This window comes from Drosophila rhopaloa, unplaced genomic scaffold (assembly GCF_018152115.1).
Source record: "Drosophila rhopaloa isolate 14029-0021.01 unplaced genomic scaffold, ASM1815211v1 contig_2, whole genome shotgun sequence".
NCBI classification, from domain to species: domain Eukaryota; kingdom Metazoa; phylum Arthropoda; class Insecta; order Diptera; family Drosophilidae; genus Drosophila; species Drosophila rhopaloa.
Window position 1 is genome coordinate 9,359,015 of NW_025335083.1, and position 142,396 is coordinate 9,501,410.

The 142,396-nt window shown below is 38.9% G+C and overlaps 14 protein-coding genes across 26 annotated transcripts; 3 read left to right on the forward strand and 11 right to left on the reverse strand.

The window, feature by feature from the left end:
- Nucleotides 1-2,000: 2,000 nt before the first annotated feature.
- On the forward strand, nt 2,001-12,114 carry LOC108040767 (glycoprotein-N-acetylgalactosamine 3-beta-galactosyltransferase 1). 2 transcript variants are annotated; one of them, XM_017118370.1, is made up of 4 exons: nt 2,001-2,247; nt 9,356-9,543; nt 9,905-10,797; nt 11,362-12,114. In XM_017118370.1, the coding sequence occupies exons 2-4, from the start codon at nt 9,501-9,503 to the stop codon at nt 11,593-11,595; spliced, it is 1,170 nt and encodes a 389-aa protein (XP_016973859.1). In that variant the 5' UTR covers nt 2,001-2,247; nt 9,356-9,500; the 3' UTR covers nt 11,596-12,114. The 2 variants fall into 2 exon arrangements, with proteins under 2 accessions (XP_016973859.1, XP_016973860.1); XM_017118371.2 differs by lacking the exon at nt 2,001-2,247 and adding an exon at nt 8,184-8,319.
- Nucleotides 6,071-8,041, reverse strand: LOC123037748. Its single transcript, XM_044459947.1, has 2 exons — nt 7,340-8,041; nt 6,071-7,281 (listed from the first exon to the last, which is right to left on the reverse strand). Exons 1-2 carry the CDS (start codon nt 7,380-7,382, stop codon nt 7,106-7,108), a joined length of 219 nt encoding a protein of 72 aa, XP_044315882.1. The 5' UTR covers nt 7,383-8,041; the 3' UTR covers nt 6,071-7,105.
- A 377-nt stretch (nt 12,115-12,491) lies between the features above and the next one.
- LOC108040780 (dTTP/UTP pyrophosphatase) lies at nt 12,492-14,088 on the forward strand. Its single transcript, XM_017118388.2, has 4 exons — nt 12,492-12,636; nt 12,695-12,939; nt 13,546-13,692; nt 13,750-14,088. The coding sequence occupies exons 1-4, from the start codon at nt 12,547-12,549 to the stop codon at nt 13,895-13,897; spliced, it is 630 nt and encodes a 209-aa protein (XP_016973877.1). The 5' UTR covers nt 12,492-12,546; the 3' UTR covers nt 13,898-14,088.
- Nucleotides 14,089-14,650: 562 nt separating this feature from the next.
- On the forward strand, nt 14,651-17,438 carry LOC108040778 (argininosuccinate lyase). Its single transcript, XM_017118387.2, has 3 exons — nt 14,651-15,442; nt 15,961-16,361; nt 17,058-17,438. Exons 1-3 carry the CDS (start codon nt 14,716-14,718, stop codon nt 17,337-17,339), a joined length of 1,410 nt encoding a protein of 469 aa, XP_016973876.1. The 5' UTR covers nt 14,651-14,715; the 3' UTR covers nt 17,340-17,438.
- Nucleotides 17,439-17,554: 116 nt separating this feature from the next.
- Nucleotides 17,555-18,526, reverse strand: LOC108040781. Its single transcript, XM_017118389.2, has 3 exons — nt 18,461-18,526; nt 17,995-18,183; nt 17,555-17,679 (listed from the first exon to the last, which is right to left on the reverse strand). The coding sequence occupies exons 1-3, from the start codon at nt 18,518-18,520 to the stop codon at nt 17,563-17,565; spliced, it is 366 nt and encodes a 121-aa protein (XP_016973878.1). The 5' UTR covers nt 18,521-18,526; the 3' UTR covers nt 17,555-17,562.
- A 2,248-nt stretch (nt 18,527-20,774) lies between these two features.
- On the reverse strand, nt 20,775-23,996 carry LOC108040790 (tetraspanin-6). Its single transcript, XM_017118400.2, has 4 exons — nt 23,750-23,996; nt 22,352-22,540; nt 21,793-21,963; nt 20,775-21,394 (listed from the first exon to the last, which is right to left on the reverse strand). Exons 1-4 carry the CDS (start codon nt 23,828-23,830, stop codon nt 20,909-20,911), a joined length of 927 nt encoding a protein of 308 aa, XP_016973889.1. The 5' UTR covers nt 23,831-23,996; the 3' UTR covers nt 20,775-20,908.
- Nucleotides 23,997-25,733: 1,737 nt separating this feature from the next.
- LOC108040787 (CD63 antigen) lies at nt 25,734-28,982 on the reverse strand. 2 transcript variants are annotated; one of them, XM_017118396.2, is made up of 5 exons: nt 28,883-28,944; nt 27,841-27,918; nt 27,679-27,769; nt 26,465-27,067; nt 25,734-26,012 (listed from the first exon to the last, which is right to left on the reverse strand). In XM_017118396.2, the coding sequence occupies exons 3-5, from the start codon at nt 27,745-27,747 to the stop codon at nt 25,938-25,940; spliced, it is 747 nt and encodes a 248-aa protein (XP_016973885.1). In that variant the 5' UTR covers nt 27,748-27,769; nt 27,841-27,918; nt 28,883-28,944; the 3' UTR covers nt 25,734-25,937. The 2 variants fall into 2 exon arrangements, with proteins under 2 accessions (XP_016973885.1, XP_016973884.1); XM_017118395.2 differs by lacking the exon at nt 27,841-27,918 and having other exon boundaries at nt 28,883-28,982.
- Nucleotides 28,983-29,445: 463 nt separating this feature from the next.
- On the reverse strand, nt 29,446-70,402 carry LOC108040765 (uncharacterized protein DDB_G0284459). Of its 11 annotated transcripts, XM_044459600.1 has the most exons (13): nt 70,274-70,398; nt 51,201-51,872; nt 41,634-42,155; nt 39,067-39,407; nt 37,599-38,979; nt 36,677-36,986; nt 36,463-36,618; nt 35,415-36,101; nt 34,095-34,777; nt 32,858-33,503; nt 32,696-32,762; nt 31,899-31,964; nt 30,111-30,140 (listed from the first exon to the last, which is right to left on the reverse strand). In XM_044459600.1, exons 2-12 carry the CDS (start codon nt 51,405-51,407, stop codon nt 31,946-31,948), a joined length of 5,019 nt encoding a protein of 1,672 aa, XP_044315535.1. In that variant the 5' UTR covers nt 51,408-51,872; nt 70,274-70,398; the 3' UTR covers nt 30,111-30,140; nt 31,899-31,945. The 11 variants fall into 11 exon arrangements, with proteins under 11 accessions (XP_044315532.1, XP_044315536.1, XP_044315534.1 ...); XM_044459597.1 differs by lacking the exon at nt 32,696-32,762 and having other exon boundaries at nt 29,446-30,140; nt 31,730-31,964; XM_044459599.1 differs by lacking the exon at nt 32,696-32,762 and having other exon boundaries at nt 30,006-30,140.
- A 35,469-nt stretch (nt 70,403-105,871) lies between these two features.
- LOC108040746 lies at nt 105,872-108,352 on the reverse strand. The gene is made up of 2 exons (XM_017118329.1): nt 108,190-108,352; nt 105,872-106,617 (listed from the first exon to the last, which is right to left on the reverse strand). The coding sequence occupies exons 1-2, from the start codon at nt 108,350-108,352 to the stop codon at nt 105,872-105,874; spliced, it is 909 nt and encodes a 302-aa protein (XP_016973818.1).
- Nucleotides 108,353-109,141: 789 nt separating this feature from the next.
- LOC108040755 lies at nt 109,142-110,050 on the reverse strand. Its single transcript, XM_017118341.1, has one exon. The coding sequence runs from the start codon at nt 109,935-109,937 to the stop codon at nt 109,209-109,211; it is 729 nt and encodes a 242-aa protein (XP_016973830.1). The 5' UTR covers nt 109,938-110,050; the 3' UTR covers nt 109,142-109,208.
- Nucleotides 110,051-110,293: 243 nt separating this feature from the next.
- Nucleotides 110,294-111,276, reverse strand: LOC108040747. Its single transcript, XM_017118331.2, has one exon. It carries the CDS (start codon nt 111,101-111,103, stop codon nt 110,309-110,311), a length of 795 nt encoding a protein of 264 aa, XP_016973820.1. The 5' UTR covers nt 111,104-111,276; the 3' UTR covers nt 110,294-110,308.
- A 376-nt stretch (nt 111,277-111,652) lies between these two features.
- Nucleotides 111,653-112,590, reverse strand: LOC108040758. The gene has a single exon (XM_017118346.2). It carries the CDS (start codon nt 112,540-112,542, stop codon nt 111,778-111,780), a length of 765 nt encoding a protein of 254 aa, XP_016973835.1. The 5' UTR covers nt 112,543-112,590; the 3' UTR covers nt 111,653-111,777.
- Nucleotides 112,591-112,870: 280 nt separating this feature from the next.
- LOC108040756 lies at nt 112,871-113,909 on the reverse strand. The gene has a single exon (XM_017118343.1). It carries the CDS (start codon nt 113,852-113,854, stop codon nt 113,066-113,068), a length of 789 nt encoding a protein of 262 aa, XP_016973832.1. The 5' UTR covers nt 113,855-113,909; the 3' UTR covers nt 112,871-113,065.
- Nucleotides 113,910-114,472: 563 nt separating this feature from the next.
- LOC108040759 lies at nt 114,473-115,453 on the reverse strand. The gene has a single exon (XM_017118347.1). The coding sequence runs from the start codon at nt 115,428-115,430 to the stop codon at nt 114,549-114,551; it is 882 nt and encodes a 293-aa protein (XP_016973836.1). The 5' UTR covers nt 115,431-115,453; the 3' UTR covers nt 114,473-114,548.
- Between the last annotated feature and the right edge of the window lie 26,943 nt (nt 115,454-142,396).

Sequence of the window (142,396 nt, forward strand, 5' to 3'; positions counted from 1 at the left end):
ACGTAAATATAGTAAACCAAATAAATAAATAAGTACACAAAGTGTTCAACGATATCCATTTTTTATTAGCATGTTGGGGGTGAAATAAAAGACAAAAAGGTTTTTTTAAACAGAAGATCGTTATGAGCGTAGAGAAACAAAAGCTAACGGCTATGAAACTAAGGTTGCTACATCGACTGATCTACATATCTTACAGATGAGTAAAAAGCGCGTAGATGTATGTAAAAACACAATGTTAAATATTAAATATTTTTCTAAAGCCCTTGCTTAATAGTTAAAATTTCTTCCTGCTTTTTAAATAAAGGGGAACACATTTCTCATAGAACTAAGGACAATTTCACTAAAGCTCTATTCCATCGAGCTTTATTTAAATTCCAATTCAATATTTTTCTAATAGTTAAAATTTTTCCTGCTCTTTAAATAAAGGGGAACACATTGCTCATAGAACTAAGGACACAATTTCACTTAAGCTCTATTCCATCGAGCTTTATTTAAATTCCAATTCAATCTAAAAATTAAATCCTATCCCATAAATTATTTAAATTTTTTAATTTTTCAGATACCTTTAGTTGGATGTATCAAAATATTTAGATGCCATTATCAAAGTTCATTAAAGTGCCGTGGAACACCCAGAAAATGTATGACTAATTAAAAATGCCAGTTCTCGATTTATCTTACTTGTCACATTTGTCTGCACACAAGAACTGATGTATGTGTTATATCTTATCTAAATTGATCGATAGCACACAGTTATTTGAAACATGAAAATTCAATACTGGTGGCTACAGTTCGTAACCAAACTATATCGATTATGCTTATTATAAACTATATTTATTTCTTCATTACACTTGACAAAAACAAGTTAATCTCAAAAATTTCTGAGCGGTTTATTTATAAGTGATGCTGATTCTGGTTTCAAATAAATTATTAAATTATTAGGAGACTAAAAAATCAGAAAAGCCGGTTGTTAATGTAGATAGCGGATCAAAGATTTCTTAACGCGTGCTAGTGCTTATAACTTGTTTAATTACAGTCCAATCAGAACAATTAATATGCTTTTTAGAAAGGTCAATACTGACTCACTTAGAAAGTACAGTAATCAATTGATACGATATATTTTTTAATAGCATTTCTTAAATGTAACTTTAAATATTAAATATAAGGTGAACGGGAAAACTTTTTTAGATATTCACAAACAATTTGTAAAAAATTAACAGCTATTCAATCCTCTGTATTTATCAATTAAAAATATTATTTATAATAAGTGTTAAATAGATATTACACACGTATTTGGGTTTAAGTCAAAAAAAGGCAATAGTGCAGTGGTTTAATTATTGAAGTTCGACTGTTTACTTTTTTTGCAGTAACCGCAAGACCATAATTACTGTCAAACATGTTTTTTGTGAATATCTCATAACGGTTATTTTGAATTTTTTTTTTAAATAATCATGTTTAGAGATTAGTCTTAAAACCGGGTTTCAAAGAGATTAATTTCTCGTAAAAACTTATGATATGAAACTCAAAATATTTATTTAACATATTTAGGAAGATGAATTTAAGAGAGCACAGCTAAAAATTAAGAGATCGTCTAACTAGAAAATTACACCCCGAAAAGCAAACCCTTAACCTAGACAATAATTCTGAACAGCTGTTTTTCTTCTCATCAAATTCCAAAATTCTGAGAGCAAAGTGATTAATAAATTAAGTTTGTCCTCTCAATTAAATTTATTCATAATCTATTCTTAAACATGAAGTATTTGGTTTGTAAATGCTCTTTTTTGGTGACGCTCTCTTTTACTTTTTCTCTTTCTCTGAAAAAAAAAACGATGCAGCCGGTTAGCAAGAGAATTAGCCGGCTATTCTTGCTATCTGCCTCCCCAACCAACAACCTCCCCACACCACCCCTCAACCAAGCAAAGAACAGATGCGCGCGAGACAGAAAGTGCTCTCTTCAGGCCTTTCAGCACGCTCTTTTCACTTCCAAAGGGGCAGTTTTAGAATCGCGACGTTCAGTTCTTTTTGTTTGTCCGAAGCGTTTGCTAGTTTTTCGCGCTTGTCGAGGAGGAAAAAGGGGGCGGAAAATAAGTTTAATTAAATATTTCGAGTGCCCCGACTAACGCGGTAATTAAGTGAATGTGCAAGACGTGAGTGTAATCGTAAATACATACTCGTCGTACGATAAAAAAAGCTTTTTGGAAGCGTCCTGTGATGGAGAAACGTGTGAGAGATTGTGCAAAAAATCAATTCGTAAGTAAATGGACGCCGCGGCAGCAGGTTAAATAAACACAAATTAAACGTTCGTGAATTTTTACCTATGTCGCAAAACTATTTGGTCAGCACAAATTGCACCTTGTGCCAAAACAGAAAACGCAACGAATATGTATAAAGCGCAAAACAACGTGACAGTGAATATCTAAAGGAAGGTGAAGAGTACGAATAAAAACACTTTCGCATTCTTTTTTTTGCACAAAACAAAAAAAAAAACAAGTTTAAAGAACTGTAGTGAAGAGTAACGAACGAAAATATATATAGCCTTCCAACTGGATGGTAACTTAAATGGAAACAGGAGGAAGTGGAAGGAAGAAACATTCGCTTGGTGCCCTTCTTCCAGTTCAACCACACACACATTGCTAGCCCCTTTTCTGCAGGTTAATATAAACTTGTGCAGAGAAGTGATGAAAATAAAATAAAAGTTTTAAAACCCTGTAATTTATTTGTGTATCTTGTGAAAAATGTTTTAATATGTTTAAAGTAAATTAATAAATTTAAAATTGTTTTTCATTTAGTTGACAATAAAATTATTTAGGTTGTAGAAATCAAATTTAAGTAATAGTACTGGCAAAACATCACTACAATTTTTAAAATCTAAAATCTCATTCCGGCCATTTCCTTGGGTTTTTAGCTTAGTACTCAGATTGATTAAACTTTTAATGTTTTTGCTAGGGCCTGACGAACGTTTACCCTAAGTTAATTTTAGCGGACTGGCAACGCTGGCTTTGAAAAATTTAATCTTTTAAAGTGTCTGTTGTCAGAGCATAGTGTTTCTTAGGTCAAAATTGAACGGAAAACCCCAACAAAAAACCCAGTAATATCGCCTGAAAAAATTTAGAGCAGCTATAAACTTTAAATTACCAAATAATTATCAGTAAATTAAAAAAAAAAAACTGTTAAATTTAAATTGTTTTGTTTTATTTTTTTTTTTGTATACCGGCAGACTAGTCTTGCCAAATTTCTTGAGAATATTTACTGTCCCTTTCCCGCAGATATGTACGTTTTTTTTAATTTTTAACTGTTTGACAAGAAGCTCAGCTGACAAACTTGTTTTTCGATCTCAGTACTAGGATTTACTGGCTTTATTTTTTCGTTGATACATATCGAAAAGTGATCAGTGTTCGGCAGACATTTGCCTCTCGCTCTCTCTCATAGTTGATGAACAGATTAAATCAATCTGACTACTAGTCTTAAAAAAACGGCAAGATCAGAAGCAAAATGTTATCTCTTTAAGTGGATGAAAATGTGTTATTCTAGCAGCTGTTGGAATACACTGATAAAGAGGCATGGAAGTGTCTTTCCTATTCGTTGTATCTTTTCTTATCCTGGTGTTTGTTGTTATTTTTAACACTATTACATTCCCTTCCACCAGACAGCTGCCCTTTGCCTCTCTTGTAACTTTCTGTGGCTCTCTCAAGTTGTCATTTCCGTTCTGTGCTCAGCGCGACACGTCCCCTGCCCCGCCCCCAGTGCAATCATGGGGTGAATTTGCCTGCGCTTACCTTAATTTATTTGTTGTTCCAATTCCACTCTCTTCACTCTCTTGAGTTTGCGAGAGTGCAGCACATGTGATTGTGTCTTACTGATTAGTCGCCTTGTTGTTGGAGTAATTTGTATGCAGATTACACCCAGTGGTTTTCATTTCCATTCAACTGATAAGGAAAGCGAAAATTCCGGCTGCGTATGTATTTCTGGTTTTTATGCAGGGCTATCATCATTAAGCCTAGTACTCAGATTAACGAAATCCGTTCGTCAACGTTGCGAGAGAGCGAAAGGCAAAACGCTGGCGATCGTCGAAAAAATTAACAGCAAATTAAACCGCGTTGCAAACCACCTGAAATGAACTCTGTGTGAACGTTCATCAGGCCCTAGCGAAATGTTTACAAAATTTAATCTTTTGAAGTGTGTGGTTTCAAAGAGTATTTCTCCGATCAAAAAATGGATGGAAAACCCCGTAAAAAGAGAAAAAATCGCCGGAAAAAGCTTATGTATGTGTGATGAGAAAGCAGCTTTGGAATTTAAATAATCAATTAAATTTAAATACAAAGAACTGCTGTTAAATAAAATCATATTGTTTTGTACAACGGCAGATTCGTCTCTCCCTTTTTCCATCATGTATGTTTTTTCTGGAAACACTTGTTCTAAACATTTTTGTTTTTGTTAAATTTCTTAAATTGATTTGTTTATACATGGATATACTCTCAAAAATTCGGTTACACTGAAAGGATTTATTATTCCTTTTGTGAACGTGTTTTTTGACCTAATACTAATGCTATTAAAAAATTCCAAACTTTAAATTCGAAAAGTTCGACTGACTTTGAACGTTTCAAATGTCAAATCGGAAAAAGTTATAGGTTAATGTATTGTTTTGAGCGATCGTTCCTTGTCAGCAGCTTAAAAAATAAACATACGACTTAGATTTAATTCGCTACCCACTCAAAAGAGTAAGCACTTGGTAAACTTTTTTAGGATTTTATTCTTAAAAATATTTTAATTTACACTCGAAAAAAGAAAATTTCTTTGAATGTTTATAGATATGAAATTAATTATTGAAATATTCAATGCTAAATTTCGCTAAAATTGTACATGTATGCACTCAACCCTTTATGAACTCTTCAATAAAACCGCGTTTATAAGGTTGTATGATTTATTTTATTTGTCTTTCAACAGTTTTTTATCTAGCAAATATTTGTGTTTTGATTGGAGTGACAGAAACTGTGTCGGAAAAAAATGGAACAATAAAGTACTTCAATAAAAATAATCGTTTTTTACAATTCTCATGAAATTAATTTTTAATTGGACTTTTATGTTCTAAGTTCTGACTTATTAAAATTTGGGTCATTTTGTTTGTGAAGACAAAAGTTTTTATTTGAATAGGATGGCCCATAAACCTCAAACCGGGGGTTATACCCCAAGGGCTAATTTATACAAAATATCATTCAATAGTCTCCACAATCTTGCCGTTTGACGTATGAATTAGATGAATAGACCTAGACCTTAGCTATCAGCAATGATTTCAAATGAACACTTTATTAAGAATTCCGCTAATCAAACAGATTCCTAATATAAGTCATTAATCAGCGTTTTCGTCACTGCACATGTTTATATATATTAATGTTCATATATAGTTTATACATTTTACATAATCTATCAACTAAGTAGAACAAATCATAATTAAAGTTGACGATCAACTTAGATAACTGATATTATTAGTGAACAGACTTTTTGCAGCACTCCTTTCTTTTTTATCTGAAACAATTCGTCATTGATTAGTCAGCGACATGGGTTCAACAAAATTTGTTCACATACATGTGGTGCATGTGGTGCTTACTGTATAGCTACTAAATTAACAAAGCCACTGACTTTTGAAACGGATGTACATACATAGCCATATTTCCCTTTGTAGCTTGATAACAATTCTCCGCAGTCCAGTTGCACGTTGATAAGCACCAATCTATTGTACGAATAGTTTCTGTATTGTTTATCTGAAAGGGAAGTTACTGAAAGTGAATTTAAATAAAACAAGACCCATAGAGCAAATTTATATAGAATAAACTACTTTGTATTCTTGCTCCGAAAATAAAAACAGAAACTGAATCAAAATATATGCGTGATCGTAGAGCGTGGCTGATTTTATTGACCGCAGATGAAGAGCGGGCTAACAAAACAATTTAACAATTGGTTCGGTTCGGTTTCTGGTTTTCGATCTTTTTTTGTAGTGCAATGAATGGACAGTCACGCTAAAGTGAGTTTAGGGCAGCAATGAAATCAACTCCATTAACTGAATGACAATAATAAATTAATTTTAACGGCATTTCAACTAACAGATGCTTTATTGTCCATTACTAAAATGAAAAATAGATATTCATATAAAACCATCAATGAAGTAGTTAAATATATTATGTATGTAATTACATTTGTTTGATAAACTATATCTATATCTATGTATTGGTATTATTGTAGGATCGGAGATGGTCTTTTTCTTTATATTATAAACATAAACATGTAATACAGACTTTTTGCAAGGGTAATAAATTATGAATCTGGATATAACATTTATCTATTATTACATGTAGATATTCTGATAAGCTATTAAAGTACATTTATTTTTATCCCGTTTGTTGACTTATAAGACAGAAAGTTATCTCTTATGCTAGATAAAACAATCGTCACGGCCTTAGACACCTTAACATAAAGACACGCTAATATTTTACGATCTGACCAAACGTTTCTTAACTTTTGTTATCTCATCAAGGTTTTTTTAGACTTCTACTCCAAATAACGCTTATGTTATACAACACTGTGCCGTAATTGTATGAATAAAACCAACTACCAGATAACAAATATAACAATAAAATAGATTGCTAGACAGGATGAATTATAGGCACGTTCATATTCGTGTTACTGAATAACATGTCATTATATCATTTTCTTTTTTGTTCACCTACTAATTTTTCAATTGACAGCTGCAGTGCATGGGATAGTTTTACGTTGGCAATGGGTCTAAAATTAGACAATTTCTAGATCAAATATTTGCTTTGAATCGTGAACTCTTGTGTATATTCTCTCCACGCAAATCGGGCATCCAGAATGCAGTTTGACTGACGATAGTCAGTCGGTTACAATGATAAGCAAATATGCTGTTAAATTGCGTTTAATTGCAATTTACGTTGAATGGGAGCGGCGTTGGAGGTCTGACATGTTGTTCATGACTAAATTTAATTAATTTGCAATTACAATTGCAATTTCGCCAAGCAAGCCGGGCAAACATTGTAGTCTGTCCCATCCACACAATAATTTGCGATCTTGTTTATCCCAATGATTGATGCTATATTCAGTGGTTTATCTCAGATTTCCCAAATCCTTGACCTGCTAATTGGGCATCCTTAGTGGGATTCAGTCTGAAGCTATCAAAGTCATCGATGCGCAGCGGAATGGACACGAGTTTAACGAGGCCGAAGAACACAATTAGACACAACACAATGGTCAAAATCCATTGGCATAGTGGCACTGAAAGACACAGAATATTATATTTAACTCCTTTACAAGTTATTTAAACTCTTCAGACCTTTACTGGTGGACCACGGCAGCGAAATCTTAGATAATGTCATTTTATCACACTTCACACTTTGGTGACTGAACTCCAAATGAGAAATGAATTCGAATTGAAATATCCAGATCTAAAACGCAAGCCAGCTGATCAAACAAATATTACGTCTACAATATTTAAGCCATTCATACAAACAGTGATCTCTGGGAATAAAGCGCAACTACAAGAAAATATGATATTATACCTTTATAAATGCTGTTTCTTTAAAAAGAAAATAGTAAAGACACGGAAATTAATTAAATTGTCAATTCTTAAGATACACTGTATACATTCTTCCACCTATTGTTTTCCTCAGACAATTAAAAACCCTTGTTATTAATAATCTTTGATCGTATTATTCTACAGATACAAAAACTTTAAAAGTTAATGACAAGTTTATCATTTTTGCCACGGGCAACTTTAAGTATGTTTCTATTGATAAGGGGATTCCTCGAAACTTAGGTAATAGATTTTCTTATCTAGCCGACGAAACTTGACCCACAAAATGTTATTAAAAACCATTGAATGTATCGGCCGTCGCTATCAAAGTTCTAAGGCAATATTTTCATTCTTGGTGCCAGGTAATATTAAGTGCTTGATAAGGTCCAATAATGATAATGGACATACCCATGTGATTCACCAAAAAACAATTAGCAAAATGCCTATTCCATTATATCCATAAATGTTTTCTGGTTTTCACTTACTGATAAGTTGAAACTACAGCGACAAACAAAAGAGAACAAAACTGAGAACTGCCGGAAAATGCAGCTGCAAATTGCTTAAAAAACCTCTGCTTTTCGGTTGTCTGACTGCATTTATTAACGAAGTGTCGACTTGTCCGGGTTTAGAGCTGCAGCCAAGTTTGAATTGTTTAAGCCCAATCCGCTGTCGCAGCTGTTTTGCATCCTCCTGCTATAAATAATACCATTATCATTGTTTAATTAATGCAAAATCATCAAGTAAGTGATAAACAAAGCATTTGCTAAACGATGACTGCAGCAAAAGAAAACAATGAGATCTACATGCTTAAATACAAGATTTAATTGATCTAACAAATATGACGTTAGGCAAAAAAGTTGAAAGATCGATACAGCCTAATAAAAGAAAATGTTAATTTATTTTAGTCATCAAGTAAAATCATTCTTTAAATTTCTTTGTACATATCACAAAAAATTGGCAAAATAATACAAGTTTTTGCCTTTACTAATCATGTTTGTGCCACTAAATATTTTCTTTTTTGTGTTAATATATAATTGAGACTATTATAAATTTTAAAATACATAAAATAAAGCGTAAGCGTTGGTTCCATTATCAGTAAACAAACCAACCATACTTAAAGTATAGTTTATTAATTAACATTAATTATGCAAGTAACACTAAATGAGTGCTTAGTTCAACGACACCACCCAACACAATCTATTATATTAGTTTAGTGGTCGTCAAGCTCGTTCAAACCGCAACGGAAAAAATTATCTTTATTACAGTGTCAAAAGTGTAATTGCTTTTCTATTTGCACTTCGCAACTAAATAAGCAAATTCTTGAGTTCCCAAATCTTCAAAGATTCTTTATGTTGTCTGCTAGTTTTATGACACAAACTCGAAAATAGCAAAACTCTTTGCAAAGTCTTTTTGCGATGTTGATGTATGCCAAAAAGTCAACGTATTGCAGTTATCTAAAATGAGGAAAATACACACAGACATGTGCAAAGTTAAAAATGGGCAAATAAGAAAAAATTAAAATGCTTTCAGAAATATTAATATTTATCAGCAACGCGGTGGCCACAGAATGCAACTCCGAACAGAGGCAATTGTCACGTTTTGCATGAGATTAACACAGTTCGACTTAACCGGGCGGAGGCGAGTCAAACCGAGCAGAACCAGCTCAATGTTCAGATAGTTGACTCCTATGCCCGAGTGCAGATGCGAACCAAAAAACCAATTGTGATTTACTCAAATACGTGGCTAAAAGCTGGGTTTTATTCCTTTGTATTGCAGAAAATGTAAGGCGAATCCTCGGTGGATTTCCCAGCTGAAGAAACGCAACCAAAGAAGCTGCCAGTCCTCAAAACGGCACTCTGCCGACACTCAGCCTCAAAGTTCCTCACAACCTCATACCAGTGAACTCAAAAACTAAAGCCAAATGACTGCCAACAGTCTGCTAGGAAGGTCCTTACTCAATGAAGGTGAGTAGAGTCATAATTGAATTGTCTGCTAGCTATTTTGGTATCCCATAAACGCTCAGTTAAAATAATAATTACAATTTATTACAAATGTTTATAAACGCTACCCATTTTCGGCGACGATAAGTTCGTATTGATAATATCTACCTAGATAAATAAACATCTAGAAACGTAATTACTTTTTATTAATGATTCGCTTTACAAAATTATCTAATCATATTAATTGAATGATAACAAAATGACCAAAATTAAAAATATATCTTGCTTTAAAACATGAAGAGTATTGAACTGAGTTTTTACTTGTCTGATTAGCTAGTTATACCTTTTGTATCGATATCTAATCTATGACTTTTGTTATCCATAGGACGCTCGAACAAGCGATCGTTTGTGTCCCTGATTGTGGGACTGGTCGTGGGATTCTGCCTGGCCGAGCTGTTCGTGTACTCCTCCACGCCGGAACGCAGCGAATTCATGCCGTACGATGGACACCGGCACGGTGATGTCAACGACGCCCATCACAGCCACGACATGATGGAGATGTCGGGGCCGGAGCAGGATGTCGGGGGCCACGAGCACGTCCACGAGAACTCGACCATTGCGGAGAAACTGTACAGCGAGGTGCGAGTGCTCTGCTGGATCATGACCAATCCGAGCAATCACCAGAAGAAGGCGCGCCACGTGAAGCGGACCTGGGGCAAGCGCTGCAACAAGCTGATCTTCATGAGCTCGGCCAAGGATGACGAGCTAGATGCGGTGGCCCTGCCCGTGGGCGAGGGTCGCAACAACCTGTGGGGCAAGACGAAGGAGGCCTACAAGTATATCTACGAGCACCATATCAACGACGCCGATTGGTTCCTGAAGGCCGACGACGACACCTACACGATAGTGGAGAACATGCGCTACATGCTGTATCCGTACAACCCGGAAACTCCCGTCTACTTTGGCTGCAAGTTCAAGCCGTACGTGAAACAGGGCTACATGTCCGGCGGTGCCGGATACGTCCTCAGCCGGGAGGCAGTGCGTCGCTTTGTGGTCGAAGCCCTGCCCAATCCGAAGCTGTGCAAGGCGGATAACACGGGTGCGGAAGACGTCGAGATTGGCAAGTGCCTACAGAATGTCAAGGTCCTGGCGGGCGACTCCCGGGACTCCAACGGACGGGGCCGCTTCTTTCCATTCGTTCCGGAGCACCATCTGATCCCGGCGCACACGGACAAGAAGTTCTGGTACTGGCAGTACATCTTCTACAAGACCGATGAGGTGAGTCGATATAGGAAAAAGTACAACAGCTTTCGACTAGCATTTTAACTATATTCTTAACTATATTATTCAGACTCCATTACAAATTTTATTTTATCTTGAAGAACTAACTTGGTTTTGTGCCACCTTTTTTCTGTAGCTAGCGATTTCCAAAACGCGAGTTTTTTTTAAGCTTAGTTTTTTAAAGTTTTGACAATTCTACTTGACTTGTATTCAAAAATGTATAATAAATATATTTAATTAGTATCACCATTCAAGTTTATGTAGATCTGTCCTCAGATATGATCAATTGAAAAATCCTAACTGATTTGTCGGATATTTCCTATTATAGCTTTTAAAATGTTTTGCGAATATTGGGCTGTTTTTGGACATTTTCCTTTTATTTTAATAACGAATACAATATATCTATTCAACTTAAGACCATAATCTATTCACTTGAGGAAACTAACACCTTGTTTATATTTTAAAAGGCCTTGAAAAAGATTATTTATTTAATCAGTATATCATTTCACATACTAATTATATCTTACAGTTCAAAATAATAATTTATTGCTTTTTTTTCAGGGCCTGGACTGCTGCTCGGACAACGCCATTTCCTTCCACTACGTCTCCCCCAATCAAATGTATGTGCTGGACTATCTAATCTACCATCTGAGGCCCTACGGCATTATAAACACGCCGGATGCATTGCCCAATAAATTGGGCGTGGGCGAACTGATGCCCGTGCCTAAGGAGCAGCAAACGGAGAGCTCGAGTGATGGGGTCTCTAAGAGATCCGTCGAGGCAAAGACGCAATAATAGAGACATTTGGATACACTCTTAATGTATATAGATAGCATTTGTATATATTTATAGATAATTGTGTATTCCCACATAATGTATCACTATAAGCCATTCTAGCATTGCCATTACTATTTTTATAAACATAAATCTAATTTAAGTCGTCGGTCCTTTGATTTATTTGCATTTCCTCAATGTCCCCGAAAGGTTTCGTTTGGGCTCTATTGCAGAGCTCGTTCCTTTTGTAAAAATACCAAACCTAGGTATAATTTAGATCTGTTACTATAGTTTGTAATTAAATCTAGGTTGTACAATTACAAAAATCATCACTAATAGGGCGCATTCACTATTCTACTCTAGTTTTCCATCGTTGAGTTAGCCACATGCATATTTATAAGTCGCCTAAGTAATTCCTATACATATGTAGCTATAAATAGATATATCTCTTTTGTGATTGAGATTATTACGTATTATAGATATTAATCTTCTACAAGTTTAAAAATGTATTAAATAAAATGCAAATGTATTACAGAAGAACTCAACCGTTTTCGTTCTTTATTTGTGTATTTAAAAGTTAATTGCCAAATTGTAAATTCAAAATGTACCAAGAAATGTACAATAGAATAACTAAAATCGGTTCCAAGATTTTGATTTTGTAACCGAATCGGGAAAGCATTGACCGCCTCGTTTCTGTAATCGATTACACAAGAACTTAACCGCTTTCGCTCTTTATTTGTGATCTTAAACCAATTTAAAAAACAATAAATAGATAACCGCCAAATTTCAAATTCAACATGTACTAAAAAAAAAACCGAAATAAGATCTAAGCTATCGATTTTATGGCTGAACCGGGAAAACATCGATTGCCAAATTTCAAAAAACATCGATACAATCGAGTAAACATCGATGTTTGTTCCATCTCTTTAACACATGTTTTTCCGGTTTTGCTTGTAAATAAAATAAGTGATAATGTTGGCGCCAATTAAACATTTATTGGGAAACTATCGCATTGTTTTGGCCAGCGGCTCTCCCAGGAGACAGGAACTGGTCAAAATGCTGGTGAGTTGTCTTAAATATAGAAATCTTTTGAATGCCCCAATCAATATCTCATTTTTAGGGTCTCAATGCGGAGCTGTGTCCCTCAACATTTGAGGAGAATTTAAACCTGGAGGATTTCAAGGAGTTCTCGGATTACATTGAGGCCACTGCTCTGGGAAAAGCGGAGGAAGTGTTCTCCAGACTGAGTTCCGCGGGCGATTCCAAGGACCTAATTGTCATAGCTGCGGATACGATGGTGACCTTGGGAAAGGAGATCTACGGAAAACCGAAGGATCCTTCCGATGCCATTCGCATGCTGACCAAGTAATTACTATTTATGTTATTGCCTATATTCTGCAGAAAAATTAAATCCTTGGATTTTACTTACTTTTAAATCTCTGGTTTGGCCTTAAATACTACAAAATAATCTTTACATGTCTAAGCATTATAACTATAGAATTAGACTTATCCTCTCAATTTTTCCCTTAAATGCAGCTATAATTAAATTTAATTTTAAGTTTTATTTTGCAATCTTCTTTATACATACTTTTGGCCAAATTAAATAACATTTATTTCCTATTTAATATATTTTACCTAGAGAGGTGTTTATAACTTGTACCGCTAGAAAGTCTCTCATAATAAATTATAATAATATTAATAACGTAAAGCTGATACAAGAAAATGTTGGCCAAATAGACAGACTGACTAATGTTTTTTAGCTGTTATACTAAAAAACAAAAACCAATTAATTTGATTGGTTTGAAACCCCAAAATGTTTTTGTTACTGTTAAAAAATATTTTAAGGTTTTGATACTGGACAAAACATTTTAGGGTTTCAAACAAATCAAACTGCTAACTGGAAATAATATGTTAAACATTGAAATATGAATGAATTATAAGATCTCATCATAGATGTTTTTTTTCCTTTAGCTTGTCCGGAACCTCGAATCGAGTATTTAGTGGCGTTATTTTAAAGCATGCCGGCGGAGTTCGCAAATTTACGGACACGGCGGACGTATACTTTGGTGATCTGCTGCCAGAACAAATTCAAAGCTATGTGGATTCCGGAGATCCCCTGTAAGCTGCTCTATTACTAAATAATTTCAGAGATTAATTAAAATTTATTCAATGCAGAGACAAAGCTGGCGCTTATGGTGTTCAAGGACCTGGTGGAGCTCTTATCCATCGGATCGATGGAGATTTTTACTGTGTGATGGGCCTGCCGTTGCATCGCCTCTGCTGCGAATTAAACAAGCTGTTTCTAGAGGATCTCTCCTCGTAAACTTAATGTCAACGTCGCGCCCATCAAAACCAAACTATCTGCAGTTTATGCGGCTACAAGCGTCAGAGGCTACACACGCTCTGGTGATTTTAATCTTGGCTGATAAGCGGCTATATCTCTCCGACGCCGTGAGCTTATTTTTTTTTTTTTTTGGCCCAAGTCAATTAAAAATAAAAATCAAATAAAAGTGAGCAGAAAAATCCAATTGCTTTCGGGAGAGCAAGGCACAGTGGTTTCGGAGGTGTGCCATAACAACATGGAATTTTGTAGTTGATGTAATGTTTGTAATTTTTTGACTTTTGTGGCAGTTAAGCTTGTTAAATTTTGTAATCAAAATTAGTAGAAAAAAAATTAAAACCAATCACCAAAAAAATCGTTATTTGAGATTTAATTTAAAACAATTATTTTTATTTCCATTGTCCACTAAGTTGTTAAGAATTGGACAAATTGGAAATAGAAACTTAATGTACTCTTACCTTAACCCTGAACATGTGAATATCTCAATTTAAATCTATTAGCATCAATCGGGTTTTGTATTTTTCAACTGTAGTAACATCCCTTTTAGATGTCACATTTTTCAGCTTTAAGCACTTTAAATACCTAAAACCACTGTTCCTGCAGAGAGAATCTCATTTTTGACTTGCACTAATCATTTACAGTTCATATAAAAAACGGAGCAACATATTATTTTTTGAAAGATAACACGATTACATAAAACAGCGAAGAGCACAATATAGAATTGTTTTCGTGAGCTTGGGCTGGGCTACAGAGCACGCAGTCCCAGTAGTGATCCAACTGTTACGCCAAGCGGATCCATCATGTCCCAGATCCCCAAGAGCAGCTACAAATTGTGGGGCGGTCGCTTCAGCGAGAAGCCACACGAAGCGCTCCAGTCGCTGAACAATAGTCTGCCCTACGATTCCCGCCTGTATGCGGATGATCTGGATGCCAGCAAGGCGTATGCCGAGGCGCTCCTCAGAGCCGGTCACCTCAACGAAGCCGAGGCGGATAAGCTGGTGAAGAATCTGGAGCTGTTGCGATTCGACTGGATCGAGGGATCCGTGAAGTTCCTGCCTGGCGACGAGGATGTGCACACGGTCAACGAGCGGCTGCTGGTGGAGATTACCGGCGAGCTGGGCCAACGGCTTCACACGGGAAGGAGCCGGAATGACCAGGTGGTGACCGACATGAAGCTTTGGCTGCGCAAGGCCATCCGGGAGACCTTGGGCCGACTGAGTCGCGTGATCGAAACAGCCACCCGGCAGGCGGAACTCCACCTGGGTGTCCTCATGCCGGGATACACGCACCTGCAGCGGGCCCAGGTCGTCCAGTTCTCCCACTGGCTGCTCTCCCACGCCTTCGCTTTGCGCGAGGATGGCCAGCGGCTAATGGAGCTCCGCGATCGGGCCAATGTCCTGCCTTTGGGTAGTGGCGACCTCGCGGGAAATCCCCTCGGCATCGATCGCGTATGGCTGGCCGAAAGGCTAGGATTCTCGGGCGTCACGGCCAACAGCATGCACGCCGTGGGAGATCGCGATTTTGTGGGTGAGCCATCGAGTCATTTCAAAGTCGTTGATACTGAAATTTAAGTTCGATTGATTTCTTATCTGCGTTCTGCTCAACAATAGATTATTCAGGGGAGACGCTGATAGGGAGGTCTAGTACCGCGTAATCTACAAAAAGAAGTATAATTTTGTATTTATTTTGGTCATATGTTTTTTACACAGTTAAGAAAACCTTTTGTAGTTTTTGATATACCATGTAAATTAATAATTTTAAAGACTTTCAATAAGAATATCGAACAAAATTTGCATAATTTCTGATTATAAATCGAAGTTGGGATTTTATTGGTTATTTAAACTTGTAATAATGTCTAATTTTTTTCTTTTGTTCTGGATATGAGGAAAATAATTTAAAAAGTCTAAAAAAGAGCGATATTAAATTGTAATGTATTATTCAAGGCTTTAAAGTGGAAAATCACGGGTCATGTTTGATTTGTATTAACATGTTCATATCTTTTTCTTTACAAAATGAATACAAAAATATCTATTTTTTGCTTTCAGTTGACTTCATCTACTGCTGCTCCTTGGTGAGTCTGCATCTGTCCCGTCTGGCAGAGGATCTGATCATCTACAGCACGAAGGAGTTCGACTTCATCCGACTGGCCGATGGCTTTTCCAGCGGCAGCAGCCTTATGCCCCAGAAACGGAACCCGGACAGCTTGGAGCTGATCCGCGGCATGGCCGGAGTGATCACCTCCAATCTGACGGGCATCATGATGACCATCAAGGGAACACCGTCCACCTACAACAAGGACCTGCAGTTCGACAAGGAGTACTGCTTCCAGTCCTTCGACAAGCTGACCCAGGTGCTGGAAGTGACCGATGGCGTCCTGCAGACAATGCAGGTGAAACAGGAGTCAATGGAGGCGGCTCTCAGCACGGACATGTTGGCCACTGACTGGGTAAGATGTTTTGACTAAATACATAATTATAATTCATAATATAAGAAAACAAAAAACCATTTTAACGAAGTAAAAAGGTCGTGACGATCGCAGTTTCAACCTACCTAATTTCTGATTTCAAATTTTGTGAAAATCTATGAAGGACAAGTTTAATGAGTTTATAGTAATATTCATAGAATTTGCATTTAATGTTTACCTTCCAATCTACATATTATCCAGAATTGTAAAGGTTTAGGGTTAAGTTAAAATGCTTATTACCAAAGTTGCCGTTTTCAAATCCAATAGAATTAAGTGAAAACAAATTGTGCAATCGAAACTTTGAAGTCCTAAACTACGAATGATTTGCCTATTAAAGCTTTTGGATTTTTATTCATTTTAAGGTCGGAATAAATATCAGTTGTAATCTGAGTTTATAATAATAAATTCGTTCGGAAATCTAAGAACGATTTGCCTTTAAACTATCATTAAATCGCTCCCCTTTTTCTCATTTTGATGGTTATTTAAAAGTAAGTTTTATATACATTTTAGAACTTACCATAAATATGACAAAACGGGCCTGAGATTGATAAAAAACTTTAGATAATAGGTTATATTTTTAAGAAGTAGAGAATAAAAGGGGATTAATTCCCAAAAATAATTGAACATGAAATAGGAAAATATAATAAGAAACTTTCTCATACACTCTCTTCTTTTTAGGCCTACTATCTGGTGAAGAAGGGGATTCCCTTCCGCCAGGCGCACCACATTATCGGACGTGTGGTTTCGGAGGCCGAAAACAGAGGCGTGGAGATCACCGATTTGCCTCTGGGTGAGCTGCAGTCCTTCAGTCCTGTCTTCGGATCGGACATCGTCGGTGTGGCGGATTACGCCAACAATGTGCAGCAGTACAATGCGATCGGTGGAACCGCCAGTAGCAGCATTGTGGAGCAGCTGCGATTGCTCAAGAACTACGCCAAGGATTTACGCAAACAGTCATAGGACCTCAACTTTTATTTTCATTGCATTTTGGTTCACAAATGAAAAAGATTAATTTGCAATTTGTGTTATCTCTTAAATATAGTTTTGATTGATGCGAAATTACTTGATGCTATTATTTCATGCATTATTAATTTATTCATTCGGCATTAATAGATGTCCAACATGTGGAAAAGGCGTCGTTGGAGATCCAAGTTGAACTCGTTAAAAGCCTGAAAGTATTTTCTCAGACCAAATAGATGTCGTTTTTCATATGATTGGTGGCATCCAGGTCAATGAGGTAGCTCCCGCTGGTTAAAGACTGCTTCCAGTCTGTATGATTATTCATTCCGCAGCACTTAAACTAAAAGTGAATACTTTTTAAATATTTATGTTTCCGAATAAAATATGTTTTTGTTATTTAAACTTGTTTATCTGTGACATAGTGTTTGAACTTATATTTCATTTTTTCATCATCAAAAATATATAATGCATAAATAAATTTAATTAAGCAATGGTTTTTGGACAATACAAAAATTTAACCATTTCGTATAAAATACGAATATACAGCATAACTAAACATAAAAGCGTGATCAAATAAACTTAAATTCTGCATGCAAACATATGACTATTATGCGTTGAACCACTCCACTGACATACTTTCTGGTCTTCTACTTACCATGTTTATTAGAACCACAATCTCCTTAATGATTCCATTGGGTCCCAAAGCGGCATTTACAACGATAAAATATCCAATGACGATGAGAAACGCAGGTGTTGAAATTTGTATATCGAAGATCAGGGGTTTATTGTTGCGGAAACTTGTACAGAGAAATATTCCAAACCATATGAAAAAGCCTCCAATCAGCTGCGGAGAATGATAGACATGATAATAACTTTATTAGGATTTTGGGTACAAATTTAATGTTCTGCCAAAAGCCAGACAAAATTGTACTACAGAAAACATGTGCACTTATTTTAATAAGAAATATAAACATTGCCTGCTGCTTCAAAATATGCTTGGTTCTCCAGATGGTTCATATGTTTATGTTCAAAATTGGAATTATATAGAAACAAAGTAAATGGCTGTTTATTAATTCTTTCAGTGCGTTTATGTATAAATATATTTGTAAGAATTGACTCACCAGATTTATGATTAAGATCGTGTATTTTATGCAATTTATTAACAATTCTTGATTCGCCATTGGTTTTTATTTCACAGCTGCAATATGCATACAAAATGGTTATTAAAATTACGATTCCGATAAACACCTTCCAAATTACTTTTTGCAAAATGATAAAAATCAATATAAATACATTTTCCCTTTTTAATTGATATGCTTCTTAGTTTGTAAATGCTTTTACTTAGCTTAAAACTAATAATAACAATAAAGGAAGCATTCTTCGGCAAGCCGAAGTCTATATACCCTTGCAGTTATAACAAAACGACTACGTCTCAATTTGTATGCCTATATTACTCAAAACAAGAAAGGAAAGCTAACTTCGGGCGGAGCCGAAGTTGATATACCCTTGCAGAATACTCTGTAAATTATATTCTCCAAAATTATTCATATGATGCATTCTTAATACTCATAAAAAATCCTAACTTCCTAACTTTAAAAACACCAAAGTTATGACATTTCCAATCGTTCAGTTATATGGCAGCTATAGGATATAGTCGGCCGATCCTTATGAAATTCGGCATGTCGGATTGATTAGCCAAATATAAAACCCATAGAAAATCCCAACATTCTAACTTTACAAACACCACAGTAATGGCATTTCCGATCAATCAGTTATATGGCAGCTATAGGATATAGTCGGCCGATCCTTATGAAATTCGGCATGTCGGATTGATTAGCCAAATATAAAACCCTTAGAAAATCCCAACATTCTAACTTTACAAACACCAAAGATATGGCATTTCCGATCAATCAGTTATATGGCAGCTATAGGATATAGTCGGCCGATCCCGGCCGTTCCGACATATAGACTGCGTGCAAAGGAAAGAAGGGTATGTGCAAAGTTTCAATTCGATAGCTTTAAAACTGAGAGACTAGTTTGCGTAGAAACAGACAGACGGACAGACAGACGGACAGACGGACATGGCTATATCAACTCAGGAGGTGATCCTGATCAAGAATATATATACTTTATAGGGTCGGAGATGTCTCCTTCACTGCGTTGCACACTTTTGACCAAAATTATAATACCCTCTGCAAGGGTATAACAATGAAACTATGTCGACTTTGCGCTGCATTATCGGCTTACATTTTGTAAAGTTATGTCCAACTTTGAGTCACTCTTTTTACAAGACATGAAAAACTGGAAATAACTAACATGAAAATTGGTCAAAAATTTGATCAACGTTAAATTGAAAATTTTGAATGCAGATTTTTAGAGAATCGAATCACAAGTCTTTAGAGGCATGCCACTTTGGAAGCGGATCAAATTTGGTAAAGTTATGGACTCTAGAAGTCCAACTTTGAGTCACTCTTTTTACAAGACTTGAAAAACTGGAAATAACTAACATGAAAATGTGTCAAAAATTTGATCACCGTTAAATTGAAAACTTTGAATGCAGTTTTTTAGAGAATCGAATCACAAGTCTTTAGAGGCATGCCACTTTGGAATCGGATTAAATTTGGTAAAGTTATGGACTCTAGAAGTCCAACTTTGAGTCACTCTTTTTACAAGACATGAAAAACTGGAAATAACTAACATGAAAATGGGTCAAAAATTTGATCAACGTTAAATTGAAAATTTTGAATGCAGATTTTTAGAGAATCGAATCACAAGTCTTTAGAGGCATGCCACTTTGGAATCGGATTAAATTTGGTAAAGTTATGGACTCTAGAAGTCCAACTGTAAGTCACTGTTTTACAAGACATCGGGAAATTAATTAAAATGGGTCAAAAATTTGATCAACGCTAAATTGAGGTATGCCACTTTGGAATCGGCTTAAGTTTGGTAAAGTTATGGACTCTCGAAGGCCAATTTCGAGTCACTCTTTTACAAGACATCGTTTCTATCGCAGCTATATGACGGACTAACGGACGGACGCACAGACGGATGGCAGTCCTTATTTAGTTTTTCGAACTCACACTTGGGAAGTGAACTTTAAGACTTGCTAGTCTCAAGTGAACTGAAATGGTAAACAAAATCGACGAGCTTTCGCGTTCCAGATCTAAGTTTTGAAGCCGATAAAAAAACATGCTTTATAAAAAATGTTATACAATTCTTAGCTGATAAGCCTTTTTATTAAAAACTCCGAATTCTTATTTTTATACCCAATTTTTATAATTTCAGTCAAAAGTTGCAACGCAGTGAAGGAGACATTTCTCACCCTATAAAAAATTGCTTAGAATTGTGTAGATATTAACAAAAGTTACTTTTAGCTCAAAATTTATGTCTTAATTAAATAAATGGAACCCCCTTTCCAATTAATTCACCCAGTACTTCAGCAGGTAGTCCTAGGACCACCGCGTTTATTTCGTCTGACTATGTGGTTAGTTAACAAATTAAAAAGTTACATTTACAAAGGGATCTCTTTGGGTATACGGTATAAATATGGCTTCCATCGATAGCTCCGCCTAGTTGACACTGGGGCTCTGGGGCGTGTAGGTGTAGGGTTCGTGGGTGCCCTGGTCGCCGTTCTCCAGTTGCTGGTAGCCGGTGACCGCCGAGTTCTGGGGCGGGGCCATCTTTCCGCCCGAGATGAGGACGCCGAGGCTCTGCTGCAGCTGCCAGCGGCGGGCCTCGCGGAGCGACTTGTTCCGGCGGAGCGTCTTGGCCAGCATGAAGGCGCAGAGGACGCCCAGCAGCTGGACGAAGGCCACCGTGGTGGCTCCGGTGGCAATCAGCATCGCGCTCTGCGACACGATGAAGTTCATCTTGCGGAAGCAGCCGTAGTCGAAGGTCACCTCGCAGGTTACCTGGTAGGTCTCGTCGAAGTCCTGGCCCAGTTTGCCGCAGCAGGAATTGGGCACCACCACGTCGTCGGAGCCGAGTGTCAAGTTCTTGTTGGGCCCGTAGTTGTCCTTCCAGTCCTCCGGCTGGTCAACTCCGCAGCACTGGAGCTGTAAGCATGCAAATCAAATAGTATTTCTTATCTCATTGAAAACCGTTTTTAATTGGAAACAACATTTGATGTTATCCCATGATGACCTTAATCTGATAATTTGACTATTTTCAAAAATTCATTTTAAGCTAAATATCTAAACTTTAAAAAAGTTTTAAATATTTTTCTGCGTGCAAGCATTATATGTACATATATGCTTAAATAAATATCATTCGAGTTAAAATTGATCTAAAATTCAAAATGTAACATTCGAAAGATTTCTAAAAAAAACTTTAACTTTAAGTTTTCGTAAATTAAATCAGATTTGGAAAAGGTATTTATGAAAAAATATATACTTTTAAAAATATTTATAAAATTGATTTTAAATAAATATTTGATTTTATGGATTAAACCTACCTCAGATTGCATAAGGTCCACTCCAGCTTGCACATATGGATCGCTGTCGTACTGCTCCAGGGCTTGGTGCATCGTACGCACCAGCATGCCCCTCACCTGCGATTGCATCACGAAGGCGGCGATGGCGGCAGAAACCTCCAGGATGAACACCAGGAACAGGCACACTCCGTACTAAAAAATAAAAGATTATTATTTCATTTTTGGACAGAAAAAGTATTAAAATATATTATGTATTCTTCAGATACTCTGGAGTCTATCCGTATCTATAAACAAAAGGCAGGAGTTAAAAGCAAAAAATACTGATACTAAAATAATTTAGTAGCTTCTTTCCATATTAAGGTGTCGATTATAGCGGATTCTTTCATTAGAAAATGTCTCTAGTTGACAAATTTTGAAAATACGCATGAAGCACATCCATAAACACATATAACAAACAATGTAAACTTGTATTGGGTTGTAATTGAATGGTAGTGAAATATAGATTAAATTTTTTTTGATAAAGTCCATTATTTCTTATCTATGATCTATCTGTCAACTTAATTTAATGTATTTATCTTACCAGATTAATGACCATCACGCTCTCCTTGACGGCGCCATATGCTCCCAGAGTGGCCACTGCGATCAGAATGAATCCAATGGCGATGAGGAGTGCCGGAGGGGACGCGAAGTGGCCATCGATGAACAGGCTCAAGTCGCCGAAGATCGTCTGGATCGTAGTTCCCACCATTATGAGCAGGATGGCGGTCAGCTGCGGGGAAAGGGGATCAGGGTTAGATATCGTTGTGAATCGCATGTCAAATCTCATTTAGAGCGAGATTTTCGGTGTGACTTTGTGACCACATGAAGCGCAGTAGTTTTGTGATGAGTTGGCGGGTTAGTTCATGCAGCTGAGCATTTGATCTATTATTAAAAACCCAATTCGGATTATCTAACAACGCCAAACAGTTGTGGTTTTCAAATTCTGTCCATAGATTAAAAAGCTTAAATATTCTTTTTATACAATAAAGCTATAAAAGCTATAGTAGCAAATAAATATTTTTATAAATTTATATAAAATTAATCTAGTTAAAGAGTACTTAAATACCCATTAACCATTACTTTGAGTTCTACTCTGAAATCTATTTTTTTCTGTTTGTTGGTTTCGAATGTTCAATATTGAAAGCCTGTTTAATTTAACTGTTCATAAGTGTATATTTTGTTGTTTTAAAACAAGTTTGTAAATATTTGAAAATGTTGATCAACAACGTTAAGTTTACGAGAATTTACTTTCTGGTTCCGGAAATACATATGCAGTGGTGTACTGTGTTACCAATACTGTGCAATTTATTTTGGTTTTGTTATCTTATCAATATGAGTAATGGTTAAACAGTTTAAAGACAACTGAGATATTGTACGAATTATGAAGTATTTGCTTACAAGTATAATTAAAGCAGTTGGCTAAGACTTTCAAAATAAAGAGTCATAAAAACTTGTTCCAGACAAAAAATTGTTTGTCAAATTCTTAGAGCCCTTTTTGAAAGAATGATCAAAAAAGGTATCAAAATCTTTATTAGATTAAGAATTGTCTTCAAAAAAAAGGTATTACTTAAAACTATTCAGTCTTTATTATTAACAATAAATGCAATAAGTATATCAACAGCTTGAGATCTTTTTGACGCTTGTTTTTAAAAGCAACCAGTCGAATAAGAGAACATTTTCGCTTGTTTCTGACCCGTTTCTCTTTCTCTCAGATTTCCCTAGTTCCTCTCATTTATTTTCCTACTTACGTAGGTTGAAAGTGATTCACAAAAAATAAAAAACTATACCAACACAAACGATTTGCTCAACGGTTGATAAGAATAGGTGTTCTATATGATAAAAAAAATAGAACGCGCAGAAAAATGGAAGTGAATCAAGATGGCGGCAATGTGATTCATGGATCGAATTAATAAAGGATTAGGCTGCAGGATCGACTCACCGCAAACATAAAGCTCACTATGATGAGCATGTATTTGGCGCACTTCATGCCCGAATTCAACTGCAAGTCCCGATTCGCCATTATGCTAATCGAATGCTCGCTCGGATGTCAGATGCAATTTGTAAAAGTGTTAATAACAGGCCGATTCCGATATATATAGTATAGTATATCGCTCGCTTTAATGTGTCGCCCACCGAGTCGGCAGTGAACGTACTTTAACTTTTGCTAGTCACACGTGAACTGAGTGGCAAAACGGTAAACGCAATCGACGAACTCAACTGTGAGTCGTTCGCTCCCTCTCCCACGCTCTGGCAGGTGCCGCCTGGCCTTGCCACCCCTCACTCCCACTCGCTCATACACTGCGCGAAAACGGTCGTGTATATTTACTTTGTACTCTCTTATTTGTTATTTAAACCTTTTCAAGAAAGTCATCTTGATTGAATCTTTTGTTTTATGTATTCTTTAATTTTACGCCTAACACTCAAAAATGATGTTGGTAACGGTTTAATATCCAGTTGGGTATGAGGTCTCATTATTTGTTTTGTAATTACATTCTCAATTACCTAAGGGTCAAATGAATAAAATATATTTTAATTTTCAATTTTTTACGACCTACATTGTTTTACACTTTAATGGTATATTTAAAATGCTCTTCGTGCTTAAAAAAAAACAAAAAAATCAAATTTAAATATATTTTTATAAAGTTCTTTAATTTGTTCAGTGTATCTGTAACTTCCAGTCTCAGCCTTCCAAGCGACGCTTATCAGGCAGTAAATGTTGATAGTCTTCCAGTTAGACACATCGTAGATAAGATAATGATTTTATTTTTTCCCTTAGACGAGTTTTCGCAATATTAGGAAAATCTGCAATCGAATATTGGAGCGAATCGATAGAACATTAAGTGTCCTTCTAATAAAGTTAAGCTAACTACAATTAACTGCAGTACCTATCTACTTATATGTCTTCACTCCCCCAACTTTTACATATACTCTGCTGGTCAAGTTCACATGTCAATGCCATACGCCTCAATCGAGTATATTATCGATTTAAGTTCAGTTTTAAGTGAGTCAACTTTTATGGTTTATCGATTTTTTAATCGCACTGCACTTTCGAATAGCTTAAATTATTCACAGGCAAACACAGGTGTTCCCGTTTATAAGTGTGTTAGCTGTTTGTCTGACTTGGGTGGAAATATTAGTTTAATTTTTTTGACTAGGTTTTTTTTCTTTTGTGGGGTAAACAGATCGTCATAATATACCGACTATTATTCTCAGTAATTTTATTAATTCATATTAATGTTCTCTTAAAATCGTGAAAGAGAATACGGATTGGTTTATTTTAACGTGTTGTTAGTACTTGAAATAAAAACACTTTCTTGAAATGGGTTTAAAACATATCAATCAAATTTGATTATTCATCTAATAAAAGGTGAATAAGTTTTGTTAAAGATCATCCTTAAATTTATTTTACCATTTATGTTACAATAAAAACCCTATTTTCACTAATGAATGAGGTACTTGAAAATATAACATTTATTTTTATTATAAGTTTAAGGCATTGTTCAATATGCCAGTTAAAATAAATAATCTGATCGAAGGCAGCAGTACGTAAGAGTGATAAACTTTAAAGCCAATAGCTTTAATAGTTTTTTTCCAACAAATTTTATAAAATGTATGTCATTCTTATCTGGACTCAATATAATAAATTACTAGACGGAAATTCTTACAAAAACTCACTCATTCTTAAATTTATTACTCAATTTTTTCTAATTATAAGAACGCAATATTTTTTTTATCAATTGACCGTATTTAGGTAATATGTGAGTGGGCGTATTTAAGTGATAATGGAACTCGGAGCAACGCATTTAAAACTTTATAGTGCCCAATATAGTACCATTTATAACAGAACGATAAGATTGCATTTCTAAAATCCGACCAATATCGACCCAGTAAGTCAAATAGATTAAGAAATAAAAGAAACAAAGCACGTATAAAATACATATTAGTTTAAACCCTTTAAAGTAGAAAACTTTGTTTATAAGTGTGTATCTTTAATCATTTAAGCAGAAGAAAAAGTCAATATTAAACTAAAAACATCCATAGAATTTAGCAATGTCTTAAAAATAAACAGCGGGATTTGGCTCCTCTAGCACCTTTTCCGAAACTCACAGAATCGAGTTTTTCTGGACTTAGATAAAGCCAGTAATGCCGTTACGGATCTTGATCTCACGTGCAATATAACAGGCAAAGATTACACCGAAGAACTGGAAAGAAAAGGAGGAAACATACAATTAGTTTGATATTAGACTAGGTTGGTTACAATTCAAGGGTTATGGCATATAATCTCTGTTGTTGATTGTGATTAGAAAATATAATATGGAATAATAAGGGTAGTCCTTGTCTAAATTTAAAAAAATAAATAAAAAAAGATTAAGAAGAATTTTAAAGTATTTTGTTAAGATATTAATTAAATGTACCTAATTGATTTTAGTTTTTAAAATTTGCGGAGAAATATATCTGTGATGTAAAATATTGGCAAAGTAAAGTCTTTCAAATATAAAAAAATAATTTTCTGTAGCAGTTGTTCTGTAACATATTGGCAAAATAAAGTCTATCAAATATAGAAAATAAATTCTATGTAGCAGTCGGTCTAGGTCTAATACCTAGACCGACAGAGAGGAACCTTGAGGCTTCTCCAAGGACCAGTTCAACTCACCTGCAGGATGGCAATGACCACGCCCGCCGCCCCCAAGCTGACCGCGTGGGCGGCAATGTATTGGGAGAAGCCGTCGAGGCATCCGTTCTCGTTGCGGTCTTCCACGCTGCTGGTGCTAGCGGTGCAGTTGAAGGTGCCCGCCGCACCCACCGGAATGCTGCAGCACGAGATGGGCAGCGAGCCGTTGGGATAGACCGTATTCCAGTCCGCGAAGCCGTTCACTCCGCAGCAGTGGAAGTCCCGCTGCACATCGTCCCAGAGGCGAGTGGTCGGGTTCCGATTAAAGGTATTATACTCCTTCAGCGAGTTGGTCAGCGATGTTTCGATCAGCTTGGAGGCATCGTTGCGCAGCACATAGCCACTGATTCCGGCAGCCAGCTCCAGGATGAAGATGATGGCCAGCATGATCGAGAAGCTGAGCACCAGGCAGTAGTTCTCCTTCAGGGCACCCCAGCAGCCGAAGAACGAGATCAGGATGATGAACGATCCGATCACGATCAGGAACGTGGGGATCGAGAAGAACTTGCCGGCCAGGAAGAGCTCATAGCCCGTGTAGACGGCTCCAACGCCAGCTCCCACGGCAATCAGAATAATGCCGGTGATCTGGTTGGATGAGTATAACAATCGATATCAATAACTGATAATTCTCATAGCCTACAAGCAACTCTTTAATTGATCTTTGGTTTGGTAATTAATTATATTTAGCTTTTATTATATTTACAAAGCTTTAGTTCGAATGCTTAACTATTTCCAGGAATCTCTTTCATTACTGATCCATTAAAATTTATAAACTTAATTCGTATTTTATGTAGACAGTTGATAGCAAAAAAGATAAGATAGTGCTTTCAGGTTTTACGGACATTGTCTTGACGTTCTTTGAATGGAATGCAGGAATTTAAAGGGGTTATAGTAAGGTCTATAAGAATTATGTTATTTGGTATCATTACAAATACCAAAAGAGTTTTACAAGTCAAGGGACATAATAAGTTTAAAATAATTTTCAAAAATCACATACCCAAATGTATTAGCTTACTTAAATTACCATGAAACTGTTTATGATAGTGTAAGGCATCTATTTAATTATATGAAATTGATCGAGGTGATTCCCCATTGCAAAATGGACATCAATCGTTGGCCAATCTAATCTTCAGTTTTTTTTTATCAGTGGGCTGCTACTAGTGACTCATCCAAGCAAAACTATGTTATTTACTTACCAAAAAGATCAAATTAAATCCAAAGAGCGTGTATTTCACCGCATTGGCGCTGCCGGTTAAAAGCGACATCTTGTTTATTTTAGTTTAAGCTCTGAAAAATCAGTGGTATTAAAGGTTATTATAAAATATAAAAGTCTAAAGAACCAGAAGAGGTTGACTAACTTCTTGGACAAGTAGAAAATTATACACAACCGTTCCGTATCGATTTCGAAAGTCAAATAAAGTGTGCTGCAGTGCAAACTAAGACACAAAGGGTGGTTTCACTTCTAATCAGTAAAAAACTATATATATATTTACTTATCAGTAAATGATATGGCAAATTGCTTTTGTTTAAGCCAAATGTGGTCAACTACCTGCTGATGTTTTGTATGTGCTGGTGTTGCCTAGACCTCCATTTCAGACAAGATAAACCATAATGCTAACCGATAAGATACGATAGAATAGGATAGAATAAGTTTGACGTTTATTGTATAGCTTAAACAAAATACAAATGAAACTGAAATTTGTATTTTTAAAATTAATATTTACATTCCAATTTGTTTCTGAATATTTCTTAACTGCATTTTAAGTATTAATCTTTAATCTTTAATCTTTAACAAAGACTTTCTAAATTTCTATTAAAATTTTCAAATTTATTCTATAAATCCCCATTCTTTTTTGTAGAATTTTGATGTGACTTCTTCGCTGTAATACTTATAAAATTATTATAAACTTGTAAAACATTTGTTTGCAATTCAGAATTGACTATCACAAATTAAATACAGACTTGATCGACTGAAAACAGAAATGTTGATAAATTTAGAGGTCTTGAACTTTGTGCCTAATATTCTTGTGACTCATTTTGTTAACAAAAGAACACTAGACAGTAATCAATACAGGTGCTAACACAACTCAACTTGATCGAAGACACAAATACATTTGCTTTCGTTATTTTTTGGTCTGATAATGCAGATAGATAGAAAAACCAAATGCTATGGGTTTCTTTGCCTATCAGATCGATGACTCATTTATGTATCACACCAGGTGTCCCAAATCGCATCACACGTTCAAAGACATAGTTATGTGGAGTATTGAAGTATATTCCCCAAAATGCTACTCTCGTTGCTTTATTTATGTAAGCATTTTTCTTATCAGTAGCCCCTTCGAAACATGTTGCACTGTAACTTTATTTTTCTGTTTATCAGTTTTCTTTCATTTTACTCACGGCACAGAATTTGTGGACACTTTTAGTTGGACGTGACGGCAGTTGGACAACAACTGAGAGCCGTTTCAATTTACCGGAACGCTCACAGAGGATTATTATTACGAGCACCCATGAGCTTTATTACCTATCACGGCGTGGGTCTGTGTGAGTTTAGTGATAAAAAGTAAAATATATAATGAAATACTTGGCTGAAAAGCTGCGAAAAAGCTTTTCTCTGAGTTAGCATGGGTCTGCGAAAAGAGAACTTTTCCATTATTTTCACTGGTTGCATGAGCGATATTTTTCATTTTATCACAATATCAAGCTACGGTATTTTGTTTACATAAATTGTTTATCTAACTTTTGTATTTATTCACTTTGAATCCCAAACGTAGAGTTATAACATCATAGTTGTTAGGGGCGTATAAGCAATGTTTACCGCTTTACCATATTTCTTTTCTGTTTGTCTTGAAAACTATAAATAACATAAGCAAATTATTTTTACTTAAATTATGGTTATTTTGAAAATTTTAAAAGAGAGCTCACGTGCCATTTAATCACCACACAAAAATAAAAGTCAATGGTTTAACAAAATTTATAATTGAAAAATGTATTATATTTATTTTCATTCACTTTTGCTTGTCGTATACTAAATGCTATCGAAGAATATATATGAGTATCATTTGTTATTTTATATGTTTAGTTTTTAGTTTCATTTTGGGGAACTGCTGGCATAATTTTAATACTTGAATTTTGAGTGCAATGCCAAAGCGAGTATAAGTGTGTGTGTGTGTGTGGGAGGGGGGAAATGTGTGGAAATGCGAACAGGAACTGGGAACTGGAACATTTTCAAAGTCACATTTTGCAATATCGAATATTAGTCAATCGGTTAGTTTTGGGACCCCATCAACCTCGAATAATTTGTTTGAAATTTTTTCACAATGCCAGAAAATTTCGCAAATTACCAAAATAAAGTCTCATCGAATTGGGTTGGTCGTTCGGGTGTTAGTACGTATTATGTAAATGTAAATATAGTTTATATATAGTTTGTTTTATTTTTAGTAGTTCGTTGCTTCCTCGCCGGAGTTCCCATAACTATTTCCTATCCTTGCCGTGGCGATCGCGTTGATGTCTGCTAGCGGCGATCGACGAAGTGGTCAGGCTGTGCAAATGATGTGGCTGCTGCTCCCGATGACCATGTCCAGATCCTGGATGCTTGCCGCTGCTTGTGTGCTGGTGCTGATGATGGTGGTGTCCATTCAGTGTGCTTTTACCGTGTCTGCGGGGACAGAAAATACCCGATTAGATATACATTTCCTATCTAATTATTACTACATTTTTAATAGTCTTTCTACTGTTTTTTTTTTGTTTTTTTGCTAAGAATAGTATTTCCAAATTGCTACTTCAACTACGTAGATCCAGTTGCTAAGGAGAAATAGAATAGAGCAAGGCTGTTTGATGTTGTGTTTCGGTTTTTGTTTAATTCCAATTTCATTGATGATTTCGGTTGAATTCTTTTTTTCTGGTTTCCAGCAACATGTTCATAGTCAGTTTTTAGAGTTGATATTCTACTGATAGAGCGGAGTGTGCATGAGGTTAGAAATTTACGTGGAGTAAGTTTATTAATAGTAGTCAAACATGCGAGGTCAATCGAATAAATAGAGAATTAGGTTGTTAAAATATTTTCGTAAGTGTATTAGTCGGTTTTATTTTTTGATTAAAATAAAAGTCTCTATTAAATGCTACAATTTGAAAGTTGGGAAATTAAATAAAAAATAGTTATATCCCATGCCAAACCACTTTTCGTACTTCCCCATCAAACCCAACATGCAATACTGGGGGTTAAGAAAGAAAACGAAATTTGGAAAAACGCTTACGCTGTGAAAAGTAAAAACAGAACCCAGACAGGCCCTTTCTTTTTGTGCGTGTGTGCTTTGGCCGAGTTTTTGATTGTGTGCGCTCCGAAATAAATAATAATCAAAATTAACAACGAAAATCTCTCACACTTGAGTATTATTTTTGTGGGGTTTTAGTATTAGTAGGGAACACAGTGGTGGTTTGGGTGTTTTTTTGGGTGTTAGGAGAATGCAGTTCGCTGTTGGCCGGCAGTGGGATCAAACGTATTCGTGCATTTGGGATTATTTGGGTGTGTACATATATTTGTGACGAGATCCTGGCAGCCAAGGGACTATATATTTTTGGTTCTTTTTATTTTTCGCTTTCTCCCGCGCTGACTATGAACATGTGCAGATGCCGAAGGGCTGGTGGGTGGACACGCTGCTGCGCACCTGCCGCATTTTCAGCCGCTTTGGCCAGCCGCCCAGGCGGCCACGCCCTTCCCTGGCCACCGCCCCCGCACCGGCTCCGCCGCCGCCAAAAAGCTGCGCATGCTCATTGCTCAGATTGTTTTGATATGGCCGCAGTTTGTCCGCCTTGACCGGATCTTCACTTGTGGCATATAGCAGATAGTTATCGTAAACATGGCTAACACTCGAGTTCCGCTTGGCGGGTAAATAGGGCAGAAAGGCAAAGCTCGAGCTGGTCGACTGGGTGGCCTTTAAAGAGTGCTTCTTGTGGGCCAGGCTGCGACACCGCAAAGTGGACTGATTCGAATAGCTGGGCGGTATCATCTGCAATTTGGTGCGGTACTCATAGCTGGCGGGCTGATTCACGGGCACTGGGATCAGGGATCTCTTGCGTTTGCTGCGCGGCGGTGGCATTGGAGTTTTGGACACCTCCACATCCACATCCACCTCCACCTCATCGATACTCGCGTAGTCCGCCTCTTTGGCAGGCTCTTCTTCAGTTGGTTCCCCTGTGGCCTCCTCGCTGGTTTGGTTATGGGCTAAATTCGTTACGTATACGTACGTCAGTTCGTTGTGCGTGGTTAGTGCTGTTGTGGTGCTGGCTGATGGTTTATGCGCGGTGCTTTTCGATGATTTCGAACTGGCTGTTGCCGTCGTGCTCGTGGCTGTCGTTGTGGACTTTTTGTGTGCCGTCGTGGAGTCGTGGCTACTGCGACTCGATCTCGTCTTACTTGGGCGACTGCTCTCCCGGGATCCCGACGTCGGGTGCTCACTGTGCCTAGAGCGACTGGAGTGACCTGTACCGGGATATGATGGAGTATTGTCAGTTTCAGATTCAATAAATATTAAATGGTAATTTGGGTCAGGCATTAACACTGCCCCAATAAAACAAAAAATGTAAGATATTTAAAATTTTTTCCTTTTTTTGTTTAGTAAGCCAATTACAATTTATGGATTAACAAACTTAAAAATACTGAACAAGACTATTTAATCTTCGTGCTGTTATTAATTGGGTATGGATTTTACAACTTTAAAGAATAGAAAGATATGTTTTTGTCTACGTCTAGAATTCAATTTTTGGAGTGCTTAAGCTATATTTAAATAATTGTGGGGGTCAATGTGTTAAAGAAAACAATATTATGTATTTTTGTATTAAGTAAAAAAAAAAAATGTATAACTATTTGTAAAAGAACAAAAATATATTTTTAAGTCATTCAATTGAATGCTAGTTTAATTATATTGAAACGATTATAAATGTTTACTGTGTTAGACTTCTCTGTGCGTGTGACAAAGTGCTTTCGATAATTGAATAAATCCTGAAAATGAAACTGTCAGGGACATTAAATGCTATCCTTTGCATTATGGTTATTACTGACAATAGCATATTCCGATTTTATGTGTACCTAAGAAGACAATTCATAGTCCTCCCACTAAGATCGTCAGATCAGAGTGATGTATTTGTTGTGTTCAATGTGTAATTAAGGTGTTAACTGATCTGATCTGATCAACTAAAACTCATCTGGCGAACCTATAACGTTTGCTCAGCCTCTGCGGCTGTGTGGCACCCATAATGAGCAAGCCCAAAACAAGTAGTTCTGCAAGAGACACGATCACATTAACCGGGCTATCCTTTCACTCGATTGGATTCATTGTGAGGAGTTGAAAGGGAGGAAGGTATTTTATAACTTACCCCTGGAACGTGTGAGTTCTTCGCGATGTTTCTCGGTGCCTCGGGAGCGTTCTCGATCCCGTTCCTTCTCCCGATCCCGATGGCTGCTCTGTCGTGGACGACTCTCATCCGCCAGTCGACTGCCGGAGGAGGTCTTGGTCTCACTGGAGTGATCCACCTCCCGACTGTGGCGACTGTGATGTGAGCTTCGCTTGGACTCCAAGGAAGATGATCCCTGTGCAGTGGCACTTGAACTGCTCCTCGGTTTGCTGCTATGCCGGTTGATTCGAACCTCGATGGGCTCATGACGGGATTTCTCTCGCTTGGGGGTCCGCATGCGCAGACGTTCGGCCCGCTGCTTGGTGGCCACCTGATCGTCCGAGGATCCGCCGCCATGGGTCATCGACTCCCGCGAACTGGAGCGGGATCGATCCCGTGGACAGCACTCGATGGAGGACTGCGAAGAGCTGCGAGCCCTCGAGGGAGAAGGAGTCGATTGTCGGGAGTTTCGACGCGCCTCCGAGGCGAACGTTCCACGGGCCACGCCCATCGATTGGGGATATATCTTCACCTTCTCGTCAATGGTCTCCAGCGGCTTGGCACTGCGACGCTGCAGGGAACAGGATCTGCGCCGCTGATCCTTGATGGCTGCCTCATCGGAGAGAGCCTGTCGAGTAAAAGGTGGTTTTACAATTACAACAAACTATTAACTATTAATTCCTCTTCGAATCTTTTTAATCTTATCTTCAATTAGTATTGAATATCAAATTGTATTGCTTAGATATTTAGAAATAAATTTAAATAATATTCTTTAAGAACCCTTAAATCACTTGATTAATAGAAAATTAAACAAAGCTCAATTTAATAAAAATATGTGATCATTGTAAATGGGTTGAAAAAAGATTAAACATAAAATTAAAAACAACTAAAATACAATTTGCATTGTGTTTCTGTTTCATATAATTTGTGAACATGGAAAAGAATTCATTAATATTATGATATTTTATCTTATTAAGTTATTTAAATAAATTTGTCACTAAATATGTATTATAAATCTCTAATATTTGTTATTAATTGTTAAAAAGGACCAATAATTGTCCATTGGTACAAATTCTCTAAGTCCAAGACGTCACTTGACCTCCAGTTAGCTAAACTGTTCACAATAAAAGCCTCAAATGATGGTTATTTTCGGTTCCTGTTTTGAAATCATACTTATTTCGATCCTGTGGAAGGCACTATGTTCTTCCACGATATTTACCTTCAAAGTCTGATCAGCGTTGCGGGTCATTTCGCTCAAGATCTGGGCGTCTCGCTGCAGGTCGCTCTTCCGCTCGTAGCCACCAGGGGATCTGGATCGCTCCGGGGAGTGGGCGGGCGATTTAACCCGGAAGGTGGTGGTCAGCTCGTTGGCGATGTTCTCGTAGCAGTGTTCCTCATCGTCCTCCCCATCCAGATCCATATCATCCAAATCGAAGTCGTTGGTCGGGGCATTCTTCTTCTCCTGAGGACTACTGTGCCTCAGCAGGTCAGGTCGGTCGTTGAGCAGTTGCCACTTGGTGGTGGTCGTGGTGTTGGCCTTGGTGACCTCGTCGCTGTGGCTCACCTTGCTGCGACTTGGCAGTGTTCTTCGGGGATTCGAGCTGGTCAACGTAGAGATCTTCGTCTGCTGCTGCTGCTTCTGCTGCACTCCAAAGTAGGAGAGTTCATGTTCACGCAATTTGCGAGCACCGCGTGCCTCCTTCACAATCTTCAAGGACTCGCTGCCGGATTCATCGGCATTGTCTGTGGCAGCCTGTGACTGCACCTGCGGTTGAATGAACAGGGTCCTCGGCTTGGCCACCGGAATGAGTTGGCCAATTCGCAGGGTGGGGGGCGTGGCCTTGGGCTTCTCGATTCGGGGAGCGTGGAGAGCTATATTCATCACATTCGATTTTGGAAGATCTGAAATAGAGATTACAAATTATAGGTCAATATAAGATGGTAATAAATTATTTTCAGTAACGAAACTTAAACGTAGTATTGGCTAGAATAAAAAACTATTACGTTGTTATGAACTGTATTAAATATTGTAAGTGATGAATACGAGTTTCATTGATTATAAATAAGAAACTTTTTTATTACATTTATCTACTAGTATTTTATGTTCGCGAGCCAAAATTTTTAATTGGTTCTCTGGAAAAATGTAAAACTAATACAATCCAACTTCTATTACTCAAACATCACTTACTTAAAGTTTCTATGAGTCAAACTAGTTTTATTGGCAATAGAAAGTATTCGTATAGGTAAACTCAATTCAATAGCTCGAAGACTTAATAACTTTCAATTATGTTGCTGGATGTTGTTTCATCTAAAAAAGCCTAACAATAGACGTATTTTATAAAAACTGCTATTTATATGCTTACGGATATAAAATTAATGATTTGGGACTTATGCTTAAAACTAAATTATATAAAATAAATTGGAATTTTGATATCAAATTTGAAAAAAAGTGTTATTCTTTTCGATCTGCCTGGTCTGATCCCTAGACTGAACTCCTCTAACTCAACCCTCTATTTCTCTGTGGTGAAGCAGGCTTTACCTGCTCGCTGCAGGATCTGATCTTGAGCCTCGATTTTCCAGATGGTTCGCTTGGCCTTCAGGCGACTCCAGCTGCTGGAGTACTCGCTGCCCTTGAACAGCTCCGCCGGCTGCTGGTCCGGCGAGGAGCTGCCCTGGGTGCCTCCTCCGCTGTCACTGTTGCTGTCCCGGAAGTAGCGCTTCACCTCCTCGTCGGCACTGTCCTCTTGATCCTGCTCGGCGGCATCGTAGAGCCTGCGCAGCTGGGTCAACTGCTGGCTCACCGGGATCTGGGTGTTCCCGAGCAGCTTGAGCCGTGGCGGTGCCAGCGGAGTTCGGGGCAGGGAATCGTAGAGGGCACTCCCAAAGAGATCGCTGCTTGTGATGGAGGTGGTGGACACGGTGGAGGGGCGGCGCGAGGAGGAGGAGTAGGAGCCCTCCTCCTGGTAACTGTGCGATCGCAGCATGGGCGTGGGCACCACGATCGTCGGCTGAACCAGGGCGGACTCAATCGAAGCTATGCTCAGGCGACGCATGGCCTCATCGAATTCACTGGCCGATCGCATGGTCCTCATTATCAGCGAGGTGGACTTCAGGCCCTCGTCCAGGATGCGCTGATGCTGGCGCAGATCCTCCAGCAACAGCTCCTGGGCACTGGGACGTCGGAACTGGCGGTATTTCGAGCTGGATGGATGATGCATGGCGGTGCCTGTGTGGGAAATGTGCGGAAAGTGTCGTTGGTTGGCAATTCATGTTTCTTTCATGGTGTTTTTGTTTTGTTTTTTTTTTAGAGCGTGGTTATCGAGCTGAGCTTAGCGAGTGGTGTTAGATGTAGCATTAGATGTGGTTTAGAGAAGCGGCAGTCAGTGTTCACAACATGCATTAAAAATACAATTCAGAGTACAGAGAGTTCGAGTCAAGTGGAGGAGTCCATGGCTAAAACCCAGATAGACCAGATCTAACAACGTATTTCAGTAGACAAAAGGTACTACAAACTACAGGCATTCCAACTAGCTAATCAAATGTACAACTAAGTATACTTAGGAATAAGTGAAAGTGCAAGTGCCAACCTGGTTCTGTCCACTCCTCCGAGCCCAGGCTCACATTGATCTTGGTCGAATATCCATTGCCAGAGGGCGATGGCTGCTTCTGCTGTTGGCGCTGCTCTACGATGCGAATCCTTTCGGCCACCGACTTGGGACTAATGGGTGAGTCACTGGTGGTTCCTTTTGGTGAAAGAATCAGTAAAGAGAAGGGTTTTTAAAAATACTCCAAAATACTTACCACTATCCCTAGCTGAGGGACTTTCCCGATCCACTTTCATGGTCGGCACACTCCACAGGACATCGGCGCTCTCTATGTTCTCGCCCAGGTGATAGGGCTTCGGCTTGACGGGCTTGTTCTTAAGGATGCCCCGAATGCTGGACAGCTCATCCGTCTCGTTGTCCGTGGTGTCCACACCACTGGTGGAGGTGTAGCTGTTCCGCGAAGTGGACTCCATCAGGCTATAACGTGGTTCATGCACCGGCTTGGCCACAGTAGTCACTGTCACTTGGGAGCTGCTGCTGATACTGCTATTGCTGTTGCTAGAAATCTGAAAGAAAAAAATTTTTAACTATGTTATTAAACTCCCATTGATTTACTTTATAAAAGCTGATATGCTACAAAATAATTAACAGTTTGGTCAGATATTATATTGTCCCGGCAATTTGATTATATAGCTTAGATTTTTATATTACTTCCATAAATATTAAGTTTTTAAAAAGTTTTAATCGACCTATGAAAAATGACATTAAGTTTTTATAAAAAAAAGAAACTCATTGATAAATATATATATCAAATAAATTAAGCCAACGAAAAATTCATAGTTTAAGTTACACTAAATACCAATGGAATATACTTATTTAAGGATTAAAGTTTCTATTAAAATTTGTTTGTCTTCTATGCTATTAAAAAGTTACTGTTATCAAAAAAACGTGCTAGCATTGAATGGATTTGATAAAATGTCTTTACAAGGTAAAACAGAAAAGGCCTTTAATAGTTTTAAGATTGATACAAAAATGGACAAAATTGTATTTAATGTCATAAAATACAGCTATATAAAAGCGATCTGGATAGTCGATGGCCCTAGCAACTAGTGCTATTAGTTGGTCCTAGTTTTGTTAATACTTCTAAACGATTAATTATAAGTATTAAGTATACTCACTGGCTGGGTAACCACCTCCGGCGGATCCATGAGCGTGGCTCGGTAGGCCACCGTGCTGGTGGCTATCGTCTTGCGGCGCTGTGGCTCGTCGCCAAAGTGGGTCACCTCGCTGCTTGGAGTGGTGGTGCTGGTGGTGCTGCTACCACCGCCGGCACTGGCTGACTTAACCAGACTCTGGAGCGGACCGCTGGCGGTGGTGCGGCGGCGTCGGCGAAAGTTTTGCGTGGGCGGCGGCTTGCCGTCGGTCTCCACGATATTGACGCGACCCGATTCGGCGGCAAAGTGCACCTCCGTCTTGCAGAACTCCACTCGCTTCTGGGCGCTGCCCTTGTGGGTCAGGTGGTGAGTGGTGGTGTTGGTGGAGCTGGACACTCCATTGACATGCACCTGCGAGGTCTTGCGGACATCGCGCCACGTTTCCTCCACGGCAATCGAGTGCCGCTTGCTGAGCTCCCCTTCCGTGGGACTGGATGCTGGAATGGGTTTCCGGGAACGGCCAAAATGTACGATGGTCCCCCCACCGCCATTGTTTTGGTGGGCCGCCGCATTCCTCTCGTTCCTCTCGCGCTCCCTTTCCGTGGGCGACCAGTTGCCCAGTTGCTCACCCGATCTGCCCAACCCACTGTCCGTGGAGGCATCCACCCGGAAGATGCTCTTATCCTCCGGCGGCGACATCTTCTCGAAGCCGTACGACTTGCGCCGCAGGTGCCACTCACTGGAACTCGTGTCCTTCTGCCGCTGGCGACTCTCCAGGCTGTGGGTATTGTGCACGGGTCGAAAGGCGGAGTTGGTTGTGGATGCCGGTGGCGTTGGGTCCACCTTCTCCTCGCTGATCTCACGCACCAGCACTGGCTTCTTCTGGTGGTAGGCCAGGAAGTCCTCCTTGTAGAGACTCTCGTCGGAGAGCTTCTTCAGCTTGCCGCGAATCTCTTGGAGGGATTCGGCCGTGAGGAAGGTGTTCCTCTTGGCCACCGTGGGCTTGGCTGCGGAAGGAGTGTTCAATATGGTGTCCAGGGCGGCCAGATCCACGTGATTGTTCCGCATGGCCGTGTGCAGACGACGTCCGTTCTCCAGTTCCGCCCGCAAACGGGCCACGCTCACCGAATTGCCCGGCAGATCCAGGGGACGCGCGGGACGCGGGGCAAGGGATGTGGGACTCTTGTAATGATCCTGCGACTGGAAGGAGCGACGCAGCTTGCTGACCCGGCGCCACTCGCCCACCGGCTGCTCGGCGGGATCCTCTCGCTCCCAGTCGTTGCTGAGATCATCCGTGGATATGGAGCGGGAGCGCTGGAGCAGAGTGGAGGCCACGATCGAGGGCAATGGCGGGGCGTAGACCGACTGGGACACCTGCTGACGACGCTGGTGACGGGCGGTGAGCCTGGGGAGGAGAATCGAATTTCGCAATGAGATGTGTCTGGATTCGGGGCCAATCGGCTAATGGCCAGAAATTTCTGTGCACACTTACCGCAGATCGTCGGCGTCGTCGGCATCGTCATCGTTATAATGCCGGAAACTTTCCAAATCACGACGCTGCGTTGGCGGTGCCACAGCTACGTCAGCACCACCAGCAACACCAGCACCACCCACGCCGCCTGGGAGTTGGCCATATAAGTCAGCCTGCTTGGCCCAAACCGCTGACGATGATGATGTTGACAGTGGCGATAATGATGATGATGATGACTCTGGTCCCACAATTGCATGTAGGCTTATTTTGCCCGCACTTCTGTGGGTGTTGCCGCTCGCCTGTGTTGCAGTTGTTAAGTTCGAATTGTTGCTGCTCTGGCTGGAAATGCTCGAACTGCTTTTCTGTAAATGGCAACAAGCAACAACGAAAGGCGCAAAATTAAAAACAAAATTAAACAAAATCAACCAAATCAACCAAATCAACAAGCACAAAGAAGAGCTCAGTCGGACTGAGCGCATTATATGGCAGTGTGTATATCTCGAGTGCGGGTGTCTTTCGTATGGTTATCGTTATTGATGCCGTTGTTATTGTAATTGTTATGCTATATTGGAGTGGGTGCACTGTTTGACAGGAACTGCTTAAGGAACTGCTGAGCACTTAAGTCGCATATAAAGCGCACACAGCGGCTTGAGTGCTAAATAAGCCACGACTTATGAATTTCCGCATCGGAGGAAAATTAAATCCTTGAATAAATTAATTACTAATAGAGAAATAAAGTGGGGCGAAAGGAGCTTAAGAAATATTCTTTGTCTGCTATAAAGTGATTTAAATCACAGAATAAATTATTAGCTAAGTGATATATTAATTGCGGATTAAGGGGCTTAAGTAAATGTTTTTGTCTGAAATGGAGCTCAAATAAAAATCATTTGATTGACTTTTTCTTTGATTTATCCCTTCTAATAAAAATACTACATTTCTGTTTTATTCTATTGGTTCATATGTTTAAAAAATAATGAATGTAAAAGTTTTCTTTGGCTTACTATTTATTGTTTTTTCCTACTTATATCAAGAATTTAATCTTCATTTTTTTGACGTATTCTACAAATCAATTAATTTGAATAAAATAATCTTCACTACAGTTTCTCTTTCTTTTTTTGGCCTTAGCAATTTGGGAAACAAAACGATATTCCCCGTCGAAATTTTCAAAGAAAGATTGATGGCCAGAACCTTTAGGTGATTGTGGGCGTTGATCTTGTCTCAAGACACTTTCGCCTCACATTTTTGGCTGTCCAATAATTAGACACTTTTTACTGCTCGGCCTAATGAGCGAGTCGCGTTTCGAGAGAGTTGGCGTAGAAATTTCCTTAGTGGTCATGACCCAGATGTCCAGCTGAAGTGCTAAGCAACGCCTAATTGATATGCACTATTATTAAATCTTTCCATTCGATTTCGACTCGATCGATGAGTCAAAGGTTCGTCAGAGCCAGACAGCTTGTGGAAAGTCTAGTGAGAATTAGTGTGATATATGACTTCTGACCAATTGCAGAATATCAGCCAGTCTTTTTTAGTTTTTTTGGTAGCTGTCTGATGTTCTTTAATGACACTTCCATTAATTTATGCCTGATTTTTATGGTTAAGACATCATTATTTAACTAGAAAATCCCCTATAGTTTTTTTATATTCAATACAGAACATTTATGGGTGGATATATATTTATACATTCACATTTTACGTCATTAACAAGAATAGCATTTTTCCTAGAAATTATATAAAATATTTACTGGTAATATTTTCTATTTTTAGCATCAGATAAACTTTTAAAGCTTTTGAAAAGTAATTTCTCGACCCCAGTTCATTACATGTTTTCCATGAATTTCCCAGCGGCTAAGAGCCAACAATTTTCTTCCAAACACGACAATCTGCGACCGTTAACAACTTGCCATTTTCGGTCATTGCCATGTCCATGGTCATGAGATTACTCCTCGAAAAAACACAAATACAAAATCGAGATGGAAGAAAGCAAACATTGGTTCATGCTAATGAGCTAACTAAACAAAGCGAACTACACTGAGTAAATAAGAGGCTTACTCTGAACAAATTTCCAGTCATTCAAAACTGATATTGCTCACTCTGAATTTTCATTATTTCTGATATTGCAATAATTTAGTACGCAATAATATTTGACTTTAGTTTTGTTGTTACATTGACACATTTTCAAAGCTCAAAATGTGGTATCAAAATCAATTATGAAATTTATTTGGGAATTTAAATATACAAAAATTGTATAAAATGTAAAAGGTAATAAAATGTAAATTAATTTTATATTTTAATAATTTTTGTTGAAAAACTATATTAAATTAATGATTTATTTTATTGGTTAAAATTACAATAGTGAAAAGTAACTATTTAAAACCCACTGATATAGCAGAATATTTGGAAAATGTCTAAAAATAAAATCATCTTTCAAAGAAATAATTACATTGCATAAAAAATATATACTTAAATATAAAAAGAAAATTAGACCCCTGAGTGTATTGTAACTCCACTTTTTTTCTGTATTGCAAAGGCAGTAGAAGCGAGTCCCTGACTGTGGACTACCGCATTTGAGCCCGGCCCAGGCGACTTACCATTAGATTGCTCAATTTCAGACTCGGAGCCGTATCGGGTAACAAATTGTGGCCAACTTTGTGCAAATGCTCGTCGGCAGCCTCGTCTTGATCGCTCGCCTCGCCATTAATCACAACAAAATCAACATGATCGTCGATGAGCTCCTGGCTCAGTGCGGATGCGAATGCGGAGGCGGATGTGGCTGCGGATGCGGATGCGGATGGGGTACGAACGATGCCAGCATCGCTGCCACTGAGACTGCAATCGTCGCTAAGTTCGCAAATGTCAACACCCTGGTCGATTGGGGGTAGGATAGTGGGCTTTGATGGTGGATCGTGGCCAATGCCATTGCTCGTGCGGTGGGTGGTGGATGTGGTGGTGGTGGAGGTGGAGGAGGCCCACGAGGACGAGCTCTTTTGTACTGTCTGGGTGCGGATCACCTGCATGGCGCCGTTGGCGGTGCGGGCCTTCAGCACCTCCAACTGTTTGCGCTGAGTGTGCTGTGTGCCATTCGGCTGTGAGATGTTTTGGGAGTCGGATATCTGGGGAGAGATCGGAGAGAGAGAGTGGGATTCAGTGGTGGCAGGATAATGAGTGGATGTTTCACAAGGGTTCCATATTAATGCAATGCCAGTTGTTGTATTAGTATTTTAGTAAGATTGATCTTCGGTTTAGTTGGACTGGGTCTTGGTGAAATTCCCTAATTATTCTCATAGTTTTTCTTATTTCCATAAAATATTGAGGTTTTATTTTATCCTCTTTTTAAAAATCTGTAACTTCTCTTTTGGAAATTTTTTTTTTTTTTAAATAAAAAATATTATAAAAATCTTAAGCCACTTTTTGTGGTACTATAGATCATCAAATATTTAAAACTGAAAAAATATTAAAACTTCAATTATTCCTTATCAATTTTGTTTTTAAAAATGTTTTTTAAACAAAATTTGTCAAAATCATTTTCACAATTGTAAAACGTTTATGTGTTTAATAAGACTTTTTATTAACTAAAAGTGCCAAAAACTATAAATACAAAAGTCAATTAAAGCCTTGGCCTTGATAGAATTTGTATAATTAGCCACCTTAGCTTTGATCCTTGTTTTGCCGAATCTAATTAATTTATCAACAAATTACTGATATATTGCCTTGTTTGATCGTTTTTTTGCTCATAAAAACATTTAAATCTGTTGAAAATAAGATAAATAAAAAATTAAATGAGCGATCACAATGTGATTGTCTAAATTTCTGTACGGGAGTGGGTGTGCCGCATGTGGGGCGTTAAAGTGCTTTGTCGCATGGCATTCGGCCGTTGGCAACAGGGCGTATGAAAGTTGCCAGACGAAACACTTGACCGTCAAGCCTCCCCCTCCCCCAGTTGCCCCCTCCGAAATGGTTAGATGCCTCTTATCTCGACAGCTGGGCGTGCTTAGTTCGCCCGCTCGGCACACGTGACCAAACGCCAGCCACAAATCAAAAGACTCTCGAGAGCAACTGCAATTGCAACGGCAACTGAAACAGCAACTGCACCCTTTTGTGGCCATACACTCAGAAAAGCCCACTGTAGCATAACTTTATATTTAATTTTGACAAAAAAAAACATTTTTTAAAATTTTTTATAAAGCCTAAGCTGTAAATGCTGTAATAATTTGACGAAACTGAAAAACCAAGTTAGGACCATGAAGGAAAATTTTATATGGGAGAAAAGGAATAGTATAATTCCAAAATGTTATATTCGAAATTAAAATACCAGTTCAATATAAAGTAAGATATAACACTAACATAAAGAATAGTAAAATATTTACTGCATCATTAAAAATTTGTAGCGCCAATATTTTATTAATTGGATAATAAGAGAATTTTTTTTTGGTGCATAGATTCGAACAATTAGCAGATCCGTTCATTGGATCGTGCCATGACACACCATCGAAGGAAGGAAACTAAAAAAGAAATAAAAAACACACTCGAACTGGCCCAAAGATCGATTGCGGCAATCGATTGCATTTATGATGATTTATAGTGCTAAAAATGCATAATATGGTCCAAATGAAAACTTTAACCCGCCGGTGTCCAGTTCGCGGCGTATTCGTGTCAATGACCAAAATGCAGCCGCACATTTGACTATGAGTCAAAGTGCAGCATTGTTTATATAGAATATAAAAATTTGAATGTTCTCCAAGCTGGGCGAAACAATGAAAAATGCATATTGTATGCAAGTTGGGGGTTGAGTCACTTTAATGTTCTTGATTTTCACTTGGGGTCTAGTCTTTTTTGTGCTGTAACTCATAACTCGGCGAATGGCGCAAATAATGCCTGTGGTTTTACCTCTGTAATTAGCTTCATTAGGTGGGAATTTTTTTTAGGTTGTTGAACAAAGAATATCATTGGCAAAGAACGATAAAATATAGTCTTATTTCAGTTTGATTTCGAAGTGGGAATACATATCAAAAGTTCCTCTGAATACATAGTGGAAATAAGATTTTATTTATATTTAATTGCATTTTTCGGAAGACATAAAATTATGATTAAAAATAAAAAAAATTTTGTAATATATTATAGTTGTTGAAAAATTTCTTATGGTTTTTAAGAAATGGAAAATCAACCTCGAATCACTTTATTGGTCCTGTAATGTTACAAAATTATAGATAAATGCTTTGAAATGGAATAAAAATACAATTTAAATGTTAACGGATAAACAGATTTTTTGAAACAAGATTAATTTAAAGGGGCTTAATAATGAAAATAAAGTGTGTCAAAAGAAGGGCTATTAAGATTTCCAAAGCCTTTAAAGCAATGCCCTGTTCTTGAGTTCAGGGTTATCCCTTCCAAAGTTCTCAATCAGGCGGTTTCACTCATTCACTTTAGTTCGATTTGGGTTCTGTCTGGTTTGGTCGGACTGTGATTTTGGTTCGGCGTCCGTCCCGTCGAGCTTCCCATTGACCCGAGGGCAAACGGACAATGCATAATAATTTCAGCGGCTCCCTAAAGTCACACTCATCCTTGGGACTGTGACTGTGACTGGGAAGGAGTGCAGAATAGCGTGGCAGACATAAATTACCAGCCGAGTTTGGCACCCGCGGGCCATGCACGTTCTGCCGCAGTTTCTCACGATGGTCAGAAGGAGACTCTGGTGGAAGTGGATGTGGGCCCGCTTTTCCGTAATGCCTGGCAATTTACAGTGCCGGCTGTAATATGTGTCTGCCTGTCCATCGATGACCTCTTTTCGCCGTTCGCTGATTTTCCGGCTGGCTGAGCCATTTTAGTTCGGCTTAGCATGTGTAGGCTGGCTGGTCTTGATCTTGGCCAGAGTCTCGTTGTCTGCTTGTGCTAATTAAGCTGTGCTTCAGCAATCCCCATGGCCCAGGGGGTGGCTCAATCATGGCAACTGGCTGCGCAACACAGCTGGCGAAAGAAAGCCAACTGTAAATGAATAATTTCGACCTGGCCAAAATCAGCCAGCGATCAGTGTCATGATCTTGTACAGCCTCCGTCGGCCAGCTGATGCCGATAAAAACATACACCCGGCAAAACCGAAAAAAAAGGAAACCACAAAATTGAAAACGTTGTGTTCGAAACCGAACCGAAGCGCAAAGTCAAGTTGAAGGTTCAATGAAATGCAGAGACTTGCCACGACTTCCACAGAGCCCAGCACTCGCATATATTATATGCCAGCCAAAGTCGTGATGATGTAGAGGAAGACTTCGCTTTCGACTCTACACTGAGAAAAATGCTGATCCTTTTTAATATAAAATGGTTTCAAATAGCGATAGATTTAAATGTTATGGAACGTGTCACACTATTGGATTTTCTATTCAATTTGCACAATTTTCGATCAGTAATTAAACCAACAAAACCTGCATATAATCCTTGAATAATGTTGTATGTATTTTTAGATGATTTATTATTTTATTATTTTTTTGATGGTGAAGATTTAAAACCTTCGTTAAAAGAACCTCCTACGATAAACACAGCATTCAGAAAAACAGATATTTTTAGTTAGTTATTGGTTCAAAAAGCCTTCCTAATTTAATAAAAGGTAAGTTAGTATTACTTTTTCATAGAATTAATGGTTAAGAAACCTTATACATTACGAATAATTTTATTTTGAATATTTAATAAATAAAATGTAAGAGTTAAGAAAGAATAAAAAGAATATATATTTTCTCACACAATTAGTAAAATATTTGTATATAATTCTGGTGGAAACATTTATTTTCAATTCAGTAAAATATAGGTAATCTGATTCTTTTGATTAGATCAGGGTGCTGCGAATTTTTTCCTGTACACGAATATGCCAAAATATTTAGTTGCCTGCGACTGGGCCGCGCTTGAAACGAATTTAATGATGCAGCACCATCATCATCACGGTCGTCGCAGTCGAAGTCGCAGTCGTCTGCCCGGTCGTGGCCGTCTGTCTGTGGCCATAAGATTGACTGTCTATCTCCCGACTCCGACTTCTGCCGCACTGTGTGACTCTGCGGCTCTGTGGCTTTGCTCTGCTCTGCCATATGCCCCATGTCGGTCCATGTCTATCCGCCATCCAGTCCGACCCTCGGTCCATCTGTCCTCCGTTCGTGGCATGCATGTCGCCTTTTCTGGCTTTTCTGGCTGGCAGCTCGCACAGATCGCCTGCATAGACATGCCAAAGCGTTGACTCTTTTTATTTTTAGCTGGCACTGACTTTGGTACTCTGCAGCCAAAGAACTGCACACTGGGATGGGTTTTCTTGGCACTAAATAATACTAGCGGAAATGACGATCTAAGTGCATTACTTGACCATTTATTTCAACAACTCCGAAGTTTTAACTCTGGGGCTTTGCAAGATGTCCAATATTATGCATTTTTGTGGAAGAATAATTAAAGTGCCTATCACACTTCTGCATTCATTTAATGAATACTTTTATGAATACACATAATGTTAAAAGTTGTTTCAGTTAAATAAATCAAGCTTTGGTGGTGTTCTCAATGTCACGTTTGGTTAAAGAGATTCTAAATTGAATGTATGAACATAAAAAACTTATTTAAAAAGCTGTGTCACAATTCACATAACTTCTCTATAAATTTCTACAAATTCTTCTTATAGGTTTATAGGTTTAATTATACGAAAATATCCTCTAGGTGCATGCATTGAAAAAAATTAATTATTGATTTATTTTTTAAGCTATCTATAAAACAAATGTGAAATTTTGTTAATAATGTTGAATGGGTAGCCAAACACATATCAAGTTAACAAGAAAATAATATCGGAAATTTAAGATCTTTATATGCAAGTAAAATATATCTCTTAAAATAAATTCCTAGTTAAGAGACAAATTAAACATGGTTGACCCACACGAGTCACTTCAGGCAACGGAAATCTGATATTTTAATGGACTATATTTCTGAACATAACAAATCCACTGCCGCACCACAGTGCCCTTTGAAGTGTTCTCCAGTTGGGTTTTGGTTATTTTGTGGACCTTTTGCCTCTGCAATCTATGCTTTTAAGCTATAATAATATACATTTTTATATGCATTATATCTGTCACGATCTTGTTGGCTTTATATCTCTATATGCTCGAGCCTCAGGCTGCAGCTGGTAAATCATGTGTTTGCGTCATTGGAGCTGATGCCCCAAGTCGTTTGCTTCGGCCTCACTTTGGGCGCAGAGTGTAGTGTGGAGTTCATTAGCGGCAGAGGAAACACTTAATTGAGGCAAGACACGTCAGTTGACATCCTCAATTAGTTGCAAGTAATTTACGTGTGTGTCGGCCAAATGGCTTGCGAGCACTGGGAAAAAAGACAAATGAAATGCTGCTGCTGACCACGGGTAAATCTCGCGACCGGCTGGCTGCATCTTCACCGCGGGCAGCGTCTCTGCCTTTTTTTTTTCTGGTTAGACTTGTGGCAACCCAGTGACCCACAAAGGCGGCGGCATTGCCAGCGGTTCCAGTACCGTTAGGCGGCAACATTGTAGCAACATGGCCACAAACAACAACTGCGATCCAACTGCAACTGCAACTGCTGGCAAATAATTCAAACGCTGCGCTTGCATGCTGCGGAAAATCTTGCAAAATGTAAATTTCTGCTTTGCCTTTCCTTCTCCGCAATCCGCAATCCACGATCCACAATCCATAATGCTAATGAAGAAGTTGTCAGGGATCTATTCGTCTGTCTAGTTGAGTAACGGTGTCTGGGTGCGTCTGCGATCTGCTCTGCTTCGACTCGATATTGGATATTGCCAAATTGATTTCCCTGCGATCCGTGCCGGCATCCGCTGCCTTTGACTTTGCCTTTGTCGGCAAAAGATCGGCGGACGAACAGCGGGATGTCGGTGATATAAATCCCGGACTTGGCCATCAAATCGAGTCGAGTCGAGCTCTTTTAACTGAAACTAATGCGGACTATGACCAGCGATGGCAAACATCTAGGCAAGTTGCCAGCAATTCTTTTACTAGTTTTAGGTACCTACATTTCTAATACATTTAAAGCAAAAAACTTTATCTTCAACATACTTTGGCATATAAGCTAAACCATTAAACTCTCGCCATAAATCCGCCGCTGATCATCGTTCCCGAATCTCTTATGTTTGCTATTTGAATGTCAATAAGTCCCAAATAAATTGTAATTAATAATTAAATACTAATTCTTAAAGATTGTTTTAACATATAAAATAGCATTACTTCACAAGTAATTGTCATTTAATCCTTCCCTAAATAACGCTTATTGTTTTATTATAAATACAACGCCAAATGTTATGGCTTTTAACTTTTACTCTGGGCTAAAAAGGGGAACTTTTCCCATCACTGGCAAGGACTTGGTGTCTTCTTTCGGCAGATCGTTTCCAATTGATTGTATTGATTTCCCAGCCAACTTACCTCCCTCCCCCCTCTATTACCCTTTCATCTTTCGGCCAGGCTCTTAGCATCGTCAGCCGCAGTGGCAACAAAGTTCAATCGCGATAAGATACAAAGTCAGCGGAATGAAACAACTTTCAATGGTATTTTTTCTTTCGGATTTCGGTGTTTCTCCGCCAAATATCCTGCAGCCATAAAAGTATGACTGAAAAAGGGCATATCAACACTGATCGGGTGAATGTAACAGTTGCCAAATTGAGTGACTGCGCGGTCATTAAATGATCTCGAATTTAGCTCCGGGAAAATACATTCTATTTGAAATGTCAACTTTGAACTGAACCGCAGTCGATTATCAGTAATCCAAACCATGATCATAAAACTTAACCCAAATATTTTTTTGGTGCTCCCAAAACAAATTAAAAATTAATTCTTATTTCGCAATGGTCCAAATGTCATAAAATTTTTCGGATGGCTGAGCAATCCTAAGGTCAACACTCTTTAAATATTTTACTATGATCTCATCGATGGGGGCAATAGGATATTCTATTGTTTCGTAAGCCGATCAGAATTCAATGGCGAAAAAATCACTTAATTATTTGGATCAATCTCTTCAGTTTGAGTGCGGCAATACCAAAGCAATGATGTCATTGCATTTGATGGACGTTCCCGGCCAGACCAAAGCGAATAGCTCGCAGTTGGCCCGAGTATCTTAAAGTCCAGATCTCGTTAAGTATGTGGTGCTATTTCAGTTGGCCAAGCCACGAGCAGAACCACGAACTAAGCCACCATCTAGATTTTATTTCGATTTGGTTCTGGGCCGAGCACTTGAGGCGCGAACTCGACTTGACCACACACACACATATACCAGATGACCAGATGATGATGATGATGATGGTGATGTTGATGGGGTTGATGTTGATGACGGCTGCCAGTGGATGAACCAGCATAAAATTAACGATAGGCCCCGAAGTGCTGCTGTGCCATCCAGCCAAAAGCATTTATAATTAACCGACAAATTCTAGAGCAATCAATGCTGAAGCGTAGCCCAAAGACAAGTGAAATCTGAATCTGAAGAAGAATAGCACGAATTAATTAAAGGTAAGGCAATAGCGAAACCGAAACCTCCAGAAGTGATTCGTCTATTGCTGAAATCTCTCCACTGAGAAATCGAATCATAAGTAGCACAGCGTGTGCAACTGCTTTAAAGCTCTTTAATTTCCTTTCTTTTTCTTTTTATTTACAACCAGCAATTGGGACTCGCATCCAACTTATCAGCGAGCTGTGCGTGTGACCTGTTAATTATGGTTGAGTAAAAACGGTCAACGTATCTCCGTTCATGTCCATGTCGATGTCTGCGGTTTGATAGCCACTCGGGGAAAAGCCGTTTGACACACAAAACGATCTCAACTGGCCAATCGGACTGGCGGCATTCGGTATTCAGTAACCACCATCAAGCGGCTGACGGGTTCTCAAGCGATTAACTTTGCTATGCGTAGTTGGGGTTCCGTTCCCGCCGAATTATTTCGAATTATTAAAAGCCAGATGTCTGGGTTTTCATCTCAAGAATTTGTGTTGAATTTAATTACGTTTTTACTTTCCAAGTGCTGTGGAATTCTTAAGTATATTGATAATCACATTTTACTTACATTTATAAAAAGGTTTATATAATTATTATTTTCAGAATCAAACAACAAATCGACATAAATTTCCATTAATTCGTTAAACTTTAATCGCTTAACTTCTGTTTCTTGCTGCCTACTCATAGATTCAAGCTTTAGGTATTCAACTAAATAAACTATTAACTGATTAAAATCGAAAAGCAAGGAAACCGAAACTAGCAATCAAGCCTCAATTGCCGCAGACTCTACTAAATTAGTGAACGCCTTCCCATTTAGAGAGTCTGGACCTTTCAATTTCATTTAAAATACGATGGACAAACAGAGCCCAGCAATTAGGTCTAGACTCTGGACTCAGACTAGAGCGACCAGCATCATGGACTGGAGCCACGGGTTCCATCAATCAGAGCCAAAATAATCGCATTGTGGTTGGGGCTTTATTTCAGGGATGAGTGGTAGCATCGTGAGTGGAAAAACGGCTACCAGTGTTGGTGGCAAAAAAATACAATTTTGTGTCAAGAAGAGATCAGAAAATTACTGAGTAATAAAGTATTTTTAAGCCAATGTAATAAGTTGATATATAATTACATAATCGACGGAAGAAATCAATTTTAGTCAATATACATGAAATTTAAACTTTTTTAATAAAATTCTTATCTTAAAATAACAATCTCAGTCAGAAAACCTTTTATGTGAAACTTATTTAATTTTCTTTTGTAATATCTACTCAGTTGATTCCGATAAATTTATTTTGACAATTGTATTTTGACTCCTAGAACGGTTAAATATTTTTTAATTGAACCAAATAAATTTGGGTTTAAAATAATACATAAATAATAATATTAGCCACAAGAAAAACTAATAACATATATGAATACCTAAATCAATTTCATATTTAACAATATACCCTTATATATATATTGTAATATATAAAAATTGCAGTTCATTTTTCTATTTTGATAATCTGTTAGGTGAATCGACTAAAATATTTCACAATTTAAATAAAAAGGAAATAAAAGGAAATAAAAGGAAAGGCCATTTAAGACCGATCTGTGGAATTTCACCCATTCCCGGAAACGTTCCCCACTGATGGGCAGCTCCGGATCACGCTGCCACCTTTAGAGTTTAGTCTATAGCCACTTACCTTGCCGTAGCTGTTCAGCGGTCCATTTATCCAGCGGTCTGCCTCCAAGCGTCCGCTGAAGAGGGCACCGGTATTGGGATCGATGCGTTGCCATTCACGCACCTCCCGCTGGAAGGGGGACCGCGAGCCGCCCGCTCCCCCCGCCGGCTGCAGATGATGATGATGATGATGGCTCTGACTGTGATTGTTTGTTGTGGCCACTTCCATGTCGAGATGGAGTCGGGGCTACTGTGGTGCGCTTTTAATTTGCACGCTCGATGCGCTCGAGCTGCCTTGGTTTTTCTCGCTGCTCCTCCGGAACGGGAGGCTGCACTTGGCCACTTCTCTGTGGTCGTCTTCTGCCGGCTGGTGCTCGCCTATTTCAAATTATTATTTATTGTTATTATGCTACCGTCTACGTTCACGTTTGCGGCCGCTTCCCAGGCCTCGTTCGCGATCGCACTCGCGCTCGCGTTCCGTTTTGGCTAAATTAATGGCAACTTTAATTTATTATCATAATAATAATTTTCTAGCTATTCTAGGCCTGCTACTGTGTGCACGTGGCCGCCCCTCTTCACCCTTTCCTAATATAATTTCCTTGGCTTTTCCTTTTGCACGCTTTGCTGGTTATTTGCTTTGCGGCTTTCACGGTCTAATTTGAGACTTCTCTGTGTGCCTTTCTGTGTGTGCTGGCTGAAATGACAAGAGCAGAGTGGATAGAAATTTCGTTAGTTAATTATGTTGCAAAGTGTGAAGAGATATAGGGAATATATAGTAGTGTCTTTTCGCTGATGTATGGCGGAAGCAAAAGTGCTTTGAACTGGCGTTTGAAGTCTCTCCCGAGCCGCAGTCGGCGTGCAGATTTCTAATTAAATTTGCGGCCAACGTCCTCCGGATATGACAGAGTTATATACCCGGAGACTGATAGCCCCCGACGGCGAAGAATCGGATTCTTTCGACTCCCCTCTCTCTCGCTGTCAGCGGATGTCACAGTCTATTTCCGCCTCAGCGGCCCCTCCACAAATCGCGGACATGTGTGTCCACTTGTTTTCCTCTTTAATTTAATTTAATCTGCTGTTTCGTTATTATTTCAGGTAGTCGGGCGAAAAGTCCGCATCCACAAATGCGTACCTTTTTTTCGGTGCTTGTCGTCATATGTCAGACACATCATTTGTAATTGTCAAAGTTATGCAAGAACTTCATTTGTTTTGGGGCACAGTGGTTGGTCTTCGATTTAAGGTTAAGGTTTCGCAAAGTTATTAGGCTAAATTAATGATCCAAATTAATGGAGTTTGGGTTATGAAATGGAGGAAGTAATGATCTTACTTCTTTAAATATTTTTTTGTATTTCTGCAGATAAATAAACTTATTTGTTTATAGCTCCTTTAATAATTAATTAAAGTTTGGCGAATTTTAAACTAAGTGTATTCCAAAAATGTTTAGTTTGTTGCTTAAGTCTTTTGTTATGAAGTTAAGAATTCCTTGGACAATTAGAAACATAAGTTTATTAGGTTAAAAACATGTTCCTTAAGGCTAAGTTTTTAAAGAAAATTAATCAAATAAAAAAACAAGACCTCTTTTACCCCATAATTATATTTCCTGCCCCACTGTCGCGACCATTAAGGCTGTCCAAATAAGTGCCGGGCGGCATTAACACTGAAATACTTGTGTCTTATAGCTCTGGAAAAATAAAGCGAAAATGAAACGAAAAAGGCCAAATTTAGCACAATCCAAGACCCGAAGACCCAAGTCGAAAGCAGACCAGCGGATGCAATTGGGTGGACACCCCGCCTCCCCCGTGAAAAACACCCACAAAGGAAAGAGAAAAGCAATTTTCTGAATATTTTATGCGGCTTTGGCCGACCGCTAAATAGTAACTGTTACTAAGTTTTCCACAGCTTCGGTTGGCGGCTCTATGTGGCTGTGTTTTTGCTTGGTGTTAGTCGAGCTGCTCAGGCATTAACTTCCTCATATGCCCAAAGAGCAGGCAGTGTGGAAACCCGTTTTCCCCGTTGAACTTGCACTCGTTTTGGTTTTTGGTTTCGGTTTTGGTTTTGGCGAGTGCGTCGCTGAATCTTTTAGCACTTTGGCTAGAAATAAAAGTTGCTCGAAATTGTGGCGATTTTATTTCTTCGGCACGCAGACTTACTCCACATTCACAAATTGGATTCGTATGTCGGACACGTTTTGCCGGTTTCCTTAGGTGACTTCGGTGTTTATGCATCTCAGTGTGAGCGCTGGTTGATTGTGTTAATTAAAATTTAATTAGCCGTAATTTAGTGTAATTAAGCGATGGCATAAATTTAATGACATGGAACTGGGCACTGGGGCGTAGGCATGGCCAATTTATTTATGCTATCCTATCGCTTGACTTATTCCTTTTGGCGACTGGCCAAAAGGTTATGCTGATTGCGCATAAAAAACAAATTGAATGCATTAAAGCTGCGGGGAACGTAAATAATGAGATGATCAAGTTTGTTGCCTAAGTCTTTTGTAAGGGGCTGCTTGGAGAATACTTACACAGAGTTTTAAAGTTAAACTTTGGTCAGATAAGTTATAGTGCTTAACTTTAGTTACTAAAGAGATTGGTTATTGAGTACTTTTTTAATAAACTTGTTCTGAAGTTTTTATGCGAAACTCATTTTGTTATCTAGTAGTCGTGTTCTAGCCGCAGGGAAAATAACCACAGAAATACAATTTTCAACTTGAGTTGTTCACGTCCACTTGGCGACTTTAGGCACAATACCAACAATGAAGTGACGATGAAGGTCAGCGTAATTATTACTATTATATTTTTTACAGTTTGACTGTCACCCAACCGCAGTAAGGAAATACCTACAACTGTGGCCGTTCACAACAGTTATTTTTGTTACAATACTTGGCCAAAACGAAAGTCATTTTGCTTGAGGTTTCTGCGGTTGATTTTGCATTGGGTTCCAGTTATTTCAATATCAATTTGATGCGTAATTCGCAAAAAATTCAATTGAATTTGCTGTTTTTTCACGGGTCAAGTGTCCCTATGTAGGTTAATCCCTCATTTTTGGTTTTGCATTACATTTGTTTCTCTTCGCCCACTCGCCATTTATTTAAAAATAGTTCAATTTGCGTGGGATGTGAAAAAACAATAGGTCCATGTTTATTAATAAATGCAAAAATTCGAGCCTAAAAAGTGACAGCTAAGATGTGAGGGTGTTCAATTGGCATTGAACGTGCGTTACAGTAAAAATATTTGAGTTAAATAATTTTAACGAGAAATTGGAACTTTAATTCACACTTTTTGTGTATTTGCAACGCGTGCGCAGACCACGAAAATCGTGCAACAATTGACCGATATGCAAATTGTTCTTGTTATTTCAGAGACAGACTTTCGGACAGACTGACAGACAGCTGAAAATTTGCATAATTGGCTCGCATTCGCGTGTTTTTCGTGTGTTCTAATTTGAATTTGATTTGTGCGACACAAAAACAGAAGCAGCACGCTCCACAAGACTTGGACAGCAAGTGTGAACAAAAAAGTTGGCACAACAATAAATTGTCAGTTTTATTTTTACAAACTCTGCCTTGAGAAACAGTAAAGACAGCTGCAGAGTATCGAATTGCAATGTGCTACATCAAGTTTGATGGTAAATTTAGTATTTTTATTTAATTAAAAACTGTATTTTTAAATCGAATTTTCTTTAATTCTGAGATTTGACCAATACAATCTGTTGAATAACTTAATATTTGCACAAGCTATAATTTCAATACAATAAATAATAAGTAAAGATTGTATAGAAATCTCGTTGGAGTCAATCATATCAAGTTCTCGTTTGTATTTTTTCAATTAAATGTTTCCCTTGTTCTGGTCTTGCCACACATTAGTTTCTCTTATTCTTGCCCGCTTATAATTATTTATTTCTTATTTATCTCTCATTGCCTTTCAACAGTAATCTTTAACCTCATGATTTGTGTGTCTCAATCTACTCTTGATGTTTGGGTTCATTTTTCAACAAATGCTTTTTTTTGCTGTGCTACAATTCAATTATGTGAATATAAAAAACTTTTTGATTGCCGCCACAATTGAACAGCAACGCCTCTATGAGTCTATTGATATATCTAACCATAAATATATTTATCTACATATGAAAGAAACCACAATTGAGGCTAGCTTCCGTCTTTTAATACCTGGGCTGGGTTTGAATACTTTATTTTTTATGACTGTGCGGCTTGGAAAATAATTCACTTTTAATATATTTTTTTTCAGATCTGTTAATTTGAAGCTGAACTTGGATAGGGGTTGGCTTTCGTTTAGCAGTCGTTATTAGTCACACGCAAAATAATCTTTGTTTCTTTATTTAACTTCCGCATCAGACATGCGGTGTTATAGACAAATGCGCAAATCGGTTAATTATATATTGTAAAGACTCTTGCCAATCAGCAGCACCCGCACTTGATTTGACCGTAGATGGGATGTGTGTTGTTTCATTTTTATTTAATTAGGCAAATGAGCTAATCTGCTACAATCGAGATGACATTTGTGGGACGAGAAATTTATGATTGGTAATTTATTGTACAACTAAATGGTTCCTTCGAGCATTTCACTCGTATTACACAATTACATAATTATAAGTTGGGCCCGCCAGAGTGCCAAAAGCAGAGACAGGTTCCAACCTCTAAGCCATTCACACTCTACCCACGAAACAGGTAATTGTGGTCGTTGTTTTCGTTGTCGTGTCTCAAATGTACAGACGTATCATAGATATAAGTCTAATGATAGATATACTTGTTCCGTCCAATGGAAATTGTAATTTTATGATTTCCTGCTGACGCCTACAAGCAGCCCGTGCGATCAATTTTCCGCTACCTGCACCCCAAACACAACACACACCAGCCAGTGCGTATGCGTAATATGAATACGACGCGTATGCGTAATATGCAATTTCATATCCACCTTGTGTAACATCTCTTTGCCAACGGAAAGTTGTAAGCTAATTTTGCGAAAGTTTTCAGCCACGAGCGTCTTAAATATTTATGATGCTCTAAAAAGTTTGAAAATTATATATTTTTCGGCTGCTAATAAGCCTAATACCGTTAGCTTTGACACTTGCACTTGGCTTTCATTTGACATCAAATATTAGGTGTTTCAATTAGCAAGCATAGACTGAATAAACAGAAAACATACAAAAGAGCCATGCTTGCTTTAACAATCAAGTTTGCTTACGTTGAGGAATTGAGTCATGATTATATTATACTTAACAAAGAAAGTTAAATCTCGTGTAGTTAGTTTTTAGTTTTACATTACTTTTCTATTTGAAATTGATTTTAAATTTGCTAAAAAATTATCAAAGTTTATACCATAACATTTTATTTTATTATTATTGAATAAGTATCTTGTTCCTAAATATTTTGTAAATACTGGTGAGTCATTGAGCAGTCCTAGTCAAAGACATTTGTCTCTGCACCCTAACAATAACATATAACAAAGCTGTCTTAACAAACTAAAATATAGTTCGTAGGATAAATACCTTTTTGCGAAGGAAACAAATTGAGTTGCATGCCGCGGCGCCTGCAATTGTCAGGCAACATTTACAACTAACCGCCCTCACAGCGGTTTGTCCCGAAAGTGAAACAAGCCAATAAATAAAGCCAACATCCAGGGTTTATCAGACTTGAAAGATCTGGCCACAAAATGTATGTAACCTACCTCCGCCCTTCTTTTTCTCGCTCCCACATGCATTTCAAGCTTCAATGTGACAAAATAAATGAGCCGTTTGGCAATGCGAACAGACAGACCGAAAAGAAAAAGCGAAAATCAGGAACTGCATATTAAATGAAGCGTAACGAAAGAAAAACGACAACAGGAAAGAGGTTTGGGGTATTTTTCGGTGGAAAGGGTCGCTGCAGGGCAAAAAGTTAATTACAAGTGACGCCTACAAGGGAACCCTCTGGGTGGCCCAAAAACTCCTCGACTTGCGGCTCACTTTTTTGTATTTTTCGCTTTAGTGAAATATGAGCCGTAAACTTATATTTTTTCGGATTTTTCATGGTTTCCTTTTTGTCAGCCGCTGAAACATAATTTCATCATTGTTTAACACTTTTACTTTTTGGCAAGGCAACTCCAGCAGTAAGAAATTATAATTTACATAATAATTTGGCGCTATTTGCTGATTGATTTGCGCTGCTTGTCGCTAGCTAATCTCCAGCCTTGAACACCTCGAACAAGCTGTGTGCGCGCATTTGTCGCCCCAGTCTTTTGTTGGCTTTAATTGGTTTCGATTTTGGCAAGAGAAGGTAGAGAAAAACATGCAAAATTTTGCCATAGATACCGATAGAAAGAAAAAACAATGAAAGAGTGGCCAAATTTGCATATGAAGTTGGAGATGCCACGATAAATTGACATGGGTGGTGTGCGAATTTTGTTTGCAGATTAAGATAGATTGGGCTTTCATTTACATAAATGGAATTAAATAAGGGGAAAGACTCCTACTGGCGAACACCCACGGTTATTAGAGTTTTAGTTGACAGCAAGAGAGTTGCTGTTAGGATTTCAAATTCATTTTAAGAAAAATTCTATAATTGGTTTTATTATGCTGAATGTAAAATAATATATTGTTTTAAAAATCTATTCAGAACTTCTTATTCGAAAGAAAAGAACGGAGTCAGTAATATTTATAGGATCATCTGAATAAGTAATTTGCAAATAAGTTAACATGTATTTGTTCTTAAAAATCTATAAATTAACATTATTTATATATAGTTTTTTCCCAGCCAAATTTTAATAAAAAGTAAACAAGGTATTAATTAAACTTCTTTAGTCTTAATTAGGTTTTGTTGATCGAGTGGGATTGATCTACAATTTCGGCACTAAACAAATTTCTACAACTTCAAATTCCCTTCCGCGAAAGCAGAACTTTCATTCTTCAATTCGCCGAGACCGTTTGTGTCTTTCAATGTCATTATAGAAAATTATACGCCCGAGTATATCTAAAGTACCCACTACACAGTGAAATACCGAAAACCAAACGACTTTCACCCAACAGCTGGCATCTGCTACCAGATACCAATTGCTACTGCTGCTGTGAGAAATCTCTGACATTTCTCCTGATTTCAGTTCACTTTATTTTGCACCATTTTATGACACATTCTTCGTGTCGCTTTTCTGTCAATTGTGGTCCCCGAACAACTGGCACAATGGGTGCCATGGCTCAAACAGAAAGCAAAAGCGAAAAGTACTTTGGTGGTAGAATGGCAGCAGTCTTGAGACCGTAATTATATGCACGGTAAAGAGTGAAATAAAATAAAATAAAATAAAGCCCCAGTCAACTTTATACTTATTTGAGGCTGCAAGAAGAAAGTCAAAAGTGGAGTGATTTGTCAGGCGTGACAGAAGCAGTACAAGAAGAACAGATAATAATACAAGTTAACTTCGCATTATTCGAGGGTTCTTTGGGAACTCGAGTCTTCTAAACAATGGAAGGGGAAAGTGTTTGGTGCCCCTATTCTACGTCGAGTATTCCTCTTTTTGTTTGACTAATTTCATGCAACAGAAGCAGTTTATGGCCTATTAGATATGCAAATTGAACACGATTCGCAATCAGCCTTATCACATAAATTATTTAACAAGTCGCTGATGCTATTGTTGTTGTTATTCTGTATGCCCAACTAAGCTTAGCTTGTTTTGTTTGCTTTGTCATTGCCATATATGAATGGTTGGTTGTACAACAACGTATCTTATCGGCCGGACCTTTCCTGATACTTGCCGCGAGTATTTTCAGTACTTGATGGCATGAGTACGTCATTGAACTTGACTTTGAAGGCGTTCCACTTTATAATACCATGTTTAGCTTTAGATCTTCACCAGAGCCAGCATCCCCGCCTCCTTCTGGCACTCGGTGTCAGTTGGAAACGCATTCGCAGTCACATCTGTTGGCCAGAGGAAACCAGTTTCCTAAGAGTGTCTGCTTTGCGGGCCCGATGGTCACTCACTCGGTCGCTCGCTCGGTTGAAAATTAAAGTTAATTTTTGCCTTTTTACTTTGCTGATATTCCGGTGTGGGGGCGTCAGACAGAACTGGGGGCAAAAGTTGGCTGCCGTCTCATGGCTGCTCGCATCAATATGCTAATTAAAACTGGAAACTGGAAATCATCAACCGACAGAGACAAATAAAATGTGATTTTGTTAGCCTTTTCGTTTTGTCATGAAATTTCCCCCTCGGCCCATCGGTGTGTTCCCATTGAGTCACAGTTATTTCGTTCTTTATTTTTGGTTTACAACTTTCATGCGCCCATTTCGACAAGTTCGTCGCTTAAGTCTTTTGTTTTTTCACGGAATGACTTGTTAAAATAAAAAAGTATGAATTGCCGTTAGCATTTTGGTGAAATTACACAACTTAACGGTTAATTTCGTATTTTTTTGCGTAATTTGCGTTTTGTTTGTCTGGACAAAACGAAATAACGAGCGCAAAGGGCAACTTTGCGGCGTTGTTGCACTTAATGAAAGAGAAAAACCGAAAAGAAAACAGACGGGCTAAATAAAAGACAAAACGGTCGAGCAATCCGTCAGACTGACGGGTTTTTGACAGCTGAAATGCTTTTGAGGGAATTTCGCTTCGCTCTTTGTTCATTCTTTGTCTTTCGTTCAAAAAAATTTCAATTTTCATTATTTATTTATTTTGCTTTTCGGTTTCGCTGTTTCACAGTTGCACGCGGAAATAATTCAGATAATCGATGACAGCTTCATTTTTACGTTGTTTGAATGGCGAGTAAGAGGTTTTTGAAGAAATACTTTGTTGTGTTTAATTTAACATGATAACCAGCTTCAAAGAAACCGTTCTTAACTTCACCGAATCAACAATTGCATTTTTTGAAATTAAGTGAATTTATGCTTGGCGTTCTTATAATTAATGGTTGTAAGTCAAATTGTCGCAAGTTTTAAAGTTATTAATCTGCAAGACAATTTGAGTAATAAATCAGTTAAATTTGTTTCGGATTTTAAGCAAATAATAATATATATTTTTTTCTATGTATGGCTAATCGTGTTTGATCATTGGGGAGGTTTAATTTCTATCTCCGATTACGCTCTTTCTTTTTTCTTTTTTGCTAATTTCCATATTGATTGTCCGTCACACGGTTTGGGACTTTATCGTCTCTTTTTTTGCGAATTTGCCGTTAAGTCATGAAACGTTGACCCGTAGAACTTGTTTGCCTAGGCTTTGCCATCGGTTGGCTTGATCTCTAATTGAGTAAGGTTAGGTTAGGTTGAAGCGAGACGCAAATGGGACTCTGATGGATGTCAGTCAATGAACGAGAGCCCAAGATCAGATTTCCGAGAGTTCTATCGTAATCCCGTTGCGTGGGCGATGACAATTTTTTTCGGGCCACACGTGTCTGAGCACAGAGATCAAACGAAAAGTTTTTGCAGAATATGTCGCCATATTGCGTCATTTGGATTATTCCGCATGACTCGCCACACGCTGGCCATAAAACTGCAGTTTATGGGTTTGTCAATGGGAGTTCGCAGAGACTGGCTTAGACCAGGAACTGGTAGTGGCCAAAAAATGGACTGACATTAACACTGCACGTCTTTGCTCTAAAGATTCAAATCGCCTTTGTCGGATGGACCAAAAAAATGCATAGAATATGGTAGAATCTCTGTGTTTTTTTTTATAGAAATTCTAGTTCTTCGACCCTTTGGGACCAATACAATACGAGCTCACAACAATGCAATGCACATACCAAATAGATTGTGATTCAGCCGTTTGATTAGCGCTGACACTTTTCCCATAAATAACCAGGTAAAACATGTGCCCCCAAAGGCAGCCAAAGAACAGAAACCGTGGACTGGAGTCGAATGCGCTCCTGACACGCAAAAGTACTTAACAATGACCAAAGTGTACTTAAAAGGCTAAAAATGGTCAATACTGCAAGTACGTGGTACGTACAAGCGACAAACTTGAAATGGCAGAAAACAGACAGCAGCTGGACTGGCCAGCTAACAAGCTCTGATGCCTTTTGGCCAAAAGACAAAAGGATGCCCATCCACCTCGGCTGCTGCTTAGAACTGTCTGTGCAGAATGGCAATAGCAGCAATAGCAGCAGCAGGAAATAAGCTGCAGCTCCTTTTAAAGCTAACCAAGGCCTTAAACAAACAGCCATGGGGACTCGGCTCTCCTCCCCCAGAATCACCAGAAGATCCCGAGGAAGGGGTCTTGGCCAGAACATCCTAAGTGCTGCAGCTTGTTAGGGCCCAAACTCCCCGGTTCTGGCCATCTCTGTCTCGCTGTGTGAGAAATCATTTCAAGGTGTCTTTTGATTGCCCTGCTAAGTAACTTAATGGCGGGGTATATTAATTACATATACAAAATAAATCACTTTATAAATAACTGTCTGAAATGTATGTTCTTAACCTTAGTTACAAGAAGATGTAGGTATTGACTTTTATGTTAAATACAAATGTTAAATAAGTTTTGATAATAAAACTAAATGCGATTACAATGACTAGAAATGTAATGATAAAACAAAACCCATTAAGCTTTCAACATTAAGAGATTAATTTCCTGACATACTTAAACCAGTTTCAATCTACATAACTGGTCAATATTATGCTTTTTAAAGCCCAGTCTCTTTTATTAATCTATTTAATGCCATTTTTTGAGTGTCCTATATACCCCCTGAAATATTTTTCTAGGGCATCAATTTACCCTAACCCCCATCTGAATCATTCCGAGGCTTATTTCTTTCCTGTTGTTATTGCCTTTGCGGCTGCTGCGTTGTTAGTTCCTTTTGTGGCTGTCTTTAAAAATAGTTTATCGCCCGATCGCGCATTTATTTCGTTTGTCTCTGTCGAAGTGTTGCCCCCTCCACCCCCGAACCCTCACCCCTTTGGATCCCCTGTAGACCCAAAAGTTAATGCTGTCAAGATAGCAAAAAGGAAATCAATGCAGCAGCTTGTTTGGCCGGGGCTCTAAGGGCTCTTACAACCTCCGCCGGCGTTCCCCTCAGATGTCCGTCGTTGTGTGAGTTACATGATAAATGCAACAGCTGTGCCAACAACAACAGCAACAACAAAAACATAAAAAAAACAGCCACAAAGTGTCCAAGAAACAGGAAATGAAATCGGGGCCCTCCACAACTCGAGGTCTTTTGTGCTGGGCTTTTTGGCCCCAAACAGGAAAAACAAACTGAGAGTGCAAAAAATATTCTAAATTGCTGATTAACACGCCGCCTTCTGCTGGCTCGAATGCAAAATATAACTTTCGAACTGAACATAATGAGGTGGTTTGTGCAATAGCCAAAAGTCCCAATGCAAATCTTGCAAGAGGATGACTTGGGATTTTTACTAAATATTGTTGGCCAGCAATCAGTAAGGGGAAATTACAAAATTGGAGAAGATTTCCTGTGCACAAATGGCTATTGGGCTCAGAATCGCCATACGTATATATCTGAACGATGCTCCACTTAAAGAAAAAAAATCGTTGAATTTTTAGCGATTATCTTAAAGCTTAACCCAATTAATTATTTCCAATATTGACCAACATTCTAATTTCTAATTAAAAAACCAAATGTCTCAACCAATCTTTCCAATCCCATCCCTCATAAATTAGTTCTCAGAAATCTTTACCCGAAATCTGGACTCTTTAAACCCAATTCCCAAAGCAAACACATAGTTTATTATTGAAACTTTCGCTTCGGTCGATTTATTACCTACACTCAGTCACACCGCATCACCTCTAAAGTCAAAGTAGAGCGCTAGCATAAAAAGATTTCAATCCATCCACAGACCTAATGACTTTCAAAATGTTCACTTTGTGCAGCCGGTCGTATTTAGTTGTTGCCATTTCTTTCAACAATTAAATCATAAAGCGCAAAAATTAATTATGACAAATGGCGAAACGAAAACTTTTCATTTTAACAGCAGAGAAAAAAACACATGGACCAAAATGAGAGCAATAATCAATAATCGATACAAAAGTAAGTTGTTAAGGAAAAGTGAACAGCGAAACGGAAAAGTGAAAGCCGCCAAAACGCAGAATGGAGTTGAAAAAGTTTAAGGAAATTATGTCTGACTGTCTGTGAGTGTCGGGCACAACCGCAAGATATAGGAAAATTATATCTTGGTTCCGTATTTTGTATTGAGTAACCGAAATTTGCAGCCAATAGCCTTATGCAGCCTTATGAATGTCAGCCAATCCCCCGTCTCGCACCCTGACAGATAACTGAACCTGCTGGGCCATTGGACTCATTAAAACCTGACTAAGCAAGCCGTCAATAGTGTATAAAGATAGAGAGTTATTGAGTATTCCCCCGCTGTACGAAGTCAATTAATTTTCAGGGTCAGGGCCCAGAAAACAGCCCGAAAAAATGAAACGAAATTGCTTATTTCCTCGCCCAGTTATCGCACCTCAATAGTCGTACAAAAGCCATTTCTGTCTTTAATTCTAGGGCAGCGACGACCTTCACGTGTGCGCCGACACAAATTTGCATATCGCCCCATATAAACACTGTTATATAATTCCATCCAATTAGCCCGCATTATTAAATTTCAACTTGAACTTTTCTAACGACCAAAATGTAAACAGAGGAAATTGAGCTATCAAAAAGCGCTCAAAACGACGCTACGAAAATAAACTAAAAACGCTGAAATCGTTACAAAATTTTGGAAACAAAGAAATTTAGTTACCATTTTAGCTTAAGGTCAAGTTGAAGACGTAATTATTATTTTTTAGTCTATATAAAAGACAATTGTTTCAAAAGCGATGAATATGATTACTTAATTTATTAAATAAATTCAACCGGTTTTAATTAAACTAGGAACTGTATTTTTAGACTTGTTCACCTATTTATTTTAATATGGCGTAATAAACATGGCAAATTCTTGAATTCCCACATAATATTAATTAAATTTTTTTTATTGCAGAATGCATGACAAAAATATATTTTTATTGTATTTTTTATGCGACGCGTGCTACATGCAATTTGTCAGTTCGCTTTTAATTTTCTAGTTGGCAATTAAGCCCAGAAGTTTGGCAATGATTAACTAACGATGGCTTTTGGCTAACGAATGGGAATATAAATACAAAGACCGTTGAAGTTATTCTAGCTGATTCATGGATAAAGCTTAAAGCTAATTAAAACATTAAATTAAAAATGGTAAAACAAATTAACTGAACAAACAATTGTTGAACCTAGGTATGTGGGTTAACGGAAAAGCTTCGATCGACTGTCAAAGTTTTCCATTTAGAAATCGTGTAAAAGTTAATTGCGATTGGCGATCAGAGTTAATTGAAAAAAATTGTTTCTGTCGGCCGTCAGTTTTCTTGCATCGACGACAGAAAGTGCAAGTGGGAAATGAGTGAAAAAAGGAATGGAAATTGTTGGAAAACAAATATATCTGCATGCCATGGACAGCATTTGCATTACACCAGCTTGAGAAATCTCGGTTATCTCGTACACATTGTACAACCATTTTCATTGCCATATCTTAAGCGTTTTGCAAGCCAATCAACTCAAGAGCGTGAAAAACATTCAAAAAATATTAGGAAAAAACGCTTGAGAGGAAAAAATAAGCAATAATAAGTAATATAATTGCTTGACTTCATGGGATAAGCAACGACGAACAAATTAAAACCATGAAAAACAAGTCATAAGCAGAAATAACAAACCCGAAAAGAAATAACAACACCAACATAAACTAAGACAACAAAAAATGTTACAAATTTTCTAGCTGTTTATGTAGTTGTTGGTGCTGCTAAGATTGCGCAGTCAAAGACCTTCATGCTCGTAATTGGCAGCCCCACATTAAGCCCATACCCAAAAATCCCCCAAACTGAAGAAAAAAAAAACGAAAGACGAGAGCCCAAAGGTGACGTCCCTCTGAACAAGAGAATATCGTGAACATAATTTATGCAGGCAAGTAAAAACAGATAAACAAAAAAAAGGCATGAGACAGGAGCCAAGTCAGGAGTGAACCGAACTGAACCCCCAACTAATGGGATTTAATGTGGCCCCTCTGCACCCATATGATAGCCACAAGAAGTTAACCCCTGATCAGAGCAAATATGCTCCGCAAACTCTGGCAAAATCTCAGACAAGACAATGGCCACAGTTTGATGTCCCCGAAATGGTGTCCAATGAGGGATTTTTAGCTAGGGGTTTTTGGTTTTATTAGGCAGTTTCAGCTGAATGAGTTTAAATGTGATTGCGTATAGTGAAAATGTTAAAAGAATATGTCATTCGTAAAATTAAAAACAAAAGCGATACATTTTCAAGTTAATAGTTTTTGAGAGTTAGTTATATCGTAGTTGAAAAACAATTTTCTTTAAGCTACTTTTTTTGATTTGTATGGCAGGATCCTTTGAAAAGACAAGGGATTTCCATAGTAGCCAAATCTTAAGATTTTATAATACCTATAAAACTCTTACATATTTTATTAAATGCTATTTTATCGTAAAAAGTATATTATTGTATTTGTTTAAGTTTTAAGTATAATTTTCTATTTTAAGTCGACATATTTGTGGGGTATCAAATAGTCTTCGCTATAAAAGCTACCACTTTTCTATGGCTCTCATTTTTCCACCTCGCTTTAGTGTCTCTGTAATTGTTTGCAATTATTACAATTCGCAAGCAGTTTTTGGCTTTGGCTTTGGCTACGACTCAGCGGGTGGTGCTGGCTGGCTTGTCCACTCCCTTGGGTCCTCCCGCAAAAACGCGGACGGAGCCTGGATTTTCTCCACATTAAAAGTTTTTTGCCTGTCGGCTTGTTGGTTCCATGGAATGACGTCAATAAACACATTTCGGCTTTTTGTTCGCTGTCATTTGGCTGTGGTTTCTGGTTTTAGTAGTAGCTTTTTTAGCCTTTTTCATTCCTCTATTTTATGACACTTGCCGCGTAAATAATTGTCATTTGGCATTGCTTGGCTTGTCATCAATCCTGAGCGTTGACGACTGCAAACTAAGAGTTTTTGTGCGACTTTTGGTAAGCGGCTTTGATTTGTTGGTTCAATGACACAAGTCGGGAGACGCGTCTCGGTTGGGGTGCCGATTTGATGGCTCATTTAAATGGTACCAGCAGGATGGGAGTTGAATTGAAGCGACAGTTGACGAGCGCAGACACTTTGATATTTAGACGATTGGCCATGGCAAACTTTCACTTAGAGCGCAGTCGCTGAGTTTGGATAAAGAGATTAATTATATGCATTCGCGGCAAGCCAATTTTGTCCAAGTTTGTGTCCTAAGTCTTTCGTATTTTACTGCCTGGCAAAAAGCTGTTTGTTAATGGCCCGTCCAAACCAAGAAATTTTGAGAGGATTTTCAGCTTTTAGGTTATTGGCATCTAAAAATCCACTTAAGATTAGCAAAGCTTAATGAAATGAAAATTATATGCAAGCGAATAAAAAAAGAACATGCATAATCGTGTTAAAAAATATTATCAAAAATTGTTTTTTTCATTTTTCAGATTTAAAAGCGAAACCCATAATTTAAAGAGTCTATTCAAATGTATTCCATTAATAACAGTATCTGAAAAAGATTTGCATAGAGATATAAATACACTTTATTACATTTTTATTGGCCATAATTAAAAGAAATAGAGTCGGAAAAATTATTAACTGCATTGTATTAGTTTATGGTCAGCTTAAAAAGACATCAAAATCTCATTCAGCCCCACCATGAATTCTAAACCAAATTTTCCCTGCCCCTTCCCAATCTGTCCACACTCGATTCACCAACAAATTACTTTATGACTCAAGGGAACATTTGCATTTTTATAAAACCAAAACAGAGCCAACACCCACAACAGTTCCCCCCTGCAAACTCTGTCCATTATGCATATCGAATGAAGCTATTAAATGTTTAATTGCCAGCATTGGCCAACTCCGAAGTCAGATATGCATGCATCCATTTCAGAGTCGGGGAATCTAAACAAATTAGTGGCATTTTCCTTATTTGCATTTCATTTATGCAGATGCCGAGCCGAAGACTTTTGCAATGTCCGCGGGACCGCGAACAAAGAGCCTAATTGAAGGTAATTTAAATTGATTAAACATGTCTATAGGTTGGGCCTCCACCGTTCAGTGGATCGTGGTCGCTGTCTGTTTCGCGGAGGTGTTTGTTTGCTGCAGTTTTTTGGCTGCTCAATGATTTGGCATTGTCTTGAGTGAAAAATGAAAAATGAAACAAGAAAACGTTGTCGTGTGGGTCGTTTGCCAGTTGTGATGGGTGGGTCACCTCCAAGCTGTGTGGGGTTCTGCGGTGTGTACAATATGGTAGCATGTTTTGAGGTGTTTATGGTTTAATTAAGGCGAGCGATGATGAAAAATGAAAGGACTGAAAAAATGGTGGTCATAGAACATAAAAAACTTATAGGGAAAACTATATTTTTAAAACCGAAAGCCAAGCCTTCTGAGCTCATCGCAGCCAGAATAAGACCTTGACCCAGGCTTTAATTCCCATTTTTCTATGAATCACATTTGGACATCCTGTTCATACACGTAAAATTATTGCCAAAAGACAAAATTTTGGTTGCAAAATACAAACAAATTGCAAGCTGCCTGGCAAAGTTCATTGGAAACATAAGCTAGAAAATGATTTATAAAGAATTTTGTTTATTCCTCAGCCATAAAAGGCAAAGCTAATAATTTGAAATGCTTTGTTTTTACTTTGTGTGTTTTATTTGAAAAATATATAACAATAGAAATAAATTTCGATGCGCACGCAAAAAAGTCAGAAATATCATTTATAATTATTGAGAATACAAAATGAAATTCCTCAAAAATTGAAATTTGGGCAGTTCCACCATTAAACATTTTCTGGTCATAAAGGGTGTGTAAAGTAAAGTGTCAGTTGCAATTTCGGCATACAAAATGAGACAATAAACGTGAGGGGCTCCACTAATTTGAAATCCTTTCAATAAGAAATTTACGGGATTTGCACACCTCCTTCCCATTTTTTATTCAACCATAACCCATTTGCAATTTAAGCTTAATTAAAAAGTCTCTCGCTGTGGTGTTGAAATGGTCTTAATGTCAACCACGAGCAACTCAAGTTCTAACTCTGACATTCAGCACGACCGATAAAACGACCCAAAGGCGCGTGCCCATAAAAATACATATAGAAGTCCGTGTAGAGGTAAAGAAATCAAGTATTATCGCGCTTTTTGACGAGGTAATGCAATATGCCATAAGCTCTGAGTTCCGCACCCAGTTTTCCGTTTCAATATCTTTCGGAGGTGACAATTGGGGCCAACACCTTTTGAGCCCAAATGGTAATTTGCACTAATGCATGCCACAAAATCCTAATGCGACATTTGCCGTCCGCGAAATCACTGGATATAGACATAAATATAACTAAGTTTCGGTCTACATAAAAAGAATCTGCTAGGGTTGGATTTCAGGCCGGAGTTAATATGTAAAATATAAACAAAGAAATAAAAACCAGACAACTATTCTCATATGGCGTGAGTGCCAGAGTCTGGACATACGGATGACTAATGGGCAATCTGTGAACTCATGCCCAGCTCTAGAATCATTGAACCTCAATTGAATCGAAAATATATAAATGATTCATGATATATGCATAGTTGATTTGGTTCCCTAATGATCCCTGATGAGTTGGGTGGAGGCGGTAATAAGATAAATTGGCCAGCAAAATATCATATCACACGAAATATGTGCAGACCAAATAATTAACTGAGAAAAATAACTTTATAAATCAGACAAAGGAAAGCATAGGAATATTCTTTTCTATTGTTATCTGCTTTAAAACGGAGGGGTGAAATGGGTTTTGGAAATCATAATTATAATTATGGGAATGGTTTCTTGGCATAAAAGAGAATGTATTTCTTTTATTTGCAATGTTAGTTGGTTTTGAATGTAAAATAAATTACCAGCGAGTGGAAATATAATATAGTCAATGACCTCAACCTGAAAGTTTTGTTAAAAGAAGAATTTTTCATTTCTTAGCAAGTAATATCGTCTACAGATGTTTCAATGTTTTAATGATATTAATGAAAATTAATCATTTGCCTTTCTAGCAATTATTAATTATGAATTTTTGATAAGTCACGTCTATACTTTATATCTAAATTCTGCACAGTTCCCTAACTCACTTATTGCATCATCAACTATAATTTACTCATTAGTTGTTCGATTTTGGGCAGCAATTTGTCTTAGGTCGTAACTCCACTCACCAAGTTTCTGACAATTTCATGCGAGTTTCAATGCCTAGTAAATCTAGCTAAAATATACACGACAATTTATGGCCAGAGTTCAGTGGAAATAAATCAAAATGAGACGAATTGCACGTACCTGTCTGCGCAATTCGAGAGCGCTGATATCTCATTCCAGCCCGAAGTCCACTGAAGGCGTTTTAGCTTATATTTTATTTGGCTTTATTTCATTATATTCTGGTCCGATGCAAAAAGCGGACGGAGGCAGCAACAACAAATGCACTGGCGATTGGCATCAATGTCGCTTGGCCGCTTTTTTTCCTTTTTTCGCCGTGCTCCGTTGATTGTATTCACCAACACACGTACGCACAGGCACACACACACACAGACACAGTCACACAGACAAGGGGCTCAATGAATCAATGGCAATTCGACTTAAAAATAAAAACGCGTGGTATAGGGGAGTTTTTTTTTTCTTTAATTTTCAATATTTTTTGTCAGCTCTCGATGAATACGAAAAAACGCGTAGTCAGCTAGGCATTGGACAAAAATGATTGAAAATGTTTTTGGCAAAAGTTTCAATGATCAGTGGGCGATTGTCTGAGTGTAACAGCTGTTTTTGGGGCTCAGGGGGCGGAATTGGGTGGCCAGGGGCTTCTAGGCGTTGCACCTGACGGAGCATCTAAGAAAAGAGAAAAACCCGAGAAGCCACAACCTTTCCCTTTCTCGGACTTTTCCTTTTGTCTCTGATCTTTCACTTTCTATGCAATTGTTTTCGGGACTCGGGCTGCTCAGTCTTCGAGACGGACTCAGAGATTATCTGGAGTGGGGGGGTCTTGAATTCGCCAGTTTTGCATTTCACACTCAACGCTTGGCTTCACTCGCAGTCACAACATCCAAGCCACCACTGTTTAATGTTTACTCGTGTTTTTGTTTCTAGATTATTTGTATACTTTTTATTTCGGCACCGAAAAGTGTGTGTGCCCACAAACAGCTACACACAATATTTGCTTAATAGCGATTATAACGAACTCGTTTTCAAGTCGACTGCTGCTGCCCAGAAACCGAACCGTCTGTCTCGCACGCCAACGCTGTACTAAAAGAGTTTCGCGCTCGCACCGCGCATTAAATAAGCCTTCCGTCCAACACCTGGCTCTAGTTTTTCGACTTGGCCAGGTCCGGACTACGGAGACTGGGTCTCTCGATGATGTCAGCCCCGTTGGGAGCGGCTCTTAGCCAGCAAGAGATATCGCCAGATACCAGACACCAGACACCAGATAGAGAGATGCGAAGAGAACCTAGCCGAAGTCGCTCTTTGGCTTAGTTCCACTTTTTCGCAAGGGGGATAAGTGATTTTAATATGGCTCACAATAACCATACCTACACACTCCGCTTAACTCATTGTTGTAAATGTTGATTTATCGAGTCTTGCTCAAAAAGGAGCTGCACAATAAACGTAAATAACAATTGAACAGTATCTGTAAGTTAAACGCTAACAAATGAAGTCATATCCTCCACTGCACCTATTTTCTCAAATGAAAAGATAACCCTGAAACTGTCAAGTAATTGAAAGTTAGTTATTAAATAAAAAGTATATAATATATAAGAATATTTTCCTATCGACCGCCAAAGTTTCTATAAACATTTGCAGACTTTGGCAAGCCTGCTCCACTCTCTCTTAACAGTTCTCTTTTTTAACCGGCTTTTGTCGGCCATACAACCGGCATTTTTAACGTAACGTAAGGCCAAACAACGTAATCAGTATGCCATTGAACCAGACTTTATGGGTCTTGCACCGAATTTGGGTCTTATTTTAACATTTTTACTGTTCCTGTGGCTCTGGCTAATTAAACTTTTATTGTTTTCAGCCTTAAGGTGTCATTGGTGTTCGCTGATGGAGTTGATTAAGCCATTAATTAGAGCAGTGCACTTTCGATATGCGCGTATCTCAATGCTGAACGTGGGCCGAGCCCAATGCAGTCTAGACTGATTACTACCCTACCTACAGCACTCATGCAACACGCACTGGATCGATGATCGGGGGGCCTGAAACTATATATATATATATTCGCATATGCGTGTCAAGTTCAGACGCAAGTAAGGTCTCGCCACGCACTGGGGCATGAAGATCGAATGCTCGGCCGGCGGATCGGTTCTCCTCAGTTCGGAAACCCTTCAGTGGGTGGCCATAAAAAAAAGCTATAGTTTTTACTGTGGCTGCTGCATTGGCTACTGCCGGCAGCGGTTTTAGCCATGGCTTTCGCTACACGCGCCACTTGACCCTTTCGGGGTCGGGCGGTTCAAAAACGTGGCTCTGGCTGCCGCATTCGCAATGCAATTGCAATTGGATTTGGACTTATTTGGATTCGCGAATTAGCTGCACTCGTTGGCTGGTAGCATGGCCAACTGTTGTCACGCCGTTCCCTTCCTCGAACTCTTTCTGCTACAAATTTTCGAACAAATCGCATTTGAAAGTTATGGCACGAGTCGTGGGCTGTCGTCGAGGGGCCTACAAATTGCATTTTTGATTGTTTCCTATTTTAATAGTTTTTTTTAGCTTCATTTTCAGCTGTATTTGTTGAGAGAAGGGAGGAATTTCACTTAGCAAGTAAATGTGTCCTTCATAAGAAGTCATAGCAAGAACGGAAGCCAAGCTTTTGAGCAAAATTATAATATCCTCTCCAAAAGCATACAAATCCAGAGAAAATCCAAAGGGTTTTTTTTATCAAAGACCTGGATAATAATAGTCAAATGTTGGAGTGGGATACCTCGTTATACAATTATAAACTATAATATTGGGCAACAAAAACAACTTCGATTGCTGCTTTAGCATACAGCTATAGGATATAGTGTCCGATTGGATTTTTAAATATGATTAGTACCCACATAAAAAAAAAATACTTGGGAAGTTTTATGTTAATAGCTTTTCCACTTTGCAATTAACTGCATAGCACCATACGGCTGGGATAAATAAAAAAATTTGACTCGATTGTTTCTATGGCAAAGCGTTTTTAAACTTGATCGGCGGACACATATAAAAAAACGATTGAGAAAGTAGCAAGTTTCTACCCGTTAAACTGAGCTTGCAAACGATGTATAAATATACGGACATGGCTATATCAAGAGGAATATATGAACTTTATAGCTTTAAAAATATCCAATTTACTGCGTTGCAAACTTCTAACCAAAATTAAAATAATCTCTGCAAGGCTTAAATAAGAAACAATATAAAATTTTTGCACATAAAAATAAAAGTATATAAGTATTTAAATCTAAGTTCAAATGCCAATGACTTGCCAAAGAGCCAACGACAAAAAAGTCAAAGCTTCACACATTAATGCATCAACTAATGGGCAACAAATGGGCGTGACTGTTTGTATCACTCCATCATTGAGTCCACCACGTGCCACACGCAGACATATTTTAAATACAAAATGAGAAATACTCATAATAACAAGAAAAAATCACACAAAAAAAGGTAAGCTAATATTTTTGTGTGTTCACCTGGGTGCTTCCTCAAACAATTTGTTGTACGTGTTTTGACAATCTTCCTGAATTCGACTAGACGGTGCATGCTTGACTAATTGCTGAACACAAAACCAAAAAAAAAACAAAACAAGTGGCTAACCTGTGAAGAATTAAGTTTTGTAATACACTTTGAGTGTGAGCAATTATATTTTGTTTGTCATAAAGTCGATTAGATAATTACATCGTTCGACAAAGATACTTCATTATTTATTTATAAGAGATTGAAAGGTTTTGAATTTAAAAAACTGAAACTTAAATTTATTTCGTAAGAACTATGTACATATCTTAGATATTTTTGAACCTTAGCATTTCTTTTATACAATACTAGTTTTAAAAGAAACATAGAATTTTAGAAAAAACTATAATAAATTGTTTCTACAGAAATTGCAATTATTAGTTGATTTCCTTTGTCTGTATGGGGAAATCGCAATACCCCAGAAAAGGGTATTAAAACACAGAAAATGTTTAATTAGCCGCAAAGCATGAAGAAGAGGTTTTGCTTGAGTATTTGGTTTTTTATGTTGGGTTTGGAGACACGCCCTGGTAATGGGCAAAGGTTCAACTTCAACTGTGGACGTTTGCCTGCAGCTTCCGGTGCCGCCACTTTAGCAGTGAGCCAGCTGATTTTGAAGCATCGAAATAAGGAAGCGCATGGGCATTCATTAATTGCATTTATTTTTTTCAATTTTCACATTTGCTAAAAGAGGTAACTCCACTATTACATTTTTCTACGAATGGGAAATATTAACATAGCTATTTTTTGTTTATTTAATCATAATAATTAAATGATAACAAAGCTATCCTATCTGTTATTTCCAGAACAGTAACAACACATGTTTAACATTTAGCATACCTTAGTCTCACAAGTGTTTCTTGTCTGGTGCGAATTTATGCTTGATTTACGTCTCAATTTGCATTTGCCCAAGCTACGTGCCCTTTTTGTCAAAAAACAAACTAATAAAAAAAAGGAAAAATCGTGTATTTATGAGACATTTATGGTGGGAATATGTTTTGAATATTTAATTGGAGATCGTCTTTAGCCACGCGCTAGACTTGGCCGCGATTTGGGAGTGTGGGCAGCTTAAAAAACCTTAAATATTCAGACTATGCTCACAATGCAGGACCATTGTTTCAGTGGGGGTGTTAAAGCCTTAATGTCTCCAATATATATTTACTATAAAGGCCTTGAAATTAAATCTGATCCTAATCAACAAAATCATAAGCATTTATTACACTTTGAATGCAACGCTATTGGGGTCCTACCGCAAATTGAGTCATATTGTGCGATGTTTCTGCCAAAACCTATTTGCCAAAAAGTTTCGCTTTCGGTTAGTTCCCTTGGTTCGGCTCACGATTAGCCCCCGTAAACTTTGACCCCGGCTAATCACTGTTCATCTGCGAACCTGATGTGTGTGGCATGCCCCAAAAGCCTTCAGCCAAGTTAGCTGGCAACCAACTTTAGCCAGACTAGACCAAACCAGACTCTTGCAGCTCACATGCTCTATAAGTAAATACTTAGTCGCGTACATAACACTTTGCTGACCCAATTCAAGAGTCGAGAGTGTGCTTGGGCTCTGAACCTTTTAAAGAGCTATTACATGTTGCAGCCAAAAGATTAAACGGTGTCCCAAAAGCGAACTGACATCAGAAAAAACCAGCGAATGCCACAGCCAAGCCAAGCCAAAAAATATTGCGTTGTCTTGGGCTGACTGACAAGACAGAAGTCGACACAAAAACTCTTTGGAAATTGAAAAGAGCCAGCGTTGAGATTATATGAATTAAAGGCGAATGGAAAGGGTAAAACTAATTTTAATTATGGTATTGTTGTTGCTTAAATATGATATATGCTTAAATATGATAAATTAGATAAGCCCTAACGTAATTTTATATTACATCAATTGTGATTACTTGGTTTATTTCATTTGCAATTTGATTTGTTTACCAATTTCCTACTAAAGTTCTGCCTTCTATAACTGATTAATCCAATGGTTATGCATATGATATAACCGAAAGTTGTTTGCCATCATCTACATTCCAAGCACATCCTTCCTGTCTTTTTTATAAAGTTCAAGTTCATCTTTATTATTTCATTGGATTTTAAAGTTTCTGTGATCTCTTAATTAACTTAAACTGTGGACATTTGATATTTCCTATAACTCTAGCCGAAGATCAAGCGATAAAAAATCTTCAAGCTATTTGGGAAACGGTTTAAGAGATGCTGCCAACATGAAAACGTCAAATAGTTTAGGCCAAATAAAGCTAAACTAATTGGCCCCCTGGACAACCAAAATGGCAAAGACCGCATCTGCGGCTAAATAAACAATTTAATTATAAATAAATAATTAAATAAATGCCCGACACGGACAGGCAATTTACATGGCATGTAAATCTTTGTGTTCTGTACAATTCTGGCCAAATTCTATAAATAAAATTCATATAAATCAGTCAGTCAAACGATTTTGGACAAGTTCAAGTTTTTACGAAGAATCGCAACTGTATATGGCAAATATACAGTGCGATTCATTCCGATGCGACGCTGCCCTTTGCTCAACCTTAATATAAAAATTAAAATTTATTATTCAAAATCATTACAATGTAGGTTTACGTAATGTACTTCTTAATTAAAAGCAGCTAATTAAATTCACTAATTATTACCCGTTTTATGGTTTCGATAGGCACTGTATATTTGGCATAGGCTGACAGTGGATCGATCTGCCTTGTATGGCAACTGGACCATGTGGCAAAAGTGAATATCAATTCGAGTTTCAACTTGCTCAAGTATTTCTATAGCGTTTGTTCTCGCTCGTTGGATCGTCTCAGTCTGAGACCCACGCGTGTTAATTACAAATTGTTTGTTGTGCTTGCTGTGGTTGATGTGGTTCTTGCCATTGTGGGCATTATTTTGTAGTATACTTTTCATTTTTATACCCTTGCAGAGGGTATTATAATTTTGGTCAAAAGTGTGCAACGCAGTGAAGGAGACATCTCCGACCCTATAAAGTATATATATTCTTGATCAGGATCACCTCCTGAGTTGATATAGCCATGTCCGTCTGTCCGTCTGTCCGTCTGTCCGTCTGTCCGTCTGTCTGTCCGTCTGTCTGTTTCTACGCGAACTAGTCTCTCAGTTTTAAAGATATCGAACTGAAACTTTGCACACACCCTTCTTTCCTTTGCACGCAGTATATAAGTCGGAACGGCCGGGATCGGCCGACTATATCCTATAGCTGCCATATAACTGAACGATCGGAAATGCCATAACTTTGGTGTTTGTAAAGTAAGGAAGTTGGGATTTTCTATGGGTTTTGTATTTGGCTAATCAATCCGACATGCCGAATTTCATAAGGATCGGCCGACTATATCCTATAGCTGCCATATAACTGAACGATCGGAAATGCCATAACTTTGGTGTTTGTAAAGTTAGGAAGTTGGGATTTTCTATGGGTTTTGTATTTGGCTAATCAATCCGACATGCCGAATTTCATAAGGATCGGCCGACTATATCCTATAGCTTCCATATAACTGATTGATCGGAAATGCCATAACTTTGGTGTTTGTAAAGTTAGAATGTTGGGATTTTCTATGGGTTTTATATTTGGCTAATCAATCCGACATGCCGAATTTCATAAGGATCGGCCGACTATATCCTATAGCTGCCATATAACTGATTGATCGGAAATGCAATAACTTTGGTGTTTTTAAAGTTAGGAAGTTGGGATTTTTTATGAGTATTAAGAATGCATCATATGAATAATTTTGGAGAATATAATTTACAGAGTATTCTGCAAGGGTATATCAACTTCGGCTCCGCCCGAAGTTATCTTTCCTTTCTTGTTCAATTTAACGTTGATCAAATTTTTGACCCATTTTCATGTCAGTTATTTCTAGTTTTTTAATTTTTTAATTTTATTCTTCTCCATAGTTTGAGGCGCGCAACTTGTGTCACATTTAGACGCAACGTATTTATCATGTCAGCAATTAATCATGGAATTTTATAATTTCATGCAAGTTACATGGAATCACAGGGGGGCTGATTTAAAAGTTTTCGACTTGAATAGATTTCGTATAATAGTCTAATACTAATACTAATAATACTATCCCATATTTTGTCGATAATCCATTTAAAAATAACGACAGGGTTACAAAATTTTTAGGCCCTTGGTATTCAATGCTCATGCATTGGTTAGTTAGAAACCAGACAGCAAATCTATTAATGCATTGTTATGATCTCTCAGGTTTTCGTAATTATTCAACTCATTTTCATTGGGGGACAAGCATTGTTTCTTTCGCAATGTTTCTTCATCTTTAGTGACTACAGCATGCCATAAAGTCTGTCCCAGTCAGTTACTTACTCAGTCAGTCAGCAAGGCAGTTATTCATTAGGTCGCCGTAAATGGTCAGCGAAAAATACTTCAGTTGTTAAATGGTTAAATGCGAATTTCTTGTTTTCCCGACCAGCTGAGAAAGCTGTGTGAAGTGGGCTCTACTGTGCCGTGATCTAATCAAAAAACGATAAAGTACATGTTGAAATGGATCACTAAGATAGTAATGGTCCAGAAGGAATCTGAGATTGCTTAGATAAAGACGGACTTAACAAGCTGGTTTCTGTTTGAAAAATATACAGTCCAATTAATTTGGTAAACAGAAAATAATAAATATCGATTTGTTATGTTATTATACCTAGGTATTTGTTATTATACCTAAACACATAAATTATCTTTTAATTACACAATTATCTGTACTCCATTTCCCTGACACATATTATGTCTTTCTAGCCTAGTTTTGGTATTATTATACAATCCAATTAAGATGTGGAAACAGTGAGTTTAAGGCGATATTAAATGTTACCCACCGAACGGCATTGTAGATAATTAAGCACTTTTAATAGTCGTAAGTGAATGAGGTCCAAATAGGCGTTTCTTCCTCTTTACGTGAACACCTTTGGCTCGGATTTCGGTTTGCCCAATGGCGGGGAGCTGTTACAATTGCGCACTTCATTTGTGCCACGGGTCTTGGAGGCTGATTCACCTACATTAGTTAATTATGCGCCCCATTAAGCCCGATGAATGCGAGCCCAAGGAAAAGGGGGGTTCGACCAGGGGGTGGGGTCAGGTGTTGGGTAATCCTCCAGTAGACAATTGTCTCTGGAGCGTCTATCTGGCATCTTCATTGCTCGCTCAAGCAGCCCACACCCGAGCTAGGTACAGTGAACTCTCTGGGGGAAGATTCGTTCTTCTGGTCAATCCGAAAATGTAAAACAATTATAAGTCCATAATTAAATGTTACGGTATCACTGCTTAAAGCTGTGATATTTGGCTTTATTTTAATAATTTATGGATTACCGAATCACTTAATTAACAACAATATCATACCCAGCAAAACATTTAACAATTTCAAATTAAATGTTAAGAAAATCCCAGTTTCAAAGCTCTTTATTTAAATTAAGATTTATATAAATGCCTTTTTTAAAAAGGAATGTATTAACGGGGAAACAAATTTAAAATAATATGCGACCATATATACACTTAACATTTCTTATGACTTCAAGCAATAAGTTTCAAAAATATGCAATCTGTGCAACAGTCTTAAAAAAATCTATCTCTTTAGCTATTTGTTAAGTATCGAGCTATAAAAAAAGGTACAAACAATCAACATAAAAATTCATTTGTAGTATAATTTAAATCATTTTTTGGCCATAAGGTTTTACTGTACTAAAATGTCTATTGTTGTCGCTCGTTGGCGCTGATGGCATCATTTCAGCAGCTTCACCAAATCTGCAAAGCACATGCAATGTCTGCTCTTTTGTAATTTAACATTTGGGCTGGTGGGAAGTTGGCTGCCTGATTGACTGACTGACTGAATGACTGACTTACTGAATGACTTACTGGCTGCTCCCTCGAACTCCACGCGATTCAATTCAACGTTGGCATAAAGTTCGTCGCTTAAGTCTTTCTCCATTTTAATTATTCATTCAATTGTGTTAATTGTATGCGTGCCACACACTGCACAACGATTCAATTTTCTATATGCCCCAGACATAATGGCAGCATTCGATACACGAGTTGCGTGGGCAATATTTCATGACATCAAAAACAAAAAAAAAAAAAAAACGAAACCCGTAAAGAGACAAGAATTAATTTTGAAAAGATGCTAATGATTGATTGCGTTTGCATCGGTGGATCTCTTAAAGATATTTGGCTAAATGTCAAACTGCATTGCGTGAGTTTTTCCTTATAATTGCTTTTATTTCGATTGTTGGTGTGCTGATTAATTTGGGTGCAGCATGGTGAGGTTACACAATTGTCTGGCATTTCAATAGGCTTGAAAAGTAAATATATAATTTAACTAATGACTATCAATCTATTTATCTGGAATAAATCAATTTACTCGTTTAACCACAAAGTATGCCTTTGTCTTCTAATTTTAACAAAAGTTAATATGAATGACTGATAATCCCATAATCACAATCAATGTTTGACCAGTTTATCAATAAGCTCCTATTTTTGGAGAACCATTATGTTTTCTTGTGAAAGTGGTATTATAAAAATCCCCGTGATGGGACAGTATTAGCTTCAATAAACCAAGTAAAATAAAAATAAATTAAGATGAGCCGTGTAACGCCCACCACTTGTGGGATTTAACTTCAAAGCAGGTACCCAAAAATAGCGGGACATAATTTTCGAAATTGACATAAAACCCATGAAAACGATTGCCTTGTGATGCCAAGTATCCATAAAGATCAGAATTTTATTGTCCATCATTTCTGGGCAATCGAAATCACACGTTTTGGCACCAATTCGTCTGCCAAACGCCAACTCTCCGACGCAGAAAGTTATCGATATCTATATGGAAGGCAGCGATGATTGATTGCCATTAGCGATTCATAACGGTCTCGCCTTTGTCTGTAACTGTGATTTACCACCAACTTGGCACTGGTGTCATCATCACATCAATCATACGCCCCAGCTGCCTCAAGTCGGGCTCCAGATCAGTGCAGCTGCCACCTTCCGACGGATGCATTGGATACGTGTCTCTCGGTGAATTTTGAGCTATAATGATGCTCTTTGTTTTCCATATAGGAGAAAGTTTGAGCAAGAATTTAAATTCAACTCCGACGCCTACTCCAAAAGTCACTGGCAAACAGTACAGTACTTTGCATAACATTTCACACAAGGGAACACATTTGTTCAATCTATTCCGTTCTATTCAAAATATTTTTAAAGTATTTTTCCTAAGAACGTCTCTTGAAACTGTTTTTTTTTTTACCCACTTATTTATATATGTATAGTTTTATTAATATTTAAAGATTTTAAAATTTTATTTTTAAGATTTTAAAATGTTCTTTTATAATAATAATTTTAGGTTGCGAGATTCATTTAAAAGTGCATTATCTAATGATGATTTTTGTTGCAAATATTTTAGATTTCTGCAGTTTAACGTTTTTAATCAAAATCGCAATCTTCCATTCAATCTTCTTCAATCTTCAATTTATACATTTGAAGACATCGAAATATTTTTATTACTTGTCCACATTTTTATTCAACCAACTGTGCCGATTCCTGTTGCCAACTGCTTTGAAAGATTCACAAAAGCTGGCCAAATTCTGCTGATTTATTTAATTTGTATCAATTTGTCAAATTTTCTGAATATGTCTAATATTCTTGTTTTTTCCAAATTTGTCAACAGCAGATAATGAGACAAATTTTAGCTAACCAGTTAATATTTTCTATAATAGCGTGTATAGCTCGGAAAATATAATTCTCCGTTGTATAATTCGATTTTTCATACCCTAGTTTTAAATATATTTTTCTCTAGGACTTGGAAAGTTTTTTGTTTTTAACTTAAGATTTATATGTTACTTTTTTTTTGCTGATGAAATCTGGTATGATATCAACGATGACCGAAAATATCTTAAACATTAAAAAAATAAATCTTTATTTTTGGGCTTAAAAATAAGTACAATTACCCTTATCATAAGCCGTTTAAGTAGCCAAGGCTTTAAATAAGACTTGTCTATAAATCACATTTGAATGAGAAAAAACAATTTTTTTTTCAAAACTAATAATTAGTCATTAATCATTTAATTAATTAACCATTGTTTTGTATTCTTTGTTCGTCTGAAAATCTTAGATATTCTTAGCGCCGCTCGCATTAAAGTGAATAGAATTTTTTTATTGATTTTCTATATTTGTTTATATTGGATTTCTTTGTTTAGTGCCTCACGACTATACAAACACCATTTGATCGCAGAGTTGGGGGTGTGGGAAGTAGGGGGCCCATTTATTTGAATGATTTGACAGTTCTTTAAGACGATTGAATCGACTCGTAAAGTCGTAAAGATTTGAATTGCTCAAAGAAAAACTATTAAATAATAATAGTTGGAGTACATGCTGTGCAAGCTAAGCTGAAACTCGAAATTCTTATCGGTAATGTCTTAATAATGTTGGGCAACTCAGGAAGTAAGGAACCCAGAACCGAAGAAGGGAGGGATATTAAAATAAAATATGACTGTTCTTAATCGGTAAAATTACGAACCAATGATTGTTATTGAAGGGCCTTCAACTTGACATTCAAGCGTAGAAAACTCGAACATGGGCGGCCACGTTCATCATTTAGCCATAAAAACACTGCAAATGGACATAAATCGGAGGGCCAGCAGCTGTCAGACCAACCTGCTTCCTTATGGCTATCGGTGATCCATTGTGCGCTCAGATCGTAAATCGAAGTGAATCAAGCCATATTACAATGGAACTACTGTGACTGCGCATAAAGAATTATGAGATTATATTTTTATTTGTTCATCACAGCTGAGAGCTGAAACGTGACTGAATGTCTCTTGGCGAAATGTCGAGCCAAGTAATTGTAATTGTAAAATTAATCTACAACTTAGAAGGATTTTCCAAAACTTAATTCTTTGAAATAAAAAGATAATAATAAAGGAGTTAGACAAAGAGCAACATTTACATACTTTGTCTAACGATATTAAAAAAAGTATACAAAAAGTTTTGATAAATTTTATAATATTTATCATGTGCAATGATTTAAAGAAACTCACAAATATATTTCAGAATTAATTACTTAATTTTACTTAAGAACTTTTGAAATATAATAACAATTATTTTGATTTTACTCGACAAGTTTTTAATTTTGATAAAAATAACCAACACATATAGCAAATTTTAAACATTAATTTTAAAACATGGAGCTTTAGACCAGAGACATAAACCTCTGTCGCTTTAGCACATACTAAAACCCATTCAGCACATTTTTTCGGTTAGACATCGGTTTTCAGCAATTAGCGGGTGCATCTCTACAGTTAGCGAATACATACTCCGCAGCTATGATACACTCCATATTTAGCGATGACACCCTCTGCAGTTTGCGCATTCATTCAAATTGTTTACCCAATACACCCACCAGTTCAGTTTCGCGGAATACCCGTTGAAAAATCGGCAATCTTTTAGGCCATCTCCATTTTGCTTCGGTGCCATCGATATTTTGGCGCCAGAAAAACTTTAATTGTGAATTGATAGCTACTTAAAGGGATTTTCAAGGGCATTTCAAGAGAAATGTTGTACTTCGTGTGTTAACCTTAAATATTTAAAAAAGGAGTTATTTCTTCTCCTGTGCTTTTAATTTTAAAAAAGTGTTAAAAACTGTGATATATAATTTAATTTTACAATATTCTTCTCATTATTATATTATTATTATATATTTTGATCGGTTTTTAAACTGTTTACATGATGTAGACAGATTAACTTAGATAAATCGAAAAGACCTGTTAAAGATGATTAAGATTATTTATTATTCGCCACTTATCTACTTTATTCTTAGATTAACGGGATTGAATTAAGTATAGTTAAATACATATGGGAGCTTATAATACTCTGCAGAATGCAGCTCTCTGATGCATTATATAGTACGATGTAGATTGACACAATATCTTTACTTTAGGGTGTTTCGAACCGGTTCCGTATCGCATTAACGTCGGACGCCCCCGATGAGGGAATGCGTCTCCGAGCTTCGAGTCCGCCTCAGGTGTCAATGTACGTGTTGGGCAATTCTAATTAATTAATAAATTAAGAATGACAAATGATTTTCAAATGCCTTAATTAATCATTTTTAACGCACCAGCGACAGCTTCGAACGTGCGTTGGACAGGTGACGCCGACCAAAATGGTCAAGGAAGGTGCCAACGAAAATGTTCGTCCGGCTCAACTTACGTTTTCTTTTGGTGGGGTGCAGCCAATAAAAAAACTATTTAGTGGTTAATTAGAAAAGCGGATAGAATATTTAATGATTCACTTTCAATACTAGAAAGTAAAATATTAAAGTATTATGGAGTTATTGTTACATAAAATTCAAAAGAGCATATAGAAAATATAACCTTCAAAAGACATATGAGATAACTTAATTTTAAGCTCTTGATGATAGACATATATTCTATAAATATCCTTTATTATAGAAATTGTGTTAGACCGGTTTGTTTAAATAAATAAAAATATTGACCAAGATGATATATTTAAAGCTAATATTAAATTTAAGGGTCAGTAATTTTCCAAAATGTAATTCTTGATTTGGATCTGCCACTCAACCGCAAACAGAAATTTCTAATATTAATTTCAGTATAATTTTATCAAATTAATAAACGGATTTATAGAATCGTTTAATGTTCATTGTAACTCCATCAAATTTACACTGTATTCAGAGCATTTTTTGGCCTGATCTCTATCTCTCACTTGGCCACAATAACAATCACAATCCCAATCAGTTTGGTAACCGTTTAATTGGCCGACAATCGAGCCGTTCAAGCCCGGGAAAATGTCAAGCGTGGAATGCCGGGTAAATGCGGCGGCTAATCAGAGACCGAGGGCCACAAAAAGCCATGTGAGTTGGGCTGGAATTGAGTGGAGGCCAGGGTCTAAAACACCAAGCCCCATGATCGATTGCAGTCACCGCGAGGTGACAGTCACCGTCGTGTCACAGTTGACACACAATCGACAGTCGACTGGGCGAGGCAGCTGCGATATTCCGCATCGATTTCCATTTCAAATGGTAGCAATTACAAAGCGACCCCCGAACTATTTGACACTGTTTGGCCGGTGAATGTTGATTAATTAGATCGGATTGGCCAAGATACTTGGGGCCCTCTCCTTTGGAGATTAGCGCATCTCGAGGGGCATCGGTATCGACTGGAGGTATATATGTATATACATGTAAACACAAATATCAGGCGTCGGCACAGCGCATTTGATCCACGATGACTCGGTTTTATAGGGGAAATATGCTGACTCTTGGTCTTCGGATTCGTATCGATCGGCAAACACTTTTTGGAGTAATTTCAATTTCATAATTCGTTGCGCTAATCTCGTCTTTCTCATGATCGCAGAGAACTCGCAGCTGAGTCAGTGCATCTCCATCTCCATCTCCAGCTCCAACTCCCTATCCCAATTCCTATCCATCTCGATGCCAGATCCATTTCCAGCTACTTCGATTTGTGCCGCATCATGCAAATGGATCCGCGCCTCTGATTGATACATAAACACGCGCAAAACTCCTTCTCCGATCGGATCTATTCGGGTCCATTGGCGGCACCTCTAATAGAAATGTCGGGGCCCACAAATCAGAAGACTTTCGTTTTTTCCCCGGCATTATTTTGCTGTGGGTCGCTTCTTCCGTCGGCTGCCTTTTGACTGTCTAAGCCCTTCCGCTGCCTTTATCAATAAGCCAGCCGAGATAAGCTTTGGGACTTGGGGCGAAGAAGTCGAGCGGGCGACGCTGCTTCCTTGGCATGCCAGCTATTTTGCATAAATGACAGTCCCACTCATACCCGTAAGCACGCCCGTGCCAGCACAGACACACACTCAGACCTTCTGCAAACAATCAAATGCTGTCTAGTGCCAAGAATGGGCGTTCCGAAGGGAGTTTCCCGCCCAAGACTGCTCTGCACAGTGCATCACATTCAAATATTCATATCCTTCACGAATATGTTAAACTGGTTTTTGGTTTTGGGCCTTATTATTTAAGCTTTATAAAGTAGCATTTGCCTTGTATATGCGATCTCTAGGCAGAAATAACAAAACACTAAGTTCTTGCCAGGAGGGCAGAGAAATGCAATCTGTCTGTATAGTGGTTTTTAGCTAAGTTTTATAATACTATTGGCTAAATGTCATTTAATTTTAAAATACACAATTATGTACAAAAATACTTATGATCATTATAATTTCTATAATAAATGGGTATTATTATGATAGAATAATTAGGCAGAGAAGTTATTAAACATCCGACATTGATATCTAATTTTTAATTAAAAGATTATGGTTTCAAAAAATGGACAAGTCATCAAAAATTAGAAAAATCCAATAACAAAATCAATTTTCGTTAAACTAAGCTAATTTCCATAAAATATAATAGTCATTTTAAAATGTGAATGAACATTTACAAATAATCTTACCTCCTATAAAATATATTTAATTTATGCTTTCGGTATTTTAATCTTTCCGAAACATTCTGTCTTCCACCAAATCCATTCCACTGTGCGATTTCTAGGTCCGCCCAGTCAGGCAGGGAAGGGGCGTTGGTGGGGGTGGTGGAGCTGGTGGGCGTGGGCTGGGTCAGGGGGCGGTGCTCCACTTGTGGTTGTTGTTTCCGTCTTTGTTGTGCTGGCTGCGTATTTGGCGCTTCCTTCTTTTGCATACATGAATACGTAATTGAATTTTGCGGCGTGTTGTCAATTTTGTTTTTCCCGCCAGCATTTGAACTGTTTTTTCCCTCCCTCAACTTCAAACCATCTCCTTGCTGCCATTTCTGTATTTTTTTTCAGACTTTGTTGCACATTTGCCAGCACATCCACTTAATTTGAAGACTTCTCCTTTCCGCTAAGGAAAGTCTTTGCATCGACTGGTTGCACCAAAGGAAAAAACACAAACTGAATAAAATTTGCTGCTTAATAACTAAATAAAGCTGCGATGTTTTTGCTTTTGAGTAAAAAAGTCACGAATAAAAAGTAAAATATAAAAAAAGAACAAGAAATCCCTAAGAGCGTTTATTTATATGAAAGGAATATCGCTATTCTCCTTCAATCCCTCAACAGAAAACGAATGTGTATCCCATAAGAATTGATAGGTCATAAACTCTGTACCGCGTATCTTCAGTTTACCAAATAAATAATTATCTTATTTGCTTTGTAAAATGGCTCTGAAATAGTTTAAAAGCGAGTTCTTAGACATTAAGTCAAATACTTATGCCTGTGATTCCCGGGAGCCGTAAAGGATTTCTGATTACTAGCCGCATTTTGCCTGTCACTTGACTTAATTGCAATTGGCGATGGGAGTACTGTGGATTTCGAGTCGCTGGAAGCTCGCAGCCAAGAACTCTAATGCAGTCGGCATAATAATTATCTGCAGCATCAGCCGAGAGACGGCCAGAAGTCTGTGACATGAAATTGAAATTAAATATGAGTACTTCATTTATATGTGTTATTTTTTCCTATGGCGCAGACCCATAACGACGTGCCTGGTATGTTTAATTATTTAGGATGATATTCAAAAATGGAATGAGTGAGAAAAGATGAGTAGGAATACCGATTTTTATATGCGATGCGATGACCGTTTAATAAAATCCGAAATTAGCGGCGCATAAATGTGAGAGATTGCCGCGGCCCTCGATCTCGATCTTGATTTTGGTTCTCCATCTGAGTCAGACATTCCGACGTCTATGCGGACTTATCTCCAGCACTTATCTACGGGCATTGGAGCTCTGGATGCTGTGGATTCCAAACACGCGATGCGGAGTTGTGAAGACTCCATTTAATTGCGGTACGGGACCCGAGATGCAGCACTTTGGGTGATTGCATCGATGCACTGACAGTTGATTATGCGTGCAATTAGAGCGCATCATCACTCACCATTTTTTAACACTTTCCGACCCCTTCTCGCACTTACGACTACTGCCCTAATGTCCGTTCATCAATCAGATTGGCGGCTTCGTAGAACTATTTTCAACCCGCCATATATCTCGGCTTCAACTAAAATCGTGGCAGAGCAATCGCTATGTAGGTGCAGTCATTATTTCCCCATTTACTTTGCTCATTTATCAGTATTTTCTTTTCCTTTGCAGTTTGCGCCCACAACTTCCCGACAAATATAAAAAACCGGGGGAAAAACGTAGAGAAAAATTTCGAATTTCGGGTTGTTCATTTTTTGGTTTTGAAAAATTTACCGCATTTCTTGTTGGCTTTGTAATTTAGACATTAATATAAATGTCTCACTCATTTGGCTTGTTTCTTGTTGGGTCAATGTTGGTTTTTTCCGGGATCATCTGATGCTGTTTTAATGAAAGTAATTATCGCACAGTATATAAAAAAAATAAGAGAGTGTGGGAAATATTATATTTTTTAACAGAAGGAGAAGCTTAATAAGATCATTACTTTGCACAAATCCCTGGAAAACCCCCACAAATCAGCCCACAGCTGTTCGAAATAACTGAATCCGGCCAAATTGAATACGACACTAAAATCAAGTGATGTATCGATGAGCGGCTTTGAGGTCATTTAGTGGCATTAGCCTGGGAGTATCAGCAGTCGGCCTGATCCGCTCAAATTACCACATTGAACTAAGCTCCGTTTTTTACCACTTGGCACCCCTCGTTTCGATGGGCCGTAAAAAATGACAAGTGCAAGGTGAAAAGGGGTGCATAAATTTTAGCCAAAATGTATCGCAATTGTTTCTGGCCTTTTCTGGGTGTGTTTAGCAACCCTCGCAACTGTTTTCCAGAGGGTGGAAATCGGTCGAATAGCTGGATGTGGGTGCTTCACTGCCGCGTAGCATGTGTTTATGGGTTTGACTTTTCATTTGATTTAATTTGCCATGCCCATGCCCCCGAGGGGAGGAACTGTGGCCCCAGATTAACTGTTAGCTTTTGGCACGTTCATCAGAAACAATAAAATCAAATAAAAATCCTCAACGCCCACTTAGTTATGGTTGTTGTCACTTCATTAAGAATGAACTGTGAATATTTAATATATGGTTGCAGGGAAAAGCCGATTGGGGGAAAACAATGGAAAGCCACCAATACTTATAAAATCTTTACAAAATTGGCTGGGTTAAGTGTGCCTTAGAGTTCAATGAATAATAAAGGGTGAATAAATACGAATCTTAAATATTCCTTTTAATTTTGTGGTAAAACAAATTTAAACTAACACAATAGTTTTTAGTTAAATAAAAAGTTTCTTTGAGATTCTTCGCCCACAATAATAAAATAATTGCAATTATTACTTTAAGAACTGTTAAAGCAATTATATATAGGTAGTGTAAAATTATTTATCTTTTTTAACGGTATTTTATAAAAATATGTGAAGTATATGATGTAGACAATAATCTAGGTGTATTCAAATTCACATTCAAACAAGATATTTTATTTTTGCTTCTACTACATTTGTAACATATCTGATCGCTATATTCTAGCACCGATTAAATATGTTCATTATATTATTTCTGGCTCCTGTTTAAAATTAAAAGCTAACCCAGTCTGCATCGAAAGTATAATTATTTAAAACCCACAATAGTTTAGTTGATCTGGTCTCATATTTTTTATAGCTTGTCACTTTTTGGCACCCACGACATGCCATATCGTGATCCTAGGCTTCAAGTCGACTTCAACCCGCAATTTGCAATCTGTTGGCCTTGCGGTCAAGGTGCATGCCATATATTACAGGGGTCTCGCCGCAAAACCCTTTTTGCCAACAGCCCTCTGCACTTGTCTTTTTTACTCGCCAATTCATTTGTTCATAATTTGCGGTTGGCAAAAACCAGCAGTTTGAGGACGGCACTTGTTGTTAAAAAAAGGATCAGAGGATCGACACCGGCTGCTGTCTGCGTTTGTGATTTGAAGGTTTAGATTTAGTTGCGATCGCATGCAGCCAGTGCCACTGGGTACTTTGCATTGCGGTTTTTCTGGGCCAAGCCAGATGCCTGATAGTTTCTCCGTGTCTGACTTTTGCAATGGGCCGCCGTGTGGTTTCTTGAATCGGTCGTGGCCCAAAACGAATTTCGTGCCAATCACGCTAATATCTGTGTCACTGGAGCGTTGCTAAGTCGGTGGCCCGGTGGCCTCCGCAAACAATGGCCAATGCCCAAAGCCCAAAGCCCAGAAGTAGCCTCCGAAAAAGATGTCGGCGGCCAATTATAGTTTGGACCCAGAACACCAATGAGTTTGACTTACTTTCTCCGTATTCCTTCCATTCCATTCCACTTTGCTCCATACTCTTCATTCGTGAACAATGACAAATTCCGCGACGTTTCCAATTTCTAGCAGTTTTTATTTGGCGAATTCAAAGTCACGCTGGCGTTTTCGCTCTAAGCGGCTTAAGTTGTCGGCGCAGTGGGCAACGGACGACTTTAATTAACAGCTCATCAAGATGAAGTTGTTCAGCATTAATTACATCTCACCTGGTATTCGCCATCCCAACTGCCTCGTCTGCCTGCCGGACTCTTTCCTCCCCCATCAAATTAAGTGGTGGCCTAGCTTGCAAACTACTTAGCCATATAACTAAAAAAAAAAGAAAAACAAACAACTTAGGAAACAAACTTGTTTTTCAGCTTTTGTACGAAACTTTACGGGCGAAAGAAATACAAAATTGGTGTTCTAATAAAAGTCGATGAGAATCAGCAATTACTTAATGCCTTTAGCACTTAAACGGCAATGCAAATTCGAATATATATGTTCGGATATTAAATACCAATCGTTTGCATACATTTAATTTCCCTTTTTATATTTTAAAATTAGATTATGCAATAGAACTCCTTAAGTTTAACTTTTTTAAAACATTTTATTTATTTCTTTACTTATCTTTCTCTTATTTTTCTAATCACCTAATTGAAATATATATAAAACTCTTGTAATATATTATTCCTTATACATAATCTTAATAATTAAATTATCTTTTACATTTAAATTTAACAAAACTATTTACTATTTTTGTTAAAAGTTTGTTTTTAAAGGCAAATATTACTAAGTTAAAGCTTTTCTCAGATCAGAAATAAAATTTCTATTGCATCTAAAATATAATTTATAATTTCGTTTTATGCCAGTAACATTATGATTATTCCCATTATAATCTAAAGTTCAGGACCCTAATTTAAGGAACACCCCTCGCACTCCCCGATCGTATTACTAACCCGCCTGCCGATAAAGGCATCCCAAAAGTCCGAAAACGATGTGTAAATCGATTCATCGTTTGATGCCAGCGATCGTGGATGCTGATGATGATGTTGATGATGATTTGGTGATTTTCTTTATTATTATTACTGTTTTTAACCAACTTCTTATTACAGCGAGTTTTTAGTTATTTTTTTTCGTTTGTTGTTTTTTTCCCTTCGTGTTTTCTTCGCGGCGCACTCGAGAGGTGTTGAAGACTTGGCGGTGCCAGATAAAAGGCGCTACAAAATTGCTTTCTACCCGCCGCGCCTCCATCACCTGGGCGTTAAAGAAGGACAGGGAATGGCGTACCGCAGTGGAAACGAGATGGGGCTAGAGATTCCACACATCAATTCATTTGGCTATGGACTGCGGAATATACAAAGTGTGAGAGGAAAAAACTACCGTTTGGCAATCAAAAAGCCATGGAGTACCAACAGCTGATGATGTTGCCGGCTAGGATGATGAAAAAAGTGGGCTGTAAGGCGTTAATTGCTCATTATTGGGCACACTTCATGTCACACACAAAATGCAGACGCAGAAATTTATCCGCTGATTGAGTTGTCCAAGCCGACGATGATGATCACCACAATGACGATGACGCACTCCTCCAGTTACCTTTTTTATACACTCTTTTCCACCTCCGATGCCGCCCTCCTTTAACACTTCGTCTGCTTCTTGTTCAAGTACTAAATTACATAGTTTTTCAAGTGGAAAAACTCAAGAAATTAAGTTTAGGCTGCTGTAGCTGTTGATGTTGCTGCTGCCTTTGTTAATTGTAGGTTTTGGATCTGCTGCTGCCGTTGGAGTAGTCGCTCGTGATATTTCTGCACTCGGAATTTAAATCTCCGTAAGTACAAAAATTCACCCGAGAATTAAAAATACAATTTTAAAGATATTACTTTTAAAATAATTTGACATTAACAGTAGTCATTATTAGCTAAAAATCAAAAATATCGAATATGGAATAACACTTTACTATAGTTAGTTTTTATCTCATCAAAAATATAAGTTAAACAATTTTAATACCTTTTTGTAAGAGATCCTACTTTTGTTTGGTATAGTTATCATGACATTATATAAGTTCTTTTGAAATATACTTTAGAAAATAAATAGATATAAAATGTAAGGTTTGTAATTTCACATAAAACCATTTTGTATTTTGAAACATAAGTCTACTAGAAGAAAGTGAATAAGATCTTTCAGTATTGTGTTTTAGCTGCATTGACTTATTTTGAAAGTCCTAAGACTTTTTCTGAGTGTATTGCCGTTGCATTTGGCTGGACGACAGCTCACGTCCGGGGCTAGTCCGATGGATGGATAGATGGATGGATGGATGGTCCACTGACCATGCGCAGCTGCGTTTGCGGCGGCGAAAAATCTAAGTTCCCCGGACTTGAGTTTGACTTTAATTGCTCTTGACAGTCATCACTGTCAGCGGCGGCGACTGCGCCCCCCATCATCGTAATCATCGCAATCATCAGCCATCAACCATCAACCATCAGCCATCGTCGTAATCGTCATCATCGGCACCGTGGTAACGTGGCAACAGTGGTTGCCGTTTGCCAATCTCTCTGCCCCAATCAACATGCGCTTGTCAAACCAGACTGGGTCCGTATTTTCTGGTTGGGTTAGACCAACCGACTGGGACTGGTAGAGGCGTTGGTACTGGTACTGGTACTACCACTGCCACTGGGTCTTGGCCCGGCCTGGGCTTCTTGCCTAATACGGCCGCCATTTTGCAGAGTCATTTGCGTTAATGGCGGCTCCGTCTTCGCCGACTTGGCTCTGACTTTTCGGCTCTCTGGCCTGAGCAGGCGCTATTCCATGCATACTATATAATTAAATGAAAATTTAGAAATTAACATTTAATGAACACGATCAAGAGGGTAGTACAGTTAGCAGAATTTGGTTATGCGCACCAAATTATGAACCGTGGTAAAGAGGGTACTAAACAGCTTAAATATCAGTTTGTATATTAATTACAAGCTTGGAAAATTTAATTTGTTTAAATTGATTATTATGAATTGTTACTAGGAGCAGTAGATTTTTAAACTATCTATCTAATTAAATTAACATAAGAGGTATAATGATTTATTACAATTGTGCTTAAACTCTTAATCTTACAAAAATTGATAGAAATATATTCAAAGGCTATTAATGAAGTACATATCTAATAAATTGATGTTTAGAGAACATTGATTCATAGAATTGACCTAAGAGAAGCTAAATGTTGATGAGTAAGACATCGCGATTAGTAACTAAAACAAGAATGTTAAGTTCATTAACACTTTATGAAAATTTCCGAAATTTTTTAGTCTCCATCAAATAACTGTTTGCCGAAATATAAAGCGCTACCAGTCAAAAATTCTATTGTATAAGCCATTGATAAATTGCCAAAAATTAACTCCATGGATAAGGCTTAAGCCTAAAGACAAAAAGAAATGAGACTCGAGGCAATTTAAAACGGTTCTCCAACTAATAATATATTTATTTAAATCCCCGCAAAATATTTTTTTCTCAATGCTGAAAGCATTTTAATTTTTATTTAATGTTGCTAATTTGTCAAACATGTTTTGTTCGATTTAGCAAAATGTTTGTTGTGTACAAAACATGTATTGTATTTATCGTTTTTTATTTATGAATGCTTTCTCATTCGCTTGTTAATTGTGGCTCATTCTAAGGCGTAAATTATTAATTTTCCAATTTCAGAAATTTATGGACATTTTTCCATGATTTATGTTTATTAATGTGAAGTTCATAAACCGTTACAGTTTTTTGTTTTAGCTGAAATCATTATTATGAAAAATTATTACGTTTTATTGTATATGGTTTTTTGTTTTTGGGTGACAATTATGATTTTTTTTGTTAGCTTTTGGTTGTAATTAATGTTGACACATTTGTTGTAGTCATTGTTTTACAACTAATCATGAACAGGCTCACACATTTTGCTTAAAAAAGAAATTAGATTAAAACTCAATTTGTTCAATAAAAGTGTCGTGCTGCGAAAGGGAAATAAAACGAAGTTAGAAGACTCGACTCTTAAAGGATTGAAAGTTGCCTCTTGGAGAAAAAACTACCGATAAACAGGGTTTATCCTTAAGACTGCTTAAATTGTTGTAGCTAAAGAATCTTTTTGGAAAATTCCTGACCTAAGCGGATGAATCAAAACCCAAATGCATATCCATCCATTAACATTTGTCGCTGTCAATATTTTCCGACTGACCGCATAAACCTCGCTGCCCCTGCCCCAAGATCCGATCCTATCCCATTTCCATTGCGACAAACAAAATATTGAAATGCGCATACCAAATTATTCAAATGCGTTAAGTTATGAAGTTATCACGATGGCACTTCTGCTCCAGCATTCCCCAGTCCGATCCAAGCCAATGAGTGACAATGGGTTTCCCTCGCGTAGAGCACCCCGTGGTCACAGTTTTGGATGCCCTTCTAGGTATGGGAGATCGGCCCTGGACTCGCGTGTGTATCCATTGTTTTTGGGCGCTACAATTTGGTCGAGCGACTCCCCTGCCAGGCATTTATTTATGGGGCATTAGACGGCCCATAGAGATGCCCCTCTTGGCCCGGCTCACTCCACGCTTATTTTGACAGTAACAAGTTGGCCAGCAAATATATGAGGCGGGACAGTCACTAACTGTCGCCGTTCGCCGCGCCGCATCGCTTCGCTTTGGTACATATTTCATCGATTAATTTTAAAGATGAAGTTATGAACGCCGTGGCCCCACAAAAAAACGTATTCCAATTTGAATATTTGATTGGGACGATCGCTCGCTCGCAGCTCGAAGTCCGCGGCACAATCATCAATTTATGCGGCGTGAACGGTTATCATTTGTTGTTGGCTGTTTTAAGGTAGCCGTGGAAGTTTGGCAAGAGGAGGAGTGCTACGTGACATGCGCAGGTGTTCCAACCATCGATCCATCCAACCATCGATCCACCGACATATCGACCGATCCAAAAACGGAAGTAGCCTAAATGGGTCTTGGTCAAGGGTGGCATTGCCAAAATGAATATGCATTTCGCAGGTATTTATTTGGACATTAAAAGTCAGATATGTAAAATAAATAAAAAAGTAAGGTACTAGGATAATATATTTACCCATTATTAACTCGATTTTACTGGATATGCAAGTGTTAGGATAAATTTTAGTTTGTTTATTAAATATATTTAAATTCGAACGAAGATCAACTTTTGAAAACCATAATTTGGCAGATAACTTATAACTTCATATTAAGGCTGGTTAAGTTAATAGCTTAGAAACTTATTGCTTAACGTTGAACCGAACAAACAAATGGGCGATTGTTTAATATTTAATAAAATATTATCATTGTAATAGACTCTAAACGGCATATTCCTTATTTTATTGAATTCAATGGCATTTTGCGTTAAATTTGTTTATTGATTTAAAATTAAATCTGGGGAAAACTTAACCGCTGAAAAAAAATCTTAAGAAAGCCAAAACACCTCTTAGTCTGTTTCTTTGTGAGGAATTTACATTCTTGTTGGAGTCTTAACTGGATATGGTCGTATCATTTAATTCAGCTGTGTAGTTTGCACCTGACGTATGCATCTGATAAGCCGTTGACAACTGATCTGTTGGGTCAAGTGCGGCCGGGTCGTATATAAGGTTTATAGTCGCTTTTATCGAGCTTATCAGATCGGGGCGGCACTCTGCCGTTCGATAGCCCAAAACAACTTAATTTTCTCGCCTCAACGTGAAAATGTAGCCGGGTTTATGGGCGCGAATAAATCAACGGGGCTGTCAGACTGCAGCGATGGGTCAAAGGCAAGAGATCATGGCATCTGCTCATCGCGGCTAACGGTAATGGGGCGAGAGTGTGATTGGGATTGGGATCGCGTTTGAGATGGATGCTCGCTTCATTTAAATTTACAAGAGGCAACCACCTCAGACATCAACTACTTAACGCAGCCATTACACGATCGATGATGAGGCCCGGTCGATGGAGATGGGGATGGGGTTGGGAATGGGGATGGGGACTTTGGTAACTTCATTACCGCACTCAAGACCCCCAGACCCGAAATCCCAGACCCATCGGTGCCCCCACTCCGGCAGCTACTCAATAGTCAGGTCGGTTGTGCGGTTCGGTTCGGTTTCGTTTCATTTTTCGAACATTCGTGCACTAATGACACTTTAATAAATCATTCGAAAGGTGAGACATCGAGTGCAAGTTAAAGTCGATGATGGTCCAGAAGGGTGGGCACAAGAGAAACTGAAAAACCAAATCCAGCTTCAACTCCAAATGAGAAATGCGGTTACTCGGCCCGTTCAGCAGAACACAGAAATAACTCCGTCGAATGATATTTCATGGCTAGTGGCAGGCTTCAGGACCGAAACAGTGAGTTATGTAAATTTTTGAAGACCGTAGTTATGAGAAATTGAAACGAGTTGTCGATCCATTTGTAATGTGATACCGTGTAGCGAACGAAAACTGTAAATGAGAATAAATACCGATGACAAATATAAATAGACATAAGAAAGTTGTTGGAAATTTTATTGTATTTTAGAATTATAGTGTTTTAGAAATCAATAATAACTAGCTATGCTGACAAATCATGACAAATTTAAATAACCATAAGAAAATTGTTTGTATATTTAAAAAACAACAAAAAATTAATAGGCATTAAAACACAGAATCTAATTATTAAATATTTATTTTCTTACAAACATACCTTTAAATAAAACTCACTTCATTCATTCGACAAGCGTTTTGGCCTTCTAATGTTATCTATATTTAATTATGCATACTCAAAGGGTTTTTAAACCTAAAATATGATTGCTTCTGCATAAAAACAATGGTCCACCGTAGAGCTCCAAAAAATCCAAAACAAGACAAAACAACCTGCTTCGAGTTAAAGAAGATGATACCAAATTCGACTTACTTACGAAATTAACATTTTCTCGTTGACATCTTATTAATACTTCACACCTTCTTCTTCGCTTTTAAAATCGATTGTTATTTTATTAAAATTAGTCAACGCGCCGCAGACAGAAACAAAAAGTCCCCAAAGAAGAAAAAACCAAATAAAGTCAAAGGCCAGACACGAGACGATGCTCTCCGATAACAAGTTAGGTTTGAGAACCAGAACTAAAACTACACAGACTTCTCAACTGGGGGCAGTGGAACAGGATGGGGTAATACCGGGTTTGTTCCCCCAAAAATTGGAGAGTTTATTGAATCTTTATGAATTAAATAAATTAACAATATTTATTAACAATTTAAATATTTTTTTAGCCTGTTGCTGCTGCTGTATTTAGAAATGTATTTGATCACTGGCAGCTTAAACACCGCTTCGCTGGTTTTAATACTAATTAGTTACTGGGGCTGCTTATTATACATTCGTGGAGCTATATAAATAAATATTAAATAAGGCGCTCTTGCTGGGAGCCCCACTCAACATTATTGAAATATTAATAATGTACACACACACAGCAAGCGTAGCCGACAAATGGAAAATAAAGCAAAACGTTTATGCATAATCCTAATTCGGTGGTGTGAGGTTCTCGGGCAAACGCGACAAATTAAAAATTCACATAAAATATATTAAAAATTGATCATAAATTTCGTGCACTCAGCAAACACGAAAACTCCCTCACAAAACCACAAATACCCCTGCAGCCGTTATTGTTCATGGTTATTAAGCTGTATTAATTTTGCATTTCTTGCTTTTGTGTGTTTTTTAATCTCTCCTTAATGAAGTGTAGGTAGAAATTGTAATTGAATTTAATACTTCACTGAATTCGATTGCAATTAATCCATCAATGGCTTCTTAAATGAAAACGAGGCTGTATATTAAGATTAAGATTGCCTTTTTTGCATATAGATATTCAGTAAGATTTGTTTAAAAGTCTTGCAATGCTTAAAGCAAACAGAAATTGTGTTTAACAAATACGTTTAATTCTGACAAAGGCTTTAAATGGACCTAAACGGAATATTATTTAATTCGTAACAAAATTAGTATTTAAAAATCATTTTATGATTCGAAAATAATTAAAGCCTTTCAAGCAGATAATTTCATTCAAATCCGATAATGTTTGTTACATACTATAGCGTATTAAATATGCAAGCAACATGTGGGAGTGGCCGGTCCTGACCAATTTACGACATCGAATGACGGGCCCTATAAATCAGCTTTCGTCCGGCTGACAAACCAAAATCATATTTAATTTATTTTGGCCAAATGATTTGGCATAAATCGTCGGCAGGGCCCGCCGATGCATTATGAAGGGAACCGCTTTAAATGACCATGACTGTGAAAATTTCTGGCATTGAAAAACATTTGTCATATGCCCAAGAAGGATGGGGGAGGCGGGGCATGGTGGGGAGGACCCGGAACCAGGGGATCCTGAGGGGCATATTCCCCCCTGAAATTACCATGGAAAGTGCTGCATCATCGATGGCAAAAGCAACTAACTGCCTGGCTCGTTAATGTCCTCGTCCTCGTCCTCATCGTTGTCCTTGCCTGGCTTTATCTTTCCACCCCCTTCCCCTCCCCCATCCATCTGCCACTGCCTGAATTTTCCGAGCTTGTGTTTGTGTCTGTGACTAATGTGCACACCTGAATCGTCGCAGGACGCGCACAGGTGCAGGATTTCGGGACTCGGAATTCGGAATTCGGGTTTCGGAGCAGAGAAGCAGAGAATCAGCAGGCAGCCCGAGAGCGGAACATTAACGCCAGGCTGTCTGCTGCATCGCCTCGGGCCTGATCGATATATTCCGATTAATCAGTCGACTTTTGTCGCCTCCTTGTCCTGGGACTCCCAGCCGCGCCGGAGGTGTGAAAGATTTTACGATCCCTTCAGTGGGTTTCGCCAGAAACTGCTCACCCCGCTGGGCGGTGGGGTCCTTGATCGTGCTGTGAGTCCTGGAATCTCGGGACCCACCTGGTGTGGGAAATTCCTACACGCCTGTGTGCGAATATTTTACTACTTTTTGCATTCCCATGCTCACGAGTTTTGAATTGTCATTTTAATTAATTTCCCAGGATGTCATTTGGTTAAAACGTATACAAAATATTACAATTTCCCGAGGTATTTTTTAATTGTAACCAAGATTAGATTGCAATTACATATAGTTTATAAGAAAATATATCGTTATTTCTTAATAAGAATTTTTGCTTCTAGTATGGATTTTCAGATTATAAAATGTCTGATTTTTATATGAGCAGCTATCTAATAAAACTATAGACTCCTTATTAAAATAAATGCATTTTAATGTTTTTATCTTTAAATATCTTAATTTTTGAATAATTAAGTTTGTTTAATAAAGTCAATACTGTAAAACAAAAGTAAGAAAAACTTTATTGGGTATATTTTTTTAATAAAGACATAGTAATAAACATCAAATCCAAAAAGTTAAAAAGAATTCCTGTATAAAGTAAGCAGAGTTTGCATATCAAAAATGATTGCATAACCAGCAAGGGGTTTTTTCTTATTTTTCACATGGAAAATGGAGAGAATCGTTAAAATAATAGTTCTGATGGGATACACTTACCCTTATAAATTATAAATTGGTTGCCAAACAATTAAAGGTTCAAAACTGTGCAAATGCGAGAGCAAACACTTTCAGATGCATTTGACCCACCATAATATTTGGTCATCCCGTAATTTGTTTTCATTTATTTCTGAGGACTTTTCGCAATTACTCACAGACTCTCCAGTAATGGATGGGATGAGGATGGGCGACTGGCGACCGGCGGGGATTGATATTGACTTAAACCGCCGGGGCGGTTGACATTTCCAGAACCGAACACATCGCCCCCAATGGCAAATGACAGATGCTGTCAGCCACAAAATGCATAAACAAATACGAATACATGTGGGGGGAGGGTGGGGGGTGGCTTTGGGCGGTGGCTTTGGCATATGCATTTTGTGCACGAGGCCGCAGCGGACGCTCATTAATTATGAAGGTATTAATATTGGACCGGAGCACACACACTCTCGCACAAAGGACGGACTTGCATATATGCACATACGTATATGGGCATAAATTTTGAGCAAACATAATTTATTACAACACACATTGGTTGTTGCTGTCGGGCCGCCACTGCTGCCTGTGACTTTGTTTATTTGTTTGTCGGTTTTAACGCTCAAAATATTGTTTGCCTAGGGCAGAAAAAAATTAGCACACACACACACATGTCCACCAGAGTTGGGGTCACCGCACCGATGGCAGTTGCCAGCGCCATTTTGTCCGCTTGGGCGCCATTTCTGTTGGCGACGGAAAATCCCATTGCGAAAATTCAACAAGGGGAGCTAGAGTGGCATTTACTCACTAAAATTCCCTTAAAGATTAAATGAAATCTTTCTAAGTTTTAATAACAGGACAAGAAAACACAACATTTTCGACAAAAAAGCAGTGGAAAGGGTAGTTTAAAGAAGGTATTTTTAAATTACAAAATTCTCTTCTTAAGTAAGTCTTTATTGTTTCCTTTAAAGATATTCAAAAAATTATGGAAGAAGATTAAAGAATAATTTCTTATTATTTTGAAAATTCATGTTTAATAACAACAATTTTTTATTTCGCTTAATATATTTCTTATCCTACCACGACAATTTTTAAAATTATAATTATAGCGCTTTCAATTAGTTTTTGTTATTATTATTGACAAGCACAGTATCACGTGACTAAAGATATTTTGAACGATCCACTGTCGTTTACTATTAATAGAATCTTATTTAACGTGCTACTAAGCGTAAATAACTATAACTATGACAATTGACAAATAAAAAGCGTTAAACTAAATTAATATTTACACAGTTGCTCAAAAATGCCGACGTCTAATTGTCAAATTTCGAGCTTAACTAAGGAGTAAAGTCCATTAGACGTGCTTTTGAAAATATAGTTCAAGACGCCGACTTGAACTTGACATTATTTGGACGCGGTTTCCAATTACCTTCAATACCTTTCATGGGCAGTATCTATAATTTCGCCCCAGGCTGAGTAAAATGGCTTCCATAAGCCACTCGAAGAAGCCACAGAAAACGGTTTAATTAAAAAAGCAATATGAAATATGAAATGAAAAATGTGATGAAAGGTTTAGCCATCAGCGAGTCAGGCAGCCGTGAACCTTGACAATTATCTTCACACATTTGCAGGGGGAGCGGGGGCTCCGGGCATCAGGGGATCGGGGTATCAGGGTATCGGGGGAACGAGGATAATCCGCTGACAGTCGCATCGAGTCCTTGTGTGTGACCTCCTTTTGTGGCACTCGATTGGGATTGGGAGAGACAACGCCTAAGTCGTGGAAGATAACTCGCGTTCAATCACGGCCGCTGAAAAGGAAATGAAAGCAGACTTCTACATACAATAATCGAATAAGCCGCGTATTCATTGCGCGAAAGTAGAGGAAAGAATAAATCCGCACATGTCCGCTGGGAAGGAGCCGAGTTGAAGATACAGATATCGAGATACAAAGACGCTCTCCAGATACAGATACAATTGCCGGGCGTTGCAGGCGTTGCAGCAGTTGCTGATGCATCAAAAGCCTAGCACGGGGATTTGTCTTTTCAATTGCGCTGCCAAGGAAAGGGGTTCAGTTTCGAATTCGGATTCGGGATGGGGGTCCTGCCATTACGGCTTAGGCCCGATAGATATAATAGCCTTATAAGCCGCTCGGTGCCAATTTCAACTGGCCCGGCCTTATCCGCTTAGCACTCGGCGGGGGGAAATGGAGATCGGGGGTTGAGGTCGCTTTACATGATTATTATTGCCAATGAAATGGCAAGAGGAAAATCAAATTAAAATATACATTTTTAATGGCCACTGGGATGGCTCTCTGGCCAGGTCTTTTGTTCTTGGCCCATAACATTTCGCCAGCTCAGTTCAGTTCAGTTCAGCTCGGTTTGGTTCGGTTCGCTGGTTCAATCTGCGATATGACATAATGCGTTTGGCGTCACGTTACGTTGCGTTGCAACTGTCTACTGGACAGAGCCAGTCTGCTCCCATTTCCTACCCGCCACACCACACCCAGCAGAAAAGGGTACGTAATTCATTAAAAAAGTTAATTTTTACCATCCGCTCAGTCGTCCGTGGGCCTGATTGTGTGCTGATTATGGCCACAGGCCCGAAAGGATATGCCGCCTTATTGGGTCTGGTCTGCGGTCAGATAGTTCATAATGATTATGCGGCCAGGACAGCGCGAACACACAGCACACTTGGGAAACATAATTTCAGCGGCAGAGATTTAAATTTGTCGATACACAAAACGTTGACCTGAACCACCCAATTCAAAAATTATCACAGAACTTTAAAACTATAAAATGTATGATTTTAGTAAATTATCCAATTTATACTGTAACAGAAAAACAAAATTCCTAATTTCCTAGTTTCCTACATTAGCGCAATTTGCAAATAAATAAGTTCCCTGCTTAAGAAATGGTCCATGTTTTTAAAAAATGCCTTCGAACTCAAAATTTTTAACTTTGCAGAGTTTCTCTGATCCTTAAAAGCTCTTAAAAATTATATTTTTAATGGAAAAAAATCCTACTGAAATCTGTATGCATTAATTTCGTCTTAAAGGATGTTTATGAGGATATTTAATTGAAATTCTTATATCTGTTATTTTATTATTGTCTACTACTCCAATTTTTAAAAAAAGATCTACAGCTTTAAAATATTTTATGAACTTAAAACATGTATCACAATTTCTGGCTGTGTACGTGTGTAACCATTATTTTACAAAAACATATCTTTATTTCAACCAACTATTTTCTTAAGTAACAGCCATTTTCTGCAACTTAACAATTACTTTGTCGAATTTGTTACTGAGGTTCAGTTGCTCCTTAATTAAAGTGAAACTTCATTCCTCACACCCATTGCCCCTGCATCGAATCAAATCGGTGACCCCCTGTGCATCTTTTTGCATGCCTTTACACACCTTTTTTCCATTCTTTCGGGCTACCATAAAAATATTTTAATTAAATTTCACATCTATCCCCACGATATCCTTTTACCGAGTGCCGGACAGGCCCGGGCAAACCTTCAACTGTGACCGGAACACTGGCATAAAGCGCAGCCCATTAATCATTCAAATTACCCATACATCATCATTACCCACAGCTCTCAGTTTCCACTCAGTTCGCATTTGGCCCCTTTCTGTCTACGGAGAATCTCGGCTACGAAAAAAAGAAAGAAAAATCTCCTGAAATTATTCAATGAGGGCGGTCTCAATTAGTTTTAGGCGTTTCACGGCCTCAGTAAACAGGTAGAGGGTCGCTTCTGCGGGGGGCCAGGAAAATTGTTCAGTTACCTGATTCGGGCACTTGGCCAAGTGGAAGTTCTTAGACAGAACGGCGTCTACAAAATTTTCCACGAATTGCACTAAGCTGCTTGGAAATGGACTCTGACCAAGTGGAATGAATTTAGGGGCTTGTAGTTTCAGGGGATCAGTTGGCGCTAAATGCAGATTACACGCTAGGATATCACATAGAACTATAAGTCTAATTGTATGTCTTTAAGAGAATACTTTTTGCAGAAAACAATGTACTTGAGGACCACATTAATGTGTGTTGGATATTTAAAATAAAGAACATTCCGATGGTGCCATTATTCGTAGGTCAAAAATCTAATTACATCAGCAAAATAATCATTTTCACAAAATACTTTTTCTTCGATAATTAAAATGACACAGCAAAATTTTTTTTAAATAATTAAATTCAATTTCATGAAGTCGTCTTACATTTAAATAGTTGATTTTCGGGAAAAACAATAAAAGGTATTTTAAAAACCAAAATATAATGGTTTTATGCAGTTTTAAGTTATTTCTTTTATTCTAAATTACAAACTTTGTTTAAAGTTATATCCTTAAATCAACCCATTTCCAATGTTCCTAGCTAACCATCGTAAATCAGCGATCCCAAACCATCCTCCACTGCTGCGGAAAAAAAAGGTGCCTTACAATTCCAATCCGAGTGCACCTCAAGTGCTGCACTCGCCTCATTTGCCGTAATTCCATCTGCGACATCTGAGTCCCCTGCCACCACCCCATTGAGCCTGCGGTTGTCGCGCTTTCATCGCTAAAGAGCGTTAACTAACCGCAGCGAATGATCAAATATCGAAAATCAATTCCGCAGCCATTGTCACCCATAATTAAAGTCCACAGCACCGAATGCCCGCTGAGGTGGTGTCACATTCGTATTCTCCGCCAGGAGGAAGTCGATGGAGGGAGGGGGTTTTGCAAGGCAGCCAGTCGAGCGGTTCGTTCGAGGTCTGCGGTGCTGGGAATTCTCTCACGAGTGCCACTCCAGGCAGTGATAAGGATATGGGACGGAGGACGGACCCACGGAACGAACAAATTGGAAACACATTTAAATGCGTCCACCACTAAAACAAAACCCAAGGAGCGGCATTGCCGTGTTCCTCCCCTCTTTGAGTATCTGAGGTTCGGTCGACCGCAGCTTCCGAAACCTATTTGGGTTAGTTTTTGAGTTTTCAGTTACTCGACGGCCCGGTCTCAATGTCAACTGTGAAAATTTCTCAAGCGTAACAAGAAATAAGTTACATGACTTTCAACGGAAGTTGTGCGAATGTATCACTCCACCCCAAAAAGCAAGGAATATATACTTAACTCCGAGGGTCGGCTTACGACTGTCTGATCTGGTCTAGTCCACTCCGCTGGCAACTTGATTCTTAATTATTGCATTTATGCTCTGCCTTTGCCGACAAATTTGCGGTAATTGAATATTCCGAGATCTGGTTTTGGGCCCGACTATTAGGGCCAGCGGAGTGATGAAGTCAATGTGCAATTGCCATTTGGTTAGACACCCAACCACCTTTGTCTCCCTCGAATTAGTGCGTTGAGTTATAGTTTATTTGGGGTTAGAACTTGTTATCCTTCCTTGGGCTGAGTTTTGGGTGATTTTTATACCGGAATAGGACCACCCGGGTCTGCTTATAACCAGATTAGCCATGTCAAAGTCCCAGACTTCAGAAGTGGGTTAATGAGGCTATTGAGGATCTGGTTAAAGTTTACACGGTTCAAAAGGACCTTCAAGTAGTAACAGTAGTAAGCTTGCAATGCTTCCCTTCAGGATATTACTTCTTACCCTTTTTCGAGCAAAAGACTTCCCCTAGATCTTTTTTCTGAATTGTCTGAATTATTTTCTAATTAATTTGCTTTTTGTTCAGAGTTAATATTATAAGAATTAAGCAATTTGACTGTCCCTTTAAGTCTATCAACCTAAATTTGTTTTTTGGGGTTACCTTGTAAAATTGAAACGTTACCCTTCCAGTACAACATAATTTTTAGCAGTGTTAATGATTTCTTTTGCATTTATTAAAGAAAAACAAGGGCTATGAAGAACTTAGTGAATCCAAGGCTGTCCACCTCATTTTCTTACTTCTGAATTATTTTCTTATCATTTTGCTTAGTGTGCTTTACTAAGAATTAATTTTATAAGAACTGAGCGTTGCAGTACGAATGTCACTGTCAACCTCTTAGCCAGAATTTGTTTATGGTTTTGTTTTCAAAAATCAGGACTTCAACTTTTGCATAAAAAATCACCATCTAATTTTTTTTGCTTGATAAATTTCATGGACACACGACTTCTGCCTCCCCCTAACTTGCATACTGCCAAATTATTTTGTAATTAATTTACCTTGGAGATTTTCTATCACCCCACTTAAAGAATTGCTCTCCCTTATACCGTTTTTTTATTGTGAAACAATAGATTAAATTATTTTTAAATATATTTTGAAACACGGAGCATTCGCAAAGGCCATTACGAATTCAAATTGTATCTTTTGCTTTAATTGGTTTACTTGTTTGTTGTTTGTTGCAGAGTATATTTCGCCTCAGGTGCAGACACAGCCACTTCCGCTCCCTTCTGCCGTCGCATTTGTCAATATTTTCGACAGGAACTGCAGGGCTGGCGGATTGGTCGACCGGAGGACTGGAGGGCTGTGGGCAAACAAACATGCTTAAAATAACAAATTAGCATAGGCCGGGGGAGCGCGGGCCCGAGACTATGGACTAAAACAACAAATATACAGCCGTAGGGTTTTCGGGAGAAGGGCGGCGATTTGGGTCGGAATGGGCTGCCAGCAAGCTACCAATTTGGTACACTCACTCGAGATCGGGTTCCAAGTGCTGGCTGGCCGGCTGGCTGGCTCAAAAGTTACATCAATCACCATCAACACTCAACAACTCATCGACATCGAAATACCAAAATGGCGCATTGGTGTTAATGATGCCGACTTTGAAATTTTACCGACGCGCCCACAAGAGTTTTTTTTTTTTTGCAAAAAAAATACGCAAAAAGCAAACAAGGCAAGTGTCGTTTTGAAGTTTTCATCATCATCATCATCGCCATCGCCATAACCATCACCACCAACCATCGCCGTCGTTCGTCATTGGAGGGTCACATTCGTCATTGGGCAAACAAATGAAGGGGACGTCGAGCTGACAGATAATTTTTTTCAACTTGTGCTGAATGATGTGCGAACAAGTTGTAATTATTTCGCATTAAGCCACGGAACGCAACGGAACGAAGATATGCTGATGACGCCGAGGTAATGGCCATTGGTTCTGGTTCTGGTATTTCCCCTCGGCATTTCTTTTCGAGAGCCAAAGCTGTTGAGATGAATGCATTGGAGCGAATAGGGAAAACGGAAACCAGAACTGAAATCAAATTTTAAGCTTCTCGAAATTTGACTTTCCTCTGACTTGATAAATGGCTTTCAATAAAGCCAGTTGCAAACTTAAGGACGTTGAACCATGCAAATTAGTTATACATTTTTGAAAGCCAATTCTGCAGCCCACAAAACAAAACCAAATTGAGTTTTCCCGATTTATGTTTCATTTTGTATTGCCTCTAAATAAAAATAATAGAAACCACTGAAGCAAACCAGATTAATCACAAAGTAAGTGTAGATTCCCATAGCGCATAATGGTGCATCCTCCAGAGGTATAAACTTCTGACGTCCGTGAACGTATCGCGCCTGGTAAAGGCCCATTGTGATCACCAACACTATCAGTACAATGCCGATTGCCAAGTAAAAAATGGGGCTTCTCAGGAAAAACATAAGTATGCCCAATGTGAAGAGCAGTATCACACATGTGCCAATAACAATACTTGCGCTGCATTCGTTGGGCAGCATCCTTAGAGGACATTTTGCACCACAAACACTCAACAGCACCACAAATGATCCGCTGGCCAGCAAAGAACCCAGAAGAACCCAAGTGTTGACCATGAACATGTAGTAGGATCCAAAGAGGGTAATCAGGAACACTGTGATCACGGACAAAATACGATTGCAGGGATATTTGAAACGCTTATGGGGACAGCAACTCAGTATTATCAGGCAAATGAGGGCCAGGATGAGCCAGACAAAGGCAGGCACAGGAATGTGCTCACCCAGGATAATTCCACTCCATGAAATTATTATCCACGGAACCACCGATATCAGACAGAACAAGGTCGAAAATAAATACACTTGGCGCACAAATTTGCTTAGCACTTTGGGATCACTGATGGTTATAGGATGGTCCTGTTCAATCGGCTGTCTATTATCGAATCCACTCATCACATCACATCCTTAAAGAGAGAAAAGTTAAACAATTATTGGTTAAGAAATCCAATTTGGTTTCCAACAACTAAGAATTTGACAGCTCTATCTTAGATGAAGTAAAAATTCGTTGATTAATTTAAAACTAATTTCAGAAATCTTTAACTTGGTGTAACTTAAAAAAAATTCTATCCAAATGGACAAATTAAATGGTGGGTTTTTAACAAATATTTAAAAAAAGTTTTAAAGGTCTTAGTATTGTTGACATATCAGTTTTTCATATGAAAAATGGCTTTAAACAATAGTATATAAAACTATTAAAACAGTGGAAGATTTTTATGAAAAAGGTTGGTTTTGCTAAATATACTTTGAAGATTTTTTACCAAGGAAAACAATTACACTCCCACGGTGATATTAGACCAAATTGTATAAATTATTTAGAATCGAGTTTCAGATATTTTCGTTCTCCGGAAATTAGTTTAAAGTGCCCAAAACCCCTCGGACTAGTTTACGTTGGCCATTAGGACCACGACGCAATGTAAATGATTATGTCGAATTCCACCACCCTGGCTGGACTCAGTTATCTGGGGAGAAATCAAACTGCTGCTGCCACATTTCGTTGCATTTAATTATGCGAAAGCCTTCGATAGCCAGCTACCAGTTGACATTGAAGTCCGGGTTTCCCACGTTAAGGCACACACAACCGCCTACCAAAGTCGTTAGCAGAAGTTGGGCGGAAAAGTCGAGCCCCCTTCTGCCGACTCGATTTACAATGCTTCCGCGTTTTTGTCACCGGAAAGGTAAATCACGAGTTGACCACGCAACAAGCGGAATTATTCCTTTTTCCACGTTTTCCACTCTTACGTTTTGGGGGTGAAAATGAGGGTTTTTTGGAAAAACGCACAAGTTTTCCGCGCGCATTAACAACCCTTGGCCATCGGTATTGGGTTTCGGGTGGCAAAGTGAAGTTAAGTAAAGTAACCACCGCGAGACGTCGCGAACGTTTAATTGCATTCGATATGCGCTTTTGGGAATTTTCCCACGATTTTCGTGTAAGATTTTTCCGAAAGGTAACTAGCTCAGGTCAGTTCCGAGCAGATCGGGTCCAGATGCTCTAATCGAAAGCTGCTGCGAGTGATAATGCTTTTACACATAGGAAAAAGGCTTAGCCGCACTGCAATAAAATTATTCCTTTGCAAAACATTCAGCTTAAATTGGTACTTGAGAATTTCTAGCTTATAACTACAGGCGAATTAAAATTGTTTTCTAGTATGTATTATTTGAAAATTCTATATTATATGTGAGACGTATTTTAAGTTATTGCCAGCTATTTTTATAAATATTTATTAATACACAATTATGTTTTATTTTTTCATTGATTAAATATAAGTTAAGCATTTCATTAAATTTTGTAATTTAAAAAAACTTTTAAGAAGATAAATGTTTTACCTAGATGTGTGTGGTTTCCAACTACCATTTTCTTCGGAATCCTTTTTAAACTTTATTTAGCCATTACAAAATTATATTTTTTCTCCCAGTGTCAATGGTGGTGGCAGCCGTTGATCATGACCATCATCATCATCACTTATCGCTATGCACACTGATATCATCCTGATAATCAACATTTATGGCCGCTGATTGTTTTCGCGACTGACCGCGACGCCTTCGAATAAAGGGTTGCTCCTGCTCCTGCTCCTGTTGGAAGATACGGATAAATGGAGATCGGAGACCCTCGCCGCGTAGTCTGAGATTTGTGTGACTCATAACGAGTTTCCTCTCGCCTCGGTTGGACCTTAAGTGGATATTGCATTGTTGAGCGACTCGCGATCTTTTGTCTCGCCCAGCTGCCGCTTTGTTTGGTCTTGGACAGTCCAGTACCCTGCTCTATTAATCCTGTTTCCAGTGGCACTTCTTCGGTTACGGCAGCTTATCAAACAGCCGAAGTGGAGTAGAAGATACTTTATGTAAATTTCATATAGGAGTTACTTTTTTCCTTCTCGTCTTAATCCAGTTCAAATCGATGCGCGAGTGTCTTATTAAAACAGCCGGGGATGGTTATGATCTTGGACAAACGGAATTCCCGGGGAGTGAGCTCTTCACCACGCCTGAATGATTAAATTTCAATATACAGGAAGCTGTTTCGGTTGGGCCTCTATTTACACAGTTTGTTTCAAGAAAAATATAAATCCATTGAAACTGAATTATTACGAAATTTATTGCGATTATGAATCCGGTTTTAAGATCCTCTGTTTGTTGTTTACCTACTTTTGTAAAGATTGCTGAATCACATGTGCCGTGAATGAAAGCCTTCACCACACACGCCCCAACAAAAAATGCTTTGCCAATTTAGCGGTTTATTTATTAATTTCACTTCAAGACAATTCATCCATTGTCTGGATCTGGCGCATGGCACGGAACTCTGCTCGACGTCCCAAAACAATGAGCCGAAAATGTTGCCAGAACAATACAATAACCACATAAACAATGCATATACGAAGTGAATCTAAAAATTACGAGAAGTGATCTTTCGGTCAGATCATTCTAGGCAACTACTTTGTGGGTGTCTATTTCCTTTATTATCAATAGTTTTGAATCCTCAAATATAGATTGCCAAAGGGAATCAACATTCCAGAGTGCGAGTACTTTGATAGGCGATGGCCAGGATACGTTCATGCAGGATCATGTAGGAGAAGAACTGCAGGACACTGAGGAACAGATACTCGTTCTTCGGGACATCGAACTGGCGATCGTGAATTACAGTTGCGGTATACATCACCGTGCAAATGGCCACCAAGGCGAAAGTGTTTCGAACCGCATAGTATATTCCATAGTAGTCGAAGAAGAAGGCGTTGATGAAGAATATAAGCATCATTATATTGGATATGGCCGTCAAAATGCTGAGGACCAGGTCGCCGGGCACAATGAACATGGGAAAGTAGGCGCCCCAAAATATGCTGGCCAGCATCAGGGAAACCACCACGACGGCGGCGTAGACATTAACAAAAATATTAGCACTGTGCATCTGTTCCATGGCTATGTAAATGGTCGAGCTCTCCACGATGGCTGCGATAATGATGTAGTTGAACGGCACCTTGCGTCCGATTTTGGTCCAGGCCAAAGTGGAGATCGCGAAAAAGGTGCACAGGAGCCACCATCCGTAGCGCACCTCGGATCTGTCCTGGATCGGCATTGCGGACAACGCAATAATGATCCACTGGGTCAGGGCGATGACGGCCAGGATCGCACTTAGTCCGTAGATCCGCGCTGCATGGCTGATATCGGGATCCGGTGGGAGGCCGTAGACCTCCGGTTCGTTGATCCGAAAATTGCCTCTACGTATTCGTGGCATTAACTCACAATTTTCTTCAATTTCTGGTTTTTAAAAGGTTTTTAAAAAGAATTGTAATTTAAAGAAAAAAGTGTTCCTTATTTGAAGTTTTCATGTTGAAGATAAAATTTTGATAAATGTTTACTCAACTGCCCCAGACCAATATTTTCAAAATAAATCTTTTAAATTTTCAATAATTCTTTTGATATTGACAGAATGTTAAATATAAAATATAACAAATCTGATAAACAATTTGTATATATGTAAATTTATAGAACGTAGAGCAAGACTTTTCAATAGTTTTGCTATAACTATTCAATCAATATGTTTTGTTTTATACCTAGCAGAAAAGTGCAAGAATTAAATGGTCACTTATGCATTGTTCATCATGTTTATTTTGGAACAGTACTCAAGCCTTCTAAGTAATTTGGGGAACCGGAAATCTTCTGTGCAAATGTGCAGCAAAAGACGGTTATGCAAAAGAATAAAATCCATCCATCAATCACTATGCACAGGGAGCAGATGAGATCATAGTCAAGGGGCACATAGTGCATCCGTCCGTGGATGAACTGGACTTGCAGTGGGACAAGGACGACTGCCAGGATGAACAGAGCTACAGTGAAGCCCACAAGGTAGTAAACTTGGTCGGTGACCAGCGTGAGGATCCACAGCGGAAAGAGTGCTGCCAGGCAGAGGCACACAATCACTACGGTGACAAGGACATTCGGAAGACACGATTTCCGACACTTTGCTCCGCAAATCAGCAATGGAATCAGCACCAGTCCGGCCATCAGGGAGAAAACCATCATTTGGGATATTTCCAACACGCTCACAAAGTATGCTCCGGCCAGCGCGATGAGCTCCACGTCACCGATGGCCATTACCCAGAGGATCGGCCTGCGGACTCGCCTGACGGGCAGGCAGGTGAGGATTGACAGGACGCCGAAGGCGAGGACCATCCAGAAATAGGGCGGCACCGGAAGAATGGTGACCACGCTTAACATCAACGACGAAATGATCAGCAACGGCAAGGCCGAAATGAAACCCAAGATCGAGGCGTTGATGTAGACAGTAAGTATGAATTCCCGCAACTCATACGGATCGATGGTGTTTAAAGGATCTGGATCCCCTTCCTCATCTCTGCGCCTGCGCAATCGCGAACAACGCGAAAGCCGTACCATTTGCATCGTTCCAGAATTTTTCGACTTAAATTACGAAGACTGATGTGTTTCAACATTTTGCTTACATTTTATGGTGGATTTTTCTGTTATATGGTGATTTTGAATCTAAACTATGGACCTAATTAGTGATTGAATTACAGGTTTTTATCCAATTTTAGCCAAATATCGTCGAAACTTGATTTTTAATACTATATTTAGTTTGTAATTGAATAAGCAATTTATTTTCTATTTTGATTTTTATCTATCCTGGGTATGGCCTGCTAAGGTAAGGAAATTCATTATATATATAATAAAATATGAAATTGTTCAAATATGTTGTTGAATATGTTTCTATGCTCAATATAAGATGAACCCGTTAACCATTCTCCCACTCATAAAAATATATCATATCGGACTAGTCATATCGGATTTTGGTTTTTCAAGAGTGAGTTTTTCCCAGGCGAGATCAAATGTGATTTTAGACCATTCTTTTCGCCATAATAAAAAGTTTAGAGTTTTGAATAAAACGCATTCTCCTTACGATTTTTTATCGCTTTAAAGGATCTACAGCGTTGCTGTTATTTTGTTATATTTGTATTTTTAATTGTTAGGGCAAACACTTTATTGTTCTCTGATAATTACTGTTTTGGCGATACTCTTTAATAAATTACCCTACATGTTATGCCCAAATTTCCCTTGAATTACTCATTATTAACGTAATCGAAGTATAGGGCAAAGACCAGCATGCTGCCGATCAGGAAGACGAAGTGCAGGTAGATGCCGTTGGCGCAGCTCGCGGTCTCCCCATAAGGAACTTGACGGAGTCTTCCGCAGATGTACCGGGCCTGGAAGGGAGCCATGAACACGATCAGGATAACGAAGACAATGGCGAAGGCCAACATGTAGCGCAGATCGCGGATGACCAGGAAGAGGATAATGAGCACGATCATCGTGATGGTGGCCAGCAGGAAGACGCAGCAAGTGCAGAGGAGGTTGGGCAGCAGAACCTCCGGACTCCTGGCCCCGTACAGATGGAGCAGGAAGAGCAGGGCACCTGAGGCTATCATGGACACCAGCAGGACCCACACGTTCACCAGATGCATGTAGTACGCTCCGTACAGGGTGATGAAGAACAACGATGCCACGACCATTCCCCAGCAGAAGAGGGTTGTGGCGGGGGTCTGTCGGACGCAGCTGAGTATGGTCAGGATGATGAAGGCCAATAGCAACCACACGAACGGCGGAACCGGGATGTCCTCGTACACGTCCACGACGAGAGCCGAGAGGATGATCCATGGAATCGAGGATACGACGCACAGCAAGAGCGAGGACACGTACACCCGGAAGATGAAGGCCCGCAGGTCGCGTCCGCTGATGACTATAATCTCCGGCTCCTCCGCCGGTTGGCCTTCGACTCTTCCGCCCTGCAGGCCGTAAGGCGCCCACCGCGCATTCTGATTATTCATGTGTCGATGAGGGTTCCGAATCAATTTACTGGGATTTCGGCAATGGAAGCTTGGCTGCCTACATGTGTAGTTAGGAAAAAAATACCTTGTCGATGGCACGGGACTTATGGATTTGTTGAAAATACACTTTATATAAAGTGGAACAAAATGCCGCAAGCTTTCACATATCCCAATAATTAATAATTTCATTAAATTGATCATGAATGTACTCTTAACCCTTTAAATTTTTATTCTCCATCCAATAATGTTTGATTATCAACATTATAAATAACTTTACATTTATTGTTGGAATATATATATCAAAAGGTTAATTTAAAAACAGGCCAGCTAACAATATTTAATTCTTTTTATTAAATGTCGTATATGCTCCTGCTCTATTTGCCTTACTGGTGCAGTTGACCTCAGCAAACCTACAGAGTATGGGATGATTAGACGGGATGACAGGATCACTTCGTCAGTTTCGATTCAGGACCAAAAGTCCATGAGATTGGCCAGGAATCAGCCGAAAACAAACCAGAGTCTCTCAATTATAGTTCCTTTCGGTTACAGATTCAACTTCATGCCCATGAACGTCTGTGCTCGCGGTGGCGGCCTTCTTCTCAGACACCTCGATGAAGTAACTGATGCAGCAGAAGAACATCACGGTGTGCAGGTAGACGGTCAGGGTGCAGATCATGAGGTGCTCCCGCGGCACCACCTCCACCACATCCAGGCGGCCGTGGTTGAACTGCGCCTGGATGGGGATCGCGATAACCAGCATGATGAACAGGACGGCGACGAAGGTCTCCAGCAGTTCCTCGTTCCCGGTGCAGAGCTGGGCGATGCCCACGACGACCAGGACCAGCAGGAGGACCAGCATCAGCATCGTGGACCACAAGCCGCCGGGCAGGATCTCCTGCGGGCACTTGGCCCCCGAGAAGTTGAGCACCAGGAGGATTACGGCGACGCAGAGCATCACCAGAACTGTGGTCAGCAAGCCCAGCTCGAAGGTGATGAAGCAGCCGGCGACAATGGTGCAGACCATCACCAGACCGGCCATCATCCACTTGCAGGGCGAGCAGTAGGCGATCCCGGGGATGCAGTGCATCGTCACCATAGCCAGGAAGATCACGATGACCGGGACGTAGCCGGGAAAGGGCAGGTGCTGGTGCGGGCGGGTATTGGTCAGCAGGAGCAGCACCCAGGAGACCACCGTCAGGCCGATCATGATCAGACTCATGTGGTAGATGCTGTGGATGAACTGCGTCATCGGGTCATCGATCACGGAGTTGACCGTCGCCCGGGCGTTGTCCTGGTGGTAGATGTTGTCCATCACGTCGAGATCCTTGTGTTTCGGGTGTCGAGACTTGGTCTGGCTGGCGCCCTGACAATTGCCTCCCGGCAGAGCTGCTCACCATTCCCATTAGTTAATATCTCTTCTCTTACAATAATGGACTATATCATAAATATATCTATATATACATTTTAAATTGATGATAAGGATAACCCATATTATAGTAACAATATTTTTTATTTACTAGATTACAAATTAATTCTTTTCACCGCGTTCTAAGAACAAAATGTGATTCTTATTTGTTAAAAGCGGTAGATAATAAAATACATACACGGTTTCACAAAGTGCGAATTGAATATTATTGGTACTAAACTTGTATACAAGATACAAGATTCCACCGTTTTACATTTTACTGATATTCTAACAGATATTTTTGGAAGCTGTTGATTCATATATTGTCACTGTCTATATGATTTCATAAAATACGAATTAAATCTGGTCATTGCTAATGAAACTTTTCTAAAAGATAATATTAATTTGATTGATATTTTAACAGATATTTTTCTTCTTTACTGATACATTTTACAGATCCTTTTCTCTTCAAGTAACGACACAAACAAGCCACGTTAAGCTACTAGCTTAGTTAGAAAACATTAAAAAAGTAAGTTTTATTAGCCAGCCGAAGGGATCGAGCCTTTCCCACCATCACAATCCATTTAAAGCTTAGGAGGCTCTAAATTCCCCACCAGTTGTGTGTCCAGATTATGCAGTAAAGGGCCGCGAAGAACAACAGAAAGTGCAAATAGACGTGGACGGCGCAGACTACGAACTCGTGCTCGGGTAACTGGAATCGCCTGCCGTGAACCACCTGGGCATGATACAAGGATGTGGGCACCAGCATGATGGCCATTAGAAGGAAGTAAAGCGTTTGGTAGATCCAATTATCCGTGAAAATATACATGGTCATTACGAAAATGGAGCACACCACGAAGACGATGAGGAGCAGGATCATGGTGGCCTCGCCTGGAAGGACGATCCTGGGCAGCCAGGCTCCAGCAAAATAGCAGCCAACCATTGCGGCCATGGCGGCCAGAAGGGCGCTGCATACGTGCTCTAGACACCGATCCAGCAGAACCAGGATCACGCCCACGCCAGCCAGCTGCACGAACAATGCGCTCAGGACGAGGCTGAACCAGTAGAACTGTCGCAGCTTGCCTCCGATGCAGAGAACGAAAAGAACTAAGAGGGACACCATTGCGCAAACAAAGCCGGGTATCATGGGATCAGCATTTTGGGGAAAGGCCTTGGTCAGGATCATGGCCAGGATTGCCATGGACATCGAAAACAGGCCGGCCAGCATGTAACAGCGCCGCACGAAAAGCAGTTCCGGAGTGGGGCCATTTCTGGTCGGCTGTTCTCTGGAGACCTCGCCATCCGGAACGGCTCGCGGTGACCTCCAACGGCGAGGTGCTATATCGAGCTGGTGACCCGGAGGACCCTCAAACTGCACCACAGGACGTGGGATCTGCTCCTGCTGTTGATTGGGTGGAAAGTTTAGCAGCTGAGGGGCAGGCGGCCAAAGCATCCGGTAATAAATTGAACTATCACAGAACATTCTCTTCAAAAGCAAAAGAAGGGGCAACTACTGCAAAATTTTGACAATATGTACAGCGCCTAACTTGATTTAGCTCAAAACTATTTTCACCTTGAGTGGCGGTAAACCCATCCTCAAAACGGAGTTTGAAACTTTTTCACATATTTTTTTGTTAGTGCTGTAACATTTAACATTTTTAAATTTCATAAATTTTAAATAAATTTTAATTTTTATTTTTTTACTTTTTTAAAATACAAAGTTCTTAGGAGCTTATATATATTTTGGTATTTATTTAGAACTGAAATGAGAGGTCCAATATTACCTAAAAAAGTTTATTTCATACTTAATTTCTTCTTTTGTTTCAGGTATTTACTTATTCTGCCTTTTCTAGCCATAAGCTTTTAGAGCGTGTTAAAGATAAAGGTTTTTAGCTAGTCTGAAGCCTAATTATTCTTAATGTTTAATGTTTAAAAAAACAAAATTAAGAAATACATAAAAATAAACAGAATAATTCTTTATAACAGCAGTTTATATGCAACGTAGTGGCAGCGCGACAAGAATAAGATTACCGAGGGTGATAATTATGATATCTTACCAACTGCGATGTCAAGCACAAATATTTTACATTTTTCGAAACTTAGCCGTATTATGCTTTCCGATCAGGGCGGAAAACTCAGCGAGGCATGCGAAAATCCACGGGGACTACAAAATGCTAAGTAGCTGCGATCAAAGCTAACAAAACAGCCACAAAGGATGCTGCCCGCTTACCCTTTTCCCCCTTCTCCCCCTGCCTACATTGTTTGTTGTTATTTTGCTGATCGCTTGAGTGACATGCAAAGGATACAAGCGGGGAGTAGAAAGGAGTAGAAAGGAGTCCCCGAGATGTGTTTACTGCCGCATCTGCGGCCTCGATCACGATCACGATCACTTTCACAGACGGTTGATGCTTGATGGTTGACGGTTGGACTGCATTGTTCCGGAATGACTCAATCTCAATCAGCTGGCTACGCTTATCCTTGATCCCCGCCAAAGACATGCAAATGCCGACGGAGGACTGCCCGTCAGATATCTGGCAGCTGCACCCAATGCAATAGATACGGTTACTGTTCGAGGAGTAACCCTTGAGTTGCCAATCAAATCGTTAACTTTTTCTGGCCGTCATGATTGGATTATTGATTTGGTAAAAGAGAGTTTCAACATTGCAGGAATTGGTCCAAAGTCTGTTTTATTTTTTAAGTATTTATTGTTAAAAATATATCTTTTACAATTCAAAGCCAATTTTATTTAAAACTAAGAGAACATATTGAATGTAAGAGTAATTATATTATTATTTCTAAGTCAAATTTATGTTTGATCCAAGGACCAAATTATTAAAGTAACATAATAAAATGTGCATTAATATTGGTTTACAATCGGCTAAAAATGATTTATAAGCCGACTTCTACCCACCTTTTTAATTCATTAGCTTTGTAATTATAAATATTAAATAAATATAAGAAAATATATAATAAATATTTAATGTGAAATGTGCATTAAGAAAAAATAAAATACGTAAAGGAATGCTTAAAGTATGCCTAAATATTTTTAGTTTCAAGAGCACGAGTTGTTTAGAAAAAACTCGCATGCTTTGTTTATTGATTTTTCCCTTGCAGATTCCGGCCTTGGGCTAAATATATATATGTGCACTATTCACGTTTTACAATGGCCTCTTCAGTGCAGGTCATTGTACCCATAGTATAACTTTTTGGTTTTTATTTATTTTTGATGCCATAGACTGACAATGATGAAAGGGCCCGCAAGAGGTCGGGAGGAAAGTGAAAGCGTCGGCAAGTGCTTGACAACGACATGCGAGCGTATGCAGTGGACCAGGCCCGGTCTAGACCCCTCGACCCCCTCCCCCTGCCAAACACCCTGGGCAAACTAACGGCATTTCCCCTCCCCCATAACTCCATTTGGGATTTTGCATGCGAACACGAAATGTTCGGGAGCCGCAAAAAGCACAAGCCAAAAAGCTTACAGAAGCGTAACGAACGAGAACCGCCCGGAGATTTGGTGGCGGGGGACAGGCCGTCATCCGTGGGTCAGTGGAGAAGACAGGTTGCCTCATTCTACGTGCTCGGGGCACGATTTATAATATTCTATTAGTTCCACGACCCGAGCCCGAGACCGAGTCGAAGCTCGAGTTTTGGGCCCAGCCCGGACTGACTCTGACTGACTGTTGTGTGTGGCAGCGCAGTTAGCGCAGATAATACATCCGTTTCCGGTTAAGCCCATATTTTTGTGTCATTTAGTCGTCGGGTGGCGGGGAGGCGGGGCAGTGCGGCAAGTGCCGAGACAGCGTATGTGGGAGTGGAACAGACAGCTACAGATGCTGGCTACACTCAGGGGAAATCCCGTGTTTCCAAAAAAAAAAATATGACTTATATGAAATAGAAAGGCATTGCAAACCTCGCGACTTTTTAAATGGTTAAGAACCTATTTGCGATATTTCAATTTGTCTCATATAAATGCAGTTATAACTGCATATATGCAGTGCTCTCTGCCTTTATAGGCGATATGTTAAGATTGGCTACATTTTTGGTTGATATACAAAAAATATTTAAAAATATTTATTATAATGAAAATTCAATCCCTTTCAGCTGTAAACCTTTAATGATTTAGTGCTAAAAAGTTGGATCAAAAAGAGATCTTAAAAATTTTTTAAAAATTAAATATAATACATGTAGTAATTATTACCCTGTTAAGAAATTCGTAGTTTAAAAAGTTGATTTAAACCTTATAATACAAAATGCAATTTATAAGCGATTACTATTTTTTGCAGCTGACATGCCAGCTAACGAGGGGTGGAAAGGAGGATGGGGCTGCGAGTGGGGTGGGAATGGGCTGTAGCAGGGGCAGTGGAAGGGGCAGGGGCAAGGGGCAGGGGCACGGGGCATGTGCATGGACACGGACACGGGCTGAGACTGGAACTGAAACTGAAAATGGGGCTGGGCGCATCAAGTGATGCGACAAGTGCAGCAGACGCTGGAGCGGAATCGTCAACGCTTCCGCATATTTCTCATTTCCACAATTAAACATTGTGAGTGGAGCGTTATGGCGAATGCTCCAAGGGTTGCATAAGTTGGGGGGTTGTGGGGTTGGATGGTTTAGGGGTTCAGGGGTTCATGGGTGCAGGGGTGCCGGTACTGAGGTCGGCTGGAGCCTGCTTCTTAGATAAATCAAAGGCAAAGCAATTAATAATGCATTTTTGGAGCGGGAGAACGGAATGGGGGATTGGTAAATTTGCTGCATTTGCTCCAGAGCGGAAGCTCAAATGGAGCTTGTATCTAGCAAAATCGGGTAATTATGTTCCAGCAGCCCCTTCCTGAAGTCCCTGCCCCCTCGAAACGGAAGTTCTGCATGACTTTCCCCATGGGACCCCCACTATCCCCGCTATCTTATCGGGAAATCCAGCATCGAGGCAGCTGTGCCTGCATGGTTACATGTTATTAATGAGTTATTGTATAACACCTTCTGATTCGACGGCTGCTGTTTCGGTGTCTTCCTAGTTCGTCACCGAAAATGTATACAAGTTAAGCAAATAAACAACGCTGTTTCAACAATCAAGGAAAGCTGTTTAAACACACACCCACCAGAAAGTGAAAAGGTTTCCGAAAATAAAATTTTAATCAAAATTGAACAACGCATGGAAACGTTTTTCGATGCCACCTGTCTTGCATTTAAAATTTATTACTTTATGCCACTCAGTTTATTTTCTCCACAGAAAAGTTCTTCTTCTAGACACTGAGACTATGCACTAAGTATAAAGTTATGCTGGTCTAATTACTATATAAAATATACAATATACAATACCTGGAGAATTTCCACCGCAACGGAAAATGAACGGTGTATAAAAAGCACCGCCCAACACGGCGTTACTAATTACATTTGTGCTAATGTTAATTTGTTACAATTTCCGGAATTTCGCTAATTTATTTTTTCAACATTTTTATTAGTGGCGTAAATTTACGTGCTAGCAACGTTTGGGGTGTCGACTGGAAGAACTTCCTCTGCAATTGTTGAATATATCAAACAGTAGAGGAAATAAATTAGCATATTTTGTATGTAGAACATGGGAAATGTAATTTACGATTAAAAATAAAATATGCTGGCTAGCGGGGGATAATAAAATCGAAAAGGAAGTGGTGGTTGGTCAGTTCGTATTATTGGCGGCCTAAACATTTCATTTACCGATCTATTACTATCACTTTCCTCTGAGGCCCACAACTGACCCACTGAAGGCCCACACAAATTCGCCGGCCAGACGATCGATTCAAATAGTCATATTGTTGACTGTCTTTTGTTTGCAGTCGCTCTGGGTGAATAATACTTTTCGTGGGTGTTTGAATTTATGAACAGTTTATGGGTTATGGGCGAATTTTGCACTCGTCCAACCGGAGTGCGCCGTTCGAACGGACATGCCTTGAATTTTGATTGATTTTCAAGATATTAATATTTATTTATTTTATTTTCTTTCTTTTATTTGCTTCTCTTTTCCCTTCGGCTACATATTTTTTATACTTTTTATGGCTTGGCAGAATGTTGAAATAAACACGTTGTATTGCCGCTGTTAATGGCCGCATAAATTGTTGTCAGATATTAGTAATAAATATATATTTTTTTCATGTGTGTCACTGTTTGTTTATTTATCATAACAAATTTGTCGGTATTTGTCCCGCACGTGCCAGCAATTTTGAGGCCCGAAAGTTCCTCTAATGTATTAGCAATGCATTAGTATCCATTAATCGAAACTACAAGAAATCGGTCGCTTGCAGGGCAAAAAGGTTAAAAGCATGGTGGTACTACTCTTACTGTTGGCATTTTGCCATCGTGGAAATGTGAAAATGCGCAAGGAAGCCAAACTACTGGTGCCCTATAGACCACATCCTTGCATGGCAGCCCTAAAAATATGAATCGATGGGGAATGGGATCCAAATTGTTTGCTTTTAGCTGCCTGGTTTCCTCACACGTGACTCGCTTGGTGGGAGAAAATAATTGTCGCAGACTCATTAAGTGATTTAATGCTACTAAGTAATGTATTACAGACAGTGGTAAATTATTGATTTCAGTAACCAACTGCCAAATACCATACAATTTTGTCTGCTCTGGATTCATATGCTTCTTAGTCGAACTGTGGAACCAAGTTTAAACCATTTCATAAATTAAAAGGTTACATTACTTCTATAAAGATTAAGATATTTATACTACCTTTAAAGTCTCCTTTCTTCTTTTTACCAAAATTCATTCCCATAATTATTGCTAAAATATAAATTCAGATAAATCGTATTAATAAGATTTCAATTTAAATCGTTCTTGTAATACTCAACTTAATTTAATATGAAACCCATAAAAACAACTGAAATACTTAGTGCTCAATTTCTAAACAATGTTAATGGGACACCAAAAAGTTATTTTGAGCAGTAAAATAAGATGGTGGTAAATTGGTACAAGCCAATTATGTAAAATAAAATACAGCCTGCTTTTCGGTCTGAAAAATTGTCAAATCTTATTGATACTTTCGAAGAGGATTCACTGATACGGCAAGTCCAAATTGTTTGTCCCTCCGGATCCTCGCTCTACTGGCTGTTGGCCGACACCCATGGCCCTGAATCAGTAGTCATTGATAGGCGAGTGGTCGGTCGGCAGTGTTGCCATGGTTCATTAGAACCCATTAAGGTAAGCCAAACAAAGAGGCGAGATGCCAGCAGTTCCATCTACTCATAAAATTTCGCAGCCCATGGCGGGCAGCTGAGCGCCAAAGGCCGAAAACCAAATCCAAGTTGAACGAAGCGTACAAAATCATTTCCTACTAAAATCAACGAAACGGACATGCCGCAGAGGTGGAGTCGTTCGTATATGTCGGTGGATTGTTAAAGTGGATGGGTGGAGGTGGGATCTAGATGGTCAGAGGGCTGACGGGGGAGGGGGGGGTTGTCCCACTCCAGCTCGGACACCGGCTCGGCTCAAAATGCGTGACTGCGACTAATGACCCGCACGTGTTCGGGCTGGCAGCGGTACGAGTTCTACGATGACTATGCGTCGCGCTGGCAAGAATTGATTACGATCGCTGGACGCATATTAATTGTGGCAGCCTGGCAACGTAAAGGATACCCGAAAAGGACACTGAGTACTCTGTGGAGCCTCGCTGCGCATATGATTAACAACTTAATGGATTCTCGGATGGGGATACTTTACTCTGGGCCATCCAGTGTTCGTGTTGCTGCAGGTAAACAGCGCATTTGTCGATCGTCGCCAGCCACACACCGAGATCACTACTTCCCGGTGGATCAGGGGATCGGGGAATCGGTAACGGGATGACCGAAAATTTGTCACACCCTCGAGGTTGGGGCTGTCACTCCGAATCCCCCACCGATCGCCTCTATGAGTGATGGTCCACCGAGTTGGCCCAAGCGACGTGTTGGCGATCTTATCCGATAGTTTGCTGGGCTGCCACGCACTTTGGCAGAGGTGATCAAAAATGTTAATGAGTGCTAATTAAATAATTTATTATCGCTGCCCTGGGACTGTGTCAGGCATCGGCAATGAGCAGGAGCAGGAGGTTTACGATCAGTCTTTAAGATTATTACCAAAGCCATAACAGATTTGCATATTGGTAAGATCAAAGTTATACCATGTTTGGTGGCTCAAAAAGTATTTTTATTTTGCAGCTTGGCATATTTTTAAGCTGAACTTAACTATTGTTACTCTCAAAATAAAAGGAAAAAAAAATTTCATAATACAAGAGCATTTAAAAAAAAGCAATGAGTTTCTAGACCTTCAAAACAATCCAATATTTTAAGACCCTTTTAGGCCTTCATAATTTTTCTTTACTGCCATTAATTCAGATGTTCTAATTGGTTGCTTAGTTTTGAAAATAGAAAAATTAATTGGTTTTAAATGAACAATAAAGAAATATCAAGTAAAATACAATGTTATATTAGCTTTTTTTCAAGCCAAAGCCAATTGTTTGTCCAAGTGTAGATGAATTCCGTAAACACTTGAGCGTCTATCAATCAGGGGGATCTTGATAAGCCAAAACAAGCGCCAGCCTACAATCCTCGGCAGGCGAATTCAAATGAAACTGTAACAGAAGCCCAAGCCCCAACGAAAAGCCAACCGAAATGGGCCTCACCAGAGAGCCAACATGACAAACTATAAACGCAATTACCTAGACAAACGGCAGCGCGGCAACAAAGGCGACTACATGGATCTGGTACAAAAAGACGGGCGGGCAAAAAGCCAAAGCCAAAGCCAAGGCAGCTAAGGCAACTACCAAGTTACTCGGGTTACAATGAAATTTGTCTGAGGCGAGTAAACATTGCCACCGCACATTGGTCCAAGTGGCATGTTGCAAGTTGCAAGTTGCCAGTTGCTGTTGCTTTTGCTGTTGCGCAGGCGTGCAGAAAATGGAGTTTCGGTTTCGGTAGCCAAGGGATCCTGCCGAGCCGACAGGAAGCCGGCGGAAAAGAGGGTGAACATCATGATGAGGAATGTGCTGGCCGCACGTCTTTTGCTAATAACCATCATAAATTTTGCAGCGGCAACAAATTGAAATTAAACGAACAGAAGACGCGGTGCGAGGAGAATCTGCAGAATCTGCAGCCGCAGAATGCAATCAGAGGAGAGACCAAAAATTCACAAGACCGAGAGCTCGTGATTTTTTGTGTGGGGGGGTGTATGGGTGTATATGAAAAGAAGTGTAACTACTTTGTTGTTGTCATGTAGTTAGCACTTGAAGATTTATCCGCGTGAATTAATTGCGATCTTGTTGCACAGATTCGCCGGCCACATGTGGCGTCGGTGTGTCCCTTATCAAATTTAAACGGTAGCCCAGCTGGTGGTTGTTGGCCTGTCCTGTATTCCGGAATCGGAGTCCCCCAATATATCTGAGGACCCCAAGCGGTAGCTACTTGTTGGCCATACAGAGACCCATGACAATTATGGGGGGCCATAAATCGCCGACTGCAATTCCCGGCAAGATCAAGCGAGCCCTACTCCCCAAAATCACCTTCGAAATTATTCACAGCCATTGTCGGCCATTGCCTCGTAAATCACTCGTTTCCATTTCAATTCACCTCATTTCTCCTCGATTTGCGCTTCGTTTTGCAATCTTCTGATGTGTCACAAGCCGTTGAACTGACGCGACAACATTATTAGGCGAGATCAGCGATGGACGATCAGCGATCGACACTTGGTGACATTATGGATTATGGATTATGGCGCTCGCGTGCTGCTTATGTATGCCAGTCGAATAATTTCGCAAAAATATTATCACGCTACGTGGCAATCCAGTGGCGATGGGCGATCGTCGATCCGGGCCGATCGATCCTCCTCTGATCATTCATCAGCATGCAGCTCGTCGTCATCTTCCCCATCATCGTCGCAGCTGCACAGGAAAAAAATTAAAAATATTAAACTTTAAATATTTTTAAACTCCCATTAAGTTGTTAGATTTGGTTACTATTAATTTTACACCTTTTAAAGAGTTCTAATTAATTGTTACAAAAACAAGATCCTTTTGATTTCAAGTCCCTCAAACTTCTTACCTTTATTGGTGTGAGAACGTGATTCAAATAAAGAACTTAACCTGTAGTTAAGTCTCGAAGATATGATAATATTAATTTCTGTTCAAAACAATAACGCATTAATTCGTATGTGAGTAGTTGACTTTCCTAGGGGTATTTCCATATTTACGTAAAAATATTATACAAATCTTTGAAGTCGTTTTAAATAATTCTAGGTAGGACGAAATGCTATATTTAAAAATATATATTTTCTTCAGTAAAAACTTAGATTTGTTTTCAGTAAAATATAACCAATCGATCATCAGGAAGTTTAAAAACTTGTTTTTCTGTGTGGTGGAAAGGGGGTGCTGCTTCAGCCTGGGCTGCTGATCAATCAGCGCCTTAAAAAGCGAACTGCAGCCGTACCTTCCATACCGGTCTCTTATTACCAAGTTGGCCCCGGCCGCTTCACATTTGGCAAATACATTTTCGCGCATTTCGCGACGTTTACAAATTGCCGCCATTAATTAGGCAAAAAACGCACGCACCGCCAACGCTTCGAGGGCCCCTAAAAACCCCTCGCGTAGTCGTGTAGGCGAAATCGCAAAAAAAAAAGTTTATATATATATACGAAAGCTAAAGCTACCAGACAACCGATCTGGGGGACTGGAGCCGCCGATGTGGGACTCACATAATAATCAGCGGGTGGACAGCAACCAGGATTGGTTTTGGCATGCGTTCGAAATTAATTACCCCCCAACATTCTTGGTCTTGGTGTGCAAGTGGTTTTTTATTTTTTTTGCTGCTCCCTGCTTGCTAATTAAGTTGTTTACGTTGTTGAGTTATTGAACCGCGATTTTGCCTATGGATAAGGGGTCCAGGGGGTGCGCTTCTGATTTGGGACAGCGCCCTCAGCCTACTCCCACATACGTTTCGGAATGCAGCTCAAAAGGGAGCTGCTGAAATGTATACTTTGGGGTTTGAATTCAGAATAGATTTAATAGATCATTTTACTCTTCATTAATATGTTTCGGTTTGATATTTTAGCCAATGGAATGGTGCAGTGTAGTGCAAGGCATCACGTATTTATAAACTTCGGACATGTATGTATTTACGTATTATATTTTCAAGTCGGTAAAATTATGTTTTATCCAGTTTATTTTATTCCGAAAAATTTAAGAAATTTTGATTTATTTTTAGTTTCATAAATGTGAAATAATCATTAGTTTAGTTTAACAGGCTGTCTTTATAGAATTTTCAAAACATCATTGTATTTATCAAATAAGAACCCGTCAAATGCATTACACACTGAAACTTTTGACATGGATTTGGCTTACTTTATTAAACATTTATTTAATTATTTTGTCTGCTAAAACTAAACTTATACATATGCTATGGCTCAAAGAGCTCAATTGAGTTAGTATTCCATTTGTGTGTTGCAAGCCCTTTTCAACCTTTCCGGCTCTTTGTCAATAATGCAGATACATCACTTAATAAATATAACTTCTTGCAAGTATTTTTTCTTTCATTCCTAGTAGATAGGTAATTAACATGTCTAAATGTGGTTTCTATTATTAAAGACTGCCCTTCAAAGAGGGCTCTATTTCATATTTCCCGTCTTCATAACCCGTTTCTCCCTCACATACCTTCTATACTTCCCTCGCTTGACTAAGTTGTCAACCTGTCTGCCAGTGGACTGTCAGTTGTTGCATTTTTCAGCTCGAAACGAGTATCGCGTGCCCAGTCCGAATGGGAAACCTGGAGCTGGAGTTACTCCCTGTCCACTGGGCCGTGATGCGTCGTCAAGAAATTAAGATGCACTTTGGCTGTCATCGCTGTGTTTGCTGTTGCCACGGCCTGTTGTCACGGCCTGTTGTCGTCATTTGTTTCTGCCCTTTGTCCGTGCCCCCCAAATCGAATCTAATACCGAAACAGACATCACATAATTAGTCTCTCTAAATAAATCAGCCTGCCTTCCTATTGGGGAAATAGGTTCTCCGGCTGCGGCACTTGATTTGTTTTCGGGTTTTTTTGGGCTTGTGGTTTCTTTTTCCTCTTGTTATCGCCGCTTGTCGCTCAGGTGATTTAAGTGGTTTTTTCCTTTAGATCCCTAACCAATTTGATGTCTCAATTTCAGAGCCGTCCGGAATGATTACCAATGTTTTCGGAATGGTTCTTCTACACTTTCCCCTCTGCCCAAGGCGGCGCTTTCGTTTTGATTCGAATGTAAATTTGGTAACTTTGGAATTGGTTTTCTATTAAGTGCGGCCCCGTGTTCCTGTTCCACAAGCCATTCAGATGGGATAAGATAATCTGTTTTTAAAAGCTTGTAAAATGTGCGTCTGCCTGAAGTCTGGGGTCTCGTTCTCCACTTAAAGCGGCAAACATCAACAATGGCGAGGCGACAACATTACGGCGAGGCATTCAGCCTGTTATCAATAAGCACATTAATTTGATTAATAACCACCTGCAAATCATTTCCACACTACGCTCCTCACAAAAGACCTCAAGACTGACAACATAAAAAAGAAAAAAAAAAGAAATACATATTTTCCGAAATCTCGCACCCCACTAAGTAGCGAAAATGTCAGCAACAAATGCTGATGATGCCGAGATGCCAGTATGCCAGGATGCAGAGCTCCCGAGATGAGAAGTGCCATTACAGCAGAAGCCACATCAATTTACGCATCGACTTGGCAACCCTTTTCCACCGACCTCGCACATAAATCGCTATCTTTATGGAATTTTTATGGGCAATCTCCTCGCAGGCATCCCAGCACAACCGCAGCCCCACACGCCGGGCTAATACATCGCATCCTGAGTCCTCCATCCCCAGTCCCAGGTTCAATCCCAACCCCATCATCGGGAAAAAAAGGTGCACGCGACACTTGCGCATCATCATTATGTGGGATGTGGCCACGGCGGGCGAAAGGTGAGGGTTGGCGAGCATTTGGGGTTCGGGTTAAGTGGCGGGGTTGCCAAATAAAATTTCCTGCCCCAATGTTCGGCGCTTCTGCGCCTGCTGCTGGCAGTGCAATTTGTTTTGATAACACAAAAACCAATCCTCAAAGCACCCGGATTCTGTCATTTCAAAGGGGGCGATAGATAGTCGGTGGCTTGGAGGCTGGGAATCCCCCAAAACCGTTTAATCGGTTCAAGTTCTGCAAATCGTTTAGGGAAGAAACTGGAAAAATTCTTAGATGACTAAAAGACATTCAAGTACTTTCAATTTGGTGTTGTTGTTAAACATTTCTGGTAAATAAGAAAACATTTATTTAATAAATATATTCCCTAAAGTTGGAAAAACAGCCTTTTCAAAATTCTTCTTTCATGAAGTACAAAAAATTTGAACCCAAAATATATTTTCTAATTGACTTCTCTTTAAAATATAAAAGCTTGTGCTATTATACTTAAGGCTCAGACTTCTATAAACGTGTATTTAACATATTACAAATATAATCACACGTATTCCTGTTAATTTTTAAAAATAGGAATTCCAGAATATCAACTAAATTTAGTATTTACAATTATTAAAGTAATGGTTCTTGTTTATTTTTGTAGTTTGGTTACAAATTTATTATGTAAGCTGGTTATTTTTATCATCTCAAGATTCAGCAGACTTTTGCAGGCTTCGGTAATTTTTCTAATAAAACTTACAGATTGGATTACAAACACAGCACCTGATAATCAAAAGAGAGTTCTCCAAAAGTGCGTAGGTTTAAGGGTCCTTTTTCTAACGGCTTATGTGTCAGTTGTTCTGTGTCTCACAAACACCCCCGCACTTCTGGTAACTGTCAAAACAAATATGAGTCGAAACATGTCAATGGGATGTCAAAGGTCGTAACCCCAACCTGCCAGCCCCCGCCACACGCTAATTGGTTAATGTAAACAAGTAGCAAACCGATCGAACCGAAAACGAAAACGAAAAGTAGAACCGCACTAGGAATGTTTCAAATTTCAAGTGTTGACGCGCCGCAGAAACAACAACCATGGAAAAACAAACAGACGACAGGCGGCGACGCCGATGACGACAACACACTGAACAAATACTTCAATTAATAAACAGACACGCGTCCATCGATAAATAAGTATGTATGCTCGCACAACATGTTACTTACAACGCAGATCCCGAACACCAAACACCAGACGCCGAACCCTAACCCAAACCCAAGCCCAAGGGTCTCATCTGTGGGTTGGCAGGCCAAAAACGGACTGCGGTGGTGTAACCAAACACCGAAGACCAAACACCGAACCCATAACCCCGCCCCACCGCAAAACAGCCAGATAAAAGCCTGCCAAGAGCCAGAGACAAGGACTTAGGACATGTCCTCTGACCACCACTTCTCCAAGAGCCTTCGAGTGTGTCCGAGCCATGTAACATTGGATTATAGTTGCATCTTCGAGGCGATTCAGATATCACAGACATTTCTTTAATTTAAGAGTGCCAGGACCAAAGTCATATCTTAAACTATATGGCATTTTCATTAATATGAATTCATCAACAGACTAGTAAAATAAAAGGTTCTAAAACCTTTTTTACTTCTGCTGAAAAAAACGACAAAACTATTATATCTATATGATTAAATCAAAACATCATTCTTTCTAAACTGTTTCCGTTTTCAAGACAATTCCGATATTTGTAGATTAGTTTATAAGCAAAAAATTAGTTTAGAATAGAATTTTAATACATTTAATTTTTTGTGAATTTTTAATGTATTTTTGAAGAAGAAAATTTAGGCTTGGAACATGCTCCATTTTCAATGCTCTCTATATTTATTTCTGGCTTCAATACAGTTGTACAAAATAATTTGAATTAAGTGTTTTCTAAGTATTTCTGATGAAAAAAGTAATTTGTTCAAATAAATTATAGTCTTATTTGAATGCCCACTCCATAAACAAGAACCAAATACTTTCATTCACATAAACATTAAAGAACTTTGAAAGATTATTAAGTAAATCTATTTTATTAATAGACAAAATCACACTAAATTTAAATTGGTCGATGATAGATTCCTTTTGTTTTGATTTTCTTAAGTATTTAGTTCTCCCAATATGTTAAGCAAATTGGTTAATTCCATTCTTTATGTTCAGCACAGAAACTCCCTTCGCCACTATGCGATAAGCTTATTAGATGGTCTTAAGTATATTTTCTAAACAGACACCGATTTCCAGCCGAGCTCTTAACTCTGGCTATTTGAAAGCAAATTCAGGTCCATTCACAGTTTTGGGCTGTCAACTGACAACTTCTTTAAGTCGAATTTATGGGACAACAAAGTAGTCGAGATGCAGGAACAAAAAACAGTGAAAAAGGGGGGAAATAAAGAGTTATTTTCATGGCTTTGGTAACCTGTCTTCGGATTAAGATTTCATACAAATGTTTTCGTTGTCTTGAGTATAATTTGGCAATCATTAACTAACAGTTAAATTTAAATATTTAACTATATAGAACTGCCGGGTATAAATGGCCAATAAAAAATTATGTTACAGAAAGTTCTACACTATGCTTGATCCAGATCATTCATAAAGCGCTTTAGCTGTCGGAATCCACTCGAAAGATACTCATTTGGCTGGCCATATGCTAATGGCCTGAAAGTCGTATCTAATATCACATAGATTTGATGCTCCCAATGCAGATAAGTCCGGGAACTGTCTACGATTTTTTATCTTGTCGCAAATCATTAGCGTAAAGTGTTGATTTTGCATAAATTTTGGTTGGATTGTGTTGGATTTGATTTGCAAAGCAAGTCTCCCAATCTCTTGACTTGAGGCCATGTATTATGTTAATTGGAGCTTATCGACTAATTTGTATACCATTTTCGGATCTGTGAGTTTTTTGCGTGGGTAGATGCTGAACCATATTACCAAGTAGCGCATAGTTTGATTTGTTTGATTCGTTGTTGACTTGCGGTGTGATCGCATAACTTTATTTTAAGACTCCATGGTGGCGTGTTTATATACCTGTCCAACAGCTTGATTTAATATGTGAATATTCAGCGTAAAAATGGTTTGCATATAATTCCCAGGCCAAAATTCCCTATTTGGTTGCGCTCTTAAAGCGAGATTATCGTGGCCATAAGAGTCTTTTTGGACAGAGTCTAGCATGGGAAATTCCAACCATATCACATTTTCTTCTATAAATTTTTCTTTTTTGTCCGCTGTACCTTTCCTGGAGATTGCAAATACATTAACACTTTTTTATGGTTCCGGCTGGACTGCAAACTTCCAGCTCCGGACACCGGCGTCACTGCCTGGCGGGTGGCGAGTGGCTACGGGTTTTCGCATCATTTGTTCCCGGGTCCGCTGGCCTGGGAATCCCCCATATGTTGATGCTACATTAGAGCGGCCACCGATGTCTCTTATTTTTTTTTCACTCCTGGTTTTGTGGCATAAGCTTGCGCATCATTGATTTCAATTTGAAGCTCGAGTTGTCGTCTTGGCAGGGACCAGTATGAGTACCAGGACCAGGACCAGGGTACCCCGAACTATCGGCATTAAATGTTATGTGCTGCGTCGACTGCTGCCTCCTGCCTCTTGCCTCCTGCCTCCTGCCCCATCCACTAGCAGATACCAGATGTCCGTAGTCGTGTCCGTGCGTTATCTGTTTCCGCAACATGATGCTGCAGAGTGTGAGGCGATGGGGCAGCGACAACGTTGTCGTTCTGCTGATAATGATTATTGAAGTTGCGCCACCCACACACGGTTATTTTATATATATTTATGATGTATGCGATTTGGTCCAGCTGAAAAATTTCAACGCATAAAAATATCTTGGACCTGCCACCCTCCATCGCCGCATTACCCCCCTCACTTCTCAACCGCCGCCAACCCCCCTCCACCCACAGCCATGTTGCTGTCGTCGACACTGTGAGCAAGATGGACTTCCGGTTTCCTGTTTCCGTCTGTCGAAGTTCTTTACTTTTTTCAATGCTTCAACACACACAAGCACACACACACAGCAACACCCTGTCATATGTATAACAATTTTTATATCGCTTTTGCTCTTCTTCATCGTTGTGGGTGGGCGGTTGTCTGGGCGTGGCATTGGTTGTGGGGCATCCTTGCATCGACATCTGATTTTGCCCAGTTGGGTGTGAGTCCTGCGAAAGTTAAACGCAGCTTTCCTAATAAATCGATTACAGCAAAATCTGAGTTGGATTTCTCCCCTTCTTTCGTTATGGTCTTTTTAGGGGGGAATTCAAGGGACTGGGATTTCTGGGGCCTTGAGAGGATCTTAAATCGAAATATATTCAGGAGAATCTGAAGAATAATCGCCACTCATGGCTAGTGACAGCTGAAGGCAGCCTTGAAATGCCCAAGTAGGCAAATGCAACCCTTCAGATGGCTGAGCACCGGGCAAAACTAATGACAATTCGTCTCAAGCATCATTAGGGCCCTTTGGCCATGACTTTCACAAATAACCGAGAATGCAGCCCAGACAACATGACGCTGGAGATTCCGCGCCGACACCTGCAACTGCAACTGCAACATCCATTGCATTTCCAAGCCACATGCTGTGCAGCGAATCTGCCGTTCAGCCGTTTTTCTGGTACTTTAAACGGGGCGTCTAGCTGTCTGGCGAAGTTATAGGTCCTATTCCTGGCCAGATCGCTCGCTGGGAGTTGGCCTTGGTGCGAGGACACGCTGCGAAATGTCCGGGAAGTGAAACCCGCGGAGGAACCTCTGGTCAAATCCACAGTGCCGTCGAAATGCTAGACACTTAGGCGTCTGGAAATTGGTCACGGATCAGGTAAAACGAGGAACAGGTTGCTCAGAAAATGTACTAAATTTAATTCAGGTAGCTTAACTTACAGAAGCTATCTTACTTATTTGCACATTTAGTATTCAGAATAAATATAAATATCTTCTTTCAAGTGGCACAACTTGTTGTTTTTAAAAAATGAAGTCAATAGTTTAGGCAAAAACAATCTTGCTCAAATTGCTTTGATTTTAAATAGTTTAACTAAGTAAAAAAAATTCGAATTAGTCTTCGTAGCTTATCTTAGAAAGCATGAATAAGAGATATTATTTTTAACCTTTTTATCTTTTAGTCAATAATTTTTTATTTATTTGTAGAAATTATAGACATGTAAAATATGCCAAAATAAAACTTAACAATAGAAAAATAGTGAAAAATTCAATTAGTCCGTCTGACTATACATATAATCATAGATATCAAGTCCCCAAAATTAAGTATAGTGTTCATGTTAACGTTATGTTGTACCCCACACGATTCCTATTACTTTCCATATCAGCTAATGCTGACTAATAGATCATGTCCGAGGTAGAAATATAAAAATCAACCGAGTTGAAAGCATCCACATGCTTTAAGGTAGTTCGGCCTTTTCATTTGCCTTATCAATTAATGGTCACTAATAGATCATAATAGAATGCCATAAAATCAACATAGAAAAAACACTTTTAGCTACTTAAAGATGTAGGTAGACTTTGTGTGTGGCAAGCTTTCAAAGTCAACTTATTGTCTTCGGTATGAGACTTTGTAGCATATAAGATTTTGTGGCTTTTTTATTCTTTCTAAATATACGGGCCGCCGATAGGCAAACTTTGATGAGGCAATGGCTACACACTTATCAATGATGATTTGGGTCCATTTAATTTTAAATAAATTCTTATTAGACATTAATGACCCTTGAAGTATTGGAAAACCGGACTGGATAATTTCAAAAAGCAAAAATATCAAAAATAAATGTTGAACGATATTTTTTATTGATTTTTTACGAGCACACTTGGATTCCAGACGAAAAGAATTATCGGCGGACCCAATAGATTTGCATAATTTCCGAATTTCGGGTTCGGGTCGGGGTCACCAGCGGGACGAGGGTCGGTGCTAAACGATTTGTTCGATCCGCGGGAATCAGACCTGCGATCGTAAAACAGAAACATTTAACATACAAGAGAGAGGGGCGATCTTTGTTCAATGCGACTGACTGTCTTGAGATGTCGACCAAAAAGTCGTAAAGCCATATCAAAAGTCACAACAGAGCTGGTTCCAAAGACCATTTCGCACCTGCGATAGGTCGATCGGTGGGCCGAAAACTTTTTACGACCCCCGATCGGTTTGTTCGATCTCGGCGGAATCCATAAAACCAATGAACCGCCTTCTCTGGATTTCGGCCCCCCAATAATCGGTGACTTATGTGACATTATTGATCGTTAAGGCCGCTACGAATCGAGTTGCGAAGGGACTTGTCATTTAGCGTAACTTTGTAATTTGTTTTCCAAATGGCTCTCGACTACTTAGAATCGTATCGAACTGAGGGTGGTCCTCTCTCTCTTTTCGGCTGCGATTTCCAATTTTTCAATAAGATATTGCGTTTTATGACAATCTGGCGAGTTGAGGACAAGTCGAGTTGAGTTAAGTTGAGCTTTTATGTAGCCTACGTTTTTTATGATCGACTTTTATGAGGTGCGATGACTTAGAGATTGCCTTGAACTCGATTTCAGTCTTGGTTTTTGCTTTGGGATTCTGTCGGTGTGGGGCTTATAACGGTACTAGTTTTAGCTTTATATATGTTTGAATACAAATATGATATGTTGTAAATAAAACGAGACTAGAAAGTTTATTTCCCCTCGAAATGAGCAGATAAATACCAGAGTCCATTAGTTGATACATTAAAACAACCAAGATAAAATCAATGCAAAGTATAGTATTAAAAGGGTGTGTGATATTTAAATTGAGATTTTTAAAAAGGCAAGTCATCTTAGTGACAAATTGGAAAGATTGTTTGAACAGCCTCCATGAGCCCATTTGACAATATTATTATTTATATAGAAGTAAATCCCTGAAGAGCCAAACATGGCCGAAAATAAATTTGGTGGTGAATGCAGCTGTTCAGCTTGAACTCTACGGGGATCCTCCTAGAATCTACAAGTAAATTTTATTGCACCGAGAGATGGTGGACATTTCTCCCATTGTTCTACATATTTCTGGGGGAAAATTATTGGAAAATGTTAAGTAGGCTGGACCTTGGACAAAATGAATCCAATGATTTCATTCTTGACTTTCGGCTCTGGAGATGTGGGTTAACTTTTTGACATGGGTTTTATGGATCGTGGCGTGGCGCAGTCTGTCCCACTCTCGCACATCAGAGTGCGTAAAGTGTGAAGAGACTGGAATAAAAATCGAAACACATATTATTTATGAGGTTCATCAGGAGTTTACGACGGCTCAATGCTCATTCAGAGCCGCCGGAGAAAAGGAGAAGAGCAGAAAAAATACCTGACCGGGCCATAAAAATTATAAAAGTAACGCATGCATCTGCCCCGACCACTTTTGCACCTCCAAGGCAGCCTGCCTCATGCTGTGAGTAGAGGAAGGTCTCCGACCGAGGGTCCCGGTGTCTGGTCGGCACAGACTTCATGACGTCCCCGCTTAATGTCCGTCGTTGTAACGAAAGTAAATTTTTCATAACTCGCCGATGAGCCGATCGATAAATATATTTCCAGACTGCAGCAGGTAGGTAGGTAGTTCGGTTTGGTTCGGTTTGGGCCTTGTAGGTAGCACATCTTCTTCTGGCCTGGCCGACCAGGTTATTTACTCTTTTGGATTCCATATCACGGCCCAGACAAACTGGCAGCACCATCATTAGCAACTGTGTGCGTGTGCGTCTCCTCAATGACAGAACAGGAATCCCGGGAAAGATGCGGGCCCCTCGTATTTGCTTTGCGTATTGGGTATTGAGTATTGGGACTCCTCTCGCAGGGGAGATGTGGTTGGGACTCCGGTCGTAAATGACTAATCGAATTGGTAGCCAAATGGTTTACAGCCAGTGGAATGAAAGAGGGCTTTTGAAATTACGATTTACTTCAGGATCTGGGAGTTTCAATCAAAATAATTAATCAGTTTAAGCCACACTAAAAATAAGATGACTTTTAAGATGTGGTATTTAATGGTATTTATTTTTAATTTTTGTTAATCTTATTTATAACACCAAAATGAACAGACATTCAAGGCTTAGATCTCTTCAAATAAATATATTAGTACATATTTATTTTTATGAGAATAAGAATCAGAAGTAGTTTTTGAGGAAGGAGTCCTAGCCAAATAAACACCAGTTTCTCACCTTTCCCTTCAACCAAAACACTTGTCATGCCCATCTACAAATACTTTGTCCTTCACCTTCCGTTCACACTTTTCAAGTGCCCGATGTTATTACTATTTGTTTAAGGTCAGAAGGCTTGGCGAATGCAAATAGATCATAAAACTGAAAAATATTTGGTTTCCGTGCCAAAAAAAAGGTGTCAAGTGTTCGGTGAAAATGCGTGGAAAAGGTCGCAAAGGTTACTACCATGGACACTTGACAATTGTTGGCCAAGTAAACAAGACTTTCTATGTAAATATGTTCTGACTAACAGTTGAATAAATACGGGGAACTAAAACTTCCAGGCCAAACGATGTATATTCAAAAAAGGTCTTTTATCCTTTGATTGAGCTTGATACCTAACTATTTCTTGATAGCTAATTTATTTTAAATTAAAAAAAACCTAAGCCCCAATTAGTAGTAAATAAAAAATCAGTTAAGTTGGACAAGATTGGTGATTTTAAGACCAAAGTAAGTAACGTGTTCCCATGCCAAACCTTTATTACAATACGGGTGTAATAATGTTGCCGGGGCTAACCAATTAGAGTCGTCAGGTGGCTTATGTTGGATTCGGACCTCTTCAAATATGCATAAATCGCGTTAATTGGCGTCGCCGATTTTCACGGAGTAGCCGAGCCCACAAAAGGATAATATTCTTGCGGCTGTTGGCTAATTAGGCGCACACGCCACGTTCGCGTCTGTCTGACAAGCGGATTGTGTGCCACATTTTTGGTCGCTTGATAGAACTTACGCAAATGTTGCGAAGCCAATCAATCGGTTGTTGTCATGGTTAGCACCTACCCACACTCATTCCCACCCCAATTCAGAGCCAACTCAGCCCTTTCGGCCCACTCGGCAGGTACGGGTTTCCCATGTTGCCAAGGTGCAATGCCAATTAAACCGATTTGAGCGGCGATACACAAATGCGACCATTCATTCTTCTACTTTTGATTGGTACGACAGACACAATAATAATAAGATGGCATGGTGCGTTGGTTTTTACAAATAAAGAAAAGAAGCACCTAGCATTTTTTTTTAGAAAATGTTTTCGTTTAAAATATGCATATTGGCCAGGTCTTAATATTTTTCTTAGTTTACTTTTAACCTAATTTTACATTTCAATAATATTAATATTATTATTTGGAAGAAATCACATAAGTTTTCTGATTTGTAACTTCGTCTTTCCCAAAATAAAGAATGCACAATGAATAACAAATTAAGTTAAGTGAAGGGGAACAACTTAATAACTTACTGCATTTATTAAAAATGTTTAAATAAAGTGCGTCCTTTTTAAAACAGTGATTTTACCATCTTTGAAACAACATTTGATCAGGTAGGACCGTGTATACCCACAAACACTCGTATCAAGTTTCCAGACGAAGACCTCAACCAGCCCAGCTCGAGTGCCGTGGTCCACTTGAAATTATGCCAAGAGATGCTCGAGTGGGCACAGCCGCCAATAACCACGCACAACACTCATCCAGATTCACTCCCCAGTCCAGGAGGAACCGAGCTGAACCGAACCCAACCCAACCCAAGGCGAACAGACCAGACCGAAACCAAGACCGCAAACAACCCTCGAGGTCCAAGAGCTGGCACTACAATCAATCCTAGGGGTTGCGGGGGATTGGCCGGGTTCTCAATCAAAGCTGCTGCCTCGATCTTTCTACTTCGCTAAACGTTTCGGGTTCAGATTGCCGGGATCTGTCAGTCAGATGAAATTGCCAGCAATTAAGCATTCCATTTTCGTACTTTCCTCTAGTCTTTGGCGGCCATCTGCATTGTTGGCATAATTATAGGCTTAACACAAATTATTGACAAGTGAATTAGAAAAATATTTTTGTTTGAATTCGTAGTTGCGGGTTCGTACGCATTCTTTGTTTGCCATCGCATTGCTTGTGAAGGGCAATGAATCGGAAAGTTTTAGGGCCTGCACAAATGTGTGAAACTATTTTGAATCACAAAAAGGACTAAACGGTTCCCTCGAAAAGGGGTCACATGGAAAGGGCTCTCATTTTCTACGCTGCAAAAACATATGTAATTCAATTTAAACAAGTCCAGTGATTAAAGTCATTATTGGAATTAGAAAATCCCATTTAATAACATAATATAACAGAAATTGTTACTATAGTAAAACTTTAACTTAAATTATTTAAATATAACATTTTTTAAATCAATTATGGTATACAACAAACAATTTTAAAATTAGATTATCTTGTAGCCCTAGTATAGTTTAATAAGCAATAAATAAATAAATCTTTTTCTTTTAACTAATTTTAATTCATTTTTAAAATCAAGTTTATATTACGTATATCTGTATATTTGAATTGCTTTTGCACCAAAAGATTAGGCAATTAATATGCCAATTCTTGTCGAGCTTAGCCTTTGGTCGTTTAGAGAACTGAACCTGCCAGTCAGCCCCACCCACAGGCGCTAAAAAACAACTTAAAAATAACAGAGTGACAACAGACGCCAACGCACACGGCCAGCCAATTAATATTCATAAGAATTTCGTTACGCTTTTGCCACAAGTAGAGGAAAAAACTACATAGTCACCGTCAAAAGTTGTATCGCCCTCCCTCACCCACTCGAAAATATTCGAAATCCAAGAACGAAATGGGAAAAAACGCCGAGCACAAAGCACTCACCTCAGCCACTCGGTGCATATAGTAAGTACACAATCGTCGGAGGGTCCAAGAGTGCTGCACCGAGTACTGGAATGGAAAAAGCTGACATGGGAGGGTGGTTCAAGTACGATCGAGGGCAGTAAAATGTTATAACAAACGTAACGAATCGAATGTGGTAGGCATGTCTGTCCAACCGAGATTCCCAAGCCGTATACTCAAAATGTGAATACTTGATGTGGCAGGGGAAAAGTGTTAATTCGTCATGATGACGTCACGGCTGGGAAAATTGATTACCTAAGCGGACAGAGCGTATCCTCGAACATCGTCCTATCCTAGCCACCCCGAAAAAGATATACTCAAATATGGGCTGGCTATAGCCTCTCTGAAATGCCACATAAATTGCCGCGTATGAATAAACATTTTGACAGATTTTTGTTTGCTTTTCGGCTCTAAATTTAATAGTTTGCCGAATTTCTTGTCACTGTTTAGAAATTTAAATTTTATATCTAGTTTTTTTCATGCTCTATCTCGGGACATTTGCTGAAAGATGTAAATAACATATTATACATGCATATGGATAAGTCTGGTTTCTGATTTTTTACGGTTCATTTAAACACTCGACGAAACGACCAATAAAATTTGATTCGAGGAAAACTTGTTAATTTTTTAACGATTTATGGATGCCAATGAAATTTGAGGTATATTATAGGGAGCTCCTTTAAATTTGTTTAGCTTTTTTAATAAAAGTAATATCGGTTTAAGGAGCTATTGAAAATTATGATTTGTCTGAATGGATTCCAAAAAAAACATCATCCAAAGACCTTTACTTTTCAACTTGTTCTACAAAATCTTAGATAATCCAACAAGTGTTTCATTTACACCTATTAGAGTAGGAACTCTTTAATGTGCCACAACTTCAAAATTCATTAATGACGATCAACTTGTTTGAAGACGACCCTCGCTGTCGCCCTTTAAAGACTTACAAACCGTTTTCCCACACTATCTCTCATTTTTCCCCATCTTTCGTACATTATCACGATTTTCACATTTCATATCAGTTGAAAGTAAACAATTTATGCGCCCACACTAACGTCTGACTGGCTGATTGTACTGTCCCAACATAATCTACATCAGCGTTCGGCGGTGAGGCTGCAGCCCAGGCACCAAATTATGGTCTCGCCCACATGGGAACGACACCTGAGTCCGCATTTAGGGGACCCCTGGAATAGGGGGATAATAAGTAAGGGTTCTGCCATAATACCCGGCCTCCTCCCGCCGTTCGCCAGACATTCGCCGAGTTTTTGTTATGCTAATTGGCATTTACACAGATCCCAGCGCGAACCATCTCCAGGCATCCCCAGTGCCACACCATCCTGCCGGCAGGGTCCATCCGCACGCACTCACCTATCCGGCCAGAATTCAGGCGGACGGACTTTAAAACGCTTAACCAAACAACAGCAAATAGTTTCACTTTTCACTTTTTTCCATGCAAAAAAAAACGAAGGAAGCCCCAGCTTCAGTTGTAAGTGAGAAGTGAATGTTGCCATTTTGTTGGATTGCAGCGAATGGGTTCTATGGAGTTGTGTGCTCTGCACTGAGAGAAACGTCTACGTAAATAAATAAGACTTCACTTTGTGTGATTTATACATGATCAATGATTTTGGAGTAACAAATATCAATTCATTTTGGGTTCTGTGGGTCATTAAAGAAACTGAAATAGGAAGATTGCTTCTCATTTAATTGCCTGAATCATTACATTTCATATTCTCTACAGGTTTTTAAAGAATTACTAAATCAAATAAACCTTTAATAATATTCATGGGTACCAAAACCAAGTTTTCATCTCAGTAAAGTTAGTTAAAAGAACATAAATGTAGGGATTTTGAGGAGTTATAACTTAAACGACTAGCCATCCCTAAAATCCACTAAAATCACTTTTCCACTTCAAGTTAAAATTGCACTTGAGGTAAACCATAGATGGGTTTTTTTTGGCAGTGCATGCCAGTTGGGCCATGTTTGTGTTGGTTGTTAAACTCTGTGCTATTAAAGGCTAAGGCCGACTTTTTGTCAGCCATTATGGTGCGCACCTTTTGTGCTCCCCGTGTTGTTGTTGCTGCCTTAGTTGGCAGTAGTAGTTTTCCAGGGAAACCCTCACACGAACACAGACGCCCTCACAGATACAACTACAGATGCAGATACAGATACCGATGCGAACACAGATGCAGATACAGTTGCTGGCTCACTCGCATTCATGAAATGTATAGGATAATAAATCTTTACCTAGACCCAGGACGAGGGACATATTTTACGCCGATGCTCCGCAGGTAGCACCGAGTTTTTGCCACCTTTGCACACAGGATGTAACATGCAGAGGCTGCTGCGTAGGAGTATTTCTGCAGTAGGGTAGATGTAGGTCCTTTCGGAATCCGGTGGAAGGGGGTTGGTCCCGTAGTTCTGGGAACTATGAGTATGGGTCCTCGCATTTTTACGTACCATTTTACAATTTCGATTCTTATCTCCCCACTCCTTTTGATCCCTGTGTTTTTTGCGGTATTCGAGTTGAGAGTTGGGAGACAAAGGACGCACTGTGCATGGGTAATCATTGCTTGCGGACTACTGTGCACTCGATGTTGCTCCGGAATCCGGATCGATCGGGGTTCTCCTCTGTTTGCGGTTCGTTTGATTTGGCGATCTCTTATCGATGGATAGTTGCATCGTCAGCGGCGATAAGATTAGCTGGGCGGACAGTCAGACTGCCTGTCGCTTTCCATTGAAATCTGCGGCTTGGATGCGGCAAGGGATTTCCGGGGAGGTCTGTTTTGGGTCGAAGGCGTTCAGACATGAGGGCGCACGCAGCGAGATAAGCCATATCGCAGCGAAAGTCGGGTCCTAAATATGGCTTATACGCTAAACTGAAATCCTGATTGCGTGCGATATAAACATTGCGATTCATCATCGCCTTAGTAAAATTCAAAGCTACGTTTGCAAGTGAAAATGGTATATGTTTAAGCCTTACCAAATTGAATTATATATATATTATTATTATTATTATTATTATAAGACATGGTTTTTAAAAATACAATAAACTGTTTCTGGGGAACATAAAAAATTTGACATTTTATGTATGAGAGCAGGATAAAGTCATTTAAATGAGTAATATAAAATCTAATATATTTTTATTACAATATCTTATTTGTTAAAATATTTCGACCCTGTTTCTGTAAAAACATCGTCGATTTCAAGACCACCCAGAAATAAAATAAACGACAAATTTCGAATTTATAATATTTGGCCTTCTTTATGTTTTATAAAAGCCACTTTGTTTTATTGGCCCAGGTCAGTAGATATTTTCCAATTACGATTCCCAAACAGACCTACGACAAACTAACTGTTCTCCCAGCATTTTCACTTTCCATCAAAGCGAATAGAAACTTTTCCGGTATCCAGCACTAAACCAGAGACGGATTGCAACAGCTAATAAGCCCCCGACTCCTAATGGATTTATGAGCATTGGGTTTCCAGCAACGGAGCCCTAGCATTTTCGAAATTTTCATAGAAACCAGTTTGGCGACGTTTTCGCCGTCCGGCTGATCCATCGATTGAAAACCCAGACCGAAATAAATAAGCGCGTTGATTTTTAAGTGTTGTGCATAATTTTAAATACAAATTTTGGCTCTTGCCTCTATTTTGGTTGTTGACTTGCTCTGGGTCCGTAGTTTTGTGTTAAAAGCAGCCGGTGACAGACGTTTATTTTCTGTTTTAAATTAAAGCTCTACGAGCTGGCCAGCTCAACGGGTTGACAGGCGGGTTTTCGGTTTCTGTTTCTGTTTTTGTTTTGGATTGCGAATGGGTTTTGATCTGCCGGCTATGGCGCTGCAAAACCGTTAACACCCATAATAAGTACCGCTATGTACCCTAATTATGTGAAGACGATGGCACAGCCAAAAAAAAAAAGTTGAGCGAGCAGCAGCCAGTTTTAATGGCCCCAGCTTATGCATAATAACCCCGAACTATTCACGAACCTTTTTTGGAGAAATCGTCGGTGAGGCTGAACAGCATTTCTCGATTCCAGATTGAGATTCGATCCGAGATTTTTCGTGGCAATATTTCTAGTTGATTTGTGAAATGCATTCAGCGGCGCGTGACTTTGCTCTGAACTTGACTGGAGAACTTTTTCCTTCAACGCTCGCATTTTGTTTTCTTTTTATTTTTCATTTTTGTTTTTTTTTTGGTGGCGGCGAGGGCGGAAATTATTTAATGGCGCGTACATGGGCGACATTGCTGGGCGGAAATCACGCACAGCAGCCGAAGTCTGTCGCCGCGGGGAGGCTGCGTGAAATTTTTATTTAATTTTATGCGTTCGTTTTGAAGACTTTTATTAGCCCCCGGTCCAATACGGCCGCTGCTTGCAGAAATGCCAATTTTTGGCTTGGCAAATTATTTGTCACGCATATTTTTCAAATTTATGCCTTTTTGCTGCAGCGGAGGGGCGGAAGGTTGTGGTTGAGTAGTGGGCGTACGGGAAAATATAAAATTGAATATTTGAAATTCCTTAGATAGTGGATATAAGCGTTTATTTGATCGATGGGCTGGGTAAATGCTTGAAAATAATGGAATTTTATTAGATTATTGTGGGAACTGAATATTATATATATAAATGCATTAAAAAACACTTCAATTTTTAGATCGTATTTTTACATATTTATTTATATTATAAT

Excerpts from the sequence above, each read along its gene's own strand:
- LOC123037748 (XM_044459947.1), bottom strand. The coding sequence starts at position 7,382 with ATGACATTATCTAAGATTTCGCTGCCGTGGTCCACCAGTAAAG. Across the intron at positions 7,282-7,339 it reads GCCGTGGTCCACCAGTAAAG|TGCCACTATGCCAATGGATT; the intron begins GTCTGAAGAGTT and ends TGTGTCTTTCAG.
- LOC108040767 (XM_017118370.1), top strand. The coding sequence starts at position 9,501 with ATGACTGCCAACAGTCTGCTAGGAAGGTCCTTACTCAATGAAG. Across the intron at positions 9,544-9,904 it reads AAGGTCCTTACTCAATGAAG|GACGCTCGAACAAGCGATCG; the intron begins GTGAGTAGAGTC and ends TGTTATCCATAG. Across the intron at positions 10,798-11,361 it reads TCTTCTACAAGACCGATGAG|GGCCTGGACTGCTGCTCGGA; the intron begins GTGAGTCGATAT and ends CTTTTTTTTCAG.
- LOC108040780 (XM_017118388.2), top strand. The coding sequence starts at position 12,547 with ATGTTGGCGCCAATTAAACATTTATTGGGAAACTATCGCATTGTTTTG. Across the intron at positions 12,637-12,694 it reads AGGAACTGGTCAAAATGCTG|GGTCTCAATGCGGAGCTGTG; the intron begins GTGAGTTGTCTT and ends TCTCATTTTTAG. Across the intron at positions 12,940-13,545 it reads GCCATTCGCATGCTGACCAA|CTTGTCCGGAACCTCGAATC; the intron begins GTAATTACTATT and ends TTTTTCCTTTAG.
- LOC108040778 (XM_017118387.2), top strand. The coding sequence starts at position 14,716 with ATGTCCCAGATCCCCAAGAGCAGCTACAAATTGTGGGGCGGTCGCTTC. Across the intron at positions 15,443-15,960 it reads GGGAGATCGCGATTTTGTGG|TTGACTTCATCTACTGCTGC; the intron begins GTGAGCCATCGA and ends TTTTGCTTTCAG. Across the intron at positions 16,362-17,057 it reads ACATGTTGGCCACTGACTGG|GCCTACTATCTGGTGAAGAA; the intron begins GTAAGATGTTTT and ends TCTTCTTTTTAG.
- LOC108040781 (XM_017118389.2), bottom strand. The coding sequence starts at position 18,520 with ATGGCGAATCAAGAATTGTTAATAAATTGCATAAAATACACGATCTTA. Across the intron at positions 18,184-18,460 it reads CGATCTTAATCATAAATCTG|CTGATTGGAGGCTTTTTCAT; the intron begins GTGAGTCAATTC and ends CATTCTCCGCAG. Across the intron at positions 17,680-17,994 it reads TTGTGGTTCTAATAAACATG|TTTAAGTGCTGCGGAATGAA; the intron begins GTAAGTAGAAGA and ends ATTCACTTTTAG.
- LOC108040790 (XM_017118400.2), bottom strand. The coding sequence starts at position 23,830 with ATGGCGAATCGGGACTTGCAGTTGAATTCGGGCATGAAGTGCGCCAAA. Across the intron at positions 21,964-22,351 it reads GCGTGATGGTCATTAATCTG|TACGGAGTGTGCCTGTTCCT; the intron begins GTAAGATAAATA and ends TTTATTTTTTAG. Across the intron at positions 21,395-21,792 it reads TGGACCTTATGCAATCTGAG|CTCCAGTGCTGCGGAGTTGA; the intron begins GTAGGTTTAATC and ends GCATGCTTACAG.
- LOC108040787 (XM_017118395.2), bottom strand. The coding sequence starts at position 27,747 with ATGTCGCTTTTAACCGGCAGCGCCAATGCGGTGAAATACACGCTCTTT. Across the intron at positions 27,068-27,678 it reads GATTTAATTTGATCTTTTTG|ATCACCGGCATTATTCTGAT; the intron begins GTAAGTAAATAA and ends TCATCCAACCAG. Across the intron at positions 26,013-26,464 it reads TGGTCATTGCCATCCTGCAG|TTCTTCGGTGTAATCTTTGC; the intron begins GTGAGTTGAACT and ends TTTTCTTTCCAG.
- LOC108040765 (XM_017118360.1), bottom strand. The coding sequence starts at position 51,407 with ATGGAAGTGGCCACAACAAACAATCACAGTCAGAGCCATCATCATCAT. Across the intron at positions 42,156-51,200 it reads CGCTGAACAGCTACGGCAAG|ATATCCGACTCCCAAAACAT; the intron begins GTAAGTGGCTAT and ends ATCTCTCCCCAG. Across the intron at positions 33,504-34,094 it reads ACGCTGATCAGACTTTGAAG|GCTCTCTCCGATGAGGCAGC; the intron begins GTAAATATCGTG and ends TTTACTCGACAG.
- LOC108040746 (XM_017118329.1), bottom strand. The coding sequence starts at position 108,352 with ATGAGTCACACAAATCTCAGACTACGCGGCGAGGGTCTCCGATCTCCA. Across the intron at positions 106,618-108,189 it reads TGATTATCAGGATGATATCA|GATGTGATGTGATGAGTGGA; the intron begins GTGTGCATAGCG and ends TCTCTCTTTAAG.
- LOC108040755 (XM_017118341.1), bottom strand. The coding sequence starts at position 109,937 with ATGCCACGAATACGTAGAGGCAATTTTCGGATCAACGAACCGGAGGTC.
- LOC108040747 (XM_017118331.2), bottom strand. The coding sequence starts at position 111,103 with ATGCAAATGGTACGGCTTTCGCGTTGTTCGCGATTGCGCAGGCGCAGA.
- LOC108040758 (XM_017118346.2), bottom strand. The coding sequence starts at position 112,542 with ATGAATAATCAGAATGCGCGGTGGGCGCCTTACGGCCTGCAGGGCGGA.
- LOC108040756 (XM_017118343.1), bottom strand. The coding sequence starts at position 113,854 with ATGGACAACATCTACCACCAGGACAACGCCCGGGCGACGGTCAACTCC.
- LOC108040759 (XM_017118347.1), bottom strand. The coding sequence starts at position 115,430 with ATGTTCTGTGATAGTTCAATTTATTACCGGATGCTTTGGCCGCCTGCC.